Source organism: Ctenopharyngodon idella, chromosome 2 (assembly GCF_019924925.1).
Source record: "Ctenopharyngodon idella isolate HZGC_01 chromosome 2, HZGC01, whole genome shotgun sequence".
Lineage (NCBI taxonomy): Eukaryota > Metazoa > Chordata > Actinopteri > Cypriniformes > Xenocyprididae > Ctenopharyngodon > Ctenopharyngodon idella.
The window spans coordinates 16,156,726-16,260,009 of record NC_067221.1 but is presented as its reverse complement, the minus strand read 5'-3'; the positions used below and the strand labels follow the sequence as shown (position 1 = coordinate 16,260,009).

The window sequence follows — 103,284 nt, the reverse complement described above, 5'->3', positions numbered from 1 at the left end:
GTGGGCCGGAATAATTCGCATTACCCCATGTTTTTCAACTGGCTTAATTTGAAAGAAAAAAAACTGATGCACTGGTCCCTGCGTGATACTATAAACGCCCATGACTTAAAGGTGAATCATGTAATATAAAGATTAAACAGGTCATGAACAAGTCAAAGCAAACAGGGCATTGCATTGCAATACCCTACAATGAACGCTACAACATCATCATGAACTCGTTCAGAAAGACAAATGTTCCGGTTTATAAAGTTTCATTTGATGTTTCCAGTGTGAACAGCCTCAAATAGTTGTGGCACATTATGCCAAAAAATGCTCCCAGTGCAGATAAGTTGGGTGGATTTATTATAAGCGAAACGCATGCTTTCGCTCTAGACAGAGACAGAGTTGCCTACTTAATTGCTTACGCATTACACATAGCAACACAGCTAAAAGTATTCCTCATATGTTGGACCTTTTATTGTCTTTTAATATAGTCTACTTCTAACTGTTGAGACATGCCTTCTCAACCCCCCGTACAAGCTGTGTTTGTGTGCAAAGAAGGGTCATTTGCAAGGTTGCAACATCTCCTTCAGACAAAAGAGTTGTGTAACTCAGACAACCTTTTATACTCTTGGGCCTCGGCATGTGAGGTCATAGACTGCCGTCTGCCAATGATTATTGCTGTTTGTTTACATGTGCTCAGACATCGGTCACGATGAGGGTCTCGTCCCCCTTCTCTGGGAACTGGGTTACATTCACAACCTGAAAAGTTACTGTCCAAAAATAAAGATACTCAAGTCTCTAAATATAATTATATTTCTATTATTAGTTGCATTATTATATCTAAAACTCATTGTAAGTCAGGGCACATATGGGTGCAGCTGAATCAACACATGGTCACTGATCTGCAGAAATCAGGGCTCATCACGTCCAGGATTTCCACCGACATTCCATGACCCTCTCAGGACTCTCCCATTACACAGAAGAGGGGGATTCTTCTGTCCGTAGCCAGTGCAGAATGATGTGAAGTGAGAACTACAGTGTGAGTAGGGTGATTAATGAAGTCATGGCAGGTGGAGGAAAAGACTCCCATGTAGAGGAGAGGAGGTCTCTGGCTCTGAAGGGAGATAATTCTCCAATCCGAAGATTGTCTGACATAGAAAGCTCTTACAGTCTGTTTAAAATGAGGCAAAATCTATCTGATAGAAGTGAAAGAGTTCTGCGTGCCAGCTGTGTGACACCGGTATCTACTGCCTGAATGCATGATTTTGCTATATATTATGGTTGCGTTCCTTCTGGGGCCCATGGGAATGTTTAGCACGGATGGGAGTGTTTTTCAAGCTTGTCTGTGATTTGAAGAACCACATGTGCATAAGATTTTTCTTTCTCTCTGCTCCTGCCCTCGTCCAAAATGCAATGTTTATACTGATTTACAAAACTCCATAGAGAAACTCGCCAAGCCTGTGCTTTACAGAGCATTTCATTGAGCTCAATGGGGTGTTACAGTTGAGGACTAAAACTAATATAACTAATAAAATATTCGTTAAAGTCATTTACAGGATAAACTTCACACCTGTAAACTGTAACTATACAGGGAATTCAAATTCGACCAATTAATTTCCAACAAATTAGTGGAAAGGCTGGAATGAGGTAAGAATGCAGTAAATGTCAGATGTGTAATTCACACAACAAAGTTGACATTTCATACAGCTAGCAAAAAAGACAAATGCACGGCTGATGCAATGAGCAGTGGTGCTTTTGCTGCCTACGAAAAATAAAAGAACAAAAATTAATTTTGAGATTCAAGAACAAAAATGCTAACATTAACATTAAGAGATCATTACTTGCTAAACAATTCCTAAGAAGTCATGACTATAAACAATAAACTGCGGCTGCAGTTGCATAAACTGCTTAGACTAGTCATGATAGTTATCTGAATTTTTTCCCTTAAGACTGATCATAACATTTTTAATTTAGTTACATAAAAACATAGGTTGAATTTGAATCTGAAAGGTATAATTACCCCTTGGCTAACTACTAGTTGGTCAGACAAGCTCTTAAGACAGTCTTCACACAGTGGCTGTTTATGCAACTGGACTTCTTGCACCAAAGTCTACAGTAAATAATAAAAAGATGATTTAATTATTGCAGTTCAAAGGTTTTTAGGGATTTTCACATAAGTTAATAAGTGGTTTTGACAGATTAGATCTGCCTATTTATGTCTATTTATCACAAATTAATGGTATTCCTCTTTTTTCAATCGCTTAGCATAAACTTAGCATAGTGCTAGGAGTTTGGAAAGGAACTGCTGTGCTAATGAATATTCACCAAACTTTTTGATTTGTATATAAGGCAGAAAGAGAGTCATAAAAACCAGGCCAAAAGGCTTCTCTGCAGTTCTGAGAACATTGTGTGCTGAGATTAGACTGACAGATGATGTCATTACCCAACAGAGTGATCTGTTTACTGCTGCTTGACAGTATGCTTATATATTCACTGGTGTGCAGAGAGCTGCTTACATGCTCTGAACAGTCCTATAAAAACACATCAAAATAATAAAAGGGTTCCTAAGAAAAATGGGTCCAAAAGTAAGTGGACCGGTATAACCACACTTCTGTGTGAGGTTTCTTGAACAATACAGTTAACAGGAAAGATTTACACCGATACCTCTTGCAGCCATTTTCACAGTTAAATTTAGCTCCTGACAAATCAAACAATTGTGGCTTTGAACAACAGATTTCATTGTTATAATGAATAAACATGAAAGAAATGTTTACCAAACAAAATTCACTATTAAGCTTAACCTGAAGCAGTTTGGGGATGAAATAGAGAAAAAAAAAACAATGAGCCAAGGTGACCTTGTGACTTAAAAATTGCTATCATTGAGATCCCTGTCCAGTAGGTCTGCCGTGGTTGTGGAGTCATTTTGTGCCGTCAGGGAGCAGCTCTACAGCAGAAGGGCTGCCAAAACTAGAAAGCTGGTTCATAACTCAGTGAGAGACTCACACTGGTTATATAAGCAGGTCCTGCTCTTAATGTGTTCTGCACACTCCACTTCTCCATCACCCGCGCTCACACAGACCAACTGCATTACAATCTTCATATGTCACCATGATGCTCAGCAAATGCACCCACCAACAGTTAGCACACAGAGATTTACCTAATGTCTCAGTGCTGAGAGAGGAAAGGGAAATACTGCTTTAAAATAGGAGATCCTTAAAAGGTGTTTGTGAAGTTATTTCATAACAGATTATAGCCCTAAAATGGTGTTAATGACTAATTAAATTGACATTTACAATGTACAAAAATATTAAGAACATCAACTGCTTTCAACATTGATAGCAACAAGAAATGAATAGAAAACATGTTATGTTAAATTAAAATCTATCTATCTATCTATATTACATTTTGATCATATGAGCTAAAAGGGTATTTAGTGATGTGTAAGCTGTCTGTACAGGTGTACCATAAGTCAGGCCCTGTCTGGTGTTTCCTGCTCTGTTTTGAATGAGCGTGAGGTCCAGCAGATGTCTGCTGTTATCCAGACTGTCTGTGTCCAGACCATTTGAAGAACTCTCCAATGCGAGGGGTGTAATTTCAGAGAAACCCCACCAGGGAATTGAATGCACAGACAACACTGACTTTCAACTTATTCAAGTAAAATTCCACATATCCTCATATCCTGTGGAAAAATACGGTTTTAGTCCCAGTTTGTTAAGATAAAGCCAACAGATGCGTGGTAAGGAACAGTACATCAATATAATATCAGTTATATAATTGGTAATGATGTACAAAAAGGTCCCATTAGTTAACGTTAGTTGATGCATTAACTAACAATGAACAATACATATGTTAGAGTATTTTTTCATCTTTGCTAACGTTAATACAACTGTTCATTGTTAGTTAATTTTAATATTAAAATTGAAATTAATATTAAATAAGATTAATAAATGTATTTTTCATTGTTAGTTTGTGTTAACTAATGTAGTTAATTAATATTAACAAATGGAACCTTATTGTAAATGGAACCCAATTATGTAGGTCTAAATGTTAACATTTAAAATTAACTTTGTTTTGTTTTAACATGATAAATCTTACATTTTTAATTTGCTAAAAATTAGCCTCTAAATATATCTGCTCATTTAAGTGAAAACAAAAAAACATGTAACAAAGAATTTTTACACTGTTTTTTTTCAGTGACGAGGTGTTTCACTTAATGACCGTTTAATGCTGATAATACTGCAAATTACATTACTTTTTTAAAAAAGTCCCTGTATACATTTTTATAAAGAATATAAAATTATAACTGATAAGACTATAATTAAAAAAAAAATGTCTACATGCTTTAGCTAAATGTCATGTGTATGTTCTGTTTTGGTTTAATTCTAGCTCCTGTTTCCTTTGTTCTCATTTTCCCGCCCCAGTTTGTTTCTATATGGATATGGTTGTTAATTAGTTCCCTACACCTTTTCTGTTTCTACATTGATTACCCTGTTTGTATAAGCCCTGAGTTCTCCCTAGCTCTTTGTCCTGTATTGTCTGAGTTGTGTTTTTTGTTTTCTTGTGGTGATTTAATAAAGACTGTTTATTTTTGGATTCTCTATCGTTGTGAGCTTCTGACCACCTTTCAGCAACTTTGAAAGACTTTGAAAGACAAGATGCTAGGTTTGCATTACACAAAGAGCTACAGTGTTGGGCAAGCTACTTGGAAAATGTAGTGAGTTAGGCTAGCAGTTAATTAAATGAAGACACAACACTGAAGCTACCCCCCTGGGAAATGTAGCAAGCTAAGCTACAGCAACATGGCAAAAGTAGCTTACTACATCTAATTACAATCCAAGTCAATGCTATCTCAGTGATCAATAAAACTGTCAGTCAAACAGATTTCTCACGTGTCAGCCCAAGGAAAACACGAAGAAGAAGTAACCGTCATAAAGAAGTACTTCTGTCGGCTACACAGGTCAGTGTATGGCGGTGGTGTCACTTACTAATCCTTAGCAGTTGTATTTCCAATTTGAGCTTGAGCTTCAGAAATGCTTGGGAAAATGTAGCTTGTGTGGAAACTACCTCACTACTTGATCAAAAAAAGAGCTTCGCTACCCTGTTGAAAAAACTAGCATATGCTGGTTAGGTATGTTTTGAAGCATGGCAGCTGGTTTAAGCTGGTTTATGCTGGTCCTTAGTTGGTCGTGAGCTGTTTAAGTTGGTCCTTAGTTGGTCCTTAGCTGGTCATGAGCTGGTTTAAGCTGGTCAAGTGCTGGTCTTAAGAAGCTGGGTCCTAAGTAATTAGCTCCAGCTCAGGATCAGCTAACCAGCTCAGGACCAGCTTAAACCAGCTCATGACCAACTAAGGACCAGCATAAACCAGCTCAAACCAGCTGTCATGCTTCAAAACATACCTAACCAGCATATGCTGTTTTTTTCAACAGAGTACTGAAAAGCTATTTGATTCAGAAAACAGCAACGCTACCACCACGCTATTGAGAAATGTAGTTAAACTAGTAACGTGTCTACTTGCAGTGACGCTACTGCCCAACACTGGAGCCAAACAACACCAGAGCACATCTTCTCTGTCTGAACATATTAGTCTCACATAGCCAGACCTTCAGACTGACGGTAGAAGGTCTGAACTCCATAGCTGACTGATATGTAAAGCAACCAATGTTTTATTCAGCGTCATGTTTAGGGGTGTGAAAATGTAAAGTCTATCGCTGCATCCAAAATCGAATACTTCCTTACTATATAATATACGGAAAAAAAGTATGCCAAAAGAGTAGTATGTCTGAATACATAGTATTGAAAAGTCCCCGGATGACCTACTACTTCCAATGAGATTCTGAAGTGTGCATTCGATGGACACTTTACTATCCCCTAAGGCCACGGGAGAGAATTTATGAAAGACAGTGAAGCAACTCAACTGACTGGTAGGTTACAGGACGGTAACAACATGGCGGATATAGTATGTCCGAATTTCATTCATACTACCCATATTCATACTATATAGAGTATACATTTTTTAACGGTAAGTAAATTAATACCTACTTAGACAGTACGCCATTTCGGAAGCAGTGTACGTCCCTATAATAAGTCGTGTAAAACTCTTGTACGTATTTTAAAGAGTCTATGCGGTGAACTTCACACACTTTTGAATATCCAGTGTTTAGTTGACTGTGATAAGCGCTCATTGTCACAGTTGTAAAAATGACAGCTTTCTTCTTCCATAAGGGGGTTTGGCATCACAAAGGTTTTGTTTCCAGGTGGACCATTAAAGAATGCAACACACATGTCTCCCAGAAATCCTAGAAAATTCAACCAGATTCAATTCAGATGACTTTAAAAATCTCAGACAATCAGCCAACGGACCGTGGACGTGATGTCTGAAGCTGAGACTATATATACAGAAGTCAAATGACTGAGCTTTGGCTTTGAAGTAATCAAAAACAGTCTTCTATTTGCCTGGGGTACTTAACAAAACTTCTAATGGTAAACTCTGCAAGGTTTTGTTAATAAGCAAATACTTGGCAGTCAGCGATGAGAGCCAAACAACAGCACTTGCCGATTAGCAGCACAGCCAGGAAAAGCTTACAGTACATTCGTTCTCTCATTGCAGTTTATTTAACAAACATTGGAGATGGATTGGAATGGAAGTGGCAGCTTGGGCTCGATTGAGCACTTTAGTTCTAAATATAAGCACGTTTGTTTCATTGGGCCAGCCCTAGTTGACGTCTCAGCGTTCCGAGAAGCCTCAGCGCATGGAAAGTCAGAGCAGCCCAGAGCACCGGTGGGCCAAATTTCCAGAGCATCCATCAAAATCTGCTGTTTCAAAGGTGGCTTTTCCACACATTTGTGAGAAGAAAGAAATGAAAATATGAACTTAACTCAAGCAGTTTGTTCACGGAACAACGGACGACATGCGGCATTGAGCATCTCTCATTCATTCACATCATGACTGGAGCAGACTCTATCAAGAAACCAAAGTCAGACTTGCTTGGACTTTTTTTCAGGGTTTCCACTCTTTCATTCCATTAGCATTAGCATTCCTGGCACAGGACCCCCGGAAATATGCCATTTGAAATCTGCCATATTTGCTCATGGAACTACAGATGTTTTTGAGCAAATCACCTGAGATGCCATGTGACCTATCTCTCTGGAGCAGCATGAAAATTACATGATGACAATGTTAACTAGAGGATGGCACCATAAGAACGCACAGACCCAAACTCTACACTAGCATCTTAACTGTCGGTGGTGCGTTTCACATATTTAACCCTGCAAAGCCCAACATATGGATAGTCAGAATTTTTTTAAGTCTATTGAAACATTTTAGACAAAATATAAATTTAAAAAAATCTCTAAAAAAAAAAAAAAAAAATGAAGTTATATGGAGTTTTTGCATATGAAATATGATACAGGATTTATAGGGTTAAGGTAAACATACAATTATGTAATTATATATTATGTTGTTTGCAAAAAAAAATAAAATGTTTCATGTCATAAAACAAGGCTTCCTTGCAAACAAATTTTGGAGAATATCAGAGTTAAGCAAGACATTTTATTTATTTTCTGAGATATTTCAGTAATTTTAGCATTTTCCATGACTGTAAAACTGTAACTCTTTTCTCTGGGACAGGTAGCTCAATGGCTTTGTGAATGGAGGAAATGTAACACCAGCTCACAATGTTCCACAATGTTCTCTATGTCATCTGGTTGTCAAGCCTCATTACAAACAATCAGGTTGCATTAAAAAGTTTCTGCTTTATTTTAGCTATGAATATTGCATTGGTGACAGAATCTCAAAGGCCGTTTACGGTTCGTTTCATTTGGTCAGTGTTTTCAGTTAGGGGTCTGTGCTTGATGCAAAAGACTCCTGCTAACTGGTTGATTACAAGAGACTTGAAGAATAAAGCCATGCACACAAATCAAAATCAGCTTGTAATGCAGGAAAATGCACAGCAAGTGGAACTGACAGGTGGTTTTGACAATTTCACTGATTACAGAATCTGAGCCTCCTGCACTCCTACAACACTCCAAAGCAATCACATACATGACATTTGCATCTTGAAATTAAAAAAAAAAAAAAAAAAATCAAAGTGGGTTTGAAGTCAAAGTAAGTTGGAAATTTAAGTCGTGGTGTCATGGACTTCATGTTGTCATTTTCTATTCAGCACTCTTTAAAGCAGCTACAATACGGCAGATCTCCAGACTGACCCTGAAAACTGTGGCCAGACAGCAGCTAAATGTCGTTCACCTGGTTAATGCAACTGTCTATATTTTGCAATGTCTTTACTTTGCACAGGTGTCAGAATATCAGAGTGAAACCAGAAATTTTGTCGTCCTACTAACATGTGGTATGACAGGTAGCAGTACTGTATATTAAAGCCCAACATGTGCAGTGATTTGTGTTCCAGCTGCTGCCGCCCACTGTACCACACAGCTGAGAAAAACAACACCTAATAAACAGGTGCGGCTGTGGCAATGGAAAGAATGACATACAATCATTAAATATAGCTTAATTACTACAGGCTGTCGAAAAATAAATCAAATTTCCAGGTCTTATAGATGCTAGTCTCAGCCTCAGACATCACGCCCACAGTCCTCTGGCTGAATGTCTGATGCATATGGCACACTTAACTGGAAACACTTCAGGATTTTCGAAGTCGTCATCTGGTTGGTTTAATTCTACAGGATGTCCGGGAGACGTGTGTGTCGCGTTCTTTAACGGTCCGCCTGGAAACAAATGCCGTGACCCCAAAACTACTCGTGGAAAAAGAAAGCCGTTGTGTTTACAACTGTGACAAGTAGCGCTTACTAGGATCAACTAAACGCTGGATTTTCAAAAGTATGTGAAGTTCGCACCTCCATTGTTGCAGTAAACTTGCACAACGTACTTGAATGAATAATTTATTAGATGCATGCCGGTTTGTTATTGTAGGGACATCGACTTGACATTTTCACGTCCCTAAACATGACGCGGAACAACACAAACTGTGATTGGTTGCGTGACATGTCAGTCAAACGTCCTCTCGGGCGGTCTTTGTCCAATGAAAGCTGCGATAGAGTCCAGACCTTCTGCCGTCAGTCTGAAGGTCTGGCTACATGAGACTATATAGATGCTAACAAGCATTATAGCTGTCATAGACAGAGTAATTTGATGTATTGCCCAACTGGTTATCTAATACGGTAAAGTGTAGATAGAAGTAGATGGGGAGCAGAGAATGTGAATGTGTTCCTATCACACATGAAAATAAACTTAAAATATTGGAAATACAATGTATACACTACCGTTCATAAGTTTGGGGTCGGTAAGATTTATGATTTTAAAAGAAGTCTCTTATGCTCACCATTTATTATCAAATAAATGCAGCATATTTCTTATGCTGCATTTATTTAATCAAAAACACAGTAAACACAGTAACGTTATGAAATATTATGAAAACAGTTATTTAAAATAAATATTAATGCATTTTAAAATGACATTTATTCCTGTGTTGACAAAGCTGAATTTTCAGCATCATTACTCCAGTCTTCAGTGTCACATGATCCTTTAGAAATCATTCTAATATGCTGATTTGCTGCTCAAAAACATTTCTTTTTATTATCAAAGTTGATGAATAAAAAGTTTAAAAGAACAGCATTTATTTAATAGAAATCTTTTGTAACAATGTACAAAAAAACTTTTGAACGGTCATGTACAGTATAGAACTCAATAGAGGCAAATCTGCATGCAAATTTCACTATGGAGTTAACTGAGTTTCTCTCAACAGTGAATGGGGAGCAACAAAGGAATGGGAAATGGAAAACCTAGAGTGGATAGATTACATAACACTCTGGGAGGGGAGGACAAATTGCTGGTGCTCCATATTACTTGCATGCTTTTGTGCAACAAAAAGAAAAGGATTTCAACATTAAATTCTGTCCAAGCAAGCTGTCCAAGAAGAATCCATAATTCATATGACTAGTGCTTCAGTGGTCCCCACTGTCCTGTCTCATCACTGTCTCATCATTCATAAACACATGAAAAAGTCACAAGAGAATGTCCTCAAAGTCCTGCTGTAGCAGAAAACCCTCAGTCAGCTCATCTTCAGACCTGCTCTAGGGTCAGTTTGTGTAGGCCATCTAATAGCTTTGGCTTTAAAGCAGTTTAGGTTCCAACCACAATGTTGTATTTGGTTTCCAAAGAAACCTTTTCAAATCTGGGAGCATGGCCATCTGTGAGCTCCGTCGAAAAAAAAAAAAAAAAAAACTTTCTGGAATTGGAATAAAGGACAGATATGTATGAGGAAAAACCCTGAGCGATCGTGCTCAGCAAAAAACCTACCCACTGTCAGTATGGCAAAGATGGAGACAGGAACCTTATTCTTCTGATGATGCTTCTGTAAACACGGAGATGAACAAAATCTATGCTGTCAAAGGCATAATTGCATTTTTAATGCTAATTTGAGGTTGTGCAAAATTGCAGATCTATTTGTTTCTTCTGTGTTCTGCTTACTGAAGCAAAACTTTTTAAAGAACCAACCCTCAATTGAGCACACTTTGCAAATCTTCACACATATCCTCTTCTGGAAAGTCTGAGGCTCTCCAATGACCTGAAATGACCAATGATGACACAAGACAATTTGTACAGGATGTCTCCTTAGCCATTTAAACAAATGCCAGTTAGCTAAATATTTAGACAACAATTGTTCTTTAAAAGGGGTGAAATAGTTTATAAGACCACCCTAAAGAACCACTTTTTACACAAGCATTGAGAATGATTTGATAACATAATCAATTACTAATATACTGCAGTAGCACAATAACTGACTAAACCAATAGAAATGTCATGGCCATAGAGCCAAAATTTGTGTCAGAAGAAAATCCATCCTTTAGAAGAGAGATTTATTTCAGGGCTTTCACTTCTACCTCCTCAATAACCACAGCAACAAATCTTGGTTTCAAAGAGTAAGATGCTGTAAATTTTGGGGGGGACAGGGGGATCTGAGAGCTTTTCCACTGACCACATCCTCAATTAAACATCAAACAGTGGACTGGACTGTAAGATTATACTATAATAAGCCAAGTAAACAAATCCAGTACCAAAGACAAAAATACACAAAGCCAAAAGGTTTCACTCAAATTACATGAATGAGCATTGGTTTAGAGTTACTGATGAATTTTTATGTAATATTTGCATATGTAAACACCACATGTGCACTAAAAAAACTGGTATTTTTAAAATAAATTATTCACCAAGGATGCATAAATTAATGAAATTACTGGCCTGTGATACAACTATATTGCATAACTGCTCATTCACAAAAAGAAGACTACTAATAGTTTATATGTTTAAAAACAAAGCAGCTTCTCATGGCATATAATGCTAAAGATAGAAGCGATGGATCAACTGTAAAATATGTGCTTTGATTCAATTTTCTGCAGCTGCTATGTGGCCACTTACAGTTTGATGAAAGAGTTATGTATCAATGCTGTGACACATCTTAAAGGGAGTATTTGGAGACGTGGCACGGAAGAGGTCTATCCCCCTGAAATCAATTAAAACTAGTCCACAGTTGTTTTAGTTAAGACCGTGTCAAATATGTAGACATGCCATGTTTTTGATTCAGACTGCAAAGGAGAGCTGACTCTAGACACGTGGATAAAATGAAATGTGTTCGACATATTTGAGAATCAGCTCTACTATTCTCTAGTTCAGCTGGATAAGCTGATTAGAAAACCAACATCATAACATTTAACATGTTAAAGGAATAAATGTTAAATCATAATGCAAGTTGCCATTTTGGGAATAAGGAATAATTCACCAAAAAAAAAAAAATCTGACATAATTTACTTACCCTAAAGTTGCTCAAAACCTGCATAAGTTTCTTTGTTCTGTTGAACACAAAAGAAAATATTTTGAAGAATGTGGGTAACCAAATAGTTGCTGGTCCCCATTGACTTCCAAAGCGTGAAAATAGTACTATGGAAGTCAGTGGGGACCACAAACTGTTTGGTTACCCACATTCTTCAAAATATCTTCTTTTGTGTTCAACAGAACAAAGAAACTCATACAGGTTTAGAAAAACTTGAGGGTGAGTAAATGATAACCAAAAATGCAACCAATGTAACCAAAAATGTCTGAAGAAGGACAATTTAGACATTGTGAGCAGTGAAGTCCATCCATGTGCTCAACATCTGATCCATAGAAATCTGTGGTTTAGTACTGACCGATCTAGATCGATATTAGTAAAACTGGAAATTGAGGGTAAAGCGGATATGACAGGCAATGCAACGTCTCCTGGTTAAAATTGCTGATTTCTCTGGATTAAAACATTGTTTGAAACGTTTGGGATAGTGTAAGTACACAAGTCAACAAAATATATGACACTGATTTAGTTGGATATTTTAATCTAAAGATCTTACATATTGTGCCTTTAATGCACAAAATGTAATATGTAATTTACAAGACACGAGTTAAATTAACATATTGACTTTGTGATTACATTTTAAAATGATAACTAGAAAAAGTTCTATTGAACTTAAACCTGTTTAAAAAGAGAGTTTTAACACTGATAGACTAAGTAATAAAGACAAACTACACTTTTTCCATTCAGTCTTACACACCCAACTAATAGCAATTTTGCAGTTTAAAACATTGCCTGTTCCATTTGTAAGAACAGCATCTTTTCTCATTTCCAGATGTACGGCATGTCTGTAAATACTGTTATTTACACTAACTACTCTTGAAAGGAAAGAATAAACAAAAACTGTGTATTTTAGGCCAAATTGCTACTACTGAAAAGGTCAAGACTGTCACACAAAAGTACTTGATTACAGCTTAAGCAGGTTTCTGAACCAATCAGATGTCTAGCTTTTCCACACCTTCGTCTAAGCTCTAACCCAGACCATGACTACAACACCGATAAGAAGCCTACTTGTACCACATGTACCATTACATTGATATTTAATGTTCCTGGAAAAGCAAAAACAACTGCATATATTGTGTTAGTGAATATCATTTTTAGGAGTTACATTTAGTTTACTTTTTTCATTCTCAGCTCCTCTATTCCTGAAATCCTGCTCCTCTCTCAACTGATGTCATCTCTCTTGCGCACATACTCAGTGGGCGACTCTTCACACTTCACAGAAAGAGTTTAGGTCATTACATAGAGGATATGACCCCCATAAACACAACAGGATCTCACAACTCAAAGCCATAACCACCCACAGTGGAATGCAGACTCTCTCAATAAACATCATATAAACATATATGAGCTGGGGGTCAAGAGAAAACTACATGCTCATGAATCTGAATTAGTGCTACATTTCATACAAATACAAAGTACATGATGACAGTTTATGGACCAATTTCTATGTAGCACCACTCTTTAAAAAAAAAATTGTGAGAAGCAAGTCAGGAGCTAAGTTTGTTATTCTGTCCTCTAATACCTCTAGTACTTCTCAACCAAGTCAAAGTGTCTCACATTTGCATTAAATGTTGATCATCTATCATCTACAGTGCAGGTGTAGCCAAGAACGACTTTGTCCTTGTTCTCCACTATTTTGAATATCACGCGAAATGTAGTCAATGTAATTACACAGTACTAGTTATTTGTCGCCCCCTACTGGATAGAAAACCCACTTTTGCAATACATGTAAGATCTTTATTTATGAATGCAAAAGTTTATCCAAATAAAAATTTAACCTAAATTAAAATAGTTAAATTAACCATACAAGTCTAATAAAATATATTCTGAATATATTTGTAGGAAATTTGTACTTTTATTGAACAAGGATGTATTAAACTGGTCAAAAGTGACAGTAAAGACATTTATAATGTTAGAAAATAAATACATTTCTAATAAATGCAGCTCATCAATGAATCCTAGACAAAATGTATCACCGTTTCCACTAAAATATTAAGCAGCACAACTGATTTCAACATTGATAATAAGAAGAAATGTTTCTTGAGCAGCAAATCAGCATATTAGAATGATTTTAAAAGAATCATGTGACACTGAAAACTGGAGTAATGATGCTGACAATTCAGCTTTGCCATCACAGGAATAAATTACATTTTAATATTGATTAAAACAGAAAATAATTATTTTAAATTGTAATATTTCACAATATTACTGTTTTTACTGTATTGTTAATGAAATAAATGCAGCCTTAGTGAGCCTAACTTTTTAATAGTCCCCAAACTTTTAAAAAGAATGGTAGTGTAGATAAAATATAACTTGTGTATCAAAACTTTTAAGCAAAGTTATGATCAAAATGAAGCACAGGGCCTTTTACATGGTATTTCATGGTTATTTTTATGTATTATTTCAACTTAAACCATTAAGAATGACAAAAAAAATTCTGAGCATACAGTACAGATCTTTATTTGTGGGTCATTTAAGTGCAGATATACTGATGTGTTTGATTTCATCCACTCTGTTCTTGTGCATCTGGAAGGCCGGTGTCACCCAGCGCCCACACGAACACTGTTCACCGTACCAGTTAAACGAGCCCAGCTTTGAGCTGCACTTGGGACACAAAAGCTACAAGAGAGATTTTCAAAAGCTTTTACTTTGAAATATATTAAAACATCCACAGAGAAACAAAATGGCACATTTATTGCATAGCCACTGCAACCTCTAGCCTACCCATCATAGAATATCATGCAATTATCAAAGCTAACCCCTTAACGTTCACAATAGTTAAAAATACATACTTGTAAAAAGGTATATGGACATATAGGAAAAACGTTATGATAATTCTATTTAATTGTGTGTCCAGATGTGTGAAACAGTCAGATACTACCTGTCCATCCATAACACCTAGTAAGGCCTGCTCCATCCATTGCACCGGCTCTATAAAGTAGGATGTGCACTGTTTCTGATCTTCAGCTGCAGGGCTCACTATCCTCGTCTTCTTATGAAAGAACGCAGAGGCTCCTCCTCCCACACAGTGACTGAGAATACTGGAGTGACGGAAAAGTGTGCGTCTGTTGAGAACGAAAGACAACTGGCAGGTTATGACTTAAGTCAGTGAACTTCACTTCATCAAGTACAACATGATCATCTTTGTTGATCCTGGAACAACATTCCAACCAACCAATCAGATTTGAGATTTACAGTTTATGTCAAGTTTAGGCTTACAACCAGGGTTAGGTGCTTCTATGGGTAGGGTTAGGTTTAGGGGTAGGGATAGGGTTAAGACTACATTTTCTGACAGGAATGTTGTTCCAGGATCAACAAAATATGTATAAATACAATACATTAAAAAAAAGATGTTACCTGCACTTTCTACATCTGTACACAGCTTCTGCATTCTGGGTTTGTGCAGGGTCAACAGCGAAGACATCTTTTGGCACATTCTGGAGCTCTGAATTAATCAAAATACATGACTTTAATATAAGCCCTGGTAAGTTTCTTTCATTAGTACATAGGCTATTTAACTATGGGTGTATAAAGTTGAAATTAACACATATTTACCAAATGTATTAAGCAAGTTCAAGTATGTACATACCTGGATATTTCTCTGTAATTTTCTTCAATCTAAACTGTTTGTATAAAGGATTTGTGGTATCTACTTTACAGTCCATTAATTCATAAAGTGCCAGCTGGTCCAGAAACTCTTCATTCATTCTGAGAAAATGAGAGGAACATCGTTCAATAATAATGCTCTTCACAAATGTGTCATCCCAGGATAAATAATGAAAAACACTTACTTAACATCTGGTTTTAAGTTTTGGAGTTTGGAATATGCATCCTGCAAATTCAGGTGTTTTGTTTTCATCAGGTAAGCAGTCACAACAGCAGCACTTCTACTTTGCCCTACATGGCTGCAAAAAATAAATAAATAAAAATCAAGAAAAAAAAGGTGAATCCCAGTTTCTTGAAATAAAATAGCCAAATACCAATAGAAAAATTATATATAATATTTATAAATATATTTCATAAAAATATAATATATATACACTATCGGTCAAAAGTTTGGAAACATTACTATTTTTAATGTTTTTGAACGAAGTCTCTTATGCTCATTAAGGCTGCATTTATTTCATAATAAATACAGAAAAAACAATAATATTGTGAAATATTATTACAATTTAAAATTATGGTTTTCTATTTTAATATACTTTAAAATATAATTTATTTCTGTGATGCAAAGCTGAATTTTCAGCATCCTTACTTCAGTCTTCAGTGTCACATGATCCTTCAGAAATCATTCTGATATGCTGATTTGATACTCAGTTATTATCAATGTTGAAAACAGTTGTGTTGCTTAATATTTTTTTGGAACCTGTGATACTTTTTTCAGGATTCATTGATGAATAAAAGGTTAAAAAGAACAGCATTTATTCAAAATAGAAATCTTTTCTAACAATATAAATCTTTACTATCACTTTTTATCAATTTAACACATCCGTGCTGAATAAAAGTATTAATTTCTTTCAAAAAAAAAAAAAAAAAAGAAAGAAAAAAAATTACTGACCCCAAACTTTTGAACGGTAGTGTATGTTGTTACAAAATATTTCTATTTTAAATAAATGCTGATTTTTTTTTACTTTTTATTCATCAAAGAATCCTGAAAAGGTATCACAGATTATAAAATAATATTAAGCAGCACAACTGTTTCCAACATTGATAATAAATCAGCATATTACAATGATTTCTGAAAGATCATGTGACACTGAAGACTGGAGTAATGATGCTGACAATTCAGCTTTGCATCACAGAAATAAATTACATTTTAAAGTATATTAAAATAGAAAACCATAATTTTAAATTGTAATAAAATTCCCAATATTATTGTTTTTTCTGTATTTATTATGAAATAAATACAGCCTTAATGAGCATAAGAGACTTCGCTTTTGACCGGTAGTGTGTGTATATATATAATATATATATATATATATAAATTAGATAAGACACTAGTAACATTTTCTTACAACTTGCATACATAGGAATAAACATTTATGCTAAACAGATCAGTAGTTGTTCAAATATATATTTAGATATAAATGGAAATACAACATTTTACTTTATTAACTAACAATTTATTACATTTGCGAATATCTGAATGTATATTTACTAATGCACTGTTAGGTGTTATATACTGTAATGTTTCTGAATTACAAACGATTATATAAATGATTATAAATGATAAATGATTATAAATGATTAAACCTACCAATGCACAAGAACTGCTGGTGATTTGGACTCAGATTGTGTGCTGAGAGCGTCACATATAAAGCTGACACAGTCGTCCAGTCTGCTCAGGAGATCTGTGGACGCATCATCCAGAGCTCGGACAAATTTCGTGTGGAATCCAGTCACAGAAGGTTCCTCTGCGTCTACGGTGAGTATGTGCGTTACACCCGCGTCTGTCAGGCTCTGAGCATCCTTCACATCGGACACAGATCCGATGTAGAGTCCAGCCTCCACTCCTATCATGGTTTACTGGATAAACACAACATCACTTTTTATTTCAATATGCACGGAGAGTGCAACTTAGCTACAGGTCTGTTAATAACTGCTACATTTCCAAGGCTATTTTTTTAATTTTTATATAAATTCATAAGAGAGAATTTGTAGATTTTATTACTTAAAAGGCATTCAGGCCGCAGCCCTTCTAAGGATAACTTTAATGTAAACATCAACGTTACTGAACTCACATGCAACTTGTTGTCAAGAAAGAGGTCCAGTAAACTAAAAACCTCCGTGGGAAACAAAATGAACTTGTTAGTTCCGGACGGAACGCTATTAAATTATGGCTTCACAATACCTCTAGATGGCGTTAATAGGAAATAAATACTTCGTTGAGATTGCAACATTGACGTGGTATGATTTGTTTAGCTAAGTCTTGTCATTCTTGTCTATGTGATTTATTTTGCTAAATAAAGATTACATAATTCTGTAGGCTAAGCATATTAAGGAATTCATATTTGCATCTGATTGCATTTTCTGCATTTTTAAAATAATAAAAAACATTATTCATGTTATTTTTGTTCATTTGAGGACTTCAATTGAGTTTTTAATCTGATTTAGCTAGCTTCTGGGGACAATAGTTAAACATAAGGCCTATATAATTGACATTAGCAAATCAAATGTAAAAATGAACCCTTCAGACACATTCTCACAAACTTACAACTGGCCTACAGTCTGCTTTGTTTTTAGACAGACCTTTCTAGTTTTGTAGTAATATACCATCAGCATGTTCAGCAGAAGTTCCTCAAGAACACAGGCTTGATTTATTGTAGAACCGTTACTAAAGCAGTTCAAAACAGCATTTATAGAAGCTGTACAAATTGCCAACTCAGGGAACTGCACTGTATTAGATTTTATTTGAGCTTTAAATTTCATTTGCATACTATCAAGTTCCCATGGTGTGTTCTAGACCTGTAGTTCTGCCCTTTTGGAAGGCTTTTGGCTGTCCTGCATGTGCTTGATGAAAGCCAACACTATGACATTTAAACAGGAGTGAAAGAGTCCAGTCCACTGCACCTCATATCAGACACATGCTGTCTTTTTCACTTACATAAAGAAACTGACTGAGATATTAGACTACATTGGGATTAGAAGTCTTTGGTGAGCATGATGGTGGAGTATTTGTTCTCTATATATGGCATATCATGATCTTGATGAACATAAAAACAAGTCGCTGTACCATTACAGAGCAGATGCCTGTGCTTTAATCTGACTGGCCCTCTCAGGACAAGTCCAACTTAGCCTCATATGGTCCCTCAGAATCCCTGTCCAACCTGTCGCACGTATGTCTTTCCTGGGATGCACAGCATTTGCACATTATCGCGTGAAACCCAGATCAGCAGAATTGTTATATTTTTTCTTTTGTCAGCAACTGTCATGGGATGATTAGGGTTATTGATTTTGGTAAGAGCATCAGAAATTTGCACCAGAATCTTCAATTTGTCTAGACCCACAAAGGCAGATTTAGGATTAAGAGCTTAAAGCAACTCAAGGACTGATGCTTTCTAGAGATGAACATCTGTGTGGACCTTCTCCTGCACTCTTTGTCGTTGCTTGAGACATTAAGGGTTACAAAACTTCATTTGCTCTTGCAACAAGACATTGTTAGATAGGAAATGAATAGTACAGATCATTGTTGAAAGTTCCTCTTTGACTCAGATTTTTCCATGAAGGAAATGTCATTTACGCTCAATGATTCTTCTAGAAGGTAAAAGGGCATATACAAATGCGTATTCCATTTACATAAACATATATGCATTTAATGTTAGACTTGTATTTCTCACATACTAGTATTCATGATGGAAAATGGTTTGTGCCAAATAGCCTATTAATTTCTTATTCAAATGGTTAGGCCAAAAACAACCAGCTATAGTTTTTTCTTCTAGGTTTCACATGTTGTCCTTTGTCAGAACTGGTGTTCATTTTCTCAGAGAAACTTAATTCTGTGAAGAACTGAAAAAAAATTTGAAATCTGGGCTAGTTCTCATTTCAGCCAAAGATCTCTGCCGCTCTGTGTTGTAGCTGGTCTCTTCGTCTTTCTGACAATTGGCTTTCTTGTCAGTTTGACTTTATATTATACAGTTGCCCCAAAAATTATATGGACACCCACTTAAAATGTATGTAAATGCATTTACTGAATAATAAAAAAAAGCTATCAAAGCAAATCTGCAAACAAATTGTGATCTTTCTAGCAACTAACTTAATGGTTTTTGAGTATTTTTCATTCTTTTAACAAGCTGGTGTGGCCGTTATATTATATTTTGTTATTATTATTTTTCCAGTGAGGAATTTGGTTTGATTCTTTGTGTGATCATTTGAAACCTAAAAAATATATTTAGGTGAAATGTTTAGCTTAAAAAGTGTGCTATATTTCTTTAAAATAAATTATATAATGCAAAGACTTGTGGCTGAAGTGTCGAGATACTTTTTGTGGTCACTGTACAGTATGTACAATAAAACTTCCTCTCTATAGCCTACACTACTTTTCCTCAAACGCACCTGGCCTTGGCAGCCTGTTTGAATCCTCCCTGCAGTGCTTGTGATTGTTATTCATTCAAATGACTCTAGCAGAGCTGAAGCAGAACTCATCAGAACATTAGTTCTCCTCAGCTGGCAGCCCAAGACGTGTGTGTTCTTAAGGCACAATTGATTTTGCCCTGTTGCTTCCTCTTTAAAGTTCACTCAGGGTAGCCCTACTTCAGCTGTTTCTATTTCAGTGCTTCAAGAAACGAGAGCTTCATTGCCAAGTGTGTTCCTGCATTTGCCTATGTTGATAAATTAAACCATTGTGTAATATATTTTTTGATTGCTGTTCTTTCCTCTTTTCTATTTATATGCATATTTAGCATAGCACTGGAGAAAGTGTCCCATGATCATGCTGACAGAACTTTCACTTCACATTTACTATTGACTGATTACAAAATATTATAGTTGTTCTTTTCTGTAATTATGTGTAGTTCTGTTTCATTATTCTTCTCATGTTTTCCATAGTTTGGGAAAAATCTATATTTAAAATATTTCTGTATCTCTATAGGCTGTGTTAGCTTCAATCAATCCATCCATCGATCAATTTCAAGTTAAATTTTATTAGAAACCAACAAATCAAAGCCCAAAAAAATCAAGACCCTGTGGAGAAACTCATCAGAGGTTGGATTCGGACATGCACTTTAAACCTTTAACCTCTATTTTTAAATACCTGTTAATTTGCCGGTTTTACAATGGTTTCCCCAAATACACTTCCCTTATATTTCATAGTTACTCTTCCTTTGTGTGCCTTCATGTTGGCTTAAGTTTAGCACCGATGTGTTGATCAGTATGTCACGGGTCGTGTCCCATGAGCCCCTCTGTCATTCGGCTTGAGTAAGATTTATGACGCACATCCTGTGGCGAAAGAGTAGCAAGACGCCACTCGTGAGGTAATGCTGGCCGTCCTTTCTGGAGGTCAACTCCGGCTCTCTTGCTTAAGTCTTTCTCTCACTTGGTTACAAAACATTTGGAGGAAATCTGATATTATGTTGCTCTGACATAATACTGTGTAATGACTTTCGATAAAGTTGAATCCAGTTTTCTAGTTTTCGATAAAGTCAAATTCATCTAATAACTCAAAATGCTCAAAATGTTTGGCTTTTCTTGTCTTACACTTTCTTGAGTGTATGAATGTGATAATTAATATCCTGTACACAAAGAAGATAGTGTGCAACAGCATTAAGGTCCCTCATTAGACGCCTGAAGGCCAGAGTTTACCAGTAACGGCAATAAAATCACTGTAAACCCTAACGCTCAAAATAATTAATTGGTTTGAGTAGGACAAACTTAAATTGAACAAATTAGTTGTCAAATTAACTTTTATTTAATATTTAGCACTTTCTTCAGTTCACAGAACTGATATATTTTAAGTAAACTGAACTGTTTCATTTTGAGTTTTATGAACGTATTTCTTTTAATTTAGACGAACTTAAGTTTAACAGAAACTGGGCTGGGATTTCTATTTCCCAGCATGCTGGGAAAGAGAGAGTCAATTTTTTTTATTTTTTTTTGCACAAGATTAATACTAAGTTGGAGATTTAGTAGTGATTAAAGTTTTGTTATGCTAATTTAGAAGAGTTTCTGTTAATGTGGGTTTTTGGAGAGTTACCATCATGGTGACAAGTGGCTTGGTTTGGGAGCAATGTGCTATTAATGCTACAATGTGTAAAATGCTATATATTTCTGCACTCATTCAGCACGTGTTATACCATGCTATTGTTAACATGTTAGCAAGTTAGCATTTTCTGAATTAGCTTGTTATAGCTAGCTACGTTTACACTAATAAAAATGTTTATATTGAGGTTAGTGTACTCAAACATTTCAAGTTAGGAACAATTAAAATCTTCTAGTTCTGCTTACTTAAACTTTGAATTTCTTAACTTAAACATTTTGAGGCAACTGAACTTATTCAGGTTTACAGTGTAGTAATTAATGTTTTTATAGCTGTGAACCAGATTAATTCAAGAAGTTTGCGATCATGGTTTCATGCAGTAGCCTACTGCACACAAAATTTAAAGCTGATCAACATGCTGGTTTTTTTTTTTTTTTTTTTTTTTTTTTTTGAAATGGTCTGCCCCAAAAAGAGGTTTCACACCCAAAAATTGCAGCATGTTTTGCCTTTGTGCTCAGAGATTAATGACCTGTGAGATTGATGATACATGGCGTGGTTGATGCCAGTGAGGTTTCACTCGTGTGTGTGTGTGTGTGTGTGTGTGTGTGTGTGTGTGTGTGTGTGTGTGTGTGTGTGTGTGTGTGTGTGTGTGTGTGTGTGTATGTGTGTGAATGGGCGTGGTTTGTGTATAGGGACTGATTAAAACATGAGGGGGCTCTGTTAATGAGTGTATGACAGATGGAGAACCACCCCCCCAAACACACACACACACACACACAATCTATCCGATATGATCAGTCGAGCAAAGAGGAAGGTTGTTGCTCAAATAGTTTTCACTTCACTCGATCAGATAAAAAGCTGAATATTATTACAAACAGGCAATAGTCTGTTCTCCAGATCTCAGAAACAAAGTTTAAAGGAATATTCCTGGTTCAATACAAGTTAAGCTCAATTGACAATACTTGTGACGTAATGTTGTTTACCAAATAAATTCAGTTTCATTCGTCCCTGCTTTACATCAAAAAGTAAAAATCTGGGTTATAGTGAATGGATGATTGTGAATGCTCACTGTTATTATGCTCACGGTTTCAAAACTATAGACACAAGATGAACATAATATGTGTGGTAATATGAAGTGTGAAAAAATAGTTTACAAACCTTTTCTATGTAAAGTTTTATCTAATTTTCCAGCTTCATTGTCACGACAACATAACGGCAAAAAAAAAAAAAAAAAAAACAGCACACTTATGCAATTCATTACTAATTTAAAATTTTGTGGCAAATTTGTATGATTTCTTTCTTCTGCTGAACACAAAATAAGATATTCTGAAGAATGCTGATATCCAAACAGTTTTGGTTTGGTTGTCCATACAATGAAAGTCAATGGGAACGAAACTGTTCAGCCTCCAACATTCTTCTAAATATCTTCTCCACAGAAGACAGAAAGCCACAACAGGTTTGGAACAACATGACAGTGAGTAAATGATGACAGGCTATACCTTTAAGTGCTTTTATAAAACATGTTTTGTTTAGATTTACTTTTACTAGTGTTAATGCACCAGTAGATCACTTTATCAGTCAATAAAAGCAAGTTAGGACTTGATATTCATAAATATTAATCTGTGAGAGTCAGTGAGACCACTGTCACATGGAAAATTAGCTTGAAGATGCACTTTTCAGAAATTTGTGGCACATTTGTCTGGCTATATGTGTACGTCTCTGTGTGTGTATTTGCCACATGCTGCCCCCAGACATGGGCTGTTGTCTGAGGGAGAGATGACCAGACTGCTCGTTTCTCCCGGCTGGCCTCAGAGCAGTGACTGTTAGGTTAAGGGGTGGGCCGCTCTGCTTTTAACTGGTGATAGATGATTGCAAGGGTGAGGTCTCCGACACTCTGCAACTGAATGGTCCATTGGCAGCCATTGTTGTGGACAAACAGCAGGATAATCCCGCAAGCCTTCCCTCAAATCTGCAGTGATTTAGAGGTTTTCTAGATCTCTCGACCACCTGATCTCTTTTAATTACATAATATTTAAATTAGCCATATTAAAAGCAATTACACCTATTTGAGTTGTGAAAAGTGTTTGCCGTTCTCCTCATTAATGAAAGCAACAGGATTGAATACATCACCGGGAATCATTACGTCGCTCATGTTCGCACTGAAATCTAATCCTCATTCTTGTTACCCCCTTTTCAGCTCTAATATACTTTGCAGATCAGGGCGATTGTAATGCTCTGGAACATGTGGCTCCATTAGAGGGATAAAAGGGTGGTTGATAAATTGTCCTTTTAGTCCCTTTCTTTGACTCCACAAATTTACATTATCTAACAGGGAACAAATGAAAAGGGCCTGATTAGTGTGGAATGAGTTGGAAGAGAAGCCATTCATCTTTGTTAGCATCCCCCTGTGTTCTTTTATGTTGTGTTTTTACAAGGATGGGAGCCAGTGTGCTTTTCCCATTCGACAGCCCAGCTCATGGACTGACAGAGTGGTCATCACTAACGCTCTCTCTCTCTCTCAGTGTCCCTCTTAAACAGGAGTTCAACACTCTGAATGCTGGTGACTTCTGAATAACCTCCTGAGGTAGTGGGAGCTCACCCTTAAATGACCCCTCACTCTGAAGAGATCTTGGGGGGCGTCGAGGGGTCTTCAGACCCTCTGGTAGCCTTGTGGGGACTGAGCGCTTGGAATTTGGAGAATTTTTTTTTTCCCCTGTCCAAAATCTCAAAGGCCATGGTCAGCAGATCTTGCACTAAGCAGTTTGTGGACAAAGAATATTATGATAATCCATCGACCCAGTAAAACTGCAAATGAGAATGCTAATCTAAAATAATTACTTGGTGTTGATAGGTTTAATGAAACCTGTTATGATTATTATAGACATGCTGTAGTATTAAACATTTTATTGTTTAGAAATTAATTTTTTTTTTTATTTAAAAACTCCCAATTGCATCTGCTTGCTTTCAGTCCATATATTTAGCTGAATGAAAACATTTAAATGAGCATTCATTTTAATATCAAAATCACTTTATTGACACTATACAAATGTTACCGTGTGTGAAAGTCTTTAGTACATAATCCACCAACACTGTAGTCATGTACAAGACAATAAAACATAAAAAGAAATATGATTAATAAAGCTGAAATACTAACATTTTTCAAATCACATTCATTCAAAAACCAAAAAAACAATTATTTCTTATGCAAAAAAGTAGCTAGTATGTGCATACTGTATTATACAAGCTAGCCGCATTGTATATAACCAAAATACCTTGTACAGTCTTAAAAATAATGGTTCTGTATTTGCATTGATGATTCCATGAAGAACCTTAAACATCCATGGAACCTTTCAGTTACACATAAGGTTCTTTATAGTGGAAAAAGTTTTTTTTTTTTTTTTAATTATTAAAATGTTCTTCACCCTAAGAATTAATTGTTGACTAAAATGTTCTTTGGGGACCCAAAAATTGGTTCTTCCAAAAATTTGCATCGCTAAGAAAACGCCTTTTGGAACCTTTATTTTTAGGAGTGTATGATGGTTGACAAAAATATTTAGTAAAAGCATTTCAATATTATTATTATTATTTATTTATTTATTTATTGTGAATACGTTATAAGAAAAAAAATAGTATGTTGTATACAGCTTCAGTAGGCTGTCATTGGGAGAGGTCTGGCCCTCGCCACCCCCTCGGTGGGGCCCCAAGTGTGCACAGCGAATCCTCAGTCAGATCGCGGACAGCAGCGGGGAGATGCTGCCGTCCAGAACGGCAAAACAAGACACTTTACGAGAAAACTGGACAGTTCTTTCATATTCGTCAAAACATGGATAATAACGACACATATCTTCATCTCAGTAAGTGCTTCGTAGTTTTACGTCTTATTTTATTCCCGGAAGTCTGTGCTGTTTTCTTTTCAAGCCTCTGTGTTTGCGTGTCCCCCCATGCCGTATGTTATCTGAAGTACGGATTCTTCAAACGGACTTTGTACGATATGCTCATAAATTGTACGTGCGTGAGTTATCGGCGCAGTCGTGTCATGTGTATTGACTTGGAACCAGTGCCAATGTTAAAATCAGGTGATAAAGATTGTGCCTCTCAGTCAGGGTCAGGGGTTGGCACTTTAATTGCGGTTATGTAATTTATAGCTTTCCAGAGCGCCTCTTGTTAAACTGTTTGCTGTCGAGTAGTTATTAATGGCTCTCAGTTGGTATCTGGACAGCAGTGTGTCGTGGGTTATTTATTTATTTAGCAACAGTTTGGCTCTTAGAAGGTGTATAGTATAAAATAACCAAGAGAGGATCAACTATTCACGAGTATAGAAGATCAGAACAGATTTTAAATCGACTAGGCTACATGTGGAAAATGTTTATTTTTACACTTCTCATGCAGAATGGATCGCCACATTTGACTCAGTCCTCAAACTAGGCTAAATTTCTGCGGATCATATCTGACAGATCATTTCATCATTGTGATGAAATCCTTCAAGACTTCACAATCTGCGCAGTAGCCTAGCGGTTGTGAAATTATTTTGTTCTAGATGAATTATGTCAACTCGCCTATTTTTTATCATTTAGTGACTGTTAAGAGGACATTATTTCAACCACCACGAATGACATGTTTAATTTACTTAGGAAAAAAGTCATAAAACCGGTTTTATTTGATATGAATGAAGGATCATCCTCCTGCGAATGGTTTACTGCTTTCAAGCTTGTGAATGACTGAGGCAACTCATTTGTCGTCCAGCTTTTGTCAGGATGACTTATTTAGCGTGAATTAAACTGCTGAAATATTACTTATCACCCGTACAGTCAATCATTCAGGTCTCTGGGGTGAAAGTGTGTGGACATTTCTCACAATGGGCCCTGCTTGTCACAGCACATAACATCATGCCTGGAGTCATTTTATTGCCTTAATTAACACCCTCCTTGTTGTGTTAATCTCACCCCAGCTACCGTTGTTATTCAGTGGCAAATTGTGAAATTCAGTGGCAAATTGTGAACTATGAAGTCTATTTTTAGATTTTCTCAGGCTCTCGATGAGTTGCGCGCGCTCTTATAATGTCAGTCGCTGCCTCGAGCTGCGCAATTTGCGTTACGCGCGTCAATTCATGCACAGAGAATTTTCGCACGCACACGTTTTTTTTTGTTTTTTTTTTACAAAAAAATCTAAAACAGTAGAAATTGGCAAGCTGTTCGTTTTTTACACATAGCCTATGTAGGATAAGGGACAGAAGAAAAATGACCCATTAAAGACGTGTCTGCAAGAAGGCTACAGCTGCATAGAATTTCCCCTAATGTCTCCAAATTTGGAATGGACAAATCATATACATCTGATGATTCATGACTTTGTGTATCCTGAAAGAGAGAGGCCTTGGCAGGCCCTTCAGCAGTGTTGTGGTCGTGTGTTCAGCTCATGTTCCAGTAAACAGTGAATAGAGTGCATGATGAACACATACAAGGCCAGTGTTGTGTCTTGGGTGTTTAAAGACCCTTTTTCTTCCTTGTGTTTGAAGTGATCTCTTTAGATAAAGACTGCCGTATCCTATTTCACCTTCACTGTTGTAACTGAATGCAAGTGTTGCCTTTCAAATGTTCTGAAAAGAAACCTGGCAACCACTGGTAAGACTGACCTCTCATCTGTGCGTGTTTGCTGTTGAAAAAGTACGAAGTGATTTAAAGGGTTCACCCAAAAATGAAATTTCTGTCATTATGTACTCACTCTCACGCAAGACCTTCGTTCATCTTTAGAACACAAATAGAAATTTTATCCTCAAAAGAAAGCAACGAAATTACCACATTCAAGGTCCAGAGAAGTAGTAAAAACAGTTAAAATAGTCAACGTGACAACAGTGGTTCAACCTTAATGTTATGAAGCGACGAGAATACTTTTTGTGCACAAAAACGAAACAAAAATAACGACTTTATTCAACAAATTTGTCTCTCCCCTGTCATTCTCCTACCCTATTTTCGTTGCAGCGCTTCCAGGTTCTATGTCAGAACGCAGACTCAGTATTGGCCAATGCCTGTTCACGTGAGCAGCACGACGCATGCGTGTGATGCTGACGCAGGAGCTGGCCAATAATGAGTCGGCGTTCGGATGTAAACACGGAAGCGCTGAACTGTGTTCACTGCGTCAACTGCATACAAGTCTGACAGGGGAGAGACAAATTTGTTGAATAAAGTCGTTATGTTTGTTTATTTTTGCGCACAAAAAGTATTCTCGTCGCTTCATAACATAAAGGTTGAAGCACTGTAGTCACGTTGACTATTTTAACATTGTTTTTACTACTTTTCTGGACCTTGAATGTGGTCATTTCATTGCTTTCTATTGAGGATAAAAAAAAAAACCCTCTTGTATTTCATCAAAAATATCTTAATTTGTGTTCCAAAGATGAACGAAGGTCTTACAGGTTTGGAACGACATGAGGGTGAGTAAAAAATGACAGAAATTTCATTTTTGGGGGAATTAACCCTACAATAACATAACACACCTTCACCATTGACCAAATCTGTTGGGATCGGGCTCTGCATGCATTTGTTTGCATTAAATGTAGACTTTAGCTATTCTAGACCTACACAAAAACACTGGAACACAATGCCTGATCCATTAGATAACATTCAGTAAAAAAAGCCCCGCCATCAATGGTGAGCACCTTCAACACAGGCTGGGTTGTTATTCAGCTTGCTAATCTAATTGACGATTTTTCTGCCCCAGTTATGACAGTCTCTCCCAAGGACAGTCTCAGAGAAAAACCCTGTTCCAGATCACTCACCCCATGCTCTTGGTTGTGTCACTTCTATTCGAAGGTCATTCCTAGATAGAAATTTATTTCAGTAGCTTCTGTACTTATTCATCTGCATTGCTTTCTGTAATATCACTTATCATTTTAAATTAAAATCAAGTCCTGCCCCATATTTTTTCTTGTTCGAGAAGCCATTTCACTCAGCTATACGTCACAATAGGGGAGAAAAGACTATCGCAAACTTCCGTTTCATGTCGACTTTAAGAATTTGAAAAATGTTTGTCTTTGAAATAGTGATTGATAGCCTGTCTATCAAATAGTTTTATTAAACAGACTACCACAAAGCCAAATCAGCACACATTCCTTCCCTGACATTTAGAACTAAACCTTATTATCAGATTTTGGGCTTGCATCAATAAACCAGTTCCCCTGTGAGCCACAGGATGATAATCTCTTTAATCTGAGTAGGTAATCCAGCATCAGTCCGCCACACATCCCCAGGGGAATTCTTCCATCCAGCCTCACCCCCTTTATTCATGGATACTTTAGGATCCAGCATATATCTGTTCCTGAAAAGATAAACAAATTAACTGCAGGTTGTCAAAATTGCGAAGCAGGTCATTGCGGTGACAAAACAGAAAAAGTCAACACTTTTATGGCGATTTGTAACTGTTTTATGTTTTTTGACAAATTAGTGGCTAATTTTGCACAGTCTCATTTTGCTTACACCTGACTGACAGTTAGGTTTAGGGGTGGACTTTCATCCTTCATTTTTTTTCTGTTTCTTTTTTCAACAACAACAAAAAAAGTTTCCATACGAATTCATACAAAATTGGCACCTCATAGTTTCTCATGAGATCAGTAATCCACATTTGCATGATGGAATTGTTCTCTCTTTGAAGTGCTAGTCTTGAAATATGTACAAAGCAGTAAGTGCAATCAAATAATCATGATGTTCTTCTTCAAGGTCTTACTAAACGCTTAGAAAATGCAATGTTCTCTAGAGTCGAGGTTTCTTTTTTCGAGCTAGACATCAAGGTGTTTGTGTTAATAGCATTTTAAAAATGCTATTCAATTGAACTGAGTCATGTCAGGGTTTGTTTGCAATTTTGAGTTCAGTGAATTGTTTTTTATATTTTACACCATGATAAGTACTCAAAAAGACTCCCCACAGGGCTGCTATAGACAATATATTATAAAGCCATCAGTTTAATTGTGCAACAATACACTTCATACGCAAATCTCTGCTTTAATATCCTATTGAACTATTAGTAATGACAGCCTCGTGTGGCTTTACATGATGCAGCCATATGGTGTTCTGGATGATTGAGTGTCTGTATTGATCTTTCATAATCTCCACTAGAAAGCAAATTTTTGCTTATTCTGCCATAGAGATTTGCTGAAAAATCAACATGTAATCACTTCTGAGGATCCTTGACCATATGGATGTGTTAGAATTTCATTGAAGAGTTCATATACTACTGTACTCTGTTTGGGGTTCGTGAGATTTTTTAAAACAAGGCTGCATTTATTTAATCAAAAATGTATCTTAAAATATATTATTTTAATATATTTCAAATGTAATTTGTTGTTTGATGGCAAAGCTGAATGTTCAGCAACCATTACTCCAGTCTTCAGTGTCACATGATCCTTCATAAAATCATTGGTGATCTGTAGGTTTAAATCTACTCTCTGTTTCCTTTTTTTCTGGCTTTAAAAGTGTTTTATAGTGGAATCTATTTGAATATCACGTTCCATCTGATCTCCAACCAGCAAGAGTGAAAGAAAGTTGATGTGCCCTTTGAACATATGCACACCCAGTCATTCCAAGGATAGCTGTTCCTTCAGATCAGAATGTGACATTTAGAGGTCATTAATACCACCAGGACACGGAGACTAACAGGCTCGAGTAAGTGTGGGTGCTGAGGATAGCTTTTACATGGTCATTCAGGGCATAACAGGGCATGTCACTGTGGCAGAGCCATTTCAGTATGAGGAGCAGGAGGCATCACAACAAAAGATACAGTTGGAAAACAGCCGCTCTGTCATGCCTTTAAAATACAGTGAGAGTGAGTGAAAATGCCTTGCTGGGATGATTTGACTGACGTTGAATTGAGTTTGTGCATGTGGCTGATTGTAGCATGACTGTTAAATCTAAAATGTGCATTTTGAAGGTTTTTGTGAGGATCTAAACTGCATTTGCTTCATTTTGCATGATGGACTCTTTATAATTTAAAAGCCCATCTTTTGGTGTTAGTATTTAATCTGAAATTGCTATTTTAAGATATTTAATTTATTGTAAAATAAACATTGCTTGATATGTAGGTTCATACTATTTTAATCTCTCTAAAAAAAGGAGCGTTAATTCTATTAGTCGACCAATCACGTTTTTTTTAATGACCAATGCTGATATCTAGAGAGCTGATATAATGCCCAAATACATCTTACAATTCAATTATGACTATTTTACACATTATTTACTCAAAATTCACTAACAGTGTTTATGTTGATTATCCATTGACAAGGCTATCGGTGGATATCTCAAATGGACAAATATTGGCTGCTTAATTATCTGGCTGATATTGGCCTGTCATTTGTTAACTTACAGACAATTCGTTTATATGAATTTATATGATGTAGGCTATAAATATTGAGCATGTGTACATTTTGCACTAATGAGTGAGAGATCTGAAATTTGATGTGTCTGAAATTTGATGTGTGATGATCCATGAGTGCTTGCAGTCACTGCTAGTCACTTTTTTGACCCCTACTACTGTGCAAATGCCACCAACCATTACCCCATCACTGACACGGCCCCCAGATTACTCACAGCATTTCTAGCATGAAAATGTCAAACTGTCACAATACATTTTCTGTATTTATATAGTAGAAGAATAGAGAAAAGAGAGAAAAATGAACAAGTCAACCGTGTATTCAAATCTTCTCAAGATTATTAATTATTAGTCACATTATGTAAATCATTATTAATAAATTAATTAAAAATATTTTAATTCAATATATATTTTTTAGGTAACACTTTACAATAAGGTTCATTAGTTAAACATTAGTTAATGTACTAACTAACATGAACTAACCATGAGCAATACATTTGTTACTGTATTTACTGATCTTCGTTAACATTAGTTAATGAAAATACAGTTGTTCATTGTTTGTTCATGTTAGTTCACAGTGCATTAACTAATGTTAACAAGATTTTATTAAAGTATTAGTAAATGTTGAAATTAACATTAACACAGATTAATAAATGCTGTATAAGTGCAGTTCATTATTAGTTCATGTTAACTAATGTAGTTACCTAATGTTAACTAATGAACCTTATTGTAAAGTGTTACCATTTTTTAAATATTAATAGGTAAAAATATTAATTTGCTAACATAATATTAAAATTCTAAGAAAAAAAAATTCAGTTCCATTTCCTGTTGATGGCGGATACTGACCCAGCTAACAAAAATATGTTCTAAGAATGTCTTACTAAGTTTCACATTAAGATATGAAAACGTTATTTCTGAATGTTCTCTCAATGTTCAAAATGTCCAGTTTATTAAATGTTTTAAAACATTTTTTCTTGGTTATATGAACATTAAAAGGATAGTTCACCCAAAAATGACAATTCTGTCATTATTCACTCACCCTCAAGTTGTTCCAAACCTGTATGAATTTCTTTCTTCTGATGAACACAGTAGAAGATATTTTAAAGAACATGGGTAACCAAACAGTTAACATTAGCCATTGACTCCTATTGTAATTTTTGGAAGTCAGTGGCTATAGCTTCTAATGCTTGGTTACCCACATTCTTCAAAATATCTTCTTTGTTCAGCAGAAGAAAGAAAAACATACAGGTTTGGAACATCTTGAGTGTGAATAAATGATGACATAATTGTCATTTTTGGGTGAACTATCCCTTTAAAGGAACATTCCATTGTATAATTTTTAAACAATATAAAAATATTACTTCTGTTCTCTGAACATTCTGAAACATGTAACATTTAAAAAATGTTAAATGAACATCCAACTAAAACATTTCAGGAAAAAAGCTCCATCAACAATGTTTAAATAATATTTTTGTGCTAATGCTTTGAGAACATTTTTAAAGACCAGATAACTTTGAACGGACATTCTATTAACATTACTGGAAGAATGTTTGTTCATAACTTTGAAAAAACCTTGCCACAATGTTAGCTGAAGTTCCTAGAATGTTCCCTGTAAGCTGGGGACTAATCACCTCTTTCTGTTCGCAGGTTCTTCTTTGCAGGTAACACATGGTCACCTGAGCTCTCCTTCGTCCCAGCCTCATCTCAGCTCCATGGTGTCCCACCATCACCCCTCCATCATCAATGGTCTAGGGTCACCATACTCAGTCATCACTTCCTCCTCCCTGGGTTCGCCTTCAGCCTCCATGCCCACCACCTCCAGCATGGTTTATGGCGCACTCAGCAGTCCACAGGTACAGTCCAGAGAAAGACACCGTGTCTTTGACAGTGGTTCTCAACCAGGGGGTTGTGGAAGCAAACTTCCATGCAGGCCTCAAAATGACTTTTAAATAAGACAAAAGAAGCATTAAAGGTGCAGTAAGCGATTTCTGAAAAGCGCTGTTGAAAGTAGATTGGACCGAGCACCACAGCACACTTGTAGTCAGTCAGCAGTAGGGGGCGTATACACTCATGATGGGGGAGGAGAGGGAGTGAGCAAGAGGGAGATTTGAAGAAAGATTGTAGAAAGAGAGATGGCTGAGAGACATTACAAAAAAGAAAAGGTCAGAGGAATATCACTGGAAAAAGAAGGGTTATGATCAGGCAAGAGTTTTAGGACCTGCGTTAATATTAGAAAAACTTTCTAGTGCTGGAGAAACCTAAGCAGGAAGGCCTGAAAACAGGCGCCAAGGTTGCTTTATTTCTCCTCGATACATGAGTAACGTTGGTTTTGCTCAAACATGCCGCACAAGTCCTGAAAAGTGAAGCCAAAGTAAACTGCAGTAAACTGTACTAAACGATTCTTCGGGAATGCGCTTTGATAGTGCGCAGCTTCACTCCATGCTCACTACTGTGTAGAATCGGGTCCCGAGTTCATTACTGCGTCGTCCATGTTTTTTTACAGTCTATAGTTTTGGTGTGTTTCACAGAACTAAGATATGCTGTCTTTCGCTTGAATATACTCAGGTGTCATCTTCGCTTGTTTGTTCATTTGCATTACTATTGTAAGCCTGGATCGTTAAGAAATCTTCTCCGACATTAATGTGTCCTACCTCTTGCCTGATCATAACCCTTCTTTTTAAAGTTATATTCCCCTGGCCTTTATCTCTTTTTTGTATTTTCTCTGCCATCTCTCTCTTTCTATAGTCGTTCTGTTAATGTCTGTCTTGTGCACTGAGCTCTCTCTCCTCCCCCATCATGAGTGTATATGCCCCTTACTGCTGATTGGCTATAAGTGTGTTTTGGTGCTCGGTCTGATCCACTTTTCAACTGCGTTTTTCAAAAATCGCTTAATGCACCTTTAAATGAATAAAATCTTAAAACGCAATGGGCATTTCTATAATGAATATATATTTTACTAGTTATGGCAAGCTAGTAAATTCATTGGTTAAAAACAGTGGGAAAACTGAATATTCAGCTCCTAAAACTTTTGGAATCCTGAAATTTAATTATTTTAATTTTTATGTAGTTATAATTATTGTAGTTACTATTTAAATTTACAGAAACTAGGCCTTCTCTTAGATTAAAATAAGTTTTGAAGAAAAAAACTTGGGCTAGGGAGCCTTTGAATATTGGTGTGGACAGCTCAGTGCCTTGGAGTCAAAAAGGTTGAGAATCACTAGTTTATGAAACATTGTAATGTTTATATCATGACATGGAGCATAAAATCAGATTTTAACATCAGAAATGACATTTAATGATTCATATACAACCATACTTGTGCAAATTCTCCATAGAGAATACATAGAGTACACTATCCTTTCTAAAAGAGCACAACCCCCACCCAGTTGTTTAATAAGCACAACCTTTTTCTTTTCTTTGCTTTGGATCATTTGTGCTATTTCATGGAAGAGCTAGTAGAACATCCAAGCTTCCAATCAGAGAAACTTTCACTGCAAGAGGCAGCAATGCAAATGCAGAATGCTCTTTTAATGTATCTCTCCTTTCCTCTACAGGGCCTCCCTCCAGCCCGAGGGGAGAACAGCCCATTCAGTTTAGTCTAGCCTAAAAAGAGCTAATGTAGCGTGACGGACAGCCCTAGTATAACCTTGGCTCACATGGAGAGAGATATCATTGCGTCGAGGCTGCGCTACGGCGGGCGCAATATGCGACACTTCAAGAAAGCTGTGGAAACCTGCCATACTATTAACTGTAAATAGCGTCATGTGTAAATGTCTCGCCTGAGAGTAGGGACGCCTCTATAGAGGAATGCTTCTTGTGAGCAAGGGCCAAGAGCTCTGAATAATATATGGGCTATAGGCAGCAGATTAAAGAGAGTGAATGTGATGGTGGTTGCTGTGCATCACCTTCCCGGCATCTTTCTGCATCACTGAATGGCTCACCGTTTCATGATAGCGCTCTCAGAAATGAACATGTTTGTGTGGGTGTGAATGCGTGTGTGCATATCTTGCCTTTACTGTTCAAAACAGTCGAAATGAACATTTCTGACTGTTAAAGCAAAAAAGAAAAAAGAAAGAAAGAAAAAAAGGCCAAGCCAAAAATGGCAAAATATTTAGGTCTTTAATGGTCATAACCATTTTAATCACAAATCACTGGTCAGGAAATTAACAAGAATTGCACAAATATTTAAGCTGTGTAGGTAAACTTGCAGATAGCTTTTGACAGGACAAAGAGTCAGTGTTGTTCCACTCAATGCTAATGGTTTGAAACTGTTCATGAGTAGTTGAAAAAATGTCTCCAAGTTTGTTTGAGTTTAATGTGACCAAATATTCACTATAGGGTTCAAATCTGAACTCTGACCAGGCCAAAACATGAGTCTGATGGACTTGTTCTCAAGCCACTTCTTGGTTGTCTTTGCCATTTGGCAGAGCCGGCGCCAGTACACACGAACTGAGGGGGCATTCATAACCCCTGAGGGGGGTTCTATATCTATATTCTAGAATATATATCTATATTCTAGGGGCTCTATATTCTATCTGAGCCCCCAGCGTTTGTTTTTTAAGGCGACCGTTATTTTAGATCATTTAGAATGTATGAATTCCTTGGCGACGCATCATGCAGCCACACTATGACATATGTTTTGCGTTTATCTTGTTTTTCCTTTTTTATTCAAAATATTCGTAAACTTGTCAACGATATCATGAATTATGATATATTTCGATTGTCAAATATGTGGAAGTGAATGTGTTTAGTCTTTTAAAGACCTTAATAATGATCATGTTAGTTGATGTAACGCACAAAGAGTTTGCACTGCAATTCAGAGGAACTAGCTACATCTACATAATTGGATTTACATCACGTAAATTCATAAATTTTTTCCCGAAATACAAAGAAGTGAGTGGCCAGTGAACTGGGAGAAGAATAGAGTAAACTTTGTTTCATACACAGTGTATCTGATGTAAATAAAACACTTTGTCAAATTATAATTGAAAGGATTATTATATTGCAGCTTCCATAGACATCAGTGTATGGAATTTGAATTTAACAAACTATAAATGCCTTTTTTTATATAGTACTGCATTTAAATGTCTATTTTAAATGTCTGAAACTTCAAATCAACATTACGTGGTTGAAAACACTGAATATTAGTGATAAATGAAAGCACTATGTGCGTCAGTGAATTCAAAAGCGCGAAAGCACATTTGAATTTAGCAGTGACACACTGAACGTTTTAATCACACCGGTGCGATCGTACTTGTCAAAGAGTTAAAATCAATCCCGTTTTGGGGGGTGGAGGGGGGACATATTGAAACTGAGGGGGCACAAATCAGATTTGAGGGGGCAATGCGCCCTCGTGGCGCCGTGCCTGCCATTTGGACAGGAGCATTGTCTTGTTGAAAAATAACATCTGATCATTCTTTGGAATAACAACTTTTCATTTGTAGGAAGCCATTCTGCAATATTCTCCGGCACATAAAAGCATTAAATGGCTTTTCACAGTGAAGTAGCTCAGCAATACCAGCAGCTAAAAAGGCTCCCCATACAATGATACATCTTCCTCAATGCTTCACTGTGGTAGGGATGCATTTATTATTATATTTCTCAGCAGATTTTTGAAGACACCGCTCTGAAAGTGCATATTCAGTACAATTAAGCACACTTCTTTTTCACAAGGGTTAACATGCTCATATTCAAGTCTGACATTATTCTGGTATGGAACTCCTGCTTTTATATTTATCCAGTAAATTCAAATAAAGTCACAAGCATTTTTGTGCAGCAGGAGCAGGTTTGATGTGTATAATGCTTGAAGGCTGAGATTAGTGCACTGTTGAGTTGAAAGCTAAATACTGCTTCTTTGCAAAGTTAGGGGAAAGACAACATTTTATGAAATATGCATTAACAGTTGCACAGCTCCTAGTTTCATTAAAAATGCACATCCTGACATTGTAGTTCTTGTTCAGCTTTTTAAGCTATTATTGGTCTATTGACCCGTTGGGGTTTAGTTGGTTTGTTTTCAATTTCCATTCCTTGACCTTTCTATCTCTCTCTGGGCATGTGTGTCTAATTCTATAACAGCCATCTGATCTGTACTTGACCAGGATCTTGTTTCGCTCATGAAACTTGCCATGTCAAGTATTTGCTGCCCTCTTATGGTCAAGACAAAGTTCCTTTTTTCACTTAGCCAATACTTTGATTACAATTAATAACTTTTATGTACAACTGTTAGCTGCAGCACTCTGAAGTTTATATTCCATTGTTGCAGTATTTCACACTTCGACCACATAAACACCTTGAAAAGTGTATACTTATACATGTCTAATAAGGCTCAAAGCCACAGAGAGTGAATGCAAACGGTGTAATGAACATTCACCTTCAGCCAAAGCAATAACATCACGTGATCCAAAGAGGAACGGGAAACCACTCACACACACACACAAGCTTACTCCGTCGTTTGTTTCTCTCTCCTTCCTTACAGATGAACGCTCTGAACAGTGTTAGCAGCTCAGAAGACATTAAACCTCCTCCAGGACTGGTGGGACTGGGCAGTTACTCCTGCAGCAGCCCGGGGTCCCTTTCCAAACACATCTGTGCCATCTGCGGAGACCGATCCTCAGGTAACGACCCTCATACAGCACCTGCGCACTAGGACATGTTTAGTCATGCTGATATTGTCTTTGACTGGAGCCAGACTGAAATTGTATCTCTGGGTATGTTTAAAGACAGATATCTTTCATTACCTATAGGGAAACATTATGGTGTTTACAGCTGTGAAGGATGCAAGGGCTTCTTCAAGAGAACCATCCGGAAAGACCTCACGTACACGTGTCGAGACAATAAGGATTGCCAGATAGACAAGCGCCAGCGGAACCGCTGCCAGTACTGCCGCTATCAGAAGTGTCTGGCCATGGGCATGAAGAGAGAAGGTGAGCGACACAAATAAAAGAGACCTTCATCAATGACTTGTGTAGGCCATTTGAACAGTGCTTGTGTATTATGTGATTATTGTTTATTATAAAGTTTTTTTTGTCTGTACAGCGGTGCAAGAAGAGAGACAGCGGGGTCGGGAAAAGAGTGATAATGAGGTGGAGTCCAGCAGCAGCTTTAATGAGGAAATGCCAGTGGAGAAGATTCTGGACGCTGAGCTTGCAGTGGAACCCAAGACTGAAGCTTACATGGAGTCCAGCACGGGAAACTCGGTGAGACACCTCATGAAGTCTTTTAGAAAGCAACATGATGTTCCTCTAAACTGTATTTCATTTATATGTTTTAACATTATGGAATCCTGATAAATATTAACGATATTATAAAAAAGCTTTGAATGTACACTACTGTTCAAAAGTTTGTGGTCTGTTTTTGTTATTGTTTTTGAAAGAAGTCTCTTATGCTCACCAAGGCTGCTTTTATCAAACATACTTTAACAACAGTAATATTGTGAAATATTATTAAAATGTAAATAACTGTTTTCTATTTTAATATATTTTAAAATGTCTTTTTTTCCTGCAATGGCAAAGCTGAATTTTCGGCATCATCACTTCAGTCTTCAGTGTCACGTGATCCTTCAGAAATCATTCTAATATGCTGATTTGATGCTCAAGAAACATTTCTTAATATTATCAATGATGGAAATAGCTGTGCTGCTTAATATTTTTGTGGAAACTCATACATTTTTTACAACTCATACATACAATTTTTCAGGAATCTTTGATGAATAGAAAGTTCAAAAGTACAGCATTTATTTGAAATAGAAATCTTTTGTAACATTATAAACGTCATGACTATCACTTTTTTTTATCAATTTAATGCATCCTTGCTGAATAAAACAATTAATTTCTCTTAAAAAAATATAATTACTCCAGCCAAGAGAAATAATAGCTCAGTTATGAAGTGTCACACTAAAGTAATGCCAAATGTATATATTTTTAAACTGTGACATTTAATTGCAGACTTTGGTGCACTCCAAAAATATTTTTACTGATCAATATTTTTTGTCTTGTTTTACAGGAAAAAAATATCTAAAAATCCTTAAAACAAGATAAATTTCAGAAAGAAAAATGTGTATAAGAGCAAGACCTTTTTCTTTTACTAAGAATATACCTTGAATTAAGTTATTTTAATATTATTTTTATATTAGTTTTGTTATTATTTTGTATTATCTTTTGCTATTATATATTATGTTATATTATATATATCAGTTTATTTTTTCTTCTGCTATTATAACTTCTCAAATAAATTGATCTTGTTTTAAGGATGGAGAAACAAGATATTTTGCATTGCATTATAAGGGTCTTTTTCAATTAGACAAGCAAGATATTAAATCAGATATTCTCCATTTTCTCTAAATCAAATTTTGGTGCTGTCTTAAGAAACTATTGGGATATTGTCAATGGCGATAGCCTCGTGGGGAGCGCGCTGTTGTGCTTTAGGTGACCCGAGTTCGAGTCCTGGCTCGCAGACCTTTCCCGATCCCATCCCCCTCTCTGTCTCCCACTTTGCTTCCTGTCTGCTTACTGTCCTATCATAATAAAGGCAAAAACACCAAAAATAAATCTTTAAAAAAAGAAGAAGAAAAACTATTGGGATATTAGAGAGAGATTTCATTTTAATTGTATTTTTCTCCCCTATGGACAATACTTTAATACGTACTACGTATTTCTGTCTCTGATTCTCAGACAAATGACCCAGTGACCAACATCTGCCAGGCCGCAGATAAGCAGCTCTTCACTCTTGTTGAGTGGGCTAAAAGAATCCCGCACTTCTCTGACCTCCCTCTGGATGACCAGGTCATCCTGCTGCGAGCAGGTCAGTATCCCTCCATTCAGATGTTAAATGTGTCTGTAGAATGTACCACCCGCTCTCACTGTGTGTGTCTGTGTTTAGGTTGGAACGAGCTGCTCATCGCTTCATTCTCACACCGTTCAGTGACGGTTAAAGACGGGATCCTTTTGGCCACCGGCCTACACGTCCACCGTAGCAGTGCTCACAGCGCAGGGGTGGGCTCTATATTTGACAGGTCAGGTTGCATCACAGAATCCATCTCACCACCTCAGATCCACACTTAAAAATGTGTGAATGCATGTCCTAAAAAAGTATCAAACCAAGTGAAATTCCTTTTCAAGTCGGCATGAAACAGAAGTTGCGATAGTGTTTCCTTCCCTATTGTGACAGACTGTATATCTAAGTGAAACAGCTTCTCGAAAAAGAAAAAATGTAGGGTGGGACTAGATTTTGTCCATCTAGATTGATTAGATGGCTGTGGTTTGCCACAGGTTGTCCCACCCTGGGGCCAGTAAACACACCACCAGAGAAGATGATTTTCATTCATTGATCCCTCTGCATTAGAATAAGTCACTTTCATATGACATTGTATTATTGAATCCTTTATATCCAATTTGCTAATCTAAATATAATAATGTTTACAGGGTATTAACAGAGCTGGTGTCTAAGATGAAGGATATGCAGATGGACAAAACAGAGCTGGGCTGTCTAAGAGCTATCGTCCTCTTTAACCCAGGTAAAGATCTGTGCTGAGCCAACAACTCTCAGAACCACCAGACAATTTCAATAAACCTATTCAGACAGACAAATCTGCCTAAAGTCAAGTCACCTTTATTTATATGGCATTTATACATTGCTTCAAAGCAACATGCAGTGATAAACAGGAAAATAATGATTCAGTGATGAAAACAGAATTCAGTTTTGCTGTTAAGCAGCACAAAAAAGACAATAATAAACAGTGATTATTCAGTTGAAATCAGTTCAGTGTTGGTTCAGTTTGATTCAATAACTGTGTAAAGTTCATCAGTTATGGAATGAGTTCAGTTCATCTATAAAGCAGCTCTGCAGAAAGAAGTGATGTCATCATCCAGCTCAGTTCAGTTCTCATCCAATTGCGTCAGTGCATTCAAGCCGACAATATTATAGTAATAGTATAAGGCTGTCGTTTTTATGTTAATTTTAGAATTGCAATTAATTATAATAAACAATCATAAAATACCACCTTTTCCTACTACATTTTAAATTATTGGAGGAACTTCTAGTTTGGGAAGTTCCACTCGAAAAGACTGAAATGAATAATTTCAAAGGTTGCTCTACAAATAATCCTTATCCGTCAGTTTGACTGAATGAGCTGTCAGTTTTCCTTCATGTCTTATTATCAGACATAAGGAGAATAACGTTGCGCTTAGTATTTTAATGTGATATGGCATTTCCTTTTTTTTTTCTTTGTATACCACTGTAACAATATGAAAAAAGACAACAAATACTGCACACTTGTGGTCTGCTCTCTCGATTTAATTTACAATATATCCCATGAATAATTCAATAGTTTCAATAGAAAATCTTGTGTTTACTAGAATGTTTCTAAAGCAGGTAATACAATATTTGTTATCTGTCAAAATGACAGAAAGCACTTTTAAATATTATCACTCAATGCTAAAGTTAATGAACACTTTTGATTAAGCAACTACTGTATGTTATATAATATAGACATATTATTACAGTGATACTTAACCTGTCTGTAATTGTGCTGCGAATAAAGCTTTTGGGGTAATTCATGGTCTGTTGAAAGTACTTTGTTAATGCTTTTACACTTTTAAATAAATGTAATACAGGAAGGAAGTGTCTGTTGAACTAAAGGTAAAACAGTTCAAACAAACAAGAAAACCTGCTGTCCTATATACATTAAATTACATCTCAGTAACTTAAGCTTTAATAATGGAAATCAGACTATCGTGAATTTTGGTTAATTAATTAAGGCAGTGGATCGCTCCAAACTAACAATATCTATAAAATAGGACAGCCACTGCTGTTTTGACAGAGAATTAGGAGGAAACCAAGAACTAATAATAGTTTTCTTTGCAGCTGTTAACCCCAAAAATAAAGTTTGTTTTTGGTTTAAAGTCAGGGATACTGAGGATTCATCATTAAGAAGCACGGTGCATTAACTTTTAACAAATATAACATTTTTTTTTTTTTTTTTTAAATGCAGTAGTAAGTGTTGAAATTGCCATTGACTAAGATTAATAAATGGTGTAGAAGTATTGTTCATTGTTAGTTCATGTTAACTAATGTAGTTAACTAATTTTAACAAATGAAACCTTATTGAAAGTGTTACCGAATTAATTTTTGCATATGATTTTCTTAATCAGAATATATTAATCAATGTTATAAAAAATGTTAATATTTAATATTATAGATTAATATTATTGATTACTATATTCTTATTTTATTATTAGCATAATATATAATCATATTTTGACTTCTAAGGGTACTTTTGATGATTCAGTGCTTTTACAACAGCTTGTCAATGGGGCAGTATTCTTAAAAAAGGTACTTTTTTACCATTTCTCCCCTCTAAAGGGTACATGTTAGTACCTTTTGAAGACCTTTTCAGGGACAAGCTGTTGTACCCCAACATTTTTTTTCTAACAGTGTAGAATGATTGAATAAAGACATTTCTTGTTCAGACAGCAACATTCAGCTTCAAGTCAGGATGATGAAATGCACGTCTTCTTATGTTTTATGTTATTGTCCCTTTTATAGATGCGAAAGGATTGTCAAACCCATCAGAGGTCGAGGCATTACGGGAAAAGGTTTACGCCTCACTGGAGGCCTACACCAAACACAATTACCCCGATCAGCCCGGCAGGTAGTTCCCACACTGCCACCTTGATATTTTATTGATGCAACAGCACTTCTGTTCTTCTTTATTTTAAGACAGACTTTGGCTCTTTATTAGTGTAAACAGATACAGTATGTAGGTCATGCAGGTACAGTTGTGGAGTCTAAGCGTTTTTTCTCTTTTCAGGTTTGCCAAGCTGCTCCTCCGTCTGCCCGCTCTGCGCTCCATAGGACTGAAGTGCCTGGAGCACCTGTTTTTCTTCAAACTCATCGGAGACACACCTATAGACACTTTCCTCATGGAGATGCTGGAAGCACCGCATCAAATCACATGACAAAAGTCTTACTGCATGTAAATACCCCCCAGCGCACACTTAACCCCATTATAACAAAAAAGAAGTTCTTATTTTTTACCAAGCACAATGTGAAGAAAAAAAAAAACATACAAAAGATTTGTATTGGTATTTTCAAAGAAAGAGACACTGTTAAAGTAAAATGTAAGAGTACTGTAAACCTTTATTTTGTACATAGATTTTACCAACTGTGATAGCTCCAACAACTAAATGTGAAAATATTTAATTCAGTGCAAAACTGTATAAACAGTCACCAGCAATGAGTTTAGAATTCTGTGAAAATAAAAGTCTTTTCAAATGTTTTGCTCTTGCCTTACTTTGAAATAATCTTCAGGCATGAATATATCCACTTAAATACAAACCTTTAACAAACAAGCTATACAAATAAGAGTTGTAAAATGAAACCCAGATTCACCTTCCTTCTCAGAAACACATTCACAAGCAGTTTTCTTGTTTAAATGAATCACGTTATTTAGGTCTTTGGTGTTTGTTTGTTTGTTTGTTTGTTTGTTTTTTTGTCAAAGAAGTGAAATTCTTTAAATCTTTTACTATTACTAATTTATAATATATTTTATATCTTATTATAAATATATTTATTTAATGAAACAACTAAAATATGAATACTATTTAATGTGACAATGTTACATTCCAAGTAAAAGTGAGGTGTCATAGTGTTGTTCGGGTCTGTCTGATTGTTCTAAATCAATTATTTTGTGACTCACTGGTTGGGAAACTTTTTTTCCCTAAAATTAAAAAGCACTTGTAAAACGTCTGGAACAGGCAGAAAAGGAACACCATTAATGCGTTTCTCAGCAGGCATGAATGAAATGTGCTTCTTTCATCTGTCTCTGTTGTGTGTCTAGACTGATGGTTTTTATGGAACTGAAAATGCACTTTATGTGTTCATGTGTTTTGATAACAATGCCATAACAATATGTGATTATATGATTTCTTGAATAACCATAGACATACCACAAATGTAACAAGATAGCAAACAATTCAGTCTCACCTGTGAAATGGCTGCATCAAAATTTTTATCTGTTTCAGAGCCATCAGTATCATTTCCTGCTCATTCACATCAACGGTGCAAAGTAATGGTGGTGGATATAACACATGAACAAGCAAAAGCACTGAACACTGGATTTGATCCATACCAGGTCCTAAAAACACATTTTCACTGACTCTACCAAATCTATTCCTTATATAAATTTAATCCACAGTCCATCTCTGTATGGATTGTGGATCCATTTAGATAGAAATTTCTTTCATAAACATCAGTTTACCAATATGCACTGCAAAAGTTTGCACAGTTATATAGCTGATGAGAAACCATGAAATTATATCACTATTATATCACGATTGCCCCTGTATCTACACTAGATTACTATAGTCAAGTCAAGCTCTTTGTTTATATTGTCATTATACAGGAACATTATAGATATAACAGAAATATAACAAGTATATATTTGAACCCAATATATTTAATGCATTAATAATAACACTATTTTGTATATATTTAGGACTATTTTTAATACATACAGTATATACAAAAGTTTAGGGTCAGTAAGATTGTTTTTAAATTAAAGGGTTAGTTCACCCAAAAATGAAAATTACTCACCCTCATGTCGTTCCACACCCGTAAGACCTTCGTTCATCTTCGGAACACAAATTCAGATATTTTTGTTGAAATTCGATGGCTCAGTGAGGCCTCCATAGCCAGCAATGACATTTATAATATTAATATTGAACCACTGTACTCACATGAACTGATTTAAATATGTTTTTAGTACATTAATGGATCTTGAGAGAGGAAATGTCATTGCTGGCTATGCAGGCCTCACTGAGCCATCGGATTTCAACAAAAATATCTTAATTTGCGTTCCGAAGATTAACGAAGGTCTTATAGGTGTGGAATGGCCTGATGGTGAATAATAAATGACATTATTTTCATTTTTGGGTGAACTAACCCTTTAATACTTTTATTCAGCAATGATGGATTAAAAGTGAGAATTGAGGCTTAACGTTGTTTCAAATGATTTCTATTTCAAATAAATGCTGTTATTTTGAACTTCCTATTCATCAAAGTATCCTGATGTATCACAGTTTCCTCAAAAAAATTAAGGAGCACAACTGTTTTCAACATTGATAATAGTAAGAAATGTTTCTTGAGCAGCAAATCAGCATATTAGAATGATTTCTGAAGGATCATGTGACACTCAAGACTGGAGTAATGATGCTGAAAATTCAGCTTTGCCATCACAGGAATAAATTACATTTTAAAATATGTTCAAATAGAGAACAGTTTTTTAAAAATTGAAATAATATCTCACAATATCACTGATTTTACTTTATTTTTGATCAAATAAATGCAGCATTGGTGAGCATAAGAGACTTCTTTCAAACGTATTAAAAAACTGATTTTTTTTAACACCAAACTTTTGATGGTAGTTTATGTATTTTTGAGTCATATATTTAAGAAATATATTTAATAAAGTTATGTACACTGTACAATGTAACACTTTGAAATTCAGTTAATAACTATTTAGTGCATCAGTAAATATTTCATAGGTTACATGAGTTTTAAAAGGTCTACAAGATATATATTTTTGGCATCAAAGTGATGACTGAGCAATGAGTAGTATGATACAAACTTCACAGTACCTGTGTCAATAACAGCTGTAGTGCAAAGATGAATACATCTGTACCAGTGCTAGAACAACATTGATATTGTAATATGAGACACTCAATAAAGTGACCTATACTGTCCTTAAAAATCCAAAGTAAGAACATTGGCTGTCTCTAAGGTTTTGATTTTTTCATTTTCTCGAACTTTGTTCAGACTATTAACAACAATGTCTGAACAGAGTCTGACTGTATTGCCTTTGATTGTTGGGGACATGTGGACTAATGCGTCTGAATAGTGGGTGTCCCTGAGGCAATGTTGACTTTTTGAAGCACATGACCAAACCAGAGGATTGAAATAATCACTGCATTGTGTTTGTAGGTGTGGTACACTGCTTTAACATCTGAAAGACATTACTTCAGAACAAAAACCATTTCCCACAAAGAGGATGTTTTCTCTCTCTCTCTTAAGTTTCTTCACAGCACATGGTCATTTTATTGCGACAGGAACTGAGAGAAAAGCTGAAACATTTATTACAAAGCACAATATAGTATTTTAATGACTACATTGTTGGATTTGGTTTGATTTTGGGTATTAAGAGGTCATTACGCCACCATCCTTCTCAGTTCGGCTTATGAAACAACTCTGGCAGCTATCTGAGACATATACATACATTATCAACCGCACAAACAATCACCAAACACTTGAATGTCCTTGACCACCTACATAAAACCAACTCTTTGACCAGATCGAGTGACTCATGAGAGTGAAACAAGAGAAATCTGTTGGGCTTTTTGGTGATAGTTACATAGTTTAATTTTCATGACCACATTAGAAAGGTCAAACACCATCTGTGACAACAAAATAAAGTCTAGGAAAAGTGCAGGACCTCTGCAATGACATCTTTTGGTTTCTCTGAATTTGATTAAAAAGCTTCATTTTGACCCATTTTGACCCATGAGATCCAAGGACATTTTAACAGAGGTCACTCTTCTGTCAGCAAACAAATGTGCTGGTGCTGTCACTGCTGCTGTTGTCTAGTGTGTGTGTGTCCCCACAAGGATAGTAATACCATTCAATGTTGACCTTATGGGGAAATTTTTTTGGTCCCCATGAGGAAAAAAGCGTATAAATCATACTAAATGAAGTGTCGGGGGTAGGTTTAGCGTTGGGGATAGAATATACAGTTTGTACAGTATAAAAATCATTACATCTATGGGAAGTCCCCATAAAACATGGAAACCAGTGTGTGTGTGTGTGTGTGTGTGTGTGTGTGGGAGGTTTGATCCTCTAGTCTTTACATCATCATGCTTTAATTGGGCTGCAGTGGTTAATTAAAGTTTCTGGCCAACAGGAGAAATCCAGCTGCCATACAATATAAAAGAGACAGAAGTGCCCAAGGACAGAACAAGGTGAGTTCGCAAAGACGCTTCTTTTCGGTAAGTCTTTCTCTGCACACACTCAAAGAAATAATTCTCATAATGTTCACTTTATTTTCAAACAATTCGTTTTGATTTAACACCATGTATCAGGTTTCTCATTCAAACATGATTTCTTCATGTTAAATTGACTTGAAATGGTAACTTTTTATGTTTTTGAAAGAAGTTACTTATGCTCACTAAGGCTGCATTTATTTAATAAAAAAATACGGTAAAAACAGTAATATTGTAAAATATTATTAGAATTTAAAATAACTGTTTTCTACGTGAAAATATTTTAAAACGTAATTTATTCCTGATGAATTTTCAGCATCATTACTCCAGTCTTCACTGTCACATGACCCTTCAGAAATCATTCTAATATGCTGATTTGCTGCTTGAGAAATGCTTATTACTGTATATTATTATTATTTATTATATAAAATGTTGAAAACCGTTTTTGCTACTTAACATTTTAGTGGAAACAATAATATTAATCAAACATTTGGTAAGATTAAAAAAAGAGAGAAATTAATATTATTCATCAAGGATGCATTAAATTGATCAAAAGTGCCAGTAAAGACATGTATAATGTTACAAAAGGTTTCTATTTAATAAATGCTTTAATAAATTTACTAAATAATTGTAATAAATGCTGTTCATTGAACTTTTTATTCATCAAAGAATCACTATTTCCACAAAAATGTTAATCAGCACAACTGTTTTCAGCATTGATAATAATAAATGAAAATTCATCACAGGAATAAAATACATTTTAAAATATATTCAAATAGAAAACAGTTCTTTTAATGGTAACACTATTTTACAATGTCATTGTTACACATTTTACATGTAGTTACTGTGGTAATAACTAGAAATGCACAATTACATGCAATTAACCCTAAACCAAACCCTCACCCTAAACCTATAGTAAGTACATGTAGTTAATTATTATTACTCAGTACTTAAATGTATAATTACACTGTAATACTGATACTTTAAAATAAAATGTAACCCTTTGATTTATAATAATATTTCGCAATATTACAGTTTTTACTGTATTTTTTGAACAAATAAATGCAGCCTTGGTGAACGTAAGAGACTTCTTTTAAAAACATTCAAAAATTGTAATGCTTCCAAACTTTTGTAGGTGTTTTTATCAGTGTGCACTGCTCTATTGACGGTTACCATGACTGGACCCGCTCTGGTTTCGTCTCTCCTGGCACTGGCCTGTGTTCTCCTGCCACTATGTGCTGCTCAAGGTGAGTCGCGACCGCATCCTTTCTGGATCGGTCCATCTTGGTTCTGGTGACGTCTGGTTAATTGCAGCTTGTGTTGTTGTGTGTAGGCAGCTGTGTGGGCAGATGTGGCGAGCCGTTCACACGCGGACAAATCTGTAACTGTGACTACAACTGTTTTGTCCACGGCGAATGCTGCAAGGATTTTGATGACGTCTGCACCGCCAGTAAGACCCTCATCGCCTCACAATAAAGTTGCTACTCTTTTTTTTTATTTTATTTTTTTTTTTATTAGGCTAATAATTTATTTATTTTTTAAAGCTGAATAGTACAATATTCAAAATGATATAAAATTAGAAATGGATGCTGGGATGCTTTTTAACACCTTTAAAGGCGTTCAAATGTAGCCTGAGGCTATGCTTGAGTTTGTTTTTCCTTGTGTTGTGTTTTGCTTTTCTTTCTTTTTTTAATTTTTATTTATTCATTTTGACTAATAGGCAACGTCGTTTCTATGAGTTTCTTCATTTTTAAACCCTCACCAAATATTTTCTTTAATTAATTTAATAAATTAATGATGTAAATCCTGAACATATTCTGACATTATCAGATTTTTTTTTTTAATTGAACAATTTGAACCTTTAGAAAAAAATGTAAAAGAATTATGAAGAATTTCGATTATGTGTTTTGCATTTTTATGGCCAAATTAATGGCCAATATACGATATAGTGAGAATATGGAGCTCATATTCGAAAAGGAAAAAACAACTCAGTTTTACAGGGTTAAAATTGTTGTGTGTAATTGGCAGGTGACTCCTGCAGGGGTCGCTGTGGTGAGCCGTTCCGCCGCGGGAGACAGTGTGAGTGCGATTCAGACTGCGTGCTGCACAACACATGCTGTCCTGACTACAGCCGACAGTGTGGTATGCTTCTTCTTTACACTAGGACAGGGGTTTTACAGACCCAGTGACCCCCAGTATAAAAAACACTACCTAACATTACTTGACTATATGCTACCTAAGATTACATTCATTCAAACTGTCAGAAATGGCATGAATATTTTGAAAATGTATATAACATCTGCACTGACCAGTTTTATTTTAGTTTTGACTTTATTTTTGTTTTCATCAGATGCTTTTACCAATTTGCAAGCTGCAAGAAGCTCAAAACCAAACAAACCAACAGGTACTATTTTATTGTTTATTTTTTGTATGATTGTGACCTTTTTATCAGCTCGAGGGACCGCTTTAGAGCTGAATGGCTGTATATGCCGTAAACTCAGGAAAAGGTCATTCCCTTAAGCTGCAACATGTTAGACATAAAGCCAAAATTGTCTTCAGTCCCTCCCAAGACTAAAACACCAAAGATGCCTGATCTGAAGCCCCTCAGAGCCCCCAAGAAGCCTTCAGACAGCAAGAGTGAGGAGGAAGGTACAGGTAAATTTAATCTGTGGAGATAAATCGCAAAGACAGACTCCAGGTAACTGAACAGGATTCAAACCAGCCCAATCTAATGAGAAATACAGAACAAATGGGTTATTGAGATTTGTTCACTCACACAAAAGTTGGGTCCAGAAGATAAAACAAGGCATATTAGTGAACGACACTGGTTTATACAACAGCAATACGGACAAGATCACCAATAGTGGGCCCAGCTCTCATTTTATATTAACTTCAGATTAGATAATGACAAAGTGTATTTTTATGTTCTGTTTTTTTAGATTATACTGAGGAGTGTATGGCAGCATGTCTCGCAGCTCAGCAAAGCCCAGATCTCATGAGAGATGGTAAGTTCAGAAAGCAGATTGGAAGCAGACTTACATGTATTACTGGTGTTCAGTGCCTTTATTACATATATTTTATACATACACACGCAAACGTAAGATTTTTCAATTTTTTTTTTTTTTGAAAGAAGTCTCTTATGTTTGCCAGTGCTGAATTTATTTGATCAAAAATACAGTAAAAACAGTAATATTATGAGATATCATTACAAATTAAATAACTGTTTTCTATTTTAAAATATTTTAAAATGTACTTTTTTCCTGAGCAGAATTTCCAGCATCATTACTCCAGCCTTCAGTGTCACATGATCCTTCAGAAAATCATTCTAATATGCCATTTTGCTGCTCAAGAAACATTTCATATTATTATCAAAGTTGAAATCAGTTGTGCTGCTTAATATTCTTGTGGAAACATTTTTTCAGGATTCTTTAATAAAAAGAAAGTTCAAAAGAACAGCATTTATTTTAAATAGTCTGTAACATTTGTAATATCATAAATGTATTAACTGTCACATTATGTATATGTATTTTTTTTTGTCAGGGACTAGACTAAATAACTTTATGGCTCCATCTGAAGTTCAATCACTTCCTGCTGGTGGCCCTTTGCCCCAGGACATCGGCCTCCATGCTTCTCTGACACCCTCTGACATACCAGGTAACAGCTTAATGTGCTTGCTTAAAACAAATTAAATTATTAAAATTAAAAATAAATATACTTTAAATGGGAAGGAGACAACTAATTCAAATTGGCAGACATTTACATCAGGCCTGGTTCTAGGATTGCATGACTAGGGAGGCATTTCAGAAACTTGGTGGGGCAGCACATTATCTCCCAATGGTTGGTTAGACTTGATTCAATTCGTAATTCATAGGTTTTTGATTCAATTCAAAAAAGAAAGTTTACATACAAGTTTACATATACTTGATTTTTATGTGCATCATTACCTGGATGATCAAAAACTTCTTGAGCATCAATGAATATTTACACATTTTGTAAGAGTTTTGTCCTTTGTAATTGTGATTCCCTTGGATCTCAGTTGGATTTCAGCAGTCACTGTTGGAAAGAGTTAGTAAAAGATTTTTCTGAAGACAGTGGGCTGTTTAACTATCACAACTATTATAAATCCTACAAACGGTGATCATCCAGGTAACAACACACAGTATTACAAATCAAGGGAATGGTTCTTTTGTGGAAATTCAGCTATTATTTTGTCTTGTGGACTATGTAAATATCTGTTATGTAAAATAGCTTATTCAAGGCAGTACAACTTAAAAACAAGCAATATACTATCCCACTTTTTTTTTTTTAATTAATAACATTTTGCAAGTTATGCAAGGTGTGTGTAAACTTATGACCTCTCTATACATAAAGGCTATTTTGAAAACAACAAATAATAATTTTTACATAATTTTTTAAGGATTTTATTTACATGATTTGTCATCCATGACCATGTATCAATGTATGTCTATGAATGGCCCGAGTGCTTAGAGGCACAATTATGAGAGAGATGTCATTTGCTCATGTGATTGTAATAGTAAACGTCCTGAGAAGCTATAAAGTGATCAGAATCCTCAGAAAATGTTTCCATGATGAGAGACAGATGGAGAGTTGGCACATCGGATGAATGAAACATGCTAAAAAAACAGACCACACAATGTCTCTAATTTTGTGCATGTAACTAATGTATTTTTTTAATACATTTTTTAAAACAATGTTATCCCACAGTGTGTGTGTGTGGGGTGGGGGCCTGATTCCTCGGCCCTGATTTGATAATCACAATATTAACTAATCTACATATATGCCCTCACAGGTATTGGTTCCAACCCATCTGGGTTCCCTCTGCCATCCGGGTTCCTTCTGCCAGAATCCGGTCCCGCTCCTTCAGCTGGGCCACTACAGGCAGGGGGTCCTTCCTCTGGGAATCCCCTAACCCTCCCTGTGCAGGTCTCCCTCTCAATCAGCGAACAAGGTGACGGGCCATCCAGCGGACCTGCCTCTGGTTCAGGTAGACCCAGCACTCTTGTAGACATCGCCCAGGCCATGGCAACCAGCAGCCCCGCAGGAGCTGGTATTTTACTTAATACTTATGAATTTGTTTACATGCCTGAAATTAACACTGATATATGAAAACAATTTGAAATTAGTTGTTTTCAGTATTACATTTGTTTTACATGTTTTTTTTGTTTATTATGGCATAATTTATATTAGCTTATAAATTATACTGTCACTCTTTCATGTTATATACTTCTGGTTGTATATCAGTTAATTAAAATAAATTAAATCTGAATATATTTAAACCATTAATCTGTTTTTTAAGATGCAAACTCAGACCCTGATCTCTGCAGTGGCCTTGTCATCGATGCAATGGCAGCTCTCTTCAACGGCACCGTCATAGTTTTCAGAGGTAAAATTTCTATATATATATTCTGTTGCATATTGTGCAATTTTTTTTTTCTAAAGACACTAATTAAGCAAAGTGCTTTCCATCTCAGGTCACTTCTTTTGGCTGCTGAACCCCAAGACCAAGAGGGTCGGTCCTGCTCGTAGAATCACTGAAGAACTGGGCATCCCGTCTCCCATTGACACGGCCTTCACACGCTGCAACTGCCAGGGCAAGACCTACATCATTAAGGTACTGAAGAACACAGAAAAGAGTCACTAAATGTGTTTTCAACCCTTAAAAAAACACTGAGTTGTACATGTTCCTTCACTAAGGGTGACAACTACTGGAGTTTTGAGAATGGTGTTAAAGAGCCTGGATATCCCAGATCGGTGTCCCAGGACTTTGGTGGGCTCACCGGGGTGATCACTGCTGCTCTGCCAGTCCCAGCCACCAGAAAGAAGCCAGAGTCTGTATACTTCTTCAAGAAAGGTGCTCTTGACCTCTTATGTTTGATAAGCATCATTAGAGATAACTAAAATGAGAATATAAATCATAATTTGAATTTTCTAATCAGGAGGTACAATTCAGAAATTCTTTTATCCACCTGGAAGTGGACCAACTTGCAGTGGAAAGAGATCCAAAAATTCAGTCTACGCCAAGATCCGCCGTGCCAGACAAGCAGGTGCTCTGAATATTTTAATGCTAAATTGAGGTATTTGAAGTCAATTGTCTTAAAGGGATAGTACACTCAAATGAAAATTTTGTCATTACTTACTCACCCTCAAGTTGTTCCAAACCTGTATGAGTTTCTTTCTTCTGTTGAATACAAAAGAAGATATTTTAAAGAATGTTGGTAACCAGACAGTTGACGGCACCCATTAACTTCCATAGTAGGGAAAAAAAAAAATACTATGGAAGTCAATGAGTGCCGTTAACTGTCCGGTTACCAACATTCTTTAAAATATCTTCTTTTGTGTTCAACAGATGGAAAAAAACTCATAATAGCAACTGAACAGTGTTATTTTAGTATTATTTATATTCTACTATAGTATTTACTTTAAACTGAAAATATAAAAGTTAAATTCAGTCATTACATGTGCCCTTTGTAATTTGTATTTGTTTTTTAAATATTTCTATTTTAAAAAAGTAGTACTTAAGCTTAAACTTGTTTTATTTTAGTTAGTTGCATAGACAACATTTCTAATTTTATTTACATTTAAGTTTAATTTCAGATTTATTTTAATTAATATGATTTTTTATACTATTAGTTTTAGTTTATGACAACACTGCAAACAAAATACAACCTCAAAAGTCATTTAATATATCTCATTTGACAGAGATCCAGTTGTCAGGGGAGATCAACATCAAACTCAAAATGAAGGGCTTCCCGACCCCTGTGACATCAGCCATGTCCATGCCCAACCCCAAGAAGTCTGATGGTTTTGATTACTTCGTTCTCTCTTGGCGTGAGTGACAATATTTTATCTTGCAACAGACAAAAAGTATTAACTGTGTGTTTAGAAGCTGACGCAGTTTGTGAGAAGATTAAAATTTACAATACGTTACTGATTAAGTCTCATCTCAGTGCTTTACAGCACTTCAGTCATATCTCAGTTTCTTTGAATCAATACATTAATCATTATTTATGTAATAACACAATCTCTGTAATTTACAGCTAAGGTCTTCAACATCAAGATTAGCGGTGAGCTGCCTGCTTTGTCAGCCCCTGTCAGCCATTCCTCTCAGCAGAATGACATCAGCAAGTGGCTCAACTGTGCCTGAAAAACCAGCACTAAACAACCACCACCAGCAGCTGCATGGCGAGAAAGATTCTCCATTTATTAGCAAAACTTCTGAACAGAGTCAGGATGATTACTCACAAAATATAAAACAACAAATCTAACCAACATTGAAACAAAACATTAACCAAAGTAAAACAGCAGTAGGCTGATTCTGGGTGCTTTGTAGAGTCGTTCATGGGCGTGTAATCTGAGTTTCTGCTGGGCAGACGCTGGGTTTAGATGGGAGTGCCTCTGTTGAGTCCTCGACCCCGGCCTCCACGAGGAAAATCAATACCTGCAGGATAACATTGAGATACCACATTGGATGTCACTCTTTAAACTAAGTGAAGATTTTATAGAATTTTTATAAATTACATTCCTTCTTAAAACAAATTCTACATAAACATCCAAAAATCCAATTTTATACAAACTGTTGATTAATGTCCTGACAAATAAAAAGCTTCTGTATACATTTCAATTAACCTTTGCTTCAATAAAATAAGAAAAGCTTTAAAAATCCAGTCTGTGTGGTGTTACTATATGTGAGAGAGTGTGAGTAATGATATAGAGTGTACGAGTAAGAGGGTGAATGTACGAGAGACAGATGAGTGAGTAATGGGGTCCTAACCTCTCCTGATGAGCTGGCTCCTCCGGGGCAGCTGGTGCTGAGGAAGGAGTCGGCTTGCAGGCTTGGCCTGACCAGTACTGGTGCTAGTGCTGGTATCTAAAAAGACAAGAAAAGTTTTTTTTTTTTTTTTTTTTTTTTTTTTTTTTAACACTATAGTAACTACATGTAACAAGGACAATGTTAAAAAACAAACAAAAAAAAAAACTGAAAGATGCGAGTATGAAATGGTGTGTACCTGCGGAGCTGGATGTGGGCTCTTGACTAGTGGAGGGCAGGCTGGCATCATCGAGCGGCTGAGTGGACTCCAGCTCCGACTGGCCCTCTAGACACGCCTCACTACTCGCCCTGTACACAGATAACACAATTACTACAACTCCACTGAAAAAAAACTGAAACGTTCAGAGGTAAACCAATAAACTGTCGTGAGTGCCCACCCTTCACTCTCAGCCTCGGCCACAAAGACATCATCTCCATCATCTCCCGGGACAGCTTCCCCTGGTGTGGTAAGACTGCCGGTGGACGTGCTCACCATGGGAACCGACTGAGAGGCTGTCTCCGACACATCAGAGGGGTGACTCTCTGTGAACACTGTCACTGTCCAGACAAATGAAAGTAGGAGGAGAACAGTTAGGTTTGACTTAACAGTCATATATCAACCAAACAATCATAACCTGACTTCCCCAGCTGCTCACCTGGAGCAGCCACTTGTAGAGGGGTGGTGGGGACACTCCTGCCTCCAGATTCTTCATCGTGAGCGGGCAGGAAGAGAGGACTTTCATACATGCCTAACCCTGCAGAAGACAGACAGCCTCTTAATTTTTACGTGGCCCACATTACAGTAAGAATGCAGGGTCTTACACTGCAGTCACATCAATTATAGTACTTAGCAGAACTATCACAATTACTAAATATCTAACTAGTAAAAAATACATTCAAATTTTCAAGTTGGAAACTCTTAATTTTATGAAAGCTCCGACTTATTCCATTTGACACCATGTAAAAACTCAAGAAAACCGAATGTTTTGCTTTCATTAAAGCAATATATGATTTATTTAGCATTATGGTAACATGCTGGTAGCAGTGGTAACATTTTACTGTATGGTTCTGTTAACTAGAGATGCATATTGTACACCAGATGATATTAAAGATTATTTAATTAATTGTATCTAATGACATTGAACATTTAATTTTGCATTCTCATTTTCCCTTTTTTAACATTTAAATTGCTTTTGCCATAATCTAACAATCATTGAATATCTTTAAAAACACTAATAATGACATATGTATAATGTAATATATGCATAATATTAAAATATGACACTTTACAGCATTTATTGATCATGGTTTAATTTAATTTATAATTATACTGTTCATAATTCACACATGCTAGATTACAATGCATTAAAAAATGGTGTATAACCTATTCAATGTTAAAATGTACACTAGTGCTCAAAAGTTTGGGGTCAGTACGATTTGAAAAGTGACAGTAAAGACATTTATAATGTTACATAAGACTTCTACTTCAAATAAATTCTGTGCTTTTGAACTTTCTATTAAAGAATCAGTTCCAAAAAGAAAAAGTATCAGTTTCCACAAAATATTAAGCAGCAAAACTGTTTTCAACAATGATAATAAATGTTTGAGCACCAAATCAGCATATTAGAATGATTTCTGAAGGATTATGTGCCACTGAAGACTGGAGTAATGATGCTGAAAATTCAGCTTTGCTATCACAAGAATAAATTAAGTTTTAAAATATTTTAAAATAGAAAACATTTTAAATTGTAATAATATTTTAACTGTATTTTCGATCAAATAAATGTAGCCTTGGTGAGCATAAGAGCCTTCTTTCAAATACAATCAAAAATCTTATAGACCCCAAACTTTTGAACGATAGTGTATTAATAAATAAAAATAATATAATATTAATAAATACTGTAAAAATATTGTTCAGAGTTTCCACAGAAACTAATGCTTGAGACCAAAGGACATGAAAGGCTCTAAAACAGAATCACCAGGTTGTCATCTTGTAATCGAGGTCATTTCGAAACAAGGTGAAAGCATCATTACTGTGTCGTGCTGGTGCTCACCTCCATGTGTGGCCAGATGGCTCAAGTCAGAATGAGAGGAGCTAGCCTGAGGCATCATGTCCTCAGGAGGGCCGAAACGGAAACGAGGAACTCCGGCCACCTGAGGGGAACTGAGATGGAGAGATGCATCATTAAATGAGGCGTTTAATGATGTGTCCCTTCTTGCAATAAAAGAGTGAAAAGCTGCTGTGACTCACTGAATGGCCTCTGCAAAGCCGTCTGTGCGGTGTGGCACAACAAGGGTGGGAGTGCTTGGAACCATTCTGTCATCATCATCAAAGAAGTGTTGCTGTAGGAACCAAAATACTGATGGTCAGAAACTCAGAAGCCCTAAAGACGCAGAATGTTTACACTGGTTTTACGTACAAAGTTCACTCACCATGCTTCCGATTCCAGGCGTGAGCTGGGGTGCACGACTCATTGAGGGCCGTCTGCTCTGTCCTGGCTGCCTCTGTGGAAAAGAATAGTAGAGTTACCAAAATTATTTAATAAAAGAAATGGAAGTACGGAAATTATGTAGTGACCAAAAAAAACTAATCAAAACTCTTATATTTGTTGTAATGGTTTGTCATCCATACCTGCATGATGGGAGGTCCAAGCTCAGGGATGGGGTGGATGTTGAGACGTGGGGGTGGGGTGTGATGTGGTCTCCGAGGGGATTGGGGCAGCCGTGGGCCCAAGCAGGAGGTGGTGGTGCTGGGGACTGGCTGGTGCTCTCTCACAGGCTCAGTAGGGAAGGCCTCCAAGGTGCTGACACTAGCTTCACCTGTGAACACAGAGGAAAGTTATTCAAATTCTGATAAACTGTCACTTATACTTAAAGGGCCATATTCTACACTTTCATAGAAAAAAAAAAAAAAAGGGTTATGCAACTGTGGGATTACAAATTTAAGAATCTGTTTAATATGTGCTGATCCTATGTCCTGACATAACATCACATGAAAAATGTATTGTGTGTGTGATTTTGTACCACTGCTCTGAGAGTCCGCTTGCTTCTGGATTGACCCAGATGCTTCTTGACTCTCTTCATTGTCAATTCCTGGATCAGCTGCCCCACCACCCTGCCAACACACCAAAAACCATATCAAACCACCATAGCATGCTAAATACAGTTAAACTCACTAGATAGGGCTGCACAATTAATCGAAATTTGGCAAACGCTGCATGATAAAGTATATTTATACTTCCATGCTAATTGACATAGCCAATCTCTGTATGGAATACTATAAAATGTGTTGTGTGCCTTATTCTGTGTAAGAAGCCACATTATCTCACAGAAGGATGTTTTCAAATACTCAACTGATGTTATGAAGTGAGTTTGGAGTAAAAACATGTTATTAAATGTCTTTTGTTGGACAAGAGGTTCATAAATTGGTTTAAGCACAATTTCATGTTAATTTGCTATTTATCTTGCAGCCCTATCACTAGAAGAATAAAAGATTCTCAAATATACAGTTAGTTACTGAAGTAAATTAGGATAATCTACTAGCAAACAACAGTAAAGCAACTTGAATGTAAAAGTAGGCGTCACCTCTGCCTCATCCCCCTCATAGGCCTCATTGGCATCTGCACTCCCACTGCCTTCATTACTCTCCTCTGCTGCTTCTGCCATCCCTCCATCACCATCTTCATCTTCATCATCTTCAGCATCATCATCATCATCTTCATACTGCAGGAAGAAGGAAGGTTAATACATGTTGCTAATTACATAGTTTCTGCTTCTCTGAGACACACACTGACCTGTCCAGGCCCCTCCTGCTCCTCCTCTTCCTCCTCAGTGCCACTATCTGTCTCTATGATGATGACGTCATGCTTATACTCCTCGGATGAGTCCTGTCCGCTGATCTGAGACTCGGATGGTTGGGACTCACTCACCTGATCCATTGGGACAGACTGAGACAAAGATTCTTCATCTCCCTCTGCTAACACGGGATATGCTTCCTGTGAGCGATGAACAGATATGATCAGTACACTGGTTGTTCAATGTTGGGATGAACGTTTACAGTTCTACTGTTACTAAGAGATAAATGGCAGGTACCTCACTGGCATCAGAAGGCTGCTGGACTTCTCCTGAAGCTTCACCCATAGCATCATTACTCTCCTCAGTACCTGAAGCATCCTGCAAAAAGAGCATTGTGGGATGACGTATAAATGTAAAGAGTCCATTTTCATTGGCCAATGCACTACAACTACACAAGCAAGTTTGCAGAGACTGGTGATTAAATTCAGATTGCCATTGCTGGCTGCAAGCAACATACAGTGTGACCAGTGTATTGGATTAAAAAAAATGAATGAGCAGATTTTGTTTTCCTCCTAATGCATTCTAAAAGTGATGACATGTGACACGACGGTGGAATGTCATCTTCTAAAACCGTCATAACTTTTTTTTCCACTTTTCATAACAGTCATAATAAATATTTAAAACTAAAAAAAAAAAAAAAAAAAAAAAAAAAAAAAAAGTCTTTAATAACATCATGTGCAAAGCCTCAGTGGATATTTAGGTGAAAATTGGCCCATAACACAATAAATGTTGCAATGTACAATTTTTTTTTTCTTATGAATAAAACTGAATAAAACTCCATCTTAAATTCCCAAAGTATTGTTTCCCTATTAAAAATCATGGATTGTTTTTAATTATATATCTCTTTTCTGGGTCAAAACTGATCAGAATGCAAAAGAAAGGTGTTAATGATCTGTCTCACAATCAGTTTTTATCAGTCTGACAAATTTCTTGATAAATAACACAAGTAACTTCCACAAGGTGTCAAGTGACAGGTACATACACTGCTCACCTCCAGGCCCACTCTTCTTATGATGCGGATCTTCTTATTGATGGGTGGGTGGGTCGGGTCGTCCTGTGTGGTGTCGGACACCTCAGTGGAGCTCTCCTGCTCTTCCTCTCGCACTCGCTTGGGCACAGATGAGCCAGCTGTTGCTGACACTGACAGAAGAACGGTATGTTAGGAGGGAAACCTCATATTAATAAAGAGGAGGTGGGGGGATTCTAGGGGGTCAGTGGCAAAGTTCTGAGAAAATGTGTGAAAGATGTAAAATAATAATGTTAATATTTACCAAATCAAATATTTATAATATCACACTTACCATTTTGGCTCTTATTATTTAGTTACTAGTTAACATTATTTCTGACCAAGGCCAAAAAGCAATGATGTATGAAAGTAAATAAATGTTGACTTGAAATATCATGGTTCTTTGTACCTGTACCAAAGACAGCAGTGGAAGTGGACGGCCTCTCCATCTGTGAGCTATGTACTGCCTCCATAATGGTGGTTGCTGGTTCCTGACTGGCCTGCTGCTGAGTGGGCTGGACAAAAGCGGTGGCTTGGTTCTGCTGCAGGCTGAGGATTGGCTGCGTGGTCTGTATGTTAGGGCTGGTGGAGCGCACTGAGCCACTGGTGCTGCCAAAGACAGTCACATGCTCCAGTGGACCCTCTATGGACTGCAGAGCTGATGGGACAAACCATTGACAATTTACAAATTATGCATTAATAAAAAAAATCATATCAGATTTCATGAAGCCTGACCTCGAGCCATACCTTCCTGTGTTTCGACCTGTGTGGTGGGCATGACTGTGGCTGTGGGCGTGGTTACAGGAGCGGGTGTTACCATTGGGCGAATGCTTGCCCTCGGGGTGGACTTGCTCCCTGCAATTGGCGAAGGCTTGCTGGGGGTGGCAGCAACTGGTGTGGGCTTGATGTTAGCAGTGGGCGGCTCGGATGTACTGGCACTGTTAATAGATGAAATGTCAAAAGACAATATTGAACATCACTGGAATGAGAGATGCATCCTCTTGAATTTCAGCTCTAAATGGAGCATTACCTTCCCCTGTCAGTAGTAGGTGTGGGTTTGAGAGTGATCTGTCGAGGATCTGATGACCTCTGTGCTTCTTGAACCTGGAAAAGATCACAAGTACGTTGATCAATAAAGGACAAATACTTTACCTAAATTCTTTAACTCATAAATAAAGCCCAGGATGTTTCTTGTCAGATACATACAACATAATAGCTAAAAACCAACAAATAAAATAAAATAAAGACATTTACACAGTATTATCTGCTAATCATAGCACAGAGTCTGCTTTGTTAAAGGTATCTAATGATATTTTACTTGCAGTTGATGCTGGTAAAAATGCTGTTTTGATGCTACTAGAGCCTTTGATACTGTAGATCATGATGTACTTCTTTGGTGTTTAGAGCATTTGATTAATATCAAGGGTACCGCCTTACAGTGGTTCACTTCATATCTTAGAGACAGGCCCCTTTCTGTATCATTGGGCAAATTTTCCTCCTCTTCAACTCCTATTATTAGTGGTGTACCTCAGGGCTCCATCTTGGGCCCGCTCCTCTTTAATTTATATATGCGTCCATTAGGGAATATTATTAGAGGGCACAATGTTTCGTTTCATTTATAGGCTGATGATACCCAGTTGTATATACCATTGAAAGCTGCCGATTCCATTCAATCGTTGTTGGACTGTCTTGATGATGTCAAGAAACGGTTTAAAAAAAAAAAAAAAAAAACACTTTCTCCAAATAAATGAAAACAAAACTGAAATTGTTTTTGGTCCCTCGAGATTGAGAAATGAGCCCATTAATGAACTTGGCAATCATTTCCCCTCAATTTCTTCTCAGGTTAGGAACCTTGGTATCATCTTGGACTCAGAATTATGCTTAACCAAGCAAATATATTTGGTTATTAAGAATAGTTTTTATCAATTACAGACTATTTCTAAACTTAAAGGTCACCTATTATGCTAAATCCACTTTTACAAGGTGTTTGGATATAAATGTGTGTTAGCAGTGTGTGAACAACCACCCCACAATGATAAAAATCCACCCACTCCTTTTTTTTGACTGTAATCAGAAATAGGTATTTACAACATGGATTTATAAATGATCTGTGAGGTATTTTAAGCTGAAACTTCACAGACACATTCTGGGGACACCTGAGACTTAAATTACATCTTAAAAAAAAATGGGCATAATAGGGGACCTTTAAATCATTTTTGTCTTTTCAAGATTTGGAGAAGGTCATTCGTGCTTTTATCACATCGCGTTTAGATTATTGCAACTAAATTGTATTTGGGTCTTCCTCAGTCATCCATTGCTCACCTCCAGATGGTTCAAAATGCAGCTGCAAGCTGTTGTTAACCAGATGTTAACCAGAGCAAAGAAATTTGACCATGTCACCCCAATCTTAGTATCGCTCCATTGGCTCCCAGTCCATTTAAGGATCCAGTTTAAAATTTTGTTGTTTGATCTTAATGATCAAGCCCCCTCTTATCTAAAATATCTTCTTATTCCACATTCATCCAGCAGATCCTTAAGGTCTTCTGATCGGTATCTCTTGTATGTCCCTCGATCACGTTTAAAAACCAAGGGCAACAGAGTTTTTTCCAGTTGTGGCCCCTTGCTTATGGAATCAGTTGCCACTGGATATTCGCCTTGCACCTTCTATTATAATTTAAGAAGAGGCTGAAGAGGCTCTTTTCTCCCAGGCGTTTTAATCAAATTTTTGTATTGTGTTATTGTTATCTATACTCTGTTCAGCACTTTGATCAGCTTTGCTGTGTTTAAATGTGCTATCTAAATAAAATTTACTTACTTTACTTACTTACTATTTCTACATATATCTGTCAGAGTAAACATGGGCAGTGAGTGCAATGTTTGTGATACTGTACCTTGCTCTGGCCTGGCTCCTGAGCTTCATCTCTCTGTTCTCCGTGTCTCTCCTGTTGCTCACGGAGTTCTCTCAGCTCTCTCTCCTGTCGGCTCAAACGGCCTTCATACTGTGACTTGAGTGCACTCATCCTCACCTCCAGCTCCTCTCTCTGCTGCTTCAGCTCCTCATTCTCTTTCACCAGCTGCTCCTTTACACCTAAAACACAAACATGCACATTTTAATTTAAAATAGAGACTTCTATTGTACCTAAAATTGTGCTTGTCAAACCAAGGGATCTTTATATTGTACAAAGTTTGGTGTCTGAAAGTTTCTGTTATGCACACCAAAGCTGCATTTAGTTGATAGAAAATATAGTAAAAACTGTTTTTATACTAAAAAAATGTTTTTAAAATTGTTTTCTATTTTAATATATTTTAAAATGTATTTTATTCCTGTGATGGCAAAGCTGAATTTTCAGCATCATAACTCCAGTTCTCCACATCACATGATCCTTTAGAAATGATTCTAATATGCTGACTGGTGCTCAAGTAACATTATTGCCCTTTTGAATGGTAGTGTGCCATCCAAAACAGGAAGCTAAAGTAGGATGTATCAAAAGACCAACAGCCCTTTATTCTTAAAGTTGATTTTAAAAATAAAAATTGCGTAAATTTTTGATTTAATTTGTTCCCACAAAAAGCATTATTTCAATTTAAACAGTCACATACTGCTACAGAAATGGATCTGTAAATGCCAAAAATGGATCTTTGTCTTGTAAATAACAGTCATGATTTGCTAGATGGACTAAACTGCTTTGTTAAAATCTCTGTAGTATTAATGTGCTTGTCATGTGTTCTGGTTTACTAACTGTTGAGCTGGTTGATCTTCTGCTTGGCACCCATGAAAGCTTTCTTGGTCTTCTCTTCTTTATCAGCGATCTGCTGTCGGAGCTGCTCCTCCAGGTTACCCTTCTCCTGTAGCTCTGCTCTCAGACGGTTGAGCTCTGGCTGCACCTGTGCCAACTGCTCCTGCAGGCTCTTCACCTCCACTTCACGCTCCTGCACCCAAACATCACCACATATATGTTTTTGAATACGCCGCTGGCAGACTCATTGAGTTTGTTCACCTCATCACTTTTATGAAGTGACCACGCACTTCATAAGCAACAATAAAGGAGGATGCAAGAACACCGTCCTACTCAAACTCTTTTCCACAAAGGCTACTATAGACCAACAAAAACATTTGTCGTCTCACTCCATCAAACTAACTTCACACTTCACCGTCTCAAAAGTTAATGAACAAACAACACTTCATTACTCTCTCACTTCCTGGATTAAATGGTTTTATTACCATTTTATAACATGAGCCAAACCAGAGAAACCCACAATGGCAGTGTTTGTAATTGTATACTGTGTACTTTTACAGCACTGGACGTCCCAGTGAACTGAGGGATTATACAATGTGGGTCTGTAAAAGTAATCATTGTGCGGAAGCTTTAAAGTGTTGGTTCAACCAAAAATAAAAATTCTGTCATTAATTACTCACCCTCATGTCGTTCCAAACCCATAAGGCCTTCGTTCATCTTCGGAGCACAAATTAAGATATTTTTATTAAAATAGACTACAGTGGTTCAAAGTGGCGCACAAAAAGTATTCTCGTCGCCTTGTGCGTATTTCTAGGCCTTGAAAGTGGTAATTAAATTACTGTTTATGGAGGGGTCAGAGAGCTCTTGGATTTAATCAAAAATATCTTAATTTGTATTCTGAAGATGAACAAAGGTCTTACGGGTTTGGAATGACATGAGGGTGAATACTTAACAGAATTTTAATTTCTGGGTGAACTAACCCATTAATTGTTTGATTTGTACGTTGGAGGGTTTCAATAAAGATTTTAATCTAATGCAGACTTAAAAAGTTAGTTCACCCAAAAATGAAACATTTAATTTAGGCTTTTAATTCACATATAAATATTGATAATTACACATACAAAGAGCACATGGAAAACAGAAGCTCAAACATGCTTGCTAGAGACGCGAGAATCAATGAGGTTTGCTCTTGGGGTAGAGTATGGTTAAGCTTCCGTTTACCATATTTGATATGCTATATGTAAGTGCATTAATGTTTATATATGCATAAAATCCTAAATTAATTTTCCTAAATTAAATGTCTCTTCAGAAGACTGTCTCTTCAGAAGAATGTCTTTATAAACTTTTTTTTTTTAGACTCAATTGTCAGAGCAGCACACTAAGCCTTAAATAAGTACCTTCTGTATGCTTTCCAGCTGAGTTTCCAGCTCTGAGGATCTGTTCTGCGCCTGACTCAATGAACTCTTCAGGTTCTGAATCTCCTGCACCGAGGCCTGACGGTCTTCCTGCTCCTGTGCTGGCTTAGAAGCAGCCTCTGCCACCATCTGTCAGAGAGATGGACTCAGATTAATTCAAGACATTTTCAATGGTTAAATTGGATTGAAAAAAAAAATTAAATAAAAAATGATAACCATATGTTCTGGTGGTACCTTATCATGCTGTTCTTTGAGCTCTTCGAACTGGGTTTTGTAGCGACGGCCTATTTTCTTGACCTGCGTGATAGTTTTGAGTTTCTCCTGGATGTCCAGGGTCTTTGCCTCCAGCTCCTTCTTCAGACTATCCCTTTCAGTAGTGACCTTCCCAAGGCTATCCTGCAGGTTCTGCACCTGGCTCTGAGCTGTAGTGATTGAAGCTTGGCTCCTGTTTGGTAGGTAGAGAATGAAGACAACTCCGTTAAAACAAACGCACGCACATTTTAAAAAGTTATAATCTAATCAAACTGCACACTGACCTGGCCACCTCATTCTTGAGCTTCCCCGTCTCCTCTGTGAGCTGCTGGATGCGTTTGAGATGGGCCTCTCTCTCAGAATTCAGTTTCTTACTTTCCTCCTGATCGGTGTCCTTCTGCTGACTCAGCAGTTGCTGCACAACCAATGAAATGCACAGAGTTAGATACTGAGAACCACAACACCAGTCAAGTTTAGTCATGTTTGACTGAATAAAACTGACCTAACACACAGGTATTTAATAAAATATTCTACATGTTTCATGCAATGTACAAAACTTCATGCATGAGTAGTGAGATCCAGAGACCTGTGTGCGGGCCTTCAAACGCTTGACATCGTCCTCCAGGAGTTTCTTCTCAGCCTGCAACATGCCACTCTTCTCACTCAGCTCAGCATTGGAGTCCAGTAGGGGCTTGATATCTGCTTCCAGCTTACGTATCTACAACATGACATGACAATCAAAATCTGATAAGTCATTTAAGCAAATATACAATATACACAGATATACCAGTAATTACACAATCAACTTCTATATTAAAACCTATAGTTAAGCTAATTCCAATTACCTTGTTTCCTGAAATTACATTATTTTAAAATACCTATAAAAGGCAGATGATGATCACTTTAGCTAATGAATAAGGCAGGAAATGGTCTTAATGTGTGATGTACACAGTGTGATCTTAAGGTCTTGCCTTGGCCTTAGTCTGCTGTAGTTCATGCTCCAGTCTGTTCTTCTCATTCTTCAGCATCTTGTTGGTCTCGGTCAGAGCACTCATACTCTCCATCCGCTTCATCATGTCTTCCTGCTGTGTCAAGGTCTTTGTTGTCACCTGTAGGTCAAGATGTTAACTAATTGCAGCGTATTTTTTTTGTTGTTGTTGTTGTTTTTTTCAAAATTAGATCAAGTTAGGTGAAGTGTTAACTTTCTTTGATGTTAAAGGCTTTCTCTTGAGCCAAATAAATATGCAGCAACAACTAAATAACAAAAAAATAAAGACTGTGGGAAAATAACATTGGCTCAACCAATGGCATGAGTCTCTAATGGGACTATCTGTTTGTCCAACCAATAGCAGATGGAGAGAATGTTTGGGAAAACTGTTTAAAAACACTTTTTAGGACCTGTAGCTTTTCTCTCTCTGCATTTAGGCTGTCCTGTAGTTCCTTCAGCTCTCCCTCTAGGTACTCCATGCGCTGTTTATAGCGCAGGGTCTCCACCTCCGCCACTTCCAACCGGGTCTCAGCAATCTCCTTCTCCCGCCGTACAAACCTGTTGGGAATGAGAGGCCTCATCATTACTATCCCTTTCTTGTATAATGCTTTAAGGCATTTTAACAGCATACCATGGTTCAAAGGGGTCACATTGCCAAGGGGCTTTACCTGAGGATGTCCAGGATCTGCTCATGAGATTTGCCCTCCTCGTTCAGAGAGATGTTCAGACTGCTCTCTTTAGCGGTCTGCTGCTGGGTGGAGGCAGTTATCTTGCTGCTCAGGTTCTCCATCTGCTCATGGAGCATGGTGTTCTGCTTCTGCAGCTCCTCAGCTCTCTTCTGCTCTTTAGAAAGTTCTTCCTGAGGAGAAAAATATAGGAAATATAGGAGCTATTCAACCAAGTTAATAGCTCTACAAAGGATAGTCCACCCAAAAATTAAAATTCTATCATCATTTACACGTCATCCTAAACCTGTGTGACTTACTTTCTTCTGTGTAACACAAAAAAAATATATTTTGAAGAAACTAAATAAACTATTTTGTTGATAACTAAATAGTTTCAGATCCCATTGACTTCTATTGTATGGACAAATAATACAATTGAAGTCAAAGGGAACTGAAACTGTCTGGTTATCAACATTCTTCAAAATATAATCTTTTGTGTTCAGCAGGAAAAATAAATGCATGCAGGTTTGGAAACAACATGAAGGTGAGTAAATTATGACAATTTTCTTTTTTATTTTGACTATCCCTTTAAATAAATGACCAAGAATTCACTTCAGCGGTTTACCAAACACTGCAATGATTATTCATGCATATAAAGTCAAGGCTAAATACAGCCGAAAGCAGCAATTAAGGGGTCAAGCACAAAAATGGCATGATGAGTTATACAAGGCATGTCTGGGAGCATCAGACCAACTGAAGCAATGAGTAATTTAAGACATTTTTAGACGTGTTCAGTCAAAACATCTTTAAAAAAAAAAAAAAAAAAAAATACAATCAATCACTAGTAATGTGATTTAAATGCTTACGGACATCAATTTTGACCAAATATGGCATAATTGGTATAATTGTTCTCAGAATGACTCAAGGATTATTATTTTTTTCTTTTTCCATAAATTTTGAACACTAGTTGGCACTGTTCTGAAACTTCAGAGTACCTTCAGGGTATGGTCCGGAATCGGATAACACACACACAGAGGTTTTGTAACGATACGCTAATGTGTTCATAAAATAAAGCATTTTACACCAAAATTCAAAATGACCAACATCTCCAACGTCTCCTCTATCTGTGCGCTAAATTTCATAGCTTTCCCACAAGCAGTTCTATGGGCTGCCATAGACTTGAGAACGGAAGGAGGAAGTAGAATAATAAGAACACTTCTTATCAACGGATACAGTAGGTGCCTATGCACCATGGGTGCTCAGCCCCTAAACATAGTATTTCATTCATAATGGCCTGTGAGACTCTCTAACATAATTTTGCATCAGCTGGTTCGTTTTCATATTCTTCTACCTTTGCAAACCACAAGACCTCACCCTCAGTCTCTTCTCTTGGTGTTCCCAGTTTGTGCGACCCTGATGCAGTTCAGATGCAGCTTTCTGAGCCTTATCCTCTAGCTGCTTCAGGTTCTGCGCTGACAACTGTCCCTGTTTCTTGGCTGTCTGAAGGGCTTCCACATCCGCAGCGTGCAGCATGAGCTCTCGCTCATATTTATTCTGAGCCTCTGCAGCCAGCTTAGCCTTGGGCCAGAAATAAGACACAGGTGAGTAAACATCCAAGAAAATCAGTGGGTAGCTGTGTGAAGAAACAATCCTGACTTGATCCAGGAGTGTCACGCCCACCTGTAGTTTGCTATCCTGTGTGGCTCTCTGCTCCTGGGCCACTGCTGCCGCAGCTCTCTGCAGGGCATCCTGCAGCTCTGTCTGCATGTCCGTCACGCTCCTCTTCAGTTCCTTCACCTGTTGTGCAGCCAAAAGAAGGAATTTCAATCTTCATAAATTTCCTATAGAGAACAGCTACAAAAAATATTGACGTGCCATCCGTGTGCATTCCTTACCCGTTCTTCAACACTCTCTACAGCTTTCATCTTCTCCTCCTGAAGCTCCAGCTTTTCCTTCTCTGCTTCCAGCAGCCGGGCTTCCAGCTGCTGGTTCAACTCCCGTGCAGTTTTCAGCTGGCTGTCAATGGAGGTCCGTACCTGCTCAGCCAACTAGAAGTGAAAAACAGGACAAATTTTAGTACTGTGGCTACTTGGGACAAATCAATTGAACAGGTTTAAGCAGATTATTACCTGCTTCTCTTTGTTTACAGACTCCTCCAAGCTGAGCACCATGGATCTGTACTGTTCTACATTGGTGGTGGTATTCTTCAAACGCTCCTTCAGGTCAGAGTTCTGTTCTTCAGCCTGCTGTAGACGTGCTTGGAGCTCATCTACCTCCTGCTGAGGAACGCCAGGAGCTGAAACTGCACATAACAGAAACAATACTGTCTTTTACAGCACTGGAAATTATATGACACTCACTACTACATTCTCTAATTTCTATGTTTACCTCTGGGTAACGTCCTGACAGGCTGTTTAGGTGCTGTGCCAAGGTTGTCGTTGTTCAGTTGCTGTCTCATGGAGGTGGCCTGCTGTTCAGCAGTTCTTAGCAGCTCTTTAGTTTTCTGATGTAGTGCTGTCTGTGCCTCCAACTGCTTCTTAACCTCCAGCAGCTGAGCCTAGCCAATAGAAATGAGACATATTATTCCAACAAGTCTCTTAGGTGTAGACAGGTCCACTTGTGGGTTTGTAGAGGTTTGATTGTGGAGGTTTAGACAGGTCCAGACAGTGTAGACAGGTCCACTTGTTTGGTTGTAGAGGTTTGACACAAGTCAACTGCAAAAACCAACAAGCTGACTATTGTAAATCCTCCATAATAAAAAGGAAGTCAATTTACAAGCTTACGTCTTGGTTGCGTTCCAGTGCGTGTCTCTGTTCCACCTCCTGTTCCAGTTTCTTCTTTAACTGGATAATCTCCTTCTCCAGACGCTGGATATGGTTATTGTAGCGCTGCTTGGTCTCAGTCTCAGAGCGCTCCGTCATAAGCTGTGATACAATAAGGAAATTAAGAATAAGGCCAAAGAGAAGAGTGCTTTGACAAAGTTGGTTGGGATATGTAAACAAGCTGTACCTGAATGGATTTGAGGTTGGTGAGCAGGAGATTCTGGCCCCGCTGCTCGGTCAGGACAGACTCCTTCTCCTGGGACAGTCTGTTCTCCACCTGCTTCAGAATGTCTCGTTCCTTACGGATATTCTCAACGCGCAACTGGTAGAGAGAAAAGAATAAAATTAAAAAATTAAAAAAATAAAATTGACAAAAGCTGCAAGCAGCGATGAAAGGGCCCCTCGCACATGGGCTCACCACCACCCGTTGGCCTTAGGGAAACAGTGAACAGTGGGTGACACGCATGAAAGCAAGTAAATACAGGAGAATTATGGCAAAGTAATTTCAAAGTGCCACAAGTGATTGTTGGCCTGCTGCCAACAGGTGGCGCTTTGACTGTAACTGAATATTGCCATGTAGATGTTGTTGTGGCAAATTCAATGTTCCTTCAGTTCTGGTCTCAAAGAAAACTCTCAGAGTCGAAGCTCCAGGTCCCAGGAGTTTAATTTTATTGACAAGCAACAAAGTGAGATGCCAGCTCCACATCTGAATTTCTCTACCCAGGGCGGTAAAACGGTCAAAAACGGTCTTTGGTGGTGACAGACATGGTCATCCACACAAACAGTAAAAAGTGCCCTACCCACGTGATCTGCGAGCCCAATACTGACAATAAAGTACCAGTCACTCTTACTGTAATTCGTTCTTGCCCTCTTTGCAAAAAAAAAATCTGTGATTTCATAGCTTTGTAAGAGAAGATGCTTCTTTGCTAGACCTGACAATTATTTTGGTATGTATAACAATAATAATTAATAATCAGTATTAAAAAGTAGCATTAAAAAGTTACATTAACTAATAATACAATAAATTTCTACCATATACAATTGAATGCACCTAGCTAACAACATCTTGCTTTGTTCTGGTTTCACCTCACTCCAGTCTAAACTGATTTTATAGGTAGGCCTAATTTACTACATATTGTCATTTAAATAACCTGAAAATACTGTGGATTATTAAGGCTAATTTTACTAACCACTCTTGCTAAATGGGGTAAGCACACTTATGTTCTCATTTCAGAGTTGTTCGAGTAAATGATTCGTTATAGACCGTGTGGGCAGATCATTTGTTTTAATGATTCATTAAAATAAATCTGTTCAAATTAGTCATTAGGTCGCAAATCAGACATTAGCGGACGTTGACGCGTTGCGTGCGAATCGCGACTGTTATTAGGACATCGCAAAAGATTTGTCAACACAGAAAACACCATCACTGGATAGGATTTTCTTTTTGTTTACTGAAAGTGTGGTTTATGTCAGCTGCATGTGCGGGACGCCTGTCAGAGAAGATGAGGTGACGTTCTTTTGAGCACTATTCACACCCAGCGGTTATTCAGGAAAAACATTCTCCGAATGCGCCCCGTGAAACATGGATTCGGTCTTCCGAACTTTTAGCATCGTGTCAGTTGATTTAATTTATTATGTGCGAGACAGAGAGAGTGCAAAGACAGTGCTTACTTTGAAGACAGAGAGAGTTCGCGCGCACGAGGGAGGATCTCTCTGCTCGTTCTGTCCGTCAGCGCAGCAATCATCTGCATCACTAATAAACAACTCTCAATAACTGATCAAATAAGGCTTTGGCTGAACAAAAATTCATTTTGGCAGCTGCCAAAAAGTTTTCAATGTAGGAAAAACCCTGGACACCCTTAATAATGATCTTATTCATTTCACATCCTCCTGTTGTCTGGTGGAAAACTACCAGCAAAATATGCTTAGTGGTCAAGCTAAATTCTCAGATACATCTGACCCTTGTAATCACAGTCACGCAGGCCATGAGGCCTCAAAACACTTCTGGCTTTTATAGTAAGCAAACTAATTCTACAATTGTTTTCTTTAAGATAGATAAAATACTTCATCAATGTCTTCAGGCCAGGACTATTATCAAATGTGAAGTTTGGAGCAGATCAGACATTGTATGCCTGAGTTACAACAACTTCCTGTTTCGTGGCGTTAATCGCATACTTTAGCACTTAGCCAAGTGTTGCATGATTTAACGTGTTTCTAGCATGTTTGGTACTTCATGGCATATTTAAATGTGTTTATGGGAGTGAATTACAGTGCAAAGCATGCCATTTCCTGTTGCCAGCAGGTGGCGCTATGACTAACTGAATATTGGCATGTAGATGTCTTCAGGCCAGGACTCTTATCACACATGTGAAGTTTGGGGCAGATCAGATATTGCATGCCTGAATTTCAACAGCTTCCTGTTTCATGGCGAAACATCAGTCTTTGTCAGGCCGCCACGACCACACACCCTTCAGCAAAAACTCAAGATCATTGCAATTAAACATCGCTAAGGCCTTAAGATTAGACTGACAACATATGATGTTGATCTGATAAAATCTCTAGGAGGAGTTTGTTAAAGTACAACGCCTGGAAATGGCAAAAACTGAAATTCAAAATATCTCACTTCCTGTTGGGTTTTCAGATTTTGCACCCAGGGACTTTTCTGTAGTTATTGGGCTGTAACATGTGTCTACCGAATTTCATACTTGTACGTGAAACGTAGCGAGAAAGGCCCTTAATTGAAATTTTGTAGGTGGTACTATCGAGCCATTTTGCCACACCTAATTCTGAAACCCATATCAGAAGAAAATTGTCACCACTTCTGACGCGTGTGCAAAGTTTCATGAGATTTTGAGCATGTTTAGGCCCTCAAAAATGCGATTCATTTCAGAGAAGAACTGACTGAGCAATTACAATAGGGTCCTCACACCATCTGTGCTCAGGCCCTAAATATTGAATATTAGTTTGCTGATGGTCTATATAGTATTTAACTTTCTCTCACCTCAGCCATGGTTAGTTTCTCATTGGCCTCCCTCAGATCTTGAGTCATTGTGTGAATGATTTGCTCATGTCTCTGATGAGTGGCACTCATCTTTTGATTCTTCTCCCTCAGGGCTTCAGTCTCTCTTCGAAAGCCATTGACATTCTCCTGAAGCATCTCATACCTGCCATGGACCAATTCAGATTTTAAGAATTCAATCCTTTTCAAATCATGAGATGGAATTTGAATTAAACAAACTATTTAAAAATGTTCTATTTGTCAATTCAGTTTGTATTTTTACACACCACTACAAAAAGTTCACCATATTTTGAGAAAATTAAAGTTAATTTATAAAATAAGGATATTATATTCAAAACAAATTCCTATATGGCATCTTTCCCATAACATTATTAACATCTTAATCAGTAGAAGCTCCTGACCATAAACTTTATATTCTATTCACTGAACACATGCAGAAAACTTTTGGCAGAGGTCTAATGACCTTGCGTTATTCAGCCTGAAGGTGGTGCTCTAATGTTAATTGACAGTCTTCAAGCACGCACGACACACGCATTATCTCATAATTGCCTTAAAGTAGTATTTATTGCCTCTGAATGTTGTTTTAGAATGTTACAAGATGTGGAGGAATTCAGCAGATTGATATCGTCTTGGTCTGCAGCGAGGTTTACGTAATGTAACGTGATAATAAGTGGGGCAATCTCAAATCTGCAGCTGATCTTAATTATAATATTCTGGTAAAAAGGTTTGTATGTTCTGTGTATGAAATGTTGATTGTAAATAAGTAAAGATAAAAGCCACATGCAACAAACTATTTACTTGTAGCTGTGGCTGGACTGCTCATGTTAAAGTGAGGTAAAAACATTAAAATCCAACTTATTCAGATTGCCTGCAAACAGCGATATTTCAGAAAAGTGCTCACCGTTTAAATGCGAACTCCAGCTGAGAGGAAAGTTTAGCCTTTTGTGAAAGCAGATCAGACACTTGACCACGAAGCCTCTCAATCTGTTCGTTCAGAAGCTTGTCGTTTTCTGCCTTCTCCTTTTTATATGTTATGAAGGCATCATTAAGCTATGAGGTGAAACAGTTTAATGGTTAATATTAAATGTCCAAATGAGATTTGAGCTACAGAGTCATTTTATAAGGAACAGTTTACCCAAAAATGAAAATTGTCATAATTTACTCAATTTTATGTCATTCCAAACCTGTAACACTTGAAACACAAAAAGAGCAATCTAGCCGAATGTTTATGGTGCTCTTTTCCATTCAACAAAAGCATACAGGTTTAGAAGAAAATGACAAAAAAAAAAAAAAAAAAAATTTTTTGAAGGAACTCTATAAAGTAGAAAAGCAAGGCGAGTAAATCTGTCTAACCTGTTTAAGTGCTGCTTTAGCCTGAGTTGCCTGGACAGATTCTGAAGCCGCAGACCTCAGGGGTGTAGATCTGGTGGACATGGGTCCTGGCCTGTTGGGAGTGGTGGACTGAGACCCAGCCTCTGAACCTAAACACAACCACAGGCGAATGAGTTAAGACTTATTTTCAAATTTGGATCAAAAGCTAATAAAAAGCAGAGGCCTTTTGGTCTAAGGGGTAAATTTTCACCTTGTGGTGGAAGCTCAACTCCGGCTGTCTGCAACAGGATACGATACATGTCTCTTTGTCGGATGGCAGAGTCAGCCAGATGCTTCTGATGGTTTTGCTGTTCTTTGATCTGCTCCAGTTCCTTCTGAACTTTCTCCAGACTCTGTTCCAACTCTGTTTGTCTGAAAGAGCAGATACTGATTTTTTTTTTTTACTGATCTTCATAGTGTTACTGAAAAATAGCAGGGCAAATTACATAAAAGTTCTCTTCTGGCAGATCTTCTCTAAGATGAAATGTGTGTATTTATTCCTATGGTCTCTATGTCACTCCCAAGATCACAAGGCCGGTACCTGGCAGTCTTAGCCTGGTTCTGATCCCTCTCTCTCTGCTCCTCCAGGTCTCTGATCTGGGCCAGAAGGTTCTGGTTTTGCTGCTGAAGCTCTTGGACGCTGCGGAAGGCCACCTGCCGTGAGCCCTGGACTTCAGAGCTGCTGCTCACAGCCGAGCTCAAGTCCTCACGCACCACCTGATTACCACGTGCCTCCTCCACCTCCACCAGCAGCACACTTACCTGAATATGAAGAAAAAAAAAAATAGTGGAAATACATGTAGATTTTGTGATCAGAATTACTGTGCTGTCTGAGGCTGAATCTAGGGGTTTCATCTCAATTTTTACTGTAAGAGGCTTACCTGTTCAGACATGTCTGCTAGTTGTCTCTTTGATCTCTGATTATCTCTCTCTAGCCCTAAAGCTCTCTTATTGGCTTCATCTGTCTCCTTCTGCAGCCGATGGACCTCCTGATATAGAGAAAAGAGACAGATTAGCATCTACTGATAGTCGGCAAAAAACATGATGGTCAATCTCAAATATGCGCAAACCTTCATAGCTTGCTCCAGTTTGGCACAGAGGCTAGTCATGGACTTCTGCATGTTCTCATATTCCTCTCTCTGGCGTTTCAGGATGGGAGCTTTGGTCTCCACCTCCAGAACTATCTCATCCAGAACCTTGTTCACACGCTTGCTCTCCAGTTTCTCCAGGTGCAGCTGGTCTTGCGCCTCCACAAAGGCGTTATACAGCTGAGAGCAAATACAGACAAAATACACGATAAACATTACATATCACTAAAATCAATCATGCTAATGCAGGCAACTGATAATTATTTTGTGATAAACATTTTATACCTCCATTAGCTTCATGCCCGGCTTAACAATCTTGGCCACTGCAGCTGCAGTTGGCGAGAGGTTTGTCAGCTCCTCTTCTGTGAGAGCTGGAACACCTTTTGAAGTACATAAATTCAGACTGAAATCTTGCACAATGACATGATTCAACCGAAAATTTGGCACAAACCCATAAAAAGTATAATCCAAGTACACTGAAAAGATTCAGCCTAAAACAAAAACTGACAAACTTTTTTTGTGCTTGCGTGCATTACCTCTCCTTTTAAATTCTGCAAGGCGTGTGTTGGCATTCTCCAGCTCTTTCTCCAGATTCCTGACCTTCTCATGTAGATCAGACTCTGCTTTCTCCCTCACACCCTGCAATTCTGCCAGCTTCTTCTCTGTGCCTTTATTTGCTGTTGATGGAAGATGCATTTAAACTCAGCACAACATTCACAGTGAGGCAAAGAGAGAACATTTGTAAACACTCAAAACAAAACAATGACAATGGATATGGATATGGTCAGAAAAGCATACTACAATACTACTGATATTACTACTATATTTGCAGTATTTACCTACTGTGCATAGGTTTTGTTTTTCATTACCTGGTTGGCCTTCTACATTTCCCAATAAGCACAATATACAATAGTACACACTATGCTATGTATTATATCCTACAATGCAATGTGCTCAACCTTCCTTTTCCATTGTAATGACTGAATCAGAAAATAATATCTTCTACAATTTTAACCATCATAAAAAAAAATTGACATGACAAAAAAAAAAAAAAAATAGGTAGGCATTTGCAGAAAATGTGATTTTTTTTTGCGTAAAATAACCAATGGAAAGATAAAATAAATATAAAGTAAGAAAGTAAGTTTATTTTATATTAAATTTTAGAATTTTATTTAATTTATTAAACATTTGCGCATTTGGCAGCTGCTTTTACACAAAGTGACTCGCACTGCATTCAAGTTATACATTTTATCGAACATTTATTCAAACCCATGAGCTTAGCGTTGCTAGCGCCATGTTCCAATGTTTGAGCAACAGGAATGAATTAAATATGTATAAGCTAAAAAAAAAAAAAAAATATATATATATATATATATAAGCTAAATAAATAAATACTAATTTAAGCATTTTAATTTGCAAGAAAACTTAAAAGTCAGCCATTTATTCTGAACACAAGAAATGTTTAGAGGGAAAATCATTACAAGGAACTGTTCAAACCTTCCATCGCCTCCTTCAGCAGTTTGTTGAGCTCTTCAACAGCTCTGTTCAATTCAGCATTCTTGGCTTCAGAATCTGCTGCTGCATCCTGTGAACAAACAAAAGGATTCAGATTTTAATCATACCACACATTAACACCGAACGCTGCACAACCAATATCAACATTTACTAACCTTGTACAATTTACAGAGTCTAAGGTTAGCATTCAGCTCATTGCGGTACTTTTCCTCCATGGAGGCCCGTTGTTCTTTAGCCTAAAAATATAAGTCAAACAACACACCTTAATTAAATTTCTCTCCTATGTCGAGGGGTAGAGCAAACAAGAATAAGAAGTTGATAGTGAACCTCTTTGAGTTTATTCATCAGATCCTCGGTACTCTTCTGCATGTTTTCATTGTTTTTCTTGAGCGTGTTCACTTGGTCCTGAAGTCTGGTCACCTGATTATGACATATACAGTATATGATTGATACAGATAGGTGATTTGATAAGAATACAGCCCAATATATAAATATGAGTCTCAAAAACTCCTCACACCTCTTCCTTCTTGGTCTCTAAAGAGCACCTGAGCTCCAGGATCTCTTTGCCCTTGTCTCTGGATACTGTGTACAGCTCATCTGTCTTACTCTTCAGCTCTGAATTCAGCCATGTGTTCTGGTTCTGGAGAAGCTCCTTTTCTTGTTCCATTCGTTTCTCACGATGCTGACAAGAAAGCAACACAGTAAATCATTTAAATAACCAAATCAAAATATGGAATGGTCAGATGTATTAACTCATCAGAGACCAAATAACAGCTAAATTAGAGTCACTGGTTACCTGAATGGAAACCTCAGATGACTGAAGTTCATCTAGTTTAAGCTGGAGCTCCATCTTGATTGTGCTCGTCTCCACGAGTTTGTCATTGAGACGTTTGAGATCCTCTGTATATGACCATAAGAGACATGTTAGCAATTACACGTTAAAGGGATAGTTAACCCAAAAATGAAAAGTGATGACAGAATTTATTCACCCTCAAGTTGTTCCAAACCTGTATGAATGTACATGTAAGAAATTCATACAGGTTTGGAACAAATTGAGGGTGAGTACATTTTTATTTTTAGGTAAACTATCCTTTTAAAAATACTGGTACTTTGGTACCAAATACCAACTCAACTGCAGTAGAACACATTATGCGCTATTATATCTCACACTGCAATGTGCTCAGTCTTTTTTTCAGTGTGATGACTGAATCAGAAATATTATCTGCTGAAATCAACAACTTCTTAACAAATTTTTTGACATGACAAAAAAGTGGCTAATTTTGAATAAAATAAATATTTGATAGATTAAATAAATCTAAACACATGTGAGAAACTTGAATTTATTTCTGATTGACAGATTAGTTGAACAACAAAGCAATATTTAATTAAAATTAATAAATCTAAACACTGACATTTCATTTTTATAAAGAACTCTGATCAATAGCATATTAGTTTTTGCTACAGTATTAAATTTGTTACATATAATAGCCAAATTTCTGTACAGTAACAACACTATATACAAATAAAAAAATCCTCTAAGTCCTCATTTAAGTAATGAAAGCAATCCTATATGGTTAATAAAATAAAACTCCAAAGTCAATGACAACCTTGATCACTGATGTAAATAACAGTGCCATACCACTGAGGTTTTCCACTTCTTGAGATCTCTTCTCAAGCATCCGTGAGAGCTCTCGGTTTTCTGCCTCAATTTCATATTTGGCTCTTGGTGGCGTACTCTGAAATGTAAAAAACATTGGGATATTTAAATCACCTTTAAATGCTCAAAATATTAAGGACCGTATGAAGCATGACAGATGAGAAACTCAAATAGTTACCTCTTGCGTTGTTCCCTGCTCTTCCTCTATATCTTTCAACTTCTTAAGCTCCTCGGCTTTAAAAGAAGCAAAAGAAGACTCATGTTATACAGCAGTTTAGTGTCAATACAATTCATATATAAAAACAAAATAAACATAGTACTTACAGAGACGGCTGTTCTCCTCCTTAATACTGTGATACTCTTTACTTTGGGACAAGAACTGCTCCTGACTCTCAGCTAGCTTCTTCTCAAGATTAAAGTACTGTTGCTCTGTTGATTAAAAACAAATATTTGTAACATGTTTCACTGGGACAATTCATACCAACAGCTCTTTGACACTTCATTTACGATTAGGACTGCTAATTTAAATAAAATAAAACAAGATGAGTTAATTAATAATGATTTATAAATTTACAAGGAAGGCGTTATATGGTTAGCCATTATCTTGTTTATCTCAGCATCAAGGGGACTGCCAATTTCACACATATTGTTTAAGTGGAAAAGACAGCAAAACAGACAAACGTGAGCCAAAAACTTTCTTTGGTCTGCCACTACATCTCAGTATTAACTAGTTAACTATTTATACCAAAAAACTTAAGTAGAGTTAGTCTACTTGCTAACTCAGTTAATTTGTGCAGAAGATACTAGCCTCTCCAGAATAATTTCCCAGACAACTTGTTCTTCATCTGTATAAAAGCGTTTATAATGCCTAAACATGTTGTCTAATCAGCCAGTACACTACTTTATAAGACACACAGCTGTTGAATGACTATCTGGCCCGCCTGCTACCGTTACTCACCACAGTCTGCTTTATACCGCTCGTGCTGTGATTTCAGCGAGTCTATTTCCGTCTGCTGCTCTGACAGAACCTTCTCGAGCTTGTTCTGAATGGCTTTCGGCAGTTTGTTTATCTCACTTCTCTCCAGTGTTTGCTGAAGAAGTGCCGCCATCTCTCCAGCTCAATGCAAGCATTAGCATTAGCTGCCCTTACGTCATATGTGAGCGATATAAACTCAAGCCGCAAAGCAGCACGGACCTACAGACGTATTATCCAATCAGGTCTCTTGAATTGAGTTGCGTGTGTTTGATGCGACGACGTGTCACACGTATTGGTTCCACTGAGAACTTATCAGCTGTGTGCTTGAACTGAAGGTACGTTTAATGGATTTTCTTTGCAGTACTTTCAGAAACATAATTGTCATATTGTATGGTTCGTAAAATAGCATTATTCTCAATGTATTTTTAAAGAAGTTTACTCTTTCAAATGTGTTACTTTTAGTTTTTATTCAAGACGTTCAACTGCTTCTATATTTTGAAACTAAGCTGTACAAACAGTGATTTCTGGGAGAATAATAACAATAGTATTAATTTTTCATTCTGTAATTATAAGGTGTGATGCGTACATTTTTATTTTAGCATTCAAAACAATTTATTTAATTTCTTAGTGTTTTTCTTTTTAAAAAAAAATGATTTAGACAAAATGGTATAGAATTTTAATACTGGACCTTTATTGGTTATCAGCCATAATATGACAGTTATTTCACACAATATTTGTCATGATCAAAAGTCTGACTAAATACACTTTTTCCTGATTGTTTGTTATTTACTGTCATTGAAAAGATTGACACTGACACATTCATTTGTACTGGTACAGGTAATAATTTTAATAGTAATAGTAATATTAATATTTCACTTAATAACTGCAATACCTGTCAGTGAAACTGACATATAAAAATATTTTAACATTATTTGGTATCTGTTTGGGAAGTGTAACATATGTTTGGTGGTTATTGTACCGTTGCAACTTGCGAGCAGGTTAATATGACACAATATTGATATTTCTTTCTTTATGTTTACGGGCAGAATGGGTAGGAGTTATATTGTAGATGAAGCTGTGGCGAAATATCTTGGTGGTCTTCAGGCAGATCCCGGATCATGTGCGACTGGACTCCTGGCTGGTCAAGTGAGGAAACTAAACTAACCTATATTTAATTACGTCAGTTCACAGAACTATTTTTCCTAACATTTTCTTTTCACAGTCCTCTCCTCAGAGAGATTTTGTGGTGCTGGCCGTGCAGACTCCTCACAGGGAGAGTGAGGGGCAGCTGAACTCTTCCAGAGGGGGCAGCCCACTGGATGACATTGATGTGGAGTGGGTCACAGAACATGCCAGGCAGGTGGGTAGGCCTGAGTGACTCATGAAATGTTTTTACAGTCTAGTTGTACAGGTAAGGATTTGATATTCTCTATTCTAGGTGTCCCGCATGTTACCAGGAGGTCTTTGTATTCTTGGCTTGTTTTTAGTAACCCCACCTGAACTCTCCAAAGATGCCCAAAACACGTTAAAAAGGGTACAGTCCTTGATGTATTTGTCTTTTTATTAGCTAATATGATTATTAGTTAGAATAAACTAATAATTTTTTTTATTATTAAATGTATTTATTAATAAATTAAATAAATTATACTAATTTTATTATACTACTTAATTTAAAAATTGACTGGACCACATTTTAAATTTTATTAAAGATGATTTTGTAGGCCATCATAACTTCATCAATTATTTTTGTGCTGATCTCTTTATGTAGCTTATATTTGCCATGGATAAATGCATAGGTAAGGGAAGATTGTGGGAACTGACAGAAGAGGATGTGACTGATCGAGTCACCCTGCACATCTGCTCCAAAACTAAGAAGTATCCTGCACTCTACATCATTACATAATTTCCTCCGTGATCTATAAGCATCACCTGCTATGAATAACCTCAAAAGTTTGCATGATCCTTGACTTAAAATGTACAGAACTGTCTGCAAAACGCTTGATGTAAAAGATCCAAAGGTGAGAGACATTTTTTTGGGTGTAAAAACTTGGAATAGTGTGGCACAGAGTATTGTATTTTGCTGTGCATACTGATTTATAGAGTTCGGCCAAGCCAGCAGACTGGAAGTATCAGACAGATGTCTCATCATCTTGGCCTATGTTGACCTGCTCTGTTGAGGTGGATCTGCAGATCCCTCTGACAGGATCCTCTGATAACACAGACAAGTGCATTAAGGTGAGACAGAAGACAGATGGGGTATATGAAGACAAGTGTTTTATTTATGAAAGATTTTGTGTAGAATGTAAATTTGAAAAAAAAAATTTGAAAAGAAAATAAGCAGCGTATACAGGTTGTGAATTTAATCTTCCTTTACCCCCCTTGTCCAGGATGGTCTTAGGAGGTGGGCTAAACAGATTGAGGCTGGTAACTGTCTCATAAGTGGCAGACAGGCATTAGATGACTCTGAACTCCTCTCAGGACAGGTAAAGATGTAATTCTGTCATTCCTCTGTTGTACTGATTCAACATTTGAGATGAAGTAGACATTTTTTTCTTTCAGAAAAAGAACATAAAGACAGCCCATCGTCAGACACTCCCAGCCCGGATCCTTGTCTCAGATGTGAGCTTATCTTAATCTTATCTTATAATACCAAACATTATCAATGGGGCATATATCTGTGTGTAGTCAAAGGTTTAATAAAAATATCAATGTGACAGGAGCAGCCAGAACTGGATGAGCGGTGCAGTGCTCTGGTTCAGCTGTGCAGTGGCTCCATAAGGGTTCGAGGGGTGGTTCACTGTAGGGCCTACATCCACAACAACAAACCCAAAGCCAGACATGCAGCACAGGTCATTAAAGCCTATTTTCAATGCTTCATGCTTAGGGATGCACAATATTTTGGTATTATATATGTATGTAAGATGATATATATCAATATTAGATATGTAAATGTATTTTACATTTAAATAACCTTTGCAGTCAACTACAGTCAGTAACACTCAAAAGTTACTCTTTTTTTTTAACACTAATAATAATTAAATAACACTGTTAAATATAATCTTAAGCAAATCTCATTGTAAATTTTTCACACTGTACATTATAAGGTTGTGCCTGAATTCATTTCAACTAGCATTTAAAATGATTGATTTTACTTCTTATTGTTTTATTATTCATTTGTTTAGACAAAACAATTTTAATATCAGCCATTCATTTGTTATCAGCCATAACATAAACATTATTTCACACAATATTTGTCATGAACAAAAACCTGACTAAAATACACTCTTATATTTGCCTGTTATTTGCTGTCTTTGAAAAGACTGATACTGATTTAATTTTTCCTTTGCACTGGTAGGCCATTAAGAGAGACATCATAAACACGGTTTCCTCTAGAGTGGAGATGTTTCTGGAAGATCTTTTAATAAATGAAGGCAGTCACAAAGGTAAAGTGGTCCATCATGTCTCATGTGTGATGTCGAAAGAAAAAAAAGTCAACCCCAAAATGAACATTGTGTCCCCAGGTGAAAAAAGTACACTTCCATAATGTACTTAAAGTGCTCTATTTTCATGCACTAATTTTGTACTTAATATACTAAAAATTCGTCTTTAACCAACTAAATAATTTTTTTTTTTTAATACAGAGGTAGTATGTTAAAAGCACATTTTAGTTCATATTCATAGTGTCTCAAAATAGCACTGCTGAGTACACTTAGATGTTCTTAAGATTATCTTAAGAAGTACTAAAGAAGAATTTTTTGTTTATTAAGTACAAAATTAGTGCGTGAAAATAGAGCACATTAAGTACATTATGGAAGTATACTTTTTTTTTCACCTGGGTCATCATTTACTCACCATCATGTCATTCCAAACCTGTATGACTTTCTTTCTTCTGTGGAACATAAAAGAAGATATTTTGAAGAATGTTGGGAACCAAACAGTTTCAATTCCCTTTGATTTACAATGTATTTTTTACATTTTGAGTAAATGTCAGAATTTTAAACTTTAAGGTGATCTATTCCATAACAAGTTCCACAACAACGATTGCAAACATCAAACTGACCACTAGATGGCAGTAGGGTGCCACCATTTGTCTTTAATTTTTGTACACAGTACAGAAACAAATGTATTCCTAATTCAAGACATGAGTTCCCATATTGTTTTTCTAGGTCTGTGCACTGGGCAACAGGCTCTTCCTCGGCGTGTGTTTGCCCCAATGCCTTTCTCCGGCCTGTCTGTGTGTGACTACATGTTCCCAGATGAAAGTACTGCTGATGTGGCTGAGCGTCTGAAAGAGATGTTGGACTGGGAAACACCAGAAGAGGACATAGATATTAGTCTGGAGAACAATCAGTGTACGTTTTCCATATTTCAATATGAGACTTTAGGGCAAGGGTTCTCAACTCTGGACCTCGAGGTCCACTTTCTTGCTGAGTTTGGATCCAATCATGATCAAACTCAGCTGCCTTTAACTTTCTAGTAATTCTGAAAAAACATAGCCATAGAAAATGTAATGGTTTTAAAAAAGTAAAGAAAAAAAATTCTGAAAACCTTGGCTGTGTCCGAGATTGCCCTCTGTACCCTTAAATAGGGCACTATTTGAGGGGACAGCCATTTGTAGTGGTGTCCGAAACCATGCACTCGTTCAATCCCACAATGCACCGCAACAACGAGTGTACAACCAATGTATGCTTAACGGCTACAGAATACCCAAAATGCACTGTGAGAGTCGTGCGCCTAATGAATTCCCGTGTCTGACCAGAAGATGGTGCCTACGGCTGAATCATCCATTTTCCAAACTGTTGGTCCAATGTGGCTACAGCATAATATCAAACGGGTATAAATTCCTTTTTAATTGATTTATTAAATTGTTTAATTAAGTTTTGTACATAGTTTCCATGACAGAGTTCAAGATGAATCTTTTCATTACTACTAGAGCTGCCAGTTTGCTAAGTTTCAAATAATTATTAAACGGCAAGCACAAACTTTACAAAAGCGGCAGCCCTTCTGGCACAGTGACCGAATTCACTCACTCATTTACATTCACTCCCTGAAGTGAACTATATTAGTGGACTAATGTAGGGAACAGTGAATGAGGGTATAGGGGGCGATTTCGGACACAGTCCTTGATTAGCTTGTTCAGGTGTGTTTGATTAGGGCTGGAACAAAACTCTGCAGGAAAGTGGACGTTGAAGGCCAGAGTTAAGAACCCCTGCTTTAAGGATTAATTAATTCTCTCACTTTATTTGAGTGTCTCATGAAGTTGCACTATTGTATTGGTTTGTATCATCTATAGGCTTTTCCAAGTGGACCTCAGATCTGTTACTAGGGTATTGTGCAATGTAGAGCTCGTTGCTGGGTTTTATGGATGACTAACCACAAGTATTGTAGGGACTAGTTAAACGGTTAAGAATGCGTATAGGTATGTGATTTACAGAATGCTAAGTGATAAACCTTTTCAAAATGAGTGCACACAGACCTCTTGTGACACACCCAGCCTCATTCCACTTTAAATAATAGCCAGCTACACCTTGCATCTTGTTCTAACCAGTTCAAGCCCACAAAAGTTTTTCATGTATATGTAAAAGGAAAAACATAGTAATATGTTTAACCACAGGCTATAGAATGTCTGATCCCTTGTAATAACAGGCCCTTTGGGAATTTTGGATTATCATCTCTATGACAACACAACTTGGAATCCTTGGAAAGAGGAGATTATTTTCCTCTCTTTTTTTCCCTTCTGGCCTCATTTCTCTCTCTTCAGCGCTACAAGCCTTCAATACCTAGTTAATGAATTTTTACACGTTTGTGCATGTATTTTTTTTCTTCAGTATTTTCCCCTGAATTGGAGATAACTGATGACCATGGTTCCAGTAAACATGTCATCTCAGAAGTTGAAAATTCCAAAATTCACAAAGCCCCTCACTACTATGCTGGTAAGTGCCTAATATTATTAATAATTATTAATATAAATATTAAATCACTCTCTATTTCTTTGTGAGTAATACTTTTATTAATACAATAAATCATTCTCTTTGTATCATGATATTAAATGGGGCTCAACAATATAGTTAATGATACTTTATCTAATGATACAGTGTGAGTGACTTCTTGTTGTTTGTTAGTTGGCAAGGTGTGACCATATTTTTCCTTTTGTGATTTCTATAATTCTTGGAAACATCCTCATATTCCCATTTTAGCCCATTGCCACATACCTGATTTTCTCTCTCTCTCTCTCTCTCTCTCTCTCTCTCTCTCTCTCTCTCTCTCTCTCTCTCTCTCTCTCTCTCTCTCTCTCTCACACAAACACACAGGTGTGGCAGTAGCAGCAACCATTGCTCTTCTTGCCACAGCAACATCTCTGCTGTATTTTAGTGAGTGACAATGGAAATAGCAAATATGTAGCAAAGAATGTACAAGTGAGTGTGTATGTTTGTATAATATATTGTGTAATCTTAAATATAAATAAATTTGGACCACAAGTCTATTATAAGATTATTGTAATGTAAAATACACTATATGGCAAAAGTAAGTCTCCACATACTTTTGCCATATAGTTTATTTTACATTACAGTAATCATTTCTAATAAACAGGTTTGGCTATTTGAGAGAAGACTCATGTTAATGTTACACTATATAATGACAATCTAGAAAATTATGTGCCTAACATTCACTGTCTGACCTTACTGATGCCCGCTGTTTATCATTTTGCCGTTGTTCTGAAATTAAATCTTCAGCAAGACACACAAGCATCAGTGAGGATGTTGGGTGATGGGCTTTGTTCAGGCCAGTCAAATCATTTCTCTACAAATTGTTGCCACAAAGTTGGAAAAACACAGTCCTTTTTGTGATGAAGCACTGTGATTTGATTTATACTAGAATAACTGGAATAGAAAAATCCGTTAATTCAAAACAGTTGTTCACATATTTATGGTAGTGTATAGTGTAGCTCAAAACATATATTTTAAATATGTTAATTTTGGTAATAACATACCAGTTACCTTAAGTCCAAATTACACAATCATGTGTTTTGTTTTGATTTTATTTTTTCCCCTTGAGGGGGGAATAAGATTTCTGGCATGTTTTCACTTGTGCAACGTTAATAACAGATCAAAATAAAAACGTTAACTGTCATTATCCACGCATGTCTTTGTAGAATGTTTGTGGCTTTTCCAGTATATTATCATTGTGCCATTTGTCATGTCATTATCAAACCAATTCCATTTGGCTTCTGTAACGGCTCACCATTAAAGGCATACAGGAAATTATGTATTAAATTGAATGGAAAATACCCTCGGCATGAAATGTGTCTGTGTGTATGTCTGTGCCTTTTTTGTCTGTGTGTGTTTGTGTGAGATGATGCGTGTTGATGACACTCCTTATTCTAAATCAACCATCTTCAACCTTTTCAGATGAAGGACACCCTGGTAGTGCATACCTTATGATTTTTACATTGCAAATCCATTAAAATAAATACATTTTAATCTGGCAGGGACAGTGAAACATTTGTGTGAAATTTAGTTTTGATTTTAGGTAACATTTGATTTTTGTTTACTTTTTCCTTTTCATTTTTTCCTAGTTTAAGATCAAACCATAATTATTGTACCCCCTTTCAAAAAAACCCTGTTCTAAAGTACCAAAATCATCATGTGTAACCTTAACAGAGTCATTTAGTTTCCACAATGATATACTGACCTAAACTCACATTCACCTGCACCTCCAAACAAGCACTTGCATATGAATGCTTGCTCTCACACACAGTAATCCTGTGACTGTGTGATCTTTGAGTTAGCTGGGTACATGTCCGGGCACGTTTTACTTAGAACAACATTTGTAGGACAAATCTAGTTGTATAGTCATAAAGACATAAAAGAGCAAGGAGTGTTCTTGGCTGTTCTGCGTTCATTTTGAAGAAACCCTGACCCTGATTCATTTAGTGGAATGTGACAACATATGAAATCACACTTTTTGTGATATCATTATTTATTCTTTAAGCAGATAGCAGCTCGATACAAAATATATGACAAGTACAGTGTTCCCACAGTCATGGGAAACCTGGACATTTGAGGAGAGTTTAATTTCTGTGATGAATATACACTACCTTTCAAAAACTTTGGGGTCAGTAAAAAAATTTAATGTTTTTGAGAGAAGTCTCTAATGCTCACCAAGGCTGCATTTATTTGATCAAAAACAGTAACATTGTGAAACATTATTACAATGTAAAGTACTTGTTTTCTATTTTAATATATTTTAAAATGTAATGTATTCCTGTGATGGTAAAGCTGAATTTTCAGCATCATTGCTCCAGTCTCCAGTCACATGATCCTTTAGAGATTTGGATCTCAAGAAATATTCCTTATCATCAATGTTGAAAACAGTTGTGCTACATAATATGGAAACAATGAATTTTTTCAGGATTCTTTGATGAATTGAAACTTCAAAAGAACAGCATTTATTTGAAATAGAAATGTTTTGTAACATAATATCTTTACTGTCACTTTTGATCAATTTAATGCATCCTTGATGAATAAAAGTATTCATTTCTTACAAAATAATTTTTACTGACCAAACTTTTGAACGGTGGAGTACATTAATTACCTTCAATATAAAATATTCCATCAGCTTCTTCACAAACCATAGTGATGTGCAATTTGTGATTACGTTTTTCCCTAAAAATTATCATTTTGGGGCATTTTTGCCGTTGAGACAAATAGCCTGAGAAGAAACGGGATCAGGAAAGGACCTCAATTTGGGACTCAAACTTGGGTCACTTTCAGCGAATTAGTCTAACTGGTCCGAATGATTCATGAGTGAATTGATCTGAATTTAAATGGTCTTTAAAAATCCTTATACAGTAATCAAAAACCAGTGGAAAAGTCAAAAGTCATGGAAACTCATTGAAAAAAAATTGTGGGAACCCTGGGAACTGAAACAAGCAGTGTGCTTTTGATAACACTATGAAGTATTTAACTGTAAATGCCTTAAGGTGTGCGTGTTTGTTGGAGTCATGGACCAGCAGTCACAGAGTCATTACTTGATCTATCTCTGAAACAAGTCTGACAGGTTGACTAACGTAATTCACTTCCACCTTTTAAATTTCCTTGTTTACTCCACATCAGCATTCTCTTCCTCATCAGGACAGGCTGCAGTCTCTTTCTCTGGCAACAAACCGTACTCATTTAGGAAGTTCTCCACATCCATGGCGAAGAACTCCTCATTCAAGTGCTTTGTAATGGACAGGAAGTTGCCCAGAAGCTCTCCAGCCTTGTACACCAGCAGGGCGGGCAGAACGTCGTCTGAAAAACGCTCGTCCGCCCCAGTGGCAGAGGCTTTGATTCGGCAGAATTTGACGGTGGAATACTCTGCTGCCAGGCAGGTCAAGCAGTTGTTGAGTGCGTCACAACCTCTGATTCCTTCATCATAGATGTGCACCACCACTAGGGTCAGGCGGTGCTCTTTCTCGATGACATCCAGGAAGGCCTCCCCGCTATCCAACTCAAACACAGCATCAAACTTAGGCCCGAAACTCAGGCGCTCGTGCATCTCCTGCATGCACTGCTTGCGATACTTACGCAGACAACTTTCGTCCTCTTCTTGGATCATCTCGTATTCCTGAGTGCTCATCTGTGTGTGGTCAGACACAGCAAAATGTTAATAAACATTATAAAACTCTTATGCTGCCAGTCAACAATCTGGTCACACTTGACTGAATTGTTTCAGAAAAGATTCTAATGATCTTAAAAACCATTTAACATGTAGAATGAGTAATATGTACAAACGTTTGACTGGTAAGATAATGATGGTTAATGTACTTTGATTCTTGGAATTAAAGGGTTAGTTCACCCAAAAATGAAAATTATGTCATTAATTACTCACCCTCATGTTGTTCCACACCTGTAAGACCTTCGTTCATCTTCGGAACACAAATTAAGATATTTTTGATCAAATCCAATGGCTCAGTGAGGCCTCCATTGAAAGCAAGTTAATTTACACTTTAAAACTCCCAGAAAGCTACTAAAGACGTATTTAAAACAGTTCATGTGACTACAGTGGTTCAACCTTAATGTTATGAAGCGACAAGAATACTTTCTGTGCGCCAAAAAACAAAATAACGACTTTATTCAACAATATCTAGTGATAGGCGATTTTTAAAAACACTGCTTCATGAAGTTTCAAAGCTTTACGAATCTTTTGTTTCGAATCAGTGGTTCGGAGCACGTATCAAACTGCCAAAGCGACCTGAACCACTGATTCAAAACAAGATTTGTAAAGCTTCGAAGCTTCATGAAGCAGTGTTTTGAAATCACCCATCACTAGATATTGTTGAATAAAGTCGTTATTTTGTTTTTTTGGCACACAAACAGTATTCTGGTTGTTTCATAACATCATGGCTGAACCACTGTAGTCACATGAACTGTTTTAAATATAACTTTAGTACCTTAATGGGCGTTTGAAAGTGTTAATTAACTTGCTTTCAATGCATACTCAAATACTGAGCCATCAGATTTTATCAAAAATATCAGTAACACGTTACAATAAGGTTCATTAGTTAACATTAGTTAACTTCGTTAGTTAACACGAACTAATAATGAACTGCACTTATACAGCATTTATTAATCTTTGTTAATTTCAACATTTACTAATACATTATTAAAATCTTGTTAACATTAGTTAATGCACTGTGAACTAACATGAACAAACAATGAACAACTGTATTTTCATTAACTAACGTTAACAAAGATTAGTAAATACAGTAACAAATGTATTGCTCATGGATAGTTCATGTTAGTTAATACATTAATTAATGTTTAACTAATGAACCTTATTGTAAAGTCTTACCAAAATATCTTAATTTGTATTCCAAACGAAGATCTTACGGGTGTGGAATGACATGAGGGTGAATAATTAATGACTAAATTTTCATTTTTGGGTGAAGTAACCCTTTAAAATTATTTCCTAATTTTGTTGTGAATGACGTGTAGATATCAGGTGGGGATTTTTCACAGTACCTTGCGGCCATGCTTTTCCCGAGTGTCGTCATTATTAGATTTGGGGTTGGACATCTGTCTGAGAAGCTCTCTCTTGTTGGGAGGGATACTTTCATGGTCCTCACTCTCAAGTTTGAATTTCCTCCAGTCATGGATCACGCCTTTGGGCCCTAAGTACCGAAAGTGTTTTGTCATGATGACCTCAGCATGTCTTAGGCATATCACAGCGTAATGAGGGAAATCTCCAGTATTATCTCATCATTACTGTATATTGAATAGATGTTAGCAGGATATGTTCTGCAATCAATGTGATTACTGTAATGTGGATATTTCTTTGTTTCATTAATAAGTAACTCTTTTTAAAGTCTTTTTTCACCTGTTTGTGTTGCTGGTAGTTCCTCAATCTCAGGTGAACCTGACATGATTCCTCAATGGAGACCTGATGATAGATAATACAGATCTAATGAGCCATTTGTTTGTGTTTGTTGATTCAGTTTAAAGGGGATAGATGTACAATTCAGAAACACTTGTTATTAGCGACACCGGTGGTCGTTAAGTGAAGTGCAGCCAGCAACTTATGGCTCATGCTCGCACTCGTACACACGTAACATAGAGACTGAATGTGATTCAAGGTCCCGATATACTCATAGCGAAGTAAAAAAGTTGGAAAAACCTTTGCAGCGATATACTTTTAACAAACATCCCGACGCATACTGCTGAGAGCGACGTTTAGAGTACGTAAATGTGCTGCGCGTTTTCCTCTCACTAACAAGTTAACAAAACGCATAACAAAAATGGCAGTGGTGAGAAAACAGCAGTTAAAGCATCTGATCATAGTGATGTGGATATGTCTGCACACGCTCTGCAATTCACCGGCAACATGTCGACAGATGAGGTTATTAAAATTACACTGTTATGATTGTTTGATTATCAAGTATATTTGAGACTATAGATTATATCTGACTATGCGAGACTATAGTTTGAATTAATCCCTTTTCTTTGCATGACTCATTGACATTACAATACAGAATGCTCTTTCAGCATTATCCTGAAAATTGTATAAGCATTCGTTTCATGTGCCATTGAACATCTTTTTGATTTTCCCAGCAAAAACGTTCCAAGTCCTTCACATAAAAATCAGTCTACAGGCTTCCATAGACAACCTAGGATGTCAGGGAAGGTCTTGTTTTTAAAGTTTCGTTACAAGTTGTACACACATTGGCAAAAAATAAGCAAGCCTACATCAAAATTCTTACATATAGTTTCTTTAAGGATGGAAAAATAATAGGAAGTTATTGCTCCATCTGAATATGCCCATTTTATGCAACATCCTGTAACAAATTGTGTGTGGTTGACATTTCATCATTCCTTTTCATACTTCCAGACCATATGAAACGAACAAGCAGATGAAAAGTTTTATGTTTACAGTTGTTTACTAGTGTAGTCATTCTGATAGATTTTATTTCTGTTGCATGAGTTCTTGACACTGTCAGAGTCTGTTACAATGATCCAGGTTGAGGTGGAATTAGCAGATTACTCTCTATAGGTGATGGATTAGATTATAATCAGATTATAATGTTGTGAGTAATGAGTTTGTTTCTGAAATGCCCATGATGTTTCTGTTTTCTTGCATGTAAATGTGCATTCTAAGACTGATCTCATGGCAGTTGTACTAATGCTACACATATACATCTGAGTAAGTGAAAAACGGCACGCAATTGAGAGCATGCAATCTCAAAAAACTACCTTTTGTGGCTTTCTCAGAGCGATTCCAATGTATATGTGAGCAGCTGGCTTAAAGAAATGTGCTGATCAGCTACTACACTGGATGCTGCGAACAAGATACACTCAGAAATACGTCAGAAGTAATCTTGCTCAATCCGATTCATTGCTTTGTCATCCCTCTGTTTTACCTAGATTTTTCACTCCCATCAACAAATTCCATTACCAGTTGCAGTATTTGTGCAAGCAAGTCTAAGGCCTGTGCATGTTTTAAGCAGGTTTTAGATATGTTGTAGCAGTGTTATAGACCAGAACACCAAACAATTCAATCAGTGTATAATATATATAAAAACATTTTTTTTTATTTTTTTTTTTTGCAGGTGTTTTACCTGTATTTAGAATTTTTCACTTCATTGCGTTGTGTTGCATGGTTAACGGAAATCTCCGTAAAATTACTGGATAATGTCCAGGTAATGAGCTGCCAGTACTTTTTCTGTTATTTTACGGATTTCATTTTTACAGTGCAGAACTATCCCCGTGAACCAAGTTTGCAGTGGTCATTAATTAGAGGAAGAGAAATGTCATTCTTACCTGACCGTTTGCTGTGATTACCTGTCTTTGCTGTGCACTGTCTCAGATAATGTCTCTGTCTGCATGGACATCATGGTTACGTCTCAGTAATAATTTGATGTGATGTAATAGGATTATAGCAGAGGAATTAAACCAGCATGTCACAGAGAGAGATAAACAGGCAAAATACAGGTCCCACGTTATTACAATAAGCCCCTGGCACTTTTCATACACTGTAAACAATCCAACTTCTGTTTTGTCAGGTCAAACTCTTGAAATACTGTATTTACCTGTAAAGTAGACCATTTGAGTTTGCTTTTATAAAGCTATATAAAGTTTAAGCACTTTGAACCTCATATATTGTTGGATCTGTTATAGGCCCATTAGAGAAGCATTGTGGCTGCATAGGGAATACCCATAATCCCTTGCACTTCAATAATTTATTTTTGTGTGCTTGATCAAAACATGAGGAATTGTGAGGATATGTATATTTTAGTCATCCTTTACAATGAAAGGATAAAACATCTATTAAAGGCACAATATGTAATATTTTTAGATTAAAATAACAAAAACCTACTACAAGAATGTTATATATTTTGTTGTTTCCAAACAATGTTTAAATCCAGATAAATCAGCTATTTTTTAACCAGTGTAATGGCCCGTGTCATTGCGTCGCCTGTCAGAGACGTCATATCCGTGCTACCCTTGATTTCCATAGAAACCATGGAAACACCAGAGAAGCTTTAAAGCAGGGGTCTCAAACTCAAATTGGCTGGGGGCCGTTGCTGTGATTGACACCTCATAGGAGAGCCATTTTAACATTTAAGCACAAGAAAGCGCAACATTTCTGAAAATTTACTTTCCTTTGCGTTATTTCTCATTTACTTCAAATTTCATTACTAAAATATTTTTGCCATACTTAACAAAAAATGTAAACAGCAGTGTCTCTATCATTGTTACATACAGTATTAGTTTTTAACAGTTAGTGCAAATATTTTTCCCTTAATCTATTTTAGCTTAAATAACATCAAAATTATAACATCTTGCACTGAACAACACTGTACTGAACAAATGCAATCCCTGACAACTAGAGAATAATAATAATCATAATTTAACGGGCTGGAATATGTTTTATTTTTGAGATCAGATGCGGGCCGTGTGGAGGGGGAGGAGGGGGGGGGGGCGTAAATGGCCCGCGGGCCGGCAGTTTGAGACCACTGCTTTAAAGTATGCCTTTTATTAGACAGGAGAGCAACTGTTTGGATACTTTTATCGACAGAAAACTAATCATTGTTATATAGCTCAACACAGTTACACTGTAAAAAAAAAAAAAACTCATAAAAAACGGTAAATGACTGGCAGCTACGGCTGCCAAACAAAAACCGTAAAATTAAAACAAAATATCTTAATTCAAATAAAGTGCAAAAACAATAATTTTACAGAAATTTTCATTAAAAGTTTTGGTGAAAAACACTGTTATTTTACAAGTTTTTCCTTGTTTAAATTAAGATATTTTACTTTGATTTTACGTTTTTTGTTTGGCAGCCGTAGCTGCCAGTCATTTACCGTTTTTTATGTTTTTAAATCTCTTGTTTTCTTGATTTGTACCATATTTGTATCATGCCTCAGAGACAACGCTATTTTGTCAAGTGCCTAACATAACATAATCATAAAGCTTTATTTGTAGTAACAGTAATACAGCATTTTCTCCACCATACAATATATTTTAAAATGAATTGGATGCCATTTAGCAACACAAGTCATCCAGCTTTTATTAATGTGATGTTCTAATATCGATTTATGTAAAGAATTAAGCTCTTAGGTCAAAGTCAAAAGTCAAGATTTTTCTAGAGCACATTTAACACAACAGAAGTTAACCAAAGTGCTGTACATCCACAATCATAACATAAACAACAACAAAGAAAACAAAACAAAACAAAACAAACAGCTCTCAAACTGAATTAAATGCCAAAGAATAAAAATATGTTTTTAGACTAGATTTGAAAGCAGACAATGTTGGGGCCAGCCTCACCGACAGTGGTAAATTAATCCATAAATTAGGGGCAGCAACTGCAAAAGCCCGATCTCCCCTATGCTTCAGCCTAGCTCTAGGGACAACCAGAAGCATGTAGTCTGCTGACCTAAGGGACCTCAATGGGACTTGTGGTGGAATAAGGTCAGAAAGGTAAGTTGGGGCTATAGCATTTAAGGATTTGTAAACGAACACCAAAACTTTAAAATCAATCATAAAATGCACTGGACGCCCGTGAAGGGAGGCCAGTATAGGAGAAATGTGATCACGCTTACGTATTCCTTTTAATAGCTGCGTATACGTATTCCAATAGTCTAGCTGCAGCATTCTGCACCAACTGCAGGCGTGAGAGTGATGCCTGGCTGACACCAACATAGAGGGGATTACAATAGTCCAAACAAGAAGAAAGAAAAAAAGGGGTGCCCAACCATGTTCCTGAAGATCTACCTTCCTGCAGAGTTCAGCTCAACACACCTGTCTGTAATTATCAAGTGCTTCTGGAGATCTTAATTAGCTGATTCAGGTGTGTTTTATCAGGGTTTGATCTAAACTTTGCAGGTAGGTAGGTCTCCCCAGGAACAGGGTTGGGCACCCCTGAATTAAAACATGTATAACCCTTTCTTTAAATGACAGAAAAGGTTTGACTTTAGATAAAAGCCTTAACTGATAAAAACTGGTTTAACCACAGAATTTATCTGTTTATCAAGTTTAAAATCACTGTCCATAATTACACCCAGATTTTTAATGGAGGATATAATGTAAGGAAGTAAAGAACCTAATTCTGTGTTGGGGGCCACATAGGTACTATTTGGGCCAAATATCACAATTTCAAGGCCATCCCAACTTTAATGTCCTTGAGACAGTCCAACAATAATTTTAAAGAGCTGGTATCTTCTAGTTTCAATGGCTGATAAAGTTGTGTGTCATCTGCATAACAATGAAATGAAATGCCATGCTTTCCTAGATGGAAGCATGTACAGGGAAAACAGCACCTGACCAAGAATAGACCCCTGAGGAACTCCACAATGAGGGGGTGCTGATGGAGACACAAAGTCTCTAAAGCAGACAGAAAACTTTCTATCAGATAGATATTACTTAATCCACTCTAGAGCAATACCTTTGATCCCAAAACAGTGGTCCAACTGAGAGATCACAATATTATGATCAATGGTGTCAAATGCAGCTGTGAGGTCTAAAGGCATAAGAATGGCAGAATCTCCAGAATCTGTGACCAATAAGTTTGTTAAAAACTTGTAAAAGTGCAGTTTCTGTACTGTGAAAGGCTTTAAATCCACACTGAAATACCTATATAATTCCATGTAAATCCAAAAAAAGATTACAGCTGTATACATACAGCTTTCTCCAATATTTTAGAAGTTTAGAAATAGGTCGGTAATTGGAGAAAACCGAGGTGTCTGGACTTTTTTTATTAATGGTTGTAAAACTGCATGTTTAAAGTCCAGTGGTACAACACCTGAGGTCAGACTGGTATTTATAATTCCTAGAATTATAGGCCCAATAGTTTGTTTTAAAAAATGTGAAGGGACTACATCTGTTGGACAGGTGGAGAGTTTCATTTGAACAATGACATTTTAACGTGATTCAAGATGAGGAAGGAAGAAGTAAGGGCTTTGCTGAGGCTTGTGCTTTTTATTAACTTTCTCACAGTTCAACACAGTCACACTCACTGCACTTCAATAAACTCAACAGGTCAAAACAACAGGCAGCAATTCAACAGCCAGCTCTCCAGAGCATTCAGCATGCACGAGTCCTCAGTCAGTCTCTTTCCAATCTGCTTCCTCTTCCACAGGTGTCTTTTAACCGGTCTCTCTATGCCAATTACTGAAACAAGACACGGGTGTTTGTCATTTTGCACTTGACCTACTTAGGCACTGCTCATCTCCTGTCTCTCTCTCCTGCTGCCGAACTTGCTGAAACTCGCCCCCATTGCCACATACCCCTTCCCCATTCCTGCAGAGGAAGTCACCAACAACCTGTGGACCACCTTAAAGGGCTGTAATGCCAGATGCCAACATGTGATTTGCGTGTTAGTATCTTTCATGCGGAAGCCAATGCAGGGGTGCGTGATCTGAAATAAGAGTGAACTCCTGTCCCAGGAGATAACAGTGGAGGGTGAGAACGGCCAATCTGATCGGCAAGCACTCTTTTTTGATGGTGCTGTACTTCGTCTCTCTCTTAGAGAGTTTCTGACTGATGTACAGCACCGGCCGCTCTTCTCCCTCTATCTCCTGGGACAGGACCGCTCCAAGCCCCCTGTCCAATGCGTCAGTCTGCCGTAAAAAGGGAGAGAAAAATCAGGAGAGTGTAATAGCGGCCCGCCACACAAAGCAGCCTTTACCTGGGTAAAAGCCTGCTGACACAGCTCATCAACTGGATGGGATTTGGTGCTTCCTTTTTAGTGAAGTCAGTCAGTGGGCTGGTGAGGTCTGGATAATTAGGCACAAACCTTCTGTAATATCCTGCCAGCCCCAGAAATGGTCTCGGTCACCTGGAGGTAGGGCTGTAATAGCGTGTGGATGGCTGCCTTGGGTGTTGGTAGCGTTCATCACCATGCTCAGCCCTCTGGGATGTTGCTGCACGTTCAGGCGATGGCAAAGTTGTGGATGGATCATCTATTCTGTCATGTTGATGTTCTGCTTGCAACTTATCCTCACTGTGTTTCACTGGCAGCTGTGCTCAGCAACGAGCGAACTGTAGCATCGCTAATCTCCTCACTATGTATGGATATTATGTTAATTAAGAAGTTGCCCAATCCGGCTCGAAGGACCATGTAAAGAACTGTTAAGCTCTTAGGTGCTAATTAATACCCAGTGACAACCACCAAAGATTGTCCGATCAGAACTATTAAGTGATGCCTGTTTAGGAGGATCTAGAGGCCCTGCTTCATACTACAGTAATGTTAATAAAACTTTAATACATTAGCTCACCCATGAACGTGATTTCTGCCTGAGTCCCGTCGGATTGCTTTACATCGGCTGTGGAGGTGAATATGACAACTCCCATGATTCCACGCTCATTCACGGCGTCATTAAGCTACGCATTTGTTATTGTTTTGAAAAAGCGACCTCTAGCTGCGAAACTTACATACTGTGCCTTTAAGTGTTTCTGATGATGTTTTATTTAAAAAATATTTTTAAGTCATTATAGTGTGATTAGTGTCCTTTTGGTTTGTTCAGTTATTGAATGTATTTACCGACTGGTAAACAGTTTTGAGTTTAGTGGATTTCACAACCATGCAGCTTCTTAATTATTACTGTATTTGTTTCTAGCAGTTTATTCAGCCCCCATTTAACTTTCAACAAATACGTAATTTCTTACTGTACTTTTGCTCTTGATTATGGTTGATTTAACTTAAAATGTTAGTTTGGGTGAACAACCTAACTTGCAAACATTATTTGGCACAACAACTGAAGTTGAGAAAACTCAAAAATGCTTTACAGCAGGCTTAATTTTATTTATTTATTTTACAGTGAGGGTCACTTTTATGTCTCATTACCATAATATTTTAATTTGTTATTAAAGGCATAAAGTAATTTTACTCCTAAATTAATGTTGCATGAAATGCCCACATCAAGTGCTATACCTCACAGGTTTAGTAGTATTCAATAATGTCATCATTTTGAAATAATCTCTTGAAACATACTTAGTTCCAATGCAGAATTGCTCTGACCTGGAAAATTCATGGAAATGTCTATATTGAATATAAATGTGTTCAGGGGGAAAAGAAAAGAAAAGAAAAGAAATTGATTTATAAATTAATTTATTTTCCTTATCCAGTAATTATGAAAAGGTGTGGGATCTTTGTGTAATTTGATAATGTGTGGTAATCTTTATATTCACTATTTTATGGCAGTTGCTGGTGATTACATCTAGCTGGTGTTGCCTTATGACACTTTTAGCATTATGTCACCTATGTTTGGGTTAGAAAGACTTGATGTACAGACTGATATCCCCTCCTGTCTGCACATGACTTTTGGAGACAATTCCAACATGTTGTTTCATGTCCTTTTCATCTGGACTTTGCTTTCTCATCTCATCTGTATTCCACCTTACTTTACATATTCTGCAATGGGACAAAAAAGAAGAGTAATTTATTCAAGAAAATGGAAACACTAGTTAGCAAAGAAATGTTTTTCATCCATCGCTAGATGGTGGTAAAATCCACTGAAATGTTTTAAAGGTTTGAAAAACTATTTGCTTGAACTGTAAAGGGGCAGCAGAGAGACATCCCATCAAGTCTTGATTTGCCTAGGTGATCATTTCTGCCGCCTGCCTCGATCCTTGCCTGTTTACTGGACTGTGTACTGTTTGCCGCCTGCCCCGATCTCTGCCTGTTGTTGACCCTGTTTCCTTGCTGCCTGCCCCGATCTCTGCCTGTCCCTGTTTACGCTATTGCCTTGCCCTTGTTTGCATTGTGCTGTGTTTTGAATAAAAGCTGCAAATGGATCCTCACGCTGTCGACCCGTCATTACATCCTCACAGCTATTGTTATTATATTAGTAGACTCACTTTATCTGTTCGGGCCAATCTGCCCTTCATCTTTTTGCACAGTCTTTTCTTTAGCGTAATCTAAACCGTTAACACACCCTTTGCTGACATACTTTGAGGGGTGGGAACTGTGTAGCATTACACATTGTTTTACTTTTAATTCAATACAGTAAAATACTTTTTTTGTAAAGAAATGCATATTTATTTTTGTTTACAAAATTAATTTCAAGCATAAATGTAGGCCATTACTTTAAAGGTTTTCAGGACCATAAGAAGCATAAATTAAGTAAAATGTGTCTAAACTTTGATCTAATAATGTAAAATTAAGCATATAAAACATATAAAAATTAAGCACATTTAATATTCACTTACCCTGTCAAATTTAAGCTAGCAGCTGTGGTTCCCAGAAATTCGATGTAAAAAATTCAGTGAAAATATTTCAGCAAGATTTTCGAGCCTTGAGTATTTTAGAATTTATAACCTTGTTTATCATTAAATAATAGACCTATAATGTTATAATAACAAACGTGAACTAAACAAAACTGCTTTGTACCTCAAAACTTACAACCACCACAATAATGCAGGTGGTACAATAGAAAGACACAGTACATCTATTGTATAATATTTATTTTCACCATATATTGCTTATTTATACTTTATATTTTACGGTAAAAGTCCTGTTAAATCTGTTATCGTTTTTTAACTATATCTGCACCAATTAAGTTTTTAATGTGGCAATTTTACACTTTTTTTCTTATGTTAATTATTTTTAGTGTGTATGAGCTGCTTAAATTGCAGAAAAATATGCAGATTGCTGATAGCCCTAAATTACTTTATTATGTACACTACCATTTAAAGGTGTAATGTGTAAATTTTGGGAGGATCTATTGATAGAAATGCATGTTTTGTTTTTATTACCTTAGAACAGGGGTGTCCAAACTCAGTCCTGGAGGGCCACAGTCCTGCAGAGTTTAGCTCCAACCCTAATTAAACACACCTGAACCAGCTAATCAAGGTCTAACTAGGCATACTAGAAACTTACAGGAAGGTTTTTTTTTTTTGAGCTGGTTGTAGCGAAACTCTGCAGGACAGTGGCCCTCCAGGACCGAGTTTCTATCTCCATTTCTGTCTACATCCGGGGTGCCTAACCCTGTTCCTGGAGATCTACCTACCTGCAAAGTTTAGTTCCAACCCTGATAATAACACACCTGAATCAGCTAATTAAGATCTTCAGGAGCACTTGATAATTACAGACAGGTGTGTTGAGCAGGGCTGAAGCTGAACTCTGCAGGAAGGTAGATCTCCAGAAACAGGGTTGGGCACCCCTGATCTACATACACCGCAGGTCCCCTTACATGTTAAGTCGCCATTTTGCAGCGGCATGTATCTACAGTAGACCTAAACGGACAAACTGCTCTGAGCGCATTTGCTTGACTGGTTACTCTCTGCTGTCTCAGACAATCTTTGTCCTGTGTTGGCCACTGTAGCTTCTATAGCAATTTGCAACCTCACCACTAGATGCCACTAAAATTTACACACTGCACCTTTAAAAGTTTGTGGTCAGTAAGTTTTATACTTTTACTCGGCAAGGATGCATTAAGTTGATCAAAAGCGACAGTAAATACTTGTTTATAATGTTACAGAAGATTTTATATTTCAAATAAATATTTCTATTTATCAAAAAAATGTATCATGGTTACCACAAAAATGTTAAGCAGCACAACTTTTTTGAACATTGATATTAATAATAAATGTTTCTTGAGCTTAAAGGTGACCTATTATGCCCCTTTTTACAAGATGTAATATAAGTCTCAGGTGTCCCCAGAATGTGTCTATGAAGTTTCAGCTCAAAATACCCCATGGATTTTTTATTATACCATGTTTTAACTGCCTATTTTTGGGTGGGAGACAAAACATGCTGATTTTATGTGTGTACCTTTAAATGCAAATAAGCTTGTGCTCCCCACCCCAAGCTCACGATTCCAATACACTGAGGCATAAACAATATAGGAGAAGCTCACACAGCAAATATAACTCTCAAAATGGATCATTACAAACTGTTCATGATACAGCATATCAGATCACATAGGTATGGCATGTATTTTGTGGATGTTTGCTAACATTCAATTCTGAATGAGTTTCATAGCGTGCTGCACGGCAATGTAGCTAAAGCCACACACTGTTGGAGAGACTCAATCAGAATGAAGATGCATTTATGAATTATATAGACTGCAAGCGTTTTCGGGTAAAAATGAAAATAACCACATGGCTCTGGTCTCTGTGAATACAGTAAGAAACAGTGTAACTTTAGCCACATTTAACAGTACATTAGCAACATGCTAACGAAACACATTCAGAAAGACAATTTGCAAACATCATGAAATATATATGAAATTGGATCATAAACAGTTAGTATCGATCTATCTTTGAGAATCAACCTCTGTGCAAATCCTGTGTTTTACTGAACCTCGTGTGCAAAGCAGTCTGGTGTAAAATTACTTGCACATACTGGTATATGAATTTTTTTGGACACATTATCTTCATAAATAAAATTACACCACTGCGTTCTTAGTGGCTCAGATGCCACGAGTTTATGGAGAATCGTATGTTTGCTATTATAGCCGGTAACAGATCAGTGATAATTTTTACATAGCTGAGACATATCACGAGCTCAGGGATTTAAGCCCGATTTAAGCCCGATTTGCAAGTTAACGAGCTCGCCAACAGGTCGGGCTGTGATCGGGGGAAAATCAGCGGGTGATCGGCACTCACCAGTCTTTATGTGTGAACTACTCAACGACGCATCAAAGAGGCTCTCTGACGCGTCGCCGACATCTCGCAGACACCAGACAAATATCTAGCATGCTAAATATCTGAAGCTGTCGGCCGACTCGATATCCTGTGGTGTCACGTGTCGCGACACAACAGCCAATGAAATATACACTGATGTCTATGGAAGCAGCAATAACAATCCATTCAAATATAATTTGCTGACGTTTATTCATATCAGATACACATTGTGTAAGTAACTATAAAGCTCACTCACTCTATTGTTCTCCCAGTTCCCTTGCGATACTACACAAGTACTGCGTCGTTCGTCTTATTAATTAATTATGATTATAAATAAGACAAGAAGCAATGGGGAAAACTCCTTTTTCTCCGATACTGAAGACTTTATACAATCACGCAGTGTTAACTGCACGGCCATTGGTTCGTGAAGTTAAAGTAAACGGACCAATGACAGTGCGGAATCGCATGAGCCAATGGTGAGGGTAAAGGGGCCAAAAGGGGCGGGGTATCGGGCTATATAAGCGGCCGTCTCACCATGGCAATTCATTCTCCTTCAAGCGACGCAGATATAATCTCTTCGCTTGATCTACGAGACTTGAAGCCGCCTTCAGCTGCAAGCAGCTGGAATTCGTCGCTCTGCAGCAGTTTGGTCAGCTCGCCTCTCCTTTGCTCGCCGCTCTCAAGCAGCTCGTCGGTCTCTAGCAGCCGCTGACCGCGAACAGCCTGCAGCTCTCTCACCGCTCTGCCAGATCGCCACTCTCGTGCAGCGCTGATCAACCCGCTGTTTCACAGCAGCCAGATCAACTCGCTGGTCAGCGCTTCACCCCTGAGACGCCTGCAGCGCGAGTGCACTTCGGTGTATCCTTTTGCAACGCAGTTGCATTATAAATAAAAGAGCTTTCTAAAGAGCAAATTTCTGCGAGGTTGTTGCAAATGTCGCGCCATGACTGTGGCATGTGCAGAGCCTCTCTGCACACTGATGACGGGCACAGTCAGTGCGTGCGATGTCTGGGGAAGTCCCACGCAGAAACCGTGCTCACTGTTTTCACTACTGTGCTCAGTTGAATATGACATGACGTTCTTCCCTGACTCAGGCGAGACTCATGGTATATATTCTCCCTGAAAGAGCGTTTTTTCCGACGTTTGTTGCAAAATGCTAAATCTCTGAGCGTGACGCTTGCCGGCCACACCACCGCGAGCCGCGTTCATTGAAAAAGGCACGACAGCGAGCTCAATGCTGACAGCGCTCAGCTGAATATGACACGACACTGACTCAGGTGAGACTCTTGGAATATATATTCACTCTAAAGAGCGTATTTCTCCAGCATTTGTTGTAATATCTCTGAGTGTGTGGTTTGCCGGCCACACCACCGCGAGCCGCGTTCATTGAGGGTGTGTGCTCTCACGATAAGAGAGCTACAACGAACTCAATACTGACAGCAGTCAGCTGTATATGACATGAAGTTCTCCCCTGACTCAGGTGAGACTCTTGGAATATATTAAATCTGAAAGAGCATATTTCTCTGG

General features: G+C 37.1%; 6 protein-coding genes across 17 annotated transcripts; 3 read left to right on the top strand and 3 right to left on the bottom strand.

The window, feature by feature from the left end:
* Window positions 1-14,326: 14,326 nt before the first annotated feature.
* LOC127522473 (dual specificity protein phosphatase 12-like) lies at window positions 14,327-20,756 on the bottom strand. 4 transcript variants are annotated; one of them, XM_051912501.1, is made up of 7 exons: window positions 20,632-20,756; window positions 17,140-17,408; window positions 15,674-15,787; window positions 15,472-15,590; window positions 15,240-15,327; window positions 14,764-14,947; window positions 14,327-14,501 (listed from the first exon to the last, which is right to left on the bottom strand). In XM_051912501.1, exons 2-7 carry the CDS (start codon window positions 17,400-17,402, stop codon window positions 14,352-14,354), a joined length of 918 nt encoding a protein of 305 aa, XP_051768461.1. In that variant the 5' UTR covers window positions 17,403-17,408; window positions 20,632-20,756; the 3' UTR covers window positions 14,327-14,351. The 4 variants fall into 4 exon arrangements, with proteins under 4 accessions (XP_051768461.1, XP_051768476.1, XP_051768453.1 ...); XM_051912516.1 differs by lacking the exon at window positions 20,632-20,756 and adding an exon at window positions 19,935-20,054; XM_051912493.1 differs by lacking the exon at window positions 20,632-20,756 and adding an exon at window positions 17,624-17,738.
* Window positions 19,113-43,201, top strand: LOC127522443 (retinoic acid receptor RXR-gamma-A). 4 transcript variants are annotated; one of them, XM_051912453.1, is made up of 11 exons: window positions 30,231-30,384; window positions 32,575-32,780; window positions 36,372-36,501; window positions 37,403-37,541; window positions 37,671-37,850; window positions 37,963-38,123; window positions 39,597-39,726; window positions 39,805-39,937; window positions 40,347-40,438; window positions 42,469-42,574; window positions 42,734-43,201. In XM_051912453.1, the coding sequence occupies exons 3-11, from the start codon at window positions 36,472-36,474 to the stop codon at window positions 42,879-42,881; spliced, it is 1,119 nt and encodes a 372-aa protein (XP_051768413.1). In that variant the 5' UTR covers window positions 30,231-30,384; window positions 32,575-32,780; window positions 36,372-36,471; the 3' UTR covers window positions 42,882-43,201. The 4 variants fall into 4 exon arrangements, with proteins under 4 accessions (XP_051768403.1, XP_051768393.1, XP_051768385.1 ...); XM_051912443.1 differs by lacking the exons at window positions 30,231-30,384; window positions 36,372-36,501 and adding an exon at window positions 19,113-19,143; XM_051912433.1 differs by lacking the exons at window positions 30,231-30,384; window positions 36,372-36,501 and adding an exon at window positions 25,257-25,427.
* A 3,675-nt stretch (window positions 43,202-46,876) lies between these two features.
* On the top strand, window positions 46,877-54,177 carry LOC127522426 (proteoglycan 4-like). Of its 3 annotated transcripts, none has more exons than XM_051912406.1 (14): window positions 46,877-46,934; window positions 48,091-48,202; window positions 48,289-48,405; window positions 48,984-49,097; window positions 49,306-49,359; window positions 49,895-49,960; window positions 50,496-50,609; window positions 51,766-52,023; window positions 52,273-52,359; window positions 52,448-52,587; window positions 52,671-52,827; window positions 52,913-53,020; window positions 53,676-53,804; window positions 54,014-54,177. In XM_051912406.1, exons 2-14 carry the CDS (start codon window positions 48,130-48,132, stop codon window positions 54,118-54,120), a joined length of 1,524 nt encoding a protein of 507 aa, XP_051768366.1. In that variant the 5' UTR covers window positions 46,877-46,934; window positions 48,091-48,129; the 3' UTR covers window positions 54,121-54,177. The 3 variants fall into 3 exon arrangements, with proteins under 3 accessions (XP_051768366.1, XP_051768374.1, XP_051768359.1); XM_051912414.1 differs by having other exon boundaries at window positions 46,877-46,961; window positions 51,766-51,960; XM_051912399.1 differs by having other exon boundaries at window positions 46,878-46,961.
* Window positions 54,153-79,334, bottom strand: LOC127522497 (nucleoprotein TPR-like). Its single transcript, XM_051912555.1, has 51 exons — window positions 79,132-79,334; window positions 78,498-78,602; window positions 78,352-78,407; window positions 78,156-78,252; window positions 77,313-77,416; window positions 77,034-77,198; window positions 76,844-76,936; window positions 76,672-76,752; window positions 76,499-76,586; window positions 75,538-75,678; window positions 75,287-75,381; window positions 74,984-75,181; window positions 74,795-74,902; window positions 74,455-74,675; window positions 74,125-74,285; window positions 73,896-74,023; window positions 73,444-73,592; window positions 72,525-72,687; window positions 69,711-69,845; window positions 69,485-69,625; window positions 69,090-69,258; window positions 68,831-69,003; window positions 68,597-68,749; window positions 68,382-68,498; window positions 68,076-68,279; window positions 66,705-66,895; window positions 66,447-66,594; window positions 66,020-66,157; window positions 65,635-65,766; window positions 65,333-65,463; window positions 65,031-65,241; window positions 64,779-64,925; window positions 63,385-63,574; window positions 62,536-62,732; window positions 60,675-60,748; window positions 60,392-60,582; window positions 60,054-60,302; window positions 59,630-59,778; window positions 58,876-58,956; window positions 58,578-58,778; window positions 58,369-58,506; window positions 57,808-57,898; window positions 57,416-57,603; window positions 57,217-57,288; window positions 57,035-57,126; window positions 56,838-56,947; window positions 55,440-55,538; window positions 55,182-55,341; window positions 54,983-55,092; window positions 54,748-54,843; window positions 54,153-54,414 (listed from the first exon to the last, which is right to left on the bottom strand). The coding sequence occupies exons 1-51, from the start codon at window positions 79,280-79,282 to the stop codon at window positions 54,356-54,358; spliced, it is 7,041 nt and encodes a 2,346-aa protein (XP_051768515.1). The 5' UTR covers window positions 79,283-79,334; the 3' UTR covers window positions 54,153-54,355.
* Window positions 79,335-79,353: 19 nt separating this feature from the next.
* On the top strand, window positions 79,354-86,444 carry LOC127522456 (protein odr-4 homolog). Of its 3 annotated transcripts, none has more exons than XM_051912482.1 (14): window positions 79,354-79,484; window positions 80,196-80,295; window positions 80,372-80,509; window positions 80,588-80,683; window positions 80,918-81,024; window positions 81,131-81,167; window positions 81,250-81,384; window positions 81,537-81,632; window positions 81,709-81,768; window positions 81,873-81,998; window positions 82,505-82,592; window positions 83,316-83,501; window positions 84,978-85,082; window positions 85,461-86,444. In XM_051912482.1, the coding sequence occupies exons 2-14, from the start codon at window positions 80,197-80,199 to the stop codon at window positions 85,526-85,528; spliced, it is 1,341 nt and encodes a 446-aa protein (XP_051768442.1). In that variant the 5' UTR covers window positions 79,354-79,484; window position 80,196; the 3' UTR covers window positions 85,529-86,444. The 3 variants fall into 3 exon arrangements, with proteins under 3 accessions (XP_051768442.1, XP_051768428.1, XP_051768435.1); XM_051912468.1 differs by having other exon boundaries at window positions 79,355-79,484; window positions 81,867-81,998; XM_051912475.1 differs by lacking the exon at window positions 79,354-79,484 and adding an exon at window positions 79,507-79,542 and having other exon boundaries at window positions 81,867-81,998.
* A 129-nt stretch (window positions 86,445-86,573) lies between these two features.
* On the bottom strand, window positions 86,574-93,573 carry LOC127522494 (phosducin-like). 2 transcript variants are annotated; one of them, XM_051912529.1, is made up of 3 exons: window positions 90,511-93,573; window positions 90,156-90,304; window positions 86,574-88,770 (listed from the first exon to the last, which is right to left on the bottom strand). In XM_051912529.1, exons 1-3 carry the CDS (start codon window positions 90,554-90,556, stop codon window positions 88,252-88,254), a joined length of 714 nt encoding a protein of 237 aa, XP_051768489.1. In that variant the 5' UTR covers window positions 90,557-93,573; the 3' UTR covers window positions 86,574-88,251. The 2 variants fall into 2 exon arrangements, with proteins under 2 accessions (XP_051768489.1, XP_051768500.1); XM_051912540.1 differs by having other exon boundaries at window positions 90,156-93,572.
* Window positions 93,574-103,284: the final 9,711 nt, after the last annotated feature.

What these genes read in the sequence shown, in the direction of transcription:
- LOC127522443 (XM_051912425.1), top strand. Translation starts at nt 30,255, where the DNA reads ATGGTCATTCAGGGCATAACAGGGCATGTCACTGTGGCAGAGCCATTT. An exon ending in GCGCACTCAGCAGTCCACAG is followed by an intron (nt 32,781 to 37,402) that starts GTACAGTCCAGA and finishes CCTTCCTTACAG; the next exon opens with ATGAACGCTCTGAACAGTGT. An exon ending in GTGGGCTCTATATTTGACAG is followed by an intron (nt 39,938 to 40,346) that starts GTCAGGTTGCAT and finishes TAATGTTTACAG; the next exon opens with GGTATTAACAGAGCTGGTGT.
- LOC127522456 (XM_051912468.1), top strand. Translation starts at nt 80,197, where the DNA reads ATGGGTAGGAGTTATATTGTAGATGAAGCTGTGGCGAAATATCTTGGT. An exon ending in AAGCCAGACATGCAGCACAG is followed by an intron (nt 81,999 to 82,504) that starts GTCATTAAAGCC and finishes TTGCACTGGTAG; the next exon opens with GCCATTAAGAGAGACATCAT. An exon ending in AAATGAAGGCAGTCACAAAG is followed by an intron (nt 82,593 to 83,315) that starts GTAAAGTGGTCC and finishes TTGTTTTTCTAG; the next exon opens with GTCTGTGCACTGGGCAACAG.
- LOC127522426 (XM_051912406.1), top strand. Translation starts at nt 48,130, where the DNA reads ATGACTGGACCCGCTCTGGTTTCGTCTCTCCTGGCACTGGCCTGTGTT. An exon ending in GCAAGACCTACATCATTAAG is followed by an intron (nt 52,588 to 52,670) that starts GTACTGAAGAAC and finishes TCCTTCACTAAG; the next exon opens with GGTGACAACTACTGGAGTTT. An exon ending in TGTATACTTCTTCAAGAAAG is followed by an intron (nt 52,828 to 52,912) that starts GTGCTCTTGACC and finishes TTTTCTAATCAG; the next exon opens with GAGGTACAATTCAGAAATTC.
- LOC127522497 (XM_051912555.1), bottom strand. Translation starts at nt 79,282, where the DNA reads ATGGCGGCACTTCTTCAGCAAACACTGGAGAGAAGTGAGATAAACAAA. An exon ending in CTCAAGAATGAGGTGGCCAG is followed by an intron (nt 65,242 to 65,332) that starts GTCAGTGTGCAG and finishes CCTACCAAACAG; the next exon opens with GAGCCAAGCTTCAATCACTA. An exon ending in GGCTTTGCAGAGGCCATTCA is followed by an intron (nt 56,948 to 57,034) that starts GTGAGTCACAGC and finishes TCTCCATCTCAG; the next exon opens with TTCCCCTCAGGTGGCCGGAG.
- LOC127522473 (XM_051912501.1), bottom strand. Translation starts at nt 17,402, where the DNA reads ATGATAGGAGTGGAGGCTGGACTCTACATCGGATCTGTGTCCGATGTG. An exon ending in CCAGCAGTTCTTGTGCATTG is followed by an intron (nt 15,788 to 17,139) that starts GTAGGTTTAATC and finishes TATTTTTTGCAG; the next exon opens with CCATGTAGGGCAAAGTAGAA. An exon ending in AACTTAAAACCAGATGTTAA is followed by an intron (nt 15,591 to 15,673) that starts GTAAGTGTTTTT and finishes TCATTTTCTCAG; the next exon opens with AATGAATGAAGAGTTTCTGG.
- LOC127522494 (XM_051912529.1), bottom strand. Translation starts at nt 90,556, where the DNA reads ATGTCAGGTTCACCTGAGATTGAGGAACTACCAGCAACACAAACAG. An exon ending in ACTACCAGCAACACAAACAG is followed by an intron (nt 90,305 to 90,510) that starts GTGAAAAAAGAC and finishes TTCGGTACTTAG; the next exon opens with GGCCCAAAGGCGTGATCCAT. An exon ending in GGGAAAAGCATGGCCGCAAG is followed by an intron (nt 88,771 to 90,155) that starts GTACTGTGAAAA and finishes GACCACACACAG; the next exon opens with ATGAGCACTCAGGAATACGA.